Source organism: Fundulus heteroclitus, unplaced genomic scaffold, assembly GCF_011125445.2.
Source record: "Fundulus heteroclitus isolate FHET01 unplaced genomic scaffold, MU-UCD_Fhet_4.1 scaffold_358, whole genome shotgun sequence".
Classification (NCBI taxonomy): domain Eukaryota; kingdom Metazoa; phylum Chordata; class Actinopteri; order Cyprinodontiformes; family Fundulidae; genus Fundulus; species Fundulus heteroclitus.
In genome coordinates this window covers 1-127,656 of record NW_023396768.1, presented here as the reverse complement: position 1 = coordinate 127,656, position 127,656 = coordinate 1, and the positions used below count along the sequence as shown (strand labels likewise).

Genomic DNA, 127,656 nt, shown 5'->3' with positions numbered 1-127,656 from the left:
GTGGTGCTGCAGCCCACGGGGCCTGATCCTTTGTGCTGCTGGCCTCTCTTTGAACCTAGCTAGCTATCAACATGGCTAAGTTGTACTTCATCAGAGGTCCGTTATGCAGAGGGGAATACTGTGACTGATATCAGCTGTAAACTGTCACTGAAGAAAAAAAAGAGAGCAGGCATTTGAATGCAGCTCAGGTTGTTACAGACCCATTGAATATGAGCAGCAACTTCACTTTATACAACTATGTTCAGAGATCACGTTTTCACAGCAATGAGCACTGTAATGCAAGCAGGATACTGGGGACATTATTTTAAGATTGTTAGTATTTGTTAAAAGAATTTCCTTGGCTTAGAATCAGAACAAGCCAAGCTATGCAGGAAGGAAATGCTCAGTCTCCACACAAATGTTCTGAGGAAATATTCTGTTAAATTTTGCAATGAATACACTTAAACTTTGTATTAAACTCCAAACGCAAATTTTTGTTAGAGTACAAAGGCCGACTTAGTAATTGTCTTTAGATGCTTTTGAAGGTTTAGTTCTGAGTCCATCACTAAACCCAGATTTCGGACCTGATTAGTAGTTGCTAGCTGAAGCAGTTGAATTTGTGTGCTGACTCTTGATCGCTCCTCTATTGGTCCAAAAATCACTTGAGTTTTGTTTTTATTCAACTGTAGAAAATGTTGGCACATCCATGCATTGATTTCTTCTAAGCATTTACTCACCACTTGAATGGGTTCATAGTCACCTGGTGACATGGTGATGTAGAGCAGTGTGTCATCTGCATAGCTATGGTAACTTATGCTATTGTTTTTATGACTTGCATGTGATTTTTGTGGTCTTTGATGTAAAGTTACCCACTAACACAAAACATTCCATGTCCTTTAAGTAGGATTTAAATCAGTTGTGTGCTGTACCAGAAAGGCTGACCATGTATTAGGCTGTTTGTTTTCCTGAGAGACAAGCTAACTTCTCTTACATGTTGCCAACAAAGCAGCGTTACTCTAAACAGAGATACCATGGCTGAATCTTTTTGGACATTTCTCAGAATTTATACTGTATAAGCACTATAATGACTACACTTCAGTTGAAATGGCAAACACTATCAGAAAATCCCTCGGGAACAGGTAGTTAATGTAACCAAGAATTGATCTTATTGATAATAAACCTGAGATAGTTTTACTACTAATTTAATGAAGTACAAGGGAACACATAAACAAGACAAAACTCAAACATACTCATGGTACTTCTAGTCTACCACTAATAGCCTACACGCTTAAATTCATGGGTAGTAGATTAAAATCAGTTGCATCAACACAAAACATCTTTAAGTCATGCTAGTATCCAAGGCTGGTTCAGGTGGTGTAAAACATCAAACTTGGCCCCTATGCAATACAATCACACACTCTATCATTGTCATCCTTTTCCCCATAGGCTAATGTTACCGTCAGTCCAGGCTGCTCTCTAAGCAAGGTTCAGCCAAACCTAAACAGAGATCTGATCTCACTCTTGTTTAATATCAAAGGGGAGACGTCTGTAGATCTTGGTAAGCTGCAGACCTGGCCTTCCATCTCCTTAATACCTCCCAGAAAAACATTGTCAGTGTGTGGTCAGGCTAAGCTGGACTGAGAAGAGTTGCACAGGAATGTCAGTGTGGTCGTGTATGGACAACTTAGTGGGGCTGTAGTAGGAGGCTGTAGTCATACAAACTTTAAACTTCTAAACCTTCTCTCAAGATCTCAACTTATGGTCAGACAATGTCAGAATTATGTGTTTATATGCCGCCTGCCCAAAACTGTCCCTGTGTGTTTCTCTGTGTGTGTTTCTTCATCGTTACCACAACATCACATTAGCACACATAACAAACACAACATATCTCTATATTTAAAAATTAATGGAACATATACTCGTGTTCCTCACAGAACAATGCAGTTTACTCATTGCAACCTGAGGATTATTTGCTTGCTATGTCAAAGGTATTGCTTGTGCTGACAGTTGGTATCTTCCGCAACAGCAAAAGTCTAGACGGGTCAGACGGTTTCATTCGAGACTTCAATCAAATCCTCTCAACCCTTTGACTCATGTTCCACTGTTTAATTTTTCTAATGGGGGGAGTAGAGCAGCCAGCGATGCCCTGCACTGCTCCTTTAGCCTCCAGCACTGCCACCCGTGCTGCTTTTAACTTAATAATGAGCCAAATTAACAGCAGCCCTGGCCTTGGTCCAGATGCATTGTGGGTGAGAGGTCTGGATTAAGGAAGGGGGGGCAGGGGGGGGGGGGGGGGAGGGGAGAGAGAAATGAGTGGGTGGGGGGAGCAACCTGGTGAGGCTTTAACAAACCAAGGTTGGTTTGGCTGAAAACACAACATAACACAGTGACTTGCTTTCGTTGCTGAAAAACAAAACCAACAAATTACATTGTATTTTGTTCTTCAGTCAATATTTTTTTTCAATTAAATTCCTACTGAACATGAATAGCAAGTGAATGATTTAATCTACCAGATCCTTATTATCAGTTTTGGATAGAGACACACAAATAAATGATGACATTACATCTTGAACTTGATGAAATCAATTGATTAATAAGATAAATCCCTCCATTAGATTCCAGTTTAATCATAACCTTTTCCCACATATTCTATACATTTCAGTGATTTCTCTATTATCTAAACTTCTTTTGGGTTTACTGTTAGTTGGACATCTTCAGAGTGTTTATTCTGTAAAAGCAGGGGAGTGTTGTGTGGGAATGGGCAAAGGCAAAACCTTCCTTCTCTAATCATCTAATGTCACATAACTTTCCAGGACATGCTTTCTTGATACACACATTCAATTGGTTCATTTCTTTACAAACACAAAGGGCATTATCAGTAGTATGTACAGTTTGTATTAGTCTTAACAGAGTTGTTTCTTATTATTTATGATATTTTGAGTTTGTTCGGCTGACCTACAACAGTCTGTTATTTATAGTTCTTATTAATAACTCTAGAAGGTGATTAGAAATCTTTATTGTTCCAAAATCTAGTCTAGGCCAGAGGACATCAAAACTTAAGTCCACTGTGTTTAATACAACATTATATGTGGGGTCTTGTGGTGCTCTTGAGAAAATAATTTGAGTCTAAAGATATTTACCAATGTCACAAATTTGTCAGGATTGTTACAAGAAATAAAACAGTTAATAGATAAATAGATAAAAAAAAAATGGTGTATGCATTTTCTTTTTGTTACATTGTCTATGTAGCTTAGCTTTGTGGTAATATTTGAGCACATAAAAATATATGGCTTTTTGTCCATGGGGCCACTGTTCCAGATGGCAACACAAGGAGTTAAAATAAGGATATAGTTACACTATAAACTAGTTTTCTAATGGTCACTGTCATGCCCAATAAATGGGGAGTGCATGAACCCCTGTGTTGTGCACAGCAAGAGGCTAGCTGGCAATGTTGCTGATAGATACCGGTTCTGTGCTAAATAAAAGATATAATCATATTTCACAGAACTTAATTGTTCTTTGCTGATAATCAATCTTGGAAAATGATATGTGAAAACAGCAAAAGAAAAATTAATGTATTTGTTTTTCATGAACAATGTTAATAAATTTGAAGAATCTCTTCTCGCTTCAACTCGGCATCATTCATGCGAAAATTGCCCTCAGACTGGGTTTCAAGTCTCCTCCAGGTTGACGTTGATTCAGGAACTGAAAACATTGAGAATGCCTCTTTAACACAAGGCTCAAATGAGAGTAAATATTTGTGTGATATTAATTAGGAAAGCTATATAGAGAAAATGAAAAAAATATAGATATGTGGAATACATCTAGCTTTGTCATTGCACACATTAAGCCTCTGAGACAAATTATAATATGTTTTTTGAAAAAGATTTGGAATTAGAAAAAAAAGAGAAGTGAATTTGTTATATTTTTTTTCTGTTTACAAATGCAGAATAAAGCTTTCTCCCAAAAGCTTCCCAAACTTTTAGTTACTCTGAGGGTGTGAAGTGTTTGTTCACCTGCTGAGGGCCTGGCAGCCAAATGTGAGCCCCCGGTGACATGATGTCATTTAACTTCTTTTATACCAGCATGCCCTTCATGTGAACCCTGACCTTGTGACAAGGCTAATGCTAATTCCCCGTTTAACTAACAGTCAGGAAACAAGTTCCCATTTTCTGTCTCACATTAAATCAGCATCGAGGCAGGGCTGTGAGTTTAGAAAGCCACGTAGCGGCACAGTTTTAAAGTGCCGCTGTTGTAATGACTTGGCACACCAAAGGCCGTTAATGCAGCTCTCAGACTCGGAGGTGACAGGAGTTGGTCGTACATCGGGACTTGATTTAGTGTTTGAGTTTCTTTAGCTGTAATTTATTCTGATTCATTTCAGAGAGAATATGACTGCACATGAATTGTGGTTTTTCTTTGTGTGTTTTCCCTTGCAAATTCAAAAACACACACACTGACCAACTGTAGTTTTTTTCAAGTTAAATTGATCTTAATAAAAGTGAACAATGGACTGGACTGCTTATGTAACTGTGGCTTTGTTTTTCTTCTTGCTGGGCATGTATATTTTCCCATGACCTGGTTTTATTTAAAGGCCATGCAGACTGGCATGAACAGTTATTGTCTCCCTAAAAAATGCCTCATAGATATGTTTTCCTAAATCAATCACATTTGTAACCCAATAACCCATAATACACAGGTATTACTTACTACCAACATGCATAACATACTGTATTTATGAATCTATTAAAAACCTTAAGAAAGCATTGTTTGGGATTAGATTCTCACTGTATGGTGATCTTGAATAAAAATGCAACTGTTTTGCACTATCATAGTATTCACACAAGAAGATGAGATCATTTATATTTACAACATGAAATAGCATTTCTGATTAGCCCCCTCGTAACAATGTCATCTGTAATGTTTATCCTTGTTGTTTTGATGTTTATACATAAACCTTGATTATTATCGAGAAAAAAAAAACCCTCTCTCTACATCCAGTGGTCAGTTACATCCTATTATTCTGCCATAATATCATACATTTTAACCATTTTGCTCTTTATAGGCTAACTCAAGTTTAAAAAGGGTAATATTAGCTGGTTATTTTAGTCAAGCTAGCTGCTCGGATAACCAGCCTAAAATCTGTCGCTGGTACAGGTGCAGACAGTCCATGTTCTTGAGGGCCAGCAGCTATCTGCAATAAGTTTTGCCACAGCATGACGCTCGGAACTTTGATTGGTTTCGTCAAGCTAGTGATACACATGTGATGGATGTATAAATTATAATGAATGACTAAATAAAGATATCTGATAAAAAAAAGAAAAGAGAAGTCAATATACTGGTATACAATGATGCTGCAGCTGCAGTGAACTGGTACTGACAGAGAAAAAAAAATCTAAATTAAAAAAAAAAAGCATTTTCTTACCTGATAAATTTGCTCATGAACAAAAGCTGCAGTCATTTCAGTGATCTGGCTGTTTTTTTTCCTCCCTGCTTTGGCATTAAGTGGCAGCTGTAGTATGAAATGTGTTGAGTCCTCTTTGAGTTGATCCTTCCTCTGAGATTAGAAGTGTTAAACAACCCTGGGGCAAAACGTCTTTCCAAGGGTGAGAGAATTTTTCGTGCGTACCAGTAAATCAGTCATCTTTACCTGTTCATTTCAACAGAACTCATCCTTATCACTTCCTTAAAACCTTGTGCTCCATTCCTTTTTTTGTTCAATGAAAAAGCTTTTTTTCAAAAAAATAAAAAAATAAAACAGTCCTGTGTACAACAATAGTCTATCAAACACTTTGGATTGAGATGATAGATGACCATCTATATGTTGCACTCACTTCCTGTGAGTACCACAGGCCTTTAAGAAGAATGACAAGTGGTGGTCCTTTAGTTCAACACCATGAATATTTGTGTTTATCATAGTCAGAAATACTTACAGACAGTTGACAGTGGGGTTTTTTCTGGCAGCGAGGGTAATGTGCAGAGGCAAACGCTAGTGTGCAGCAATAGGTGAGGGTGGGACAGCTAGACTCCAGAGAAAACTGCCTCATGACTCTAATAAAAAGTTATACTTTTTAAAGCGCAGATGGAAAATATTAGCAGTTTTAGAACAGTTATTTTCATGAAACCTTGTTATACGTTGATACCAGTATTCTGCTCGTGCCATATCAATACCCTTCAATGTAAAAGATAAAATCACTGATGAGCAGTTTTAGCCTTGTATTAAGGCATAAACTGCTCGGTGAGTCAAACTTTAAAAAAAAAAGTCCATCTTTTTCTATTTACCTTTTTGTCACTTTAAAACCAAATATGATTTTACTTTCTTTCCAGTTTTGTATTTTTTTTCTTCTGAATTTGATTGGCTAGAATAGTGCCCTATAATTTCTTCCAATCCATCATCATCCCAGCATAAGTGTGTGTTTCTGTGTGTGTTTCTAAAACAGAGGCCCTTGTGTTTGGACAAAGCAAACACGCTATCATTACAGACATGATTATGGGGCACAGAAAGTTTAAAGTTTAAGGAAAATATCCAATGGAATTTCTTTCCCTGAATCTGCTTAAGTGCGGACGAGGCCCGGCCGAGCTCCGTTCTGCTCCCACCTCTGACAAACCCTTCAAATGGATGTTTAATCATGCATGCTGACATTATGCTTGGCCACTGGAAAGCTTCCTCATGTCAAAAAAGGAATGCACTTTAACTAGTACAGATAGGATTACAGTTCTTCATGCTAAGCTGGGAGTTGTTTGCTGAGTTAACATTCTTCTGTGTTGCAAAATTCACCCCAGTTGTGCCACTATTACAGTTGCTAAGGACAAATCTTTAAATCTTTTTTGATTATGGCACCTACTTTCGCCACTGCATACGTATTTGTTTCAAAAGCCCTGTCAATGGCACACTTATTCCTTCGTCAGGAGCGCAGGACCGTAGCTAGAGTGTCGACTCTACGGTCAGTCTGTGACACACAATAGGGTTTTGTACGGTTGGTACAAATGGTCTAAGAATTTACATTGAATTAAAAGATTTTCAATCTAATTTAAAAGTTAAAATAATGTTCTGGAAATAATCATCCAATTAGAGTCTGAGAGGTATTATTTGCTGGTACAGGGATCCGATTTCAAAGACTTGAGTCTGCCAGCATTCAAACTGATGGCCAGATAGGCAATACTTAGTGCTTGAGATTGCATGGAGGTTCTGAGAAAATCATTCTTGTGTTTCTGCATTGTGCAGCTCTCTCATGCTATCACACAGTGGAAGAAGTATATTGCGGTCCTTGTATTACTTGTGTTTATTTTACTTATGTTTTGATGAAGTGTTTAAGTAAAAAGGTGCACGTATTAATGAAAAATGTATTTGTTTTTATCTTTTTTTTGTCTAGAGAACCACATAAATAATATTTTACTGATAAATAATCTAGGGCCAGTTTGTGTGATTTTCTATCATCCAGTGCAAACCTCTTATTCTTTGAGAAAGATCTTTCACCTTTCTTTTAGGTGTGAGTCGTTTATGACAGAGAGGAGGAGCGATATCCTGCCAATGATGCGTTTGCAGGATTCTGGGTCTGCAGAATGTGAGAGGCGTGGTCTGATGGCGGCAGTGCTTTCTGAGTAATTACAGGTTTACTGGTGGATTTCACTAAAGTTCCAGCTCTTCAGTCTCCGCACAAGGCCGGTCTCCCACTTTCTCTGGGGTGGCAGAGGGGTGGATGGCTGGTGGGGGTGGGGTCGGGAGTCTTAACCAAATAGAAGTTGGGGAATGGAAAAAACAAAACCTTTCACCTCTTTTGAGTCCATAATTCAACAAATGCAGCTATGTATTCTGGGCACAGAAGTGTTTGGCTTCTGCTATAAATATGTACACCAGTGTAGACATATTTTATTATCCAGCAAGGCTTCTGGTATTTTGGAAATGAGGTAAGCTCAATTAAAAACAAAGAACTCCTCTCACTGGTCTGTCATCGGGGTTGGTTAGGGGGTAGAGGGGTTGAGGGAGAGACCCCTCTGCGTGTGATTTTGTAATGTGGGATTGTGTGGCCTGTGGGATAAACATATTTAACCTGCACTGTGTAGGTGACATGACGTTAAAACATTATAAAATGTTATCATCCTTTCTTCTATTTCATGTATTTGTTTTGTTCAGGGTCGCATGAAGCCAAGAAATATGGTTTCGGATTGTGCTAACCTCTTTAGCAACACAAAACCACATGTTCCTAAATGTTTGATTTTTCTTAGTTTCAAAGTTTTAACGTATTCCGTAAGCATCATTGCTTATTTTCTCATGATTGCATATCTATGTGGTTTAAAACGAGTGGAAACACAATGCATTTAGTGAAACATCAAGCCCCGTCAGGGTAAGTGTGTCAGTTGTTCTTCTTGTGTTGCTATGCAATAAACTTTGAATATAAGTACATGACATCAAAATATACATTTTGTGTGGTGAACTGTATTTTTCTAAGGAATTGATTTGCATTTTAGCAACATTTCTTCCTTTTTACCTGTAAAGATAATCACGTTGCTTGTAGAGATATACCTGCAAAGCTGCAGTGTGTGTTCACCTGCTCACAGCTGCACCTACAAACAGATTCAACAGTTCAACATGTGACTGTTGAACATACACCCGAAAAGAAACAGGATTTTTCCTGTAATGGGTGGTTCAGATGCCATTCTTTACCAAAAGACAGGGAACCATGTTGAATTTGGCTGAAGAATTGAAACTAAGGACCGAAACCCAGTATGTCTGCTTATTTCACTTTGTCAACAGAAGTATTTTAAAACCAGAAAGATTTTATAGCTACATCAGATAACCAGTGAAGAAAAAGTAGCCATGTTTCCACCAACGTCTTTTATGCGCATTTTGATGTATCTCATTAGAAAAAGGTTGGAAACGGTGCAATTTGAAAAAACTTCTTCAATTTCTCTAACATTTTTTTTTACTATTGCTAGAGTTGGCTTGGTGTGCCGACACCATTCCATGTAAAAATCATCCATTAAAAATAGTAAAATACCTGATTGAATATGTGCAAATTCTCAGTTATCCGGGTCATTGCAACATCAAAGAGGCTTAAATCGGAGGCAACTGGACTTTCGCTCGTTTTTTCTGAAAACGTTTCGACACCTGCCCAGGAGTCTTGCACAGAAAAACTGAGCAAAAGTCCAGTTGCCTCCGATTTAAGCCTGTTTGTTGCTCTCTCAGTTGAGTTAATATCATATAAAATGTCATATTGGACTGAATTATGTTTTTGTCTTCATGACATTGTGTAGGTGAAACACTGCCCTGGTTCTGTTACACATGAGCGGGCCTCAGTCTGCGTTTCTACTGACAATGACACTAGAACCCAAGCCAAGTGATACAGCAAGTGGCGTTAAGGTGATAGGAGAATAAGGGACAGGGTGAGGAGCTAAGATCAGAGTTGCTGTTCTTTCTAAGGAGCAGAAAATGGTTTCAGGTGGTTTCAGCATTAGGTAAGAAAAGCCTTTAAAGAGAGGGGTTGCAGATGTGTCGCACTGGGAAGATGCCCCAGGGTGGATTCAGACATGACTGAAGAGATTATATCTCATGGCTTTGCTTGGAAATGCCTGAGGAGGTCTGAGGATCTCTGGTCAGGCTGTTGCTCCCATGACTTGGTCCCGGATAAGAAATGGAGGATGGGAAGAAACGGATGGTGATAGTAAGGATTGCTGCTACTCATCGACAGTATTTAATATTTAAGAGGTCCTAAATTAAAATTCAGAGGGGTCGGCTCGAAAGAATGGAATATTGATTTGTGAATGGGACACATTCAGATCTAACTGCAACCCCCCCTCGAGTAACCTGGGTTTATCGGATTTTATTTTGGTATGCCCCAATTACATTTTTTTTTTTTAAATAAATAAAGCTTTGAATTTTCTATTTAACTGTCCTAGTGGATAAGTTGAGTAAAATAACAACTGCAACATCAGGTTACAAATTTAGCGCTTCCCTTTTCTAGTAAAACAAGTAAAACAATGCCAAAAGAGAATACTGCTTAATTATGAGTTTTTAATTTACAGTCACAAATCTTGTCACTATGCTCAAGCATGATGTTCCACATCAGCTCAAATATTTTTCCTATAGAAGTCACTGAGGTAGTTATTTGTGCTTTCCAGTAAAACTCACATTTGAAGCTTTGCTTACTCTTAGTTTTTTTTAACAATCAAATTTATTTTGGACACAAGGAAACACAAGCTTTCTTAAATATCCTAAAATCCTTTCTTAGCTTATGCAATCTTAGCAGATGCCAACACATGTTGGTGTTATACATTTAGGCGAAAAAAAATGGTCAGCAAGATATTGCGTTAATAATATTTACGAAATATAATCATTGTGAATGTTGTGTTTGTTGGGGGACAGACGGTCTCCTGCTGTGGTGACGCAGCAGGCACCAGAGATGTTTGGGTTCCAGTCTGTCTTAGGAGCCGCCTGACGTCTCCTTGCTTCCTTATCTTAATGAGCGTTTAACCGTTTCTGCTCTCTGTCAGCTCTGCAGCTTCAAGGAAGGGACAGGAAGGGAGCAAAAAGAGAGAGAAAAAAAATAGGGGAAGTCCAAATGAGAGAGCAGAGGAGACAGAGAAGGGGAGAGACAGAAGAGGGCCTCTGATAGAAAAATTCCTGACAGCTGATAAGAGGGAAAAGGAGATCCAGTTTGCTGCACAGATAGGGTAGGAATGTGTGGCCAGATGATGATGACTAGGTCCATGACTTCACTGCCCCTATCTGTGCCTGCCACGACACATCACCACTGCCTGCCTGCATGCTATCCAACCTCACCCCCCCCACCCCTAAAAAAAGAGAAAAAAACAGGATTTAATCAAAACTGCTCCTTCACCGTCTCTCTCATGTTTTTACTCAGCAATATTATGGGCCCATAATTATCTTACAGCTATAAAGCCGAGTTTTGCCAAAATCCCTATTTTCACTCTTCTGTACTCCGTGTCTCTATAATATTGTGGTATATAAAAAAAATGGTATAATTTCAGCCTGATTGGCAGGGACCACAAAGTTCAGGGTTAACTAAACTTTTCCTTAGAAACACAGAATTTTCTTGGCCTGCAACAATAGCATTGAAGTGGACATGAGAGGAAATCAAATCCGGCTCAGACGCCGCGGAGCTCGGCCGGGCAGCGAGAGAGGACATTTTAGCCGAGCAGCCGATCTCCCGGCTTTTTAATTTACAATAAATCAAAGTTCATGGATGCGCCCTAAAAAGGCCTGAGTAGACGCCGTCTCTCCGGCGTGAGACAGGGAGAAGAAGCGGACTCCGGCAGATTGTGTTAGTGGGAGCCAGAGCTGTGTGTGTGGATCAGACTCTCGCTCGGCTGTCTCCAGAGGTAATCAAACAAGCCTGCGTGGTTCTTTACTATGCCAGTCGGCTCAGCACAAAGAAAACAGGCGACTTGTCCGTTTACAATGGGTCTCCGCTGACTCTGCTTACCCAGAAAAGCTGATGATTCGGTGCCATTTACCGCTCCTGGTGATTAGAGCAAATCCATCTTACATTGTACTCTCTTGCTTATGAATACAATGGAAAGACAAAATATCTCCTATGAGTGGCATAAGATCTAAAACAATAGTCTCTCCTCAGTCACTGTCTGTTGCTTGCTCAAAGTATTGTGCAAAACGGCGCAAAACGTTTAGTCATCCCTCATTTCTAAATGTTTTTCTTCCAAGGAGCCAGGCCTTTTGGTTAGGGGTTGTAAGCAGTATTTCCTCAGAGTTTCTGAAAGTAGTTCAAAGTTTTTATGTGAACATCGGCTGCTTTTTCGCTCATTTTCGGTGCGAAGAGCTGAAAAGCTGAACGCTTGCCACCCAGCATAAAACCCACATGCCTTACAAAATTGTTCATGGACCTCAAACTCTTTCGCATTTTTGTCATGTAATAAACCACAAACTTGAAAGTCCTTTAGGGGTATTTTACATGGCAGACTAACAGAAATAATTGCCAAATGGAGGGAAATATTAATCAATCAGAATTTGGTTATTAGATGTCCTTCTGATCTCGCAAGATGTCATTGTAACCTTGGCTTACAGCCTCAAATATGTTCTGCGTTTTTCAAGTAAATACATCTTTGAGGGGGCTATTGACAGGGAACATCAAATATACTGTAACAATCCAAATAATACACAGTTACAAACAAATCCAACTTTTTTTTTTGGGGGGGGGGGGTATAAAGTGCAAAAACACAGGGTGTAGGAGTTAAACACAAATAAACAATTGCAAAAATGCATGGCGAGCCAAGAAAATAGCTGCAATCAGTGAGTACTTAGCACCTAATCCTATCCCCTATTAAATTGATAAATTAATTGGCTAATGTCAGCTGGTTCAGTCCAGGTCATTAACTATAAAAGCAAAGAGAATCAAAAACCATTTTGACACGTAGTTTTCAGGATTCACATAGATTACACATAACACGCAGACACAGAAGTGTGCAAATAGTCCTTAGTATTCAATAAGATCCATGTTTGAGTCAAAAAAGACAGATAACAAGGCAAATTGTTCTTATCTGTGTGAGCATCAGTTTTCAAGTCTTGCCCCAGATTTCCATTGGGTTTATTTCTGGACTTTGACTTGGCCATTCTAACCCATGAATATGCTTTTATCTCTAAACCATTACGTTGTAGCTTTGGCTTGGTGTTTAGAAATATTAAGTCTTTTGCAGCCCCTGACAGGCTTTCTTCTAGGACAGCCCTACATTTACTAGAAAAAAAAGTCTCCCCAAAGGACGATGCTGCCACCACTATGTTTCTCCATGGTGTTGGTTTGGTCAGGATGCAATGCTAGCTACCTAACACACATGGGGGCCATAATCTATTTAGTTTGCTATATCTGCTACATGTCTTGTGGTAAACAGCAAACGAAATTTCTTTCTTCTTATGGCTTTCTCATAAAGGCCAGATCTGTGGAGTAAACAGCTATAAAATCCACAGATTGTTCCACTTGTACTGTGGATGTATGCAGCTCCCCCAGAGTTACCATTGGGCCTCTTGGCTGCTTCTCTGAGTAATGATCTCCTTGCACCGCCTGTCAGTTTCACATTCAAACATATAATTTTATGATGCCATTCTGCTTTTAGCTTCTCTATAGCTTTATCCCTGACCTGTCTACCGTGTTCCACGTTCTCCAAGATGCTGTTTGTGAACAAAGGTTCTCTAAAGCACCTATGCATTCCTAGCATTTTTGTACTGAGATTAAATTACTCAGGTATACTCAGTTTGCTAATTATGACTGCTTTTTTTATGAGGGGAATAGATGAGTTTTCTATCATATAAAATTCTAATAAAACACATAAAATGTGTGGCTGTAATGGAAGAAAGTGTAAAAAAAACACATTCCAGGGTTATGCATACCTTGGTGAGGCACAGTTAATGTTTATCTTTCATAGACTCCTTGGACTTTTTCTCATGCACTTAATTTTTTTTGTTTTTGTTTTTTTACATAAACTAGTCCACTTAACCTTTTTATTCAAGCAGACAGTTCACAACACAGCGCCACCGTTAGGGCCAAGGACTGGACTGGAAATGAGTGAAATAACAAAGGTATAAGGAAAGGCATTCAAAAACGCTTAAAAACCTGGACCTCTTCAAAAATATGACTAATGGTCTGTTCAGTTTGTTATGGCAAGTTGAAATGTTCAAGTTCCAAGATAGCAAAATCAAACAGGTGGACAATGTAATTGGAAGTTTGACCAAGGCACCTTGAGTTGAGATAACCAATATGTATATAGTCACGTGTACTGTAGGGTGAAACGTGGTAAAAGTTAGCTAGAACACACATATGGTAGAACTGTTCCATCTTATTTAAAGAGCATACTTCTTTACTTCGTAATTCGTGGAAAAAATCTGAATAATTAAACAAAAACACACTTAAATTTGACTGCATCCTGATATGCAACTAATCCTATTCAATGAGGCAGAGGGAGTACAGCAAAAGTCCGACTACTTGGAACAAAAGTATTAAAAAATACTGTGCTTGAAAAATTTTTCCATAACACTGTACTTTTCAAGTCTTTATTGTCGAATATGTTGAACAGTCGGGGGGAGTCTGCCGGTTCAAGGCATGCATTGTGTTTTTTTTTCTTCTCATTAAATAATGTCCTGTGTTTTGACCTTATCTCCGAAACACCAGTAGCCTCACAGTCAGGAGGAAGCAGCAGTGCAGAGACGCAGCAAACCCACACTGAGTATCTGGGTCGCATTCACTTCACCTTTCAACTGAAGAGAAAAGTCAGGAAGAGGAGACGTGAAGTGGAGCACGTCCTCCTGTGCATTACACTTCTCATACACTGCAAGGAGATGAAGTCCAGGTCGCAATTCTTTTTTTTTTTTTTTTTTTTTTGCATTTCCTGTCCTACCCAAGACAAAGAGATAATCCATGAGTCAAACATTTAATGGTGCAACAACAGTTCTTGAGATGGAAAGGATAGACGTCCAGGTCTGATATCATTTTTTTTAATTATTATTATTATCATTTCCATTCTTGCAAATCTTCTTTTTTGGAAGCGGAGAGCCCCTGACAGCAATCTGCCAGCTCAGACGCCAGTCTCCACACTATCATCAGGGTGTGATGAGGCAGATAGCACTGGGAGCGCTCACTTCTTCACAGCGTGCAGCGGAGCGTGAAGGCATGGGTGGAGTTGTGGGCGTATGGGGGAGGACGTGGATGGGATGAGAATTCAAAGATGGCTAGACAGTTTGCAATCTGCTGTGAGAAACAGACAAGAAACATTCAATCGGCTGGTGTGGGGAAGACACAATGGCACCAGCGGAGCGCCAGCAAAGCAAGCTCGCCTGGGGCATAGGTCAGAAATGTTATCACTCAGCCTCTGGTGACATGCAAAGTCTGTCTCCATCATCAGGGTAAAGTCATTGTTTCTTTTGTCCAGTGGTGAATAGCGAGCCCCGGCGCCCACTTGTTTGTAGTGGACAAACAGGTCTAGGTGGAGAATTGGGCTGACGGCTCCTGTCAGATTTAGACCACTGGAAAAGGCACGCATGTGTGAAACATTGGTTTTATAAGTGTTCGGATGTTTATTTTTCAGAGCTGTGCTCCGGTTTTGCTGCCAAGAAGCATTCATGCATGGATATTTGATTATTTACTGATTTAGGGACAATATTAAACGGATGCACTGGAGGTTTTAGAAGTATTTCAGACAAAGAAGGCGGCGTATTTAGAAGTTTCGAAGGATAATTTGTTATTTTAAAAGGTCATGAGTTGTTAATTTATTATCTGAAGTAGCTAATGCTCTTGTTGTTTTCTTATAAATTCAGACCAAAGCCAATGTCTACTGTATTAAACAATTCCTATCTCTAAAACATCATGGCAGTTTGTGCAAATGCAAATTTACAAACTTACAAAACCACGTGTCACCTTTGCTCCGAGTTGTTGTTCTCAACAGAAGCTGACTGTCATGTGCGCTGGAGTTGGAGGTAGGAGGTGGAGTGCGACCAACGATCTTCCCACCTAAAACACGTACTGTAAAGTACATCAGATGTAAAGTGTTCCCCTTCAGGATGATCTTTGGTGTCCCACCTCCTCATACCTGTATTTCCTTTGTAAATAACCATCAGGTTCTGTTTAAATAATTGTCCTGATCCTAATAACTATAGTACAATCTGATCATCTTATGGTTTGGTATACTTCTGTATTTCAGGTATGGGAATCAGACTTAAGTTGTTGTCTTAAGTTACTGTTTAACTCACAGCGTGTGGTTCATGTTTTATTTTGAGTAATCTGTTTCCTTTTGTACAGTTTGTGCCATTCGCTTCTTCTTTTTGTGCTTCTCCTGTTTCTGAGTCATCTCTGTCTCCTTTTTGTTTTGGTCTTGTGAATCTTTTGTAGGTTTGTGCTCGGTTGGTATTTGTACTGTTTATGGGTTTCTGCGTGTTCTTTTCTGTTCACCAATTCCTCTCAGTAGATTCCCTCACCTAGTTCTGTCCTCATTTTCCTCAATCTGCTGTTTTCACCTCTAGTAACGCTACACCTCAGTTTTTAAAGGGTGGGTGATTTTTCAGGACAGTTTTCCAAGTCCGCTCTTGAAAAAGACCATCTTACCTGAGGTGGCCATATTTCTGAATTGAAAAGGCTTAGCTCTTCTACTACAGGAAAGCACCAGGTTAACAGCTCTTGCTGTGTACAACATTTTTCCTCCATTATTAGAAACTGCAATCGGGGACATTTCCGGGGACAGCTCATCCACAACGGGGGGTGTCCCCAGGAATTGGGGACGTCTGGTCACCCTAGTCTTACCTGCTCTTCCGCTCCTCACTAGAAGTGCACATTCGCAGCCAGCAAGCGGAAACTAACAAGGAACGCTCACGCACACTGCCGTTACGTGAGCGTGTCAGAATGATTGGCATGTGGGACAACCAACAGATGAGGTGATACCCCCGGAACTTGAGGGAAAGAGGAGAATGAGAGCAGGAAAAAAAAACTCTTGACAAATCCCTGCTATTCGGCAGGAGTTGTTTCGTTTTTACAGGCCTGCAGCTCCCACAGAGATCGATTTTTATAACTTCCTTTTTCTGAATTCATAATGTACTTTCAGGACTGAAGGACCATTTCCCAGTACAACAAAAAGTGTTTCTGAACAGGATTACCAACTATAGCTTTAAGCCCAAATGTTTCAGCCCAATCAGATTCTTCTCTTCTGCCCTACATTTGTGCTGGTTTCCTCGTGTTGCCAGTCCCCCTGGTGCTCTCCATGTTCACCTGTGTGCCTCCGGAGTGCAGTTTTTCACGTTTTTGCATCTTTATCAGTTTTGACTTTTTATTGGAGAACACTGCACTTGGGTCCAGTACACCAAATCATGGCATCTCCAACTCAAATGTACAGTGGTTTACTGGTTAATAAAACTGTGTTTTGTATAAGCCTCTGTGGTATTTTTCAGATTTGAGATGTTTTAAAACAGTAAGAAGCTGTTTTGGCTATTGCACCTCTCTGACTAGCCATTACCTTTATCCTTCACAAAGAACTGCAAGTAAAATATGATCTGCTTATAATCTTACAACCAAACCTTTCTCAAAACATAATGAACGACCCCTCTCATTTCATATTTTGTAACACTATATTTTTGGCACTCTACTATGGTATGGAGCACCTCCCTAAAGGTCAAAGGTCTTTAAAATGGGATTTGTGAAGTGTCTAAATTTGCGTGTTAAGAAAAGGCTGTGATTCAGCTATTTGGACATGTAATTATAACTTGTAAGGTTCAAAGGACGCCAGAAACCAAACGTGCCACAGCCACTCTAAACTGGTTTTGCAGGAGGTATGTAGAAAGAAAAACTTGTAATTTCCAATGTATTTTCATCGACTCACGCTGTCAGAAGAGCTGACAAAAACCATGGTAGGTGTAGAATTAATAGATTTGTGTATCCATAAATCATTCTGTCTGTTTTGTGTTATTTTACTTGAGCCTTCACGTCAGACTGACCTGCTATGAAACAAGTAACAAGCCTCATCTCAAGTTTTAAACTCGTAGTTATCAAGCCTACACCATGCGCCGGGAGTTAGGCATGCAGGTTATTGAAAAATTCCTCAGAGATCATAACTTGACATCTGAATGTAACTACAGGAATCCCGGAGCCAGTCGGGAAGTGTAAGTTGATCTGGAGTCATACCAGCTGTCATACTCTACTGAAGAGCTTGGAGCTGGAGACGACCAGTCAGTGGGCATCTTTCCAGTTTGTTTTTCACCTTCAGGCAATTCCCAGTAAGGAAGGTTTTCTAATCACAGCTTGTAGTTGCACAAAACAAATATAGAAAGTACGTGGACCAAACCATGACGAAGCTGATTTGTGTGACTTCTCTTTACCAAAAATTGTCCTTTGAATCAATTCGTTGCATACAGAAAGCTGATATATATGATGCCCTCTACACTTATTTCCACATCTCAGAGAGAAAAATTTAGAAAAATTAATCTTTAAAATTGGGCAAAATATTTAGTGGTAAAATCAGCATTACTACATTGGCACTACTAACAATACGTCTAAAGTACTGGAAGGGAAGTTTTTATCTCATTTATACTTTATGTTTTACATTTGCTTTTTTACAGGAAACTCTTCTTTTCCAAGAGGATATATTGATAACAAGTCTGTGATGTATTTAGGTGCTACGCCATTCAGGGATTTATAGACTTACAGATGTATTTTAATGCCAATTCTCTGAGATACAGGGAGCCAGTGTAAGGACTTTAGAATTGGGGTTATGTGCTCCACTTTCTTAGTCTTAGTGAGGACACAGGAAGCAGCGTTCTGGATCAGCTGTGTGTCGTCTGCATATGTGCCTACAGTAATTCAGTCCAGTCTTGAGTAGTCCACAAAGTTGAAGTACCCATGCATTTCTAATTCAAAGGTGGTTTTTCTGCCTGAAATATATTGAAATTACAGTCAGTGTAGGATTAGCTGGTTCAGGTTTATTCATTTAATGTCTTTTAGATTATAACTTGAGAGGATATTATGCAGTCCTGTCACAGTGAAAAACAGAACAACCCTCTTTAATGTAGAATCGGCAAGCTTTGACATTGGCTGCTAATCACAGAATTATTAGCAGCTAACAGATGGATAGCTATCATTCAAGGTAACATCTCTAAGTCTATTAGATGGTTACTGTTTCTTTTTGTTCTTCTGTACCCAAAAAGCAACCAGACAAACAATTTCCAAGTACTGAGAACTTCTTCATGACAGCAGGAAGTACTTCCTTTTTAACTTCAAAATAAGGGTCTCAAGCAACTCTCCATCATATCTGGGAGTCCTCATAATCACCTACATTACCAGACCAAAGGCTGACAGCAACTGAAATCCATTATGTGAGTAATTTTGTGGCGTATCCAGTATTCTGAGGTTTTGTCACAGCCCTAGACAATAAACATATTTTTATGGTTCAGAAAACCCAGATAGCAATGGTCAGCATATCAGCTTTATGGCCAGAGAGTTTTGCAATATGTCAAAAATACAGCGGAGAAAATGTCAATTCCTACTTCCTGGTATAAACATTGGTTCACATTTTTCCTATGTATTTTAATAGCAGTGGTAAAAGGCTGTCTCTCACGGTGAGCACTGATGTCACAATATCCTTCAGGCTACATGTTATTCAAACATATTCACCAAGTCCAGGGATCAGAGCAACATCTTGTTCTTCATTCCTTTGGTGTGCCATAAAAGGGTGCAGTGTATGTTTGTGTTGGTGTTGGCACGAGTCCCTGTCTGTATTTGTGAGTGTTTCTGCCTTTCGGAAAGCACATTTGATCATGATTGTGTAACGCTGCAGCACAGAGGCAAGGAAATTAAAAGCAGATGTGGTCTCTTAAGTTAGGCCGCTGGGTGTGTGGGAGGGTGGGGTGGTCTCCGAGAATGGGGGGGAAGTGCATGGGCAAAGCATGCCCCCGTTATTGATTGCTGATCCTTTGGTATGTTTGAGCTATCAGCAGGGGTCTAAGGGATAAGATGACAGACCAAAATGAAAGGGGAAAATTGGAGATGAGCAGAGTAGTTCATCCAGCTTGTGTTCAACTCCAGCTCTCCTTCAGTTAGCTGGAATTCATTAATGCTCGGAGGATCTTTTAGTTACTGTTCTGCTCCTGATAATCAGACACACATAGGCCGCCTGTCTCAGTGGCACAATGGATGCAACAGTGTTTCAGACATACTTTATCTTTGGCAAGTTACACTGTGAGGGAGGGAAAGTTTTCTTGTGAAAGAAGGAATGCAAAGTATTCCCCACAATGCCATACTGCTGCAATTACTGCAGCGCCTGGTGATGGGCCAAGACAATGAGACGACAGCTTGTGGTGTTGAGGGTGGGGAGGGGGTGGAAGGGGGTTCTCCATAATGCAGGCCGTTGTTGAAGTATCTGCGCAGTAGCTTTGCTTTCAGATGCCTAAACTGAGGTCTGATTTTATAATCTTTATACAGTAAAATATTATTGTTTAGGTTTAGAGAGAAGCTTTATGCATAAAAACTATTGTGTTCTCTCATTTTGTGTGTCCACTTTTGCTGTCCTTTTGGTCGCCGTGGTAATACTGCAATAGTTTTGGCTTCCTTGGTAATTAACCACACAATCCTGTTCTGAAAAAAAAAAACACAACCTAAAGAGGTGAGATTAGGCAAGTTAGGGCAGAGTGTGGGATGTGGGAAAAGAGCTCGCTGTTGCCAGAGTGTCTGTCTCCTCGCGGCCTCGTCCGCTGCCGCCAAGGGCCGTCTGCCCTCCCGCCCGCTGTTATCAGCTGGCTCAGCAGCGGCAAAGAAACAGCCAAACAAGGCACTGTTTATCTGCGCAGACTGTGTTCTCTGCACATCCCGGCCTTTGGTCTGCGGCTCCGCTTAAATCTGCCTGGCTCTGTAGAGAAAAGGCCAGCGGACCTCCTGTCAACAACAGTCTGCGCAGAGGAGACGGGGGGGGGGGGGGGGGGGGGGTGCAGATCAATAGGTGCCAACGTCCCAGATCCGTCCGACACCACAGAACCAACAAAGCAAAATTAAAGCCTCAAATGCCGACTTACTCTCAGCTGATGCCTTGCTAAAGATGGTGACCAAAGATTTAACTAAATTCCTTCCATGAATCTTTGTCACTCTTGCAATTAAAATATCACACTCCTCGTCTGTAAGGCATTTTGATTTAGTTAGAATTGATAAGAGGTTAAATAAAACCATAGTTTTGTTTTATAATCTCCTGTACAAATCCAACTATTAATCAGGTTTGTATGTGTAAACGTACAATAGACACAGCTACATACGTCTTTAAACAATACAGGGGGTATCGAGTACCTGACCTATCACCCGCTGTAGTGAACAGCTATACTAGAAAAACACACGGGTATTTTGCCTTTTTGATGATTTTCATCTGGGGGTTCTCTACAAGCAGTCAAACCTTTAAGATGAAATCTTTGCCCCTTTCAACACAGTATACAACTTTGTCCTTTAGCTTTAGACTAGTTGGCACCTGTCAAGTCATGTTTTGTACCTATATCCATAAACATGCTAACGTCTCATGAGCTCTAAAGAGATTGCACGTATTTATAGTATTTTATAGAGTTAATACACTAATCATGCATATAAACAGACTTTATTTTTACAGGATTTAATGATCTCTCCACCCATCCATCCAATGGACATTTACCTCGGAACTCGAAACTGGGAAATTGGAGATTACGCCATCTCCAACCTTTTGTGTTCCAGTTTCCACCTTGTCAGACAGTAGGACAAAAAACATGGACACTCGCACCAAAACCATTGTCAAACATTCAAATACACCCAACATGAATCTCAGAGTGCATTTTAAAGTTCAAACAATACATGGTTTCATCACCATAGCCCTGCTTTTGCTCAACCTGACTCTCGCCAGACGGATGTAGTTCCGCCGAGCTCCACAAGTCCATCTGGATTCCCTGCCATTGGGAAGGATTTCACATAAAATGGACTAGCCAATCAGGATCGCTCGGCAGGATTTTTGTAGATGTGATGTACCAGAGAAGCAACTGTTTGTATTCAGACAACAATGGTGGCTTGCAGCGAGGAAGCAAGCGGTAACAATGGTCCATTTTCCAGACTTTGCAAATCACAGGCAGCGTTTCCATACACATTTACCTGACTAATTTCATTAACCCGCACTTTAATTTTCCGGGGCTTTGGCCCCCCAAAGACCCAGTACTCCTCTGCGTTCTCGGGGCTTGTTGAGGGGGCGGGGTTGCGTGCAGTAAGAAAAATTGTCCACTTCTGGGGTGGAGTAAGGAGATGGGGAGATTTACAAACCTATGAATTTTATAACCTTAATTTATCACAAAAAGTTGTTTTAAGATGAATTTTGGTGAAGAAGTTTCCTGGCCAGTTTGGGCCTAGCCGGGAATACTGGAGTATGACGGCTGCTGCGGCTGTGTTGTTACTCGGCCAGACAGTCTGTCATTTCCCGCTGACTGGATCATGTTCGTCGCAGCTGAAAAGTCACTGTAAAGGGTTTACTAAATTAGTGGGGGATATACGCGCAAAACAGATATCAAAAGTTAAAATCTTGGCTGGATGTTTTCGGTGGTTTGAATTAATTTTAAACTGTTTTGTCACTGTGTGTGTGTTTGCATGTGAAAGAGAAAGAGGAGAAAAGAACTGCTCAGCACTTTTAACCTGGCTTTAACCTACTTAAAAATAATTTTGCTATGGTAAAAAGTCCGCTCTCCCGCTCAGGTGATATGTATGTCCGTGGCGGGGCTGTGAGATATGGGAAGACTATTTAATGCACCTTATGGTCCTAAAAATACGAGTGATTCTTTAAAAGAACACAGACATTGTGCTCTGTGTCTTCTTCAATGCAGAAGCATTCATGCACAAAGGCGTGCCTCTCTTATCTTAAAGGCAGGGAAACCCTGGCTCCAGTGTCTGCAGACAGTGGCCTCTTATGGGGCAATGTTTCCAGATAGAAAAGGAAGCAACCCACCCGTCATGAAGAAATAAAATCTCTTTCTGACATCCTGGCCCTGGGGGCCTTTCTGTTGAGATTATTTTAGATGATGCTTTGATGAATGATATATGTGTCTAAAGACCAGAATGGAGTCCTGTTGCAGTTGTGAAGCATATGTTTTTCACAATGGTCATCTTGCTAAGAATATTATTTAGGGATTGTTTAGAGATGGTACTGTTTATAACTCCTTAATTGGTCACTTTTTCTTAAGATCTTAAGATGCATTTAAGTTTCAACTCTGCTATAACAACATTTTTTCTGAGATTGATATTTCTGTCATGAAGAGGATTGAGATTCATGGCGTTGACTAGCAGGCTGATGGACATCAGGGGTCAGAGGTCATAGGGAAGTGAGGACAGCGGACCTTTCTGCAGGACAAACTGTTCAATGGTGTCGACTTGAAACTGCCCAGACTCTTAAAGTGGTTCTCACCAGCCGTTTCTGCTGACCTATCCCAAGTACACACTACAGGAGGTATCAGCTAGACCCCTCGTAATTACCCAGTGCAGTGGGAGTGCTTTAACATTTACACTCCCAGGACCCTTAGCGGCAGAATGTGCTGTTTTATCAACACCACATGAGGAAGAGTGTTGTTTTGCTATTCAGCATCTTTACTGTGGGAGATGCCACAGCTCCAGGATCAGCAGGAATTAAAAGTTGTGGCTGAGCCCTATTGCTATTGTAACTTTGATGCTAATTATGATGATTACTGTAATTCAGAGCAGTCTGAAAAGTTTTTTCATATATTTAAATAAACTTCAGAGAAATCAGAGTCACAAACCTCTTCTATCTAGTTTTCAAAGCTGTGCTCTGTGGTCAGTTATTGAAAGGTTTAACCTTAAAGGTTTCAACAAGTCTTTAATCATTAAATGAACAAACATACAATGGCTTGCTTAATTTTCACACAGCCTAAAGCTTTTTCCATTTGGTTATATTACAACTCAAATTTCAATATATTTCATTTGACTTTTAGGACATGAAAAAACATAAAGTAGATGGAAAGGTAAATTAAAAAACAAACAAACAAAAAAGATTGTAATCAACCCCTTTTACTCTAATACCCCTAAAATGCATGACAACCAATTACCTTCAGAAGTCACCCAAGTTGCAAATAAGGAATTTTTTGCATGGACTTAAAATTTGATTACAATGTTTTGTGACATGTATTACTATAAAGGCAGTGATTGAAAAAAATAATATTTTTGGCCATTATTCTGTCAGTGTATACAGTAAGAGACTTATGAAGATGAATCTTCTTAAAAAATAATAATAATTATTATCTGCTCTCAAAGAAGTTTTACATTGGGAATTACAACTGCACTGCTAAACAGTCCACAGTGATTGAATTAAAAAAAATATTGTGAATTAATTCAACATTTATTGATGATATGATCAAAACAACAATAAAAAAAATTTCATCATTTAGAGTTTATCATTATCCAAGGATGAGTCATTCTTATCAGGATCATGTTCACTCTTCATTTTCCTTCAACTTCACAATTTTTGTTTTGTTTTTGTTGGTTAATCAGATAAAATGTCACAAAAATACACAGACATCTTGGTATCTTGACAAAATGTGAAAATTATTAACATTTTGCAAGTTAACATGACATGCTGTGAAACTGTGAGGATGTGCATATCAGATATTTGCAATAAAAAAAACAGAAGCTGGGTGAGATAGGATATCATAAAATGGCAGATGTTCCAGTAAAAGTACACATGCTGTATACTTTCGCAACTGGATTCCACACTTTCTGTTCTGTGATATTTCATCAGGATCACGCTGAGCTGTGTTCCTTTCAACCTTGCCCCCTCATGTCTCTGGCCTTTCTGACTTCCCAGAAGTTTAATATTGCCAGCACATTTAATCATTTCTGTCTGGATGCGGCTTGAGTGACACAGCGGGTGTCTGGATCGGGGCAAAAAAGAGAAGCAGGACGGCTTATTTTTACCGCTGGTTTAGGAAACACTGGGCTACAATCACTGGGAGAAAAGATGGTTCTAATTACAGATCTCTCCTTCCTCTTTTAACTCAAAGTCTCTCTTCCACCTCTAAATTCAACCAATTTGCTTGCTGCATTTTCGTCACTCTGACGCCGTCTTGTTCCATCACCAATATCAGCATGGTTTATTTTGGGCTTTAAAGAAAATTTCAAAGAGCAATCTGTAAAAGTATACTTTGGGAAAATGCAGTTGCAGAAACCTTTCTCCTCTCTGCTTTGAACAACAACCTCTGCAGCAACATCCCATTCCAACAGTAATGTTGTTTTTACGTGATAATGACTGTCGATCAAAAACTTAAAATTTGCTGAGACAAACTAGTGTATGTTGGAAACCTTTTTAAGGACTTCATGTAGGGTTGAAATTGTGTGTGTCATCAAACATGATGACGTTTCTCCAAATGCATGTGCCCACATGTGTGTTGCGATTGTCCCCATACACTAAAAAGTGACATTCAGAGACAGTGATTGTCGATCAGAGCATTCCAGGTCCTGCAAAGGGCAAATCAAAACGCTGTCCTTCATGGAGGTTGATTGGAAAAGTGCGGGGAAAGAGAGAAATCAGAGAACCCCTTGTTAAAGATGGAATAGGACGAGTAAAAAAAAAAAAAAATACCGAAGAGGGTGATTTGCTGGAAAGCAGAAATAAAGGAGAAGTGCAGGATTAAATGTTAAAAGCGGTGTGAAGAAGGGGGTCATAGGAAAAGGCTGGTGAAAGGAGAGGGAGAAGAAGAAAGAGACAGAGGAGAGGAGAGGAGAGGAGAGGGGAAAGGAGTCTACATCCATCCTGGATGTGGCTCCCAGCACCAGGGGCTCCAGGGCTGTTGCCACATAATGAAAGCTTGTTTGAGTTCACATTCAAACATCACAGAGAGCGCCTAGATAAACAATGCCCCACAGGCTACTTTTATTAACCCAGCTAGCATTCCCAGCCTGGAAGTCTGTTCTCAAGCACCTACTTCACTTCTAATCCAAACGCTTCATGCCTTTCGGGCATAATTTATGCCTTTTTGTCTTTTTTACGTGCAAATTCAATCAAGAAATACTGGATTTCAGAAAAAGGTTTTATACTGTTGCACGGTTGGCTGTTTTTGCCTTGTAGAAGCTCTGCTTCTTGTCTTTTCCCTCTCTGCCTTTCTGTCATAACATGCAGGAGCTTCCTGAACGATGGCCGTGTGAGATTCCTAAGACAGGATATTTGACTCAGGAGTTTTTGATTGTAAACATGTTTGCAACAGATAGTGGTTTTGTGGTGACATGTGTGATTTTGCTACTGTATGGAACATCCACTCCAAATACATAAAACCTTATGCATAATTCATTCATACATTTAAAAACAACACATATGAACGGCCTCAATAATTGCACAGGCACCTAAAAGTGCAAGCCATGCATATTGACCACTTGACGTTCACAAACTGAATCTATTGACCCGCCTTTCAAGACCATCAATGGAAACCTAGACATTGCTGATGGACTGAGCGAGATGGAGAACAGGCACAGGGAAAGGAGCGAAACAGATAAGTGAGGCGCTTATTTGATAAGTGTGCCGCTGATTTCAGATGCAATATCGTCTTCTAGAAATTGTTAACAGCCAATAAGGTCTTGTTTTAGGTTTCAGAAATTAGAAGAAATGTGCACACATCCTGTTATGATAGTTTTTCAAAATGTTTATGCTGTTTGACATGTTAACTATAAAAAGTTTTATTTTGAAAAATTGCAATGTAGAGTTAAACTTGTGTGTGACATACAACAAATTGAGTGTGTGTGTGTGTTTGTGGGGGTGCTGTTGAAGTCCTTAATTAAGGCTGGATTCCCTTCTAAAAGTGAGAAAAAGAACAGGTTGTGGTATAAACCTTTAAGCATTAGAAGTTACCTGTTTTTACACATTTTCATTAAACAATTTATACTTTTTTTAAAGTGAGGAGGAATAATGTAGTAGGATTTCAGAACTCCTTTTCTTTAAAGGAGCATAGCCATGTTATTTGACTTTTTATTTATTTATACATCAGTAGCTCACTCTGCTTGCATACAAAGTTTTTCTGAAAGATTATCATATCCTGCTGGCGTATTAGTTGGTATTTTGTGCGTTGGTTTTGCTCAATTTGTTAGTAAATAAAGCCTTTAATGTTTATTTATGATTTTAACGGAAGTATGTATTGTGCATGCACAGCAGAGGTTTAAACAAGGAAGCGGCTAACAGTTGCTGTAGATTGGTGTATTTAATTAATAACGGTTGGTCTTCAATCACGCCGAACATTGCAGAGCGTCAGACTTGGTCCGGCATTATTTACAGTTTATTTATAGATTAAGCAAACCAGCATTATGATAGTTCTGTGATGCTGCTAGATGTCGTCACGCCTGTTTATATTTGTTAATCGCGGCCGAGAGCAAATTATCTTTCGGCTCAAAAATGACAATCAAAACACTATTAAGATGGTATTAAGATGGAGGCTTGGTGTATATAACCTTATTTTATCATGATCAAACTGTTTTTGATGTTTTTATAAGCTTATAACATGGCTATATACCTTTAAAGGAGTAATAAGCAGTTATTCACCACTAGGTGGAGATTGAGCACTGTCTGCAAAACAAGATAGGAATCAAGCCACGCCTGTTTTTACTTGTTTCAGCACTCGGCACCCAAGACACTTCCCAAGACTCTTCACCCGCATTGCCTACTGGCGGTGGTCAGAGGGCACGGTGGCGTCGGTGTATGGCAGTCTTGCTTCTGTCAGTCTGCCCCAGGGCAGCTGTGGCTACTAACATAGCTCACCACCGTCAGGGTGTGAATATGTGTGTGAATAGGGGAATGACTAATTGTACTGTAAAGCGCTTTAGGGTCGTCGGACTTGATAAAGCGTTATACAAGTCATTTACCATATTAACCGAAGTGTCAGTAAACAAAACAAAACACAATAGTAGTATAATAATAATAATAATAATAATTGAACTTTATTGATCTCACAATGGAGAAATTCACTTCTGCATCTTAACCCATCCCCTTGGGGAGCAGTGGGCTGCCACTGTGTGGCGCCTGGGGAGCAACCGGGGGTTAAGGGTCTTGCTCAGGGAGCAAGAGTGCAGGCGGTGGGGATCAAACCGGGTACTTGCAACCTTCTCAGAGTGCAAGCACGCAGGCCCCCACTCCCCTAGTATCTGTAGCCTATGCAGTTTCTTGGCTGCTCAGACAACTCATCTTCCCATTGTTGTGGCTCATACATGTACCTCATGTGTTCTGACAATAATATTAACATTCTTTTCATCAATGCTGTCAAGTCTTTGTATAAATCATCCTGGTATCCTGAATTATTGCTTCTGTTATTCTTCTCCTTGGTACCCGTGTTTATCCACAGATCTTTATTCCCTTTGTTATAATACCGCTTTCTGTAAAATTGTTCAAATGTATTGCTAGATCTTTTTAATACTTTAGTTCTGTTTATTTTATTATTTAAAAAAAAACAGTGTGCTAATTTTTCTGTAGTATAGGGATCATATTTTATAAAAGAGGTGCATAGAGATGAGATTTGCAGTAAAATTCAGCATATTAAATGTTTTGATGTTTATGGTTTTTCATTGTTTTTGTGGTCTAAACAAAAGAGCACAACGGATCAAGTTGTAGGAACTCGTGTCTTTTGGTAAAGCTCTGGTAACAAGACATTGTGGTAATATCAGACAGTCTTGTTATACCAAGAACTGTATCCCTTCCCCACTGAGAATTATACTAATTTTGACCAGACATAGAAGGAAACAATATGAAAGGAACTGGAAAGTTTTGTTTTTAATTAGTAACCTGGGAGTTAAGATGTATTGAAATTAAATTAGGAGAGCTGGTTGAAACACAGCATGGGAAAGAATTCCCCCTCATTCTTTTCCAGCCTTTTTTTTGAAGGGCCCCATCGGTCCTTTTGACTTTCACAAATCCCCTTAAAACCCCTGGAGTCAGTGATGGTGTATCAGGCCCTTGAATCTGCTGTGTGCAGGGCTGGGTGACGGGCTGTGGTTGCGAGCCAGCCGGGGGTGGGGGGGCAGCTACTGTGAGGGCGCCCAGAGAGCCCGGAGTCACTCAGCCACATAGACCCTGTGTTTGTGTATGGAGCGCTGTGCTCTTATCTCCCGCCTGTACTGACGCCACACTCTTCCTGTTTCGAATCTTTACTGCTGATTTTCTCTTCACTCTTGCCTCGGTCCCAGCCAGTTCTGTTGTTTTTTTGGCGCTCTCGTTCTTTTTAGGCCAGATTAGATGTAGTCTCAGTGGCGACAGAAGCAGTGCTGCTTATAATGTGGACAAGTGTGAGCAGCTCAACACATAAGCTTAAGTGTTATAAGGTAAATATCCTTAATCCTTAATCATCAAAGTGTTTTAATTAGTTCAGATAATGAGATATCCATTTGCCTCTTACTATGAATGTTGAAACTCCTTTTTATTGGTAGTACTTATCCCATGTTAACAAGATTTTGGGATCATGAAAAACTCGGAATGGGTTCGCAGGTAGTTTTGCACTTGACCAAGATCAGCGGTCACTACTAGTAGCATGAGACGGTACCTGGAAACTACAGAGGTTGCACAGGCAGCTCAAATCCACCAGGATGATGCATCAATACATGCTATTGCCAGAAGGTTTGCTGTATCTCCCAGCACAGCAAACCACAGTCTCAATAGCACGAGATTCCAGGAGACAGTCAGTTACTTTAGGAGAGGTGGACAGGACTGTTGACGGTCCTTAACCCATCAGCAGCACTGGTATCTGCTCCTTTGTGTAAGGAGGAACACGATGAGTACTGCCAGAGCCCTACAAAGTGACTTCCTGCGAGCCACTGGCCTGAATGTCACCAAACCAATAGAAAAAGACTCTCTGTATGTTCAGTAAAACTGACAGTTGCTCAAAGATTAACAATGTTCGGCTCACTATCCATTGCTTTCCTTTCTGCTTAATGGTAATAACACAAATGTATATATAGTATAGCTGAAGTACAATCCCACTCCCTATGGGATCACTGGCACAACATGATATCAACATTTATTTATAATCATGAACTTTCAGCAGCATAAGAAACTCATTACAAACTCTTCACAAATCAGTTATCTATGACCACTTAGAAAGCCTTACCCTTTAATTCAAACTGAGCTAAATAATTAGTTATCTGTCCACAGAGCACACCCAAAGGAACTCGACTCTTCTGAAGCAAAGGGCAGAAAGTCAGTCTTGCAAAATTTGTTGCCAGTCAACTGTGTGACATCACTTTTAAAATAGTGAGTTGGGCTTCAATGTGTTGAACTCTTCAATCCATTATTGCTTTAAGAATAAATAACTGGAGAGAAAGCAATAGTATGTTGTTTTTATGTTTTTCAGTGTTGGATAGTCATTTGTTTATCAATTAATCTATTAAACTCTGGAACCAGAAAGCTATCATGTATATATAGCAGCGTTGCATCCTTTCTCTGCAACAACTGTAAGATTATATTTTAAAATGGTTTCTTTTTGACAGCATAACAAATACATTTTGCGTTTGCCCAGACAGGCCAGCTTACATGCAATTTAAAGGTGTGTGTTTGCTTTTTTGTCTTATTGCGCAGGGATCCAACAACATTCTAGGCATGAAAATACCATTGTTTTCATTAAATCACATTAGCACAAAATCTAAAATTAAAAATGTATAACTTTCTCTCAAACTGTGTTAAGGGGACTATATACACTGTAGGAACGGTATGATATGAAATTTAAGGCTTTTGAAAAACCCCTTTACACTGACATCCACCCCATAGCTACCTAGTTCATACCAATCTCTATTTGCAAGGTGCTTCATTACTGTATTTATTGTCATGGCCATTGTGGCTTGTTTGCTGCTGCTGCTTGGTGAGATCCTTTTTGTTGGCGTCAGAGCTGTAGCAAAAAGCTCCAGAGCAAACAAGATTATGATTATTTACTTGGAGCATGGCCAGCCCAGAGTTGATGTGACAAGGTTGTAGCCTTACTATTAGCGAGCAGGGCCATCTCTTGCATCTCAGTATCACTGATAACCAGTCACTTCTTGACCACATGTCGTTTATGACCTGCTAGACTCAATGCTGCGTAGAAGACCTCCCCAAGTCTGACACGGTTACTGTAAGTACTGATATGGGCATCATTTCTCCATGGGCTTACTAATACTTTGCTAAAGATTAATCTGAGATGATTAGCAAAGCACAGCACCACAATCCAGAGTATTATACAAACACTGTAATGAACAGAACCAGAGGACCCAGAATTCAGCCAGACAAGACAGGTAATGTTTAAATAAGTTTATTGATCAGGAGGCAGGCAATAGGTCAGAACCGTGATGACAGAGGCAGGCAGGATGATCGAGGGGATAAACCAGTGTCTGTAGTCCGACGCCGGATTAGACTCAATGGTGGCTCGTAATAGTCTGGCACTAGTGACTGGTCTGAGGGTTTGTTGCTGGTTGTATAGTAAGAGGTGCAGGTAGATCTGATGAGGGATGATGAGAGACGGGGTGGAGCTGAACAGGTGTGTCAGATGATAATCAGACCAGCACTAGTGCTGAGATCATGACAAACACTGTCATCATAACACACCAAGGAAATTTCAACTATCGTGCTAACATTGCTTGGCCGTGTAATCACCATTTGGCCAAATGACTGCAAGTGCAAGAAAATAATGATAATGCACGCAAGATTTATGTTGTTACATTAAACTTTAGTGACTTTGTAATGCTTAACTGAGCCAGAAAACCCAATATTCAAGACAGACCCGATGTTGCACTTTTAAAAAGTTTGTGAAAGATGTTCAAATACAGACTGAACAGATGAAGCTGGCTGGACAGGTGACAATGACTGATACAGTCAGAACAGGTGATGATGGCTGAGACAATTAGACCAGAGTGAACGCCGATGAATCTCCAGAAGAAAGCCGAGCAGGCATTGGAACCACACAGGAACACGAAGAAGCAGGCGGGACACACAAACACTAGAACGCAGTTCTAGTGAGGGCAGGGCGAGCACAGGATCAACAGGCGGTGCACAACAAACGCGGAGAAGCTACTCATGCAGGCAGTGAGATGGGACTTTCTGGCAGGGAGTGGTTGAATGAGGAAGGTTTAAATAGGCAGAGCTTGAACTAGCTTGAGCCTAATTAGCAGCAGCAGGTGAAACTGTTTAGGGTGAACTGAGGGGTGGCTGAGGAGAGAGGAGCATGGAGTGGGGTATAATAAGTCAATCAGCCCAAAAAAACACAAACAGTAAGCCGATATCATGACAGATTTAATGAAGTTGCCAACCTTAAACAGCATTGTTCTCTAACTTACATTCAATAGTAATGATTGACTATCTTTGCAAATCACTGGTGATGGTAAGATGAGGCCTCGTGAAGCATTGAACCATTTGAGTCAATTGGTACAGGAAATGGTTCATTTCTCGATGCTTCACTTGCACATGAAACCACCTACTGGCTGAATGAATAATCACGGTCAGCAATATAATGAAGCTTGCCTCTATTCCCATCCTTTAGGGCCCTTGAAAACAATCATTAATAAGTAATACCCAATAACGTATCTTCTGATTATCACATGTGTAAAATAAAATATTTTTAACATGTACTGTGTGTATTTTTTCTGAGTACAATAAAATATGGCTCGCTGTGAAGGTTTTTCTGTCACTTTAGTGAAATGTCATGGGCTTAAAGAGACAGACAGTTAAATTGCTTGTGGAACTTGGAAGAGGGCACTTGATACTTGCATAACTTGGACAATGATCTGCAAAACTGGAGATTTTATTCAGAAATAAGAGTTTTTCAACACTGGTTTTAATAGATTCTTCTCAGGTCTACAATGGAATGGTTTAGATCAATATGTTAGAATCACCCAGTCATGTATTTTAAACAAAATACATGTGGGAGTCTGAGACAACTATTTAAATGTGATCTTCACACATGCTCTCCAATATGTCTTACCTAATATAAGCTATTTTGCAAAGACGGATGGTGATATATTTCTGTCTGCGGAAAGCTGGTACATACATATATATATATATATATATATATATATATATATATATATATATATATATATATATATATATATATCCCAAAAACTTGTATAAGGGGTATGAATACTTATGCAAGGTACTGCAAAACAACAGATCACTGTGTATTCAGTGTAACTGTTGAAAACATGTTTGTTAACTGTGGGAAGCTTCCGTCTTTCTTCTCCCATTTCACTGAATCAAAAACAAGCATTTAGAAAAAACACGAACACTGAAAAAGCTCCTGACCAGTCTCTTTCTTGGTATCTACAAGCGTCACTACCAGTCTTCCTCTCCGCTGTCTGGCCAGCCGGCGGCCTGGGTGGCTGATTTTGATGGCGCCAAGCACTCTGAAACTCTGCCGTAATCAGGAACAGTGAGGGGCAGTCTCTATCACAGAGAGTTTCTTTCCTTTTCCTTTGTTTTCCACAGATTTCCTTCCTCGTTTTCTTAGATATTCTCTCCCCACTGATGTAAGTCCAAACAGAGGCCTATTTAGAAAGTAAACAGATGAATGAGGGGAGGTGCTGAGCCTGGCGTCCATGGAGTCGAGCTCGGAGCAGAGGCGCCTCGCTCCACCCGCCCCGCGCTGACACAGCCTGTAAATACACAGCATGACAAATGGAGTGGCTCTGGAGCAGCCCCCTAACCAATCTCTGGCAAGCAGGCTTGATGCCTGAGAGGCTAGTCGACAGGCTGCGTCTTATTCACTGTCACAAGAGACACATTGTTTATAAGACAGAGAGACACTGTAAGACAAACACTAATACCCCTTGAGTGGGTGACACACTGGGAAAACCCTCAGCTTGTGGCTCCAGTGTTGGCTGGGAGAGCACGCATTCAAAGGTTTGCAGCAGCTCCGGTCCTTATTACACTTTGTTGCCTTTCTGCATAATTTTGATCGATCACTGTGGCCAGCTTTTATTTTGGCACTGCGAAGATCTTTTCAGATGCCTTGTTCTGGTTACATGGGATCAGCTTTGCCTGTTTGGCTTTCACCACATATTTATGCATCTGATTACGAACTGAGGGCATATATTTTCACCATGGCAAATTTATTTTCATGCTTCTCTCAGTGGACATCCTCTAGGGGAAAATTCATCTTGGGAGAGCTCATAATAGCAGTTTTTCTTCCTGTTTGTCTCACACTTGGCAAAAACACTGGCTTTCGTGCTTTCCCTAGCTCTGGGATGTCTGATTAAGTAGAGGACTGCAGGAAGAAAAACTATCGATAGCTTTGGAGATAAGTTGCTGTGTTTTTTTTTTTATTCAATATCCACTCACACAGATAACTTTAAACACTATTTTCTAAAAAGGTATTCTATGTTTTCTACAATAAAATTAACAACCATCATTGTCCGGGGAGGCTGGCTGCCAGGGGCAGGATGTTTTGTATGATGCCAGCTGATTCGGTTTGAGGGGTTTGTATTGATTATTGCCAGAGTTTCTGACTGCATTGAGTACAGTTCATCCCAACAAACTGATCAATAGAATAAATAAATAAATAAATGGGATTGTTTGTCACGATGCTAGACTGGTTCAGATATCATTTGCCAGACTAGAACTGATAACACAAAGATCACACGTGGGGTTCCTCAAGGTTCTATTCTCAGGCCACCTTAATTTATTAAATGTATGCTTTCTGTAGCTCAGATTATGGAAAATTACAACATACTTTTCCATATTTATACTAATGACACAATAAACTTAAAATGCATATTGCTCTCTAGACAGTTGTCATGTTTATATTTTTATGCTTTGTCTTTGTGAATCACTTTGTGGTTTTTATGTTAGCAGGTACCGTATAAATAAAGTTTACTGACTTCTTCTGTAGAAGTCCCTGCCATGGGTCCACAATTGCGATGAGCAGATGGGTGAAAATGGCAAAGACAGAACTTTGGAGCTGAAATTCTGGGACTGTTTAGTTAAACTAGACATAATGAATCCCAAAACCTAAAAAAAGGCCCACACAAAAAGAAAAGGAAGAAAAAATAGATCAGTCAAGGAGCTAAAACTGATTCAAGGTCATGCTCCCAAAGCTCTGACCAACATTAGGAAAAGGGATCATTCCACTTTGGCCTAAATCACTGCACTGGTTCTTTATTTTATTAAATTACATGTTGTAAAGTTTGTCTATAAGGCAGTGAAAGGTTTAGGGCATAAACACATGTTGGAAATGATTACCAGGTATGAGCACTAGCTGCGCAATTTGTTTAATCGCAATCATCATTACAATTTGATCATTTGCAATATTTTAATGACAAAGGAATGCTTGCACAACATATTTGGTAGGATCCTGTTTTTCAAGTCTCATACATTCCAACTCTGCATATAAATACTATATTTGACCAGTTGGATGAGCTTTTACTGCTGTTAATGTCCACACCTCATCTAAATATTGTCGACTGAAATGTTTAAGACAAATGTGGGCATTGTGCAAAGTTATGGGCAAAAACAAAAGTTTGAAAAATGTGAGTTGTATGAACCATGTAGACCTACAGGTCAAGAGTAAATAGTTCACTCAATGTTCTAGGACAAGAACTAAACAAGCAGAGGCCGTATTTAGTTTCTATGCCCCCTAGCTTTGAAATCAACTCCCTGAAAACCTGAGATGTGCAGAAACTGTTAGCTCCTTCAGACCAAGACTGAAAACATTGATGACAGAACTATTTCCATAAAGGTCAACTTAAGTCAAGTTTATTTGTATTGCACGTTTTAGCAGCAAGGTGGTTCAAAGTGCTTTACATCATGAAAACATAAAAAACATCATAAACACATCAAACCAGGTTCAATAAGGCTTCATCAGTTCTTTTATTTTAACATTTCTTAGCTCTGCATTTGCTTGTAATTTTTCTTTGACAGTTTGTTTCTCATTTTCGTCATGCTTTAACTGTATTTTTACTCTTTTGTACGTGTTATTTTCTTTACCCCTTTTCCTTTACTCTGCATGCAAAACCCTTTGAAATGTACTGTGCATAATCTGTGGGGAGCAAATAAACTTATATTGCCTTTTCTTAAAGGGAAAATAATCCTCGAAGGTACTGTATATGTCGGGCAAGCCTATTTACAATTGTTTATCCTTTAAAAATGGTACTACTTTCTGTTACTTTTTCAGATTTTTCTTTCTTCCTGACACACGGATTTAGATGCTAAAGTAATAGCATCGAAGTGTGCTGTACCTTTTGTTGTACCCTATTTCATTGCTGAGGGCTCCCTATTTGACATGTCATCCTACTCTGTATCCGTTGCTCTTGTTTAATCCAATTCAGAACCTTGCATTAAGTTGGTGATCTTATTATAGTGAGTTAATGTGTCCACAAGGTAAGTTGTTTTAATCTAAAACACATTAGCCTGCTTTCTGTCATGGATGGCGTGGCTTACTTGCACTTCCTCCAGACAGACTTTTTACTTTTCCAATAGGTTATCATATATTGATCTCATTCAACGTGTTCAAATCTAATTTTAAGCATCCCACAAACTTGCATGCAAAGCCTCACACACACACACACACACACACACACACCAGGTTAGGAACTAAGGGCTCAAAGGAAGGAATGTCTTTGAGGAGGAGGACGGGGGGAAACAGAGAGAATATAGGGGCTCTCTTGGGAAACAGTTCTTTGACCTCTAAAGATAGACCTGCAAACTGAAAGGACCGTACTCTTTCCGGCTATGCTCTCTACCAGAATTTCCTTCCCATGTCAAAGCACACATGGAGCACCAGAGACATTGGCCATACCGGCCGACCTATTGTGAGCTCTGGACAAGTTCGCTCGCTGAGGTCACACAAGGAGCCAGGGAGCGCCAGACTGGCAGGCGATCCAGGGTTTCCTCCAAGATAGGAGATCAAGTAAATCAGAGTTAGGAGTCGTTACCCTTTAAGAGTCCTAATGACCACCGCTCCTTCCCCCTGGCACACAACTATGTCTGAGATATGGGGCATTATGTAGACAGTATTTGGTGTTATCATCCATTTTTCATCAACTGGCTCTTCTTTCAGTAAACCTGATATCTCCCTGGTATCCCTGTATCACAGCTAACTTAATGCAACATAATTTGTGTTATGTAGCATTAACATATAGACTGGAACTCCATTAATCACGTCCTGTGCTTTTCCCCCCACATGAATACTGTGTTAGAGCGTCCATTTTTCACAGTGTCCAGTGTGAGATGCAAACAAGTTGATTTTAATATTTAGTGTCAGAGGAGCCTGCAGGATTAGAAGAGAGATGATTCATCTCCGCAGACAACAGGAGTGACAACTTTGTAATGACAATTAGCTGGTCAAAACATAGTTGCTGCTGATAAACAAGGCAGTGCAACGCTGTTAGACACAGACCATGTTTCTTGCTTGCTTTATTCATGTTGCTAGAACCCACACAAAGCAAGGGATAGTTCACTTGCAACAAATTTAAAAGCTCAACCTATAAGTAAAATGTGTTATTTGAGGTCTCCCCATCAGAAATGGAAAAATCCAATCTTTTTTCCGATCAGTCTAGAGACATTGCACCAGGAACAACACTTTTTAACATGGATGGTGTTGCTGAGAAAAGAGGACTAAAAGTTGGTTTCATTTAACAGAGAGGTGTTTAAGAATCAGGTCAGAGGAATCAAAGAGACCATGTCCTTCTCTTTAGTAGAAAAGAACACACACACACACACACACACACACACAAACACACACGTGTATATATATATCCGTCCGTCCGTCCGTCCGTTGTCTTCCGCTTATCCGGGGTCGGGTCGCGGGGGTAGCAGCTTCAGTAGGGAGGCCCAGACGTCCCTCTCCCCAGCCACTTGGGCCAGCTCCTCAGGAGGAATCCCAAGGCGTTCCCAGGCCAGCCGGGAGACATAGTCCCTCCAGCGTGTCCTGGGTCTTCCCCTGGGCCTCCTCCCGGTGGGACGTGCCCGGAACACCTCTCCAGGGAGGCGTCCAGGAGGCATCCTGACCAGATGCCCGAGCCACCTCAACTGGCTCCTCTCGACGTGGAGGAGCAGCGGCTCTACTCTGAGTCCTCCCCGGATGACTGAGCTCCTCACCCTATCTCTAAGGGAGAGCCCAGACACACTACGGAGAAAACTCATTTCAGCCGCTTGTATCCGGGATCTCGTTCTTTCGGTCACGACCCAAAGCTCGTGACCATAGATGAGGGTAGGAACGTAGATCGACCGGTAAATCGAGAGCTTCGCCTTTTGGCTCAGCTCTCTCTTCACCACGACGGATCGGTACAGCGCCCGCTTCACAGCAGACGCTGCACCAATCCGCCTGTCGATCTCCCGCTCCATCTTCCCCTCATTCGTGAACAAGACCCCAAGATACTTGAACTCCTCCACTAGGGGCAGGACATCCTCCCCAACCCGGAGAAGGCACTCTACCCTTTTCCGGTTCAAGACCATGGTCTCGGATTTGGAGGCACTGATTTTCATCCCGGCCGCTTCGCACTCGGCTGCGAACCGCTCCAGTGAGAGCTGTAGATCACGCCCTGATGAAGCCAATAGGACCACGTCATCCGCGAATAGCAGAGACGCAATCCTAAGGCCACCAAAGCGGATCCCCTCAACACCTTGGCTGCGCCTAGAAATTCTGTCCATAAAAGTTATGAACAGAATCGGTGACAAAGGGCAGCCTTGGCGGAGTCCAACTCTCACCGGAAACGAGTCCGACTTACTGCCGGCAATGCGGACCAGACTCTGACACCGGTCGTACAGAGACCTGACAGCCCTTATTAAAGGGTCCGGTACTCCATACTCCCGGAGTACCCCCCACAGGATCCCCCGGGGGACACGGTCGAATGCCTTCTCCAGATCCACAAAGCACATGTAGACTGGTTGGGCAAACTCCCATGCCCCCTCAAGAATCCTGCTGAGGGTATAGAGCTGGTCCAGTGTTCCACGGCCAGGACGAAAACCACACTGCTCTTCCTGAATCCGAGATTCGACTATCCGACGGACCCTCCTTTCCAGAACCCCTGAATAGACCTTACCAGGGAGGCTTAAGAGTGTGATTCCTCTGTAGTTGGAACACACCCTCCGGTCCCCCTTTTTAAATAGGGGGACCACCACCCCAGTCTGCCAATCCAGGGGAACTGCCCCCGATGTCCACGCAATGTTGCAGAGCCGCGTTAACCAACACAGCCCCACAACATCCAGAGCCTTAAGGTACTCAGGGCGAATCTCATCCACCCCCGGAGCCTTGCCACCGAGGAGCTTTTTAACAACCTCGGCAACCTCAGCACCAGAGATGGGAGAACCCGACCCAGAGTCCTCAGGCTCTGCTTCCTCAATGGAAGACGTGTTGGTGGGATTAAGGAGGTCTTCGAAGTATTCCGCCCACCGATGCACGACGTCCCGAGTCGAGGTCAGCAGCACACCACCCCCACTGTAAACAGTGTTGGTACTGCACTGCTTCCCCCTCCTGAGATGCCGGATGGTGGACCAGAATCGCTTCGAAGCCGTACGGAAGTCTTTCTCCATGGCCTCTCCGAACTCTTCCCACGCCCGAGTTTTTGCCTCGGCGACCAGCCGAGCCGCCTGCCGCTTCGACTGCCGGTACACATCAGCTGCTTCCGGAGTCCCACAGGCCAAAAAAGCCCGATAGGACTCCTTCTTCAGCTTGACGGCTTCCCTCACCGCTGGTGTCCACCAGCGGGTTCGAGGGTTGCCGCCACGACATGCACCGACAACCTTGCGGCCACAGCACCGACTAGCCGCCTCAGCAATAGAGGCGTGGAACATGGTCCATTCAGACTCAATGTCCCCCGCCTCCCTCGGGACGTGTTTAAAGTTCTCCCGGAGGTGGGAGTTAAAGCTCCGCCTCACAGGGGACTCCGCCAGACGTTCCCAGCAAACCCTCACAGTACGTTTGGGCCTGCCCGGTCGGACCGGCTTCCTCCCCCGCCATCGGAGCCAACTCACCACCAGGTAGTGGTCGGTGGAGAGCTCCGCCCCTCTCTTCACCCGAGTGTCCAAGACATGCGGCCGCAGATCAGATGAAACGACAACAAAGTCGATCATTGAACTGCGACCTAGGGTGTCCTGGTGCCAAGAGCACATATGGACACCCTTATGCTTGAACATGGTGTTTGTGATGGACAATCCATGACGAGCACAGAAGTCCAACAACAAAACACCACTCGAGTTCAGATCAGGTGGGCCATTCCTCCCAACCACGCCCCTCCAGGTCCCACTGTCATTGCCCACGTGAGCGTTGAAGTCCCCCAGCAAAACGAGGGAGTCCCCAGGAGGGGCACTCTCCAGTACCCCTTCCAAGGACTCCAAAAAGGGTGGGTAATCTGAACTGCCGTTTGGCGCATAAGCGCAAACAACAGTCAGAACCCGTCCCCCCACACGAATGCGGAGGGAGGCCACCCTCTCGTTCACCGGGGAAAACCCCAACGTGCAGGCACCGAGATGGGGGGCAACAAGTATGCCAACCCCAGCTCGGCGCCTCTCACCATGGGCAACTCCAGAGTGGAAGAATGTCCAGCCCCTCTCAAGGAGACTGGTTCCGGAGCCAGAGCGGTGCGTCGAGGTGAGTCCGACTATCTCTAGTCGGAACCTCTCAACCTCGCGCACAAGCTCAGGCTCCTTCCCCACCAGAGAGGTGACATTCCACGTCCCAAGAGCCAGCTTCTGCAGCCGAGGATCGGAACGCCAAGGTCCCCGCCCTCCACTGCTACCCGTTACACATTGCACCCGACCCCTTTGGCCCCTCCGACAGGTGGTGAGCCCATCGGAAGGGGGACCCATGTCGCCTCTTCGGGCTGAGCCCGGCCGGGCTCCATGGGCAAAAGCCCGGCCACCAGACGCTCGCCAACGTGCCCCACCTCCATGCCTGGCTCCAGAGTGAGGCCCCGGTGACCCGCGTCCGGGCGAGGGAACACGAGGTCCAATAATTGTATTCATCATAAGGGGCATTTTGGGCTGCACTTTGTCTGGTCCCTCACCTAGGACCTGTCTGCCTTGGGTGACCCTACTAGGGGCTTAAAGCCCCTGACAGCATAGCTCCTAGGATCATTGGGACACTCAAACCCCTCCACCACGGTAAGGTGGCAGCCCAGGGAGGGGGTATATATATATATATATATATATATATATATATATATATATATATATATATATATATATATATATATATATATATATATATATATATATATATATATATATATATAAAGGTGAGGCAAAACGTTGAAAGGGAGAGAAGGTGACAAAAATAGAGTAGAGGAAAAAGAGAATAAAAATTTACATCCTCGGAGTCTGCTTCTACAGCTGCAAAAAGAGATATAGAAAGAACAACAAAACAAAGAAAAAGCATCACATGTTCAACCAATGCATAAGGTAATATCACTGAAAAATACACAGTATTATTCAATTCCAGATGTATTTAGTGACTGCCAGAGCTAACTATACGGTCTATCTGTATTGAAGTGTATCTGTAAACACCTGGATCCAAGCACCTGTGGTTGTTTGTGAGAGTGTTCTTGTATATGTAAGGTTTGTTCATAAGAAAATCCTCAACAGTGGTTGTGAGGAGTCAAAGACCCGCCCCCAGGGCACAGGGACCCCAGACATCCGAAAGGGCCCCCAGAGCGCAGGAGCCCAAGGAAGACCAATACAGGGCCGACTCCCCCATCCCAGAGAAGAGCCGAGGAGACCCTGGGGAAATTCCAACAGCCACGGTGCAGAAGCCCCCGGAGGCTGCAGCGACAAGCTCGTAGGCTCCGCTGGCAGCGGAGCAGATCCAGCCACGGGTCCAGAGAGCCGAGACCCAAGGGCATACTGCCTCTCAGCAGAGCCAGGGGTCCATGTTCCACCAAGCAGTCGCCAGGAGTGAGCCGGCACACACCTCAAGCACCTAGCCCTGGACACTGAGAACTGTGAATGTACCAGCAGACTGAGGCGCAAGCCTCTGGAAGGGAGCCTGATGGGGGATGGGATCCACACTTAGTGGAGGCGTGAGATGTTCCAGGAGAGAGGGCTGCCCAAAACTCAACCTGACAAAGAAGCAAGCACACAGGCACACAGTCACAATCACATGTTCCCACCCTAACGCTCACACATGCAGACACTCTTAACTGTACACCCAATATAAAAACACACAAGAACGGACGCTGCACATACACTTGCTCTCACCGCACACATCCTAAACTCCTAGGTCCAGGTACCGATACCCCAGAGGGGTGACCAGCCCCCCGGAGGAGGAGATCAGATCAGCCAAGCCACAAGCCAAGACCAGGACCGAGCACTGGACAACCTGGACAAACCCAGCCCATAGCCTAAAACCACGCACCCACTTCAGACCCGACAACCCTTGAACCAATCCATCCAGAGACGGGGGCAACACAAGTTGAATGAGCCATCCAGCCAGAGGCGCCCCTGGATGAAATAGGCCCGGCCTTCCCAAGCATAAGCAATACACATATACAATTGCCCCAAATCTCCCCCACAGGGGCACAACTCTACAAGAGAGATCCACCTCCGGAGAGACTGAAAAAAGCCCCAGCCCTGAACACAGCCCCCGCTCCAAACTTTCCCCGCTGCTCTCCCCCACCACACAACGCAATGTAATGGTGAGGCCAGGCAGTTTTACTTGGTCTAAACCTAGACCAGAGATGTAGGTCTATGACCAATATCTAGATGGCTATGAATGGATGTACCATCAACTCATATCTAAATAAGGTCTAAATAAAGATTTAACATTGAATCATTTAAATAAAAGGATGTTATTTAGCATTTAAATGGCTGTCATTGTCATATCAGAACAATACAATGCAAATCCCAGCTTGGGGCCTGAAAATTCATCAGCCTGGCCAATTTACTGACTACAGTCACTTCCAGAATCAATGACAAAATTGGGTGATGGCTGGGCATTCTTGACAATCTCTGTAAATATAAACTGGTCAGCATTCTAAGAAGCCAGTGGTCAGAAATAGCACATACCTAACACAGCCTAATGCTGTTTGAAACAGCCTTTAAAATTTCTTAGTCACTGGGAAAAGGCTGGGAAACGAGGCCAGTGCAGCGACACAGGGAGTTCATGAAATCTGTCTTTTCTTTCCAGTGGAGCTTCAAAATTTATAACAAGGGAATTCAAGCAATGCATAGTCATGATTAAATAATTTTTGATTCTTGTTTAAGGCTCCTGGGTGTCAGGATGGTTTGACTTTGACCTTTATGTTCCAGGTTCAGTGTTTTAGCTTCACTTCCTGCTCTGTTATACACTCTCTTCTTTTTTATAACATGGTGAGTTTTGCTTCTTTTACATTTTTATCTCAAGTTTTGTTCATATTTTTTATAAATTTTGTATAGTTATTTATGCGCCTACCTCCTCTGTTCTTCATTTAGAGTCTCATCCTTCTTAGATTTTGTAATACCTGTACAAACAAAGGCCTTTAAACTACTGTATACAACATAAAACCCTGTGGTTTTCTTGAAAGGATCTTGCTCAGGCTCAGCGTCTCTACTTTGTAATATTTATTTCAGCACAGCTATAATAACCTGCTGTGGCTGTATTGTTTTAGTGCATGAATGGTGACCTACAATTGACTCTTTGTTGCACTCTACATTGGAAATGTGGCATTTGAGAAACTGATTTGCAGTCTTTTGTATGACTCGCAGAGTGAACCTTAGAAGCACAACTTTGGGAAAAGCCCTCAGTGTGTTTACCAGTAAAGAGGAGAAAGTGTTTATTCTTATCATTGGGGAAAGATGGTGACCCAAAGCCTATTGCTGCATTTGCAGATCTTCAGATGAATCTATGCCTTTGACCCTAGACTTTCCCCTACCCCTATCCCCTGTCACTTGAAACGGGATGCTCCCATTTCAATGCTTAGAAACACATTTTATACTATTTCTAATTAGACAGATGCAATGGCTTTGCTTTTCATCTGGTCTTAAATTTCTTTATACCTGTCAATGAACTGATTGGCTATAAAAAAAAAGATTCACCCATAATACTGTGTGCTTCTCCCTACCCGTCGACAGTTCTCTACCTCATTTGGTTCTAGCCAGCATGCTACACAGATGCATCCAACCAGTATCTGTGCATCTCGCCTCTTTACTGACAATATCAGGGCCTGGTGCTGGTGCCAGATAGGTTCTGTTTAAGTAATTTATTTATCATACAAGTCCAGCTGTAATCAAGCAAGATTGTAGTTTAAAATATGGAACTCAGCTTCACATGTGGTTAATCCCAGTTAATTAGTCATTTAACCAGGGTTTGGATTACATTTGTACCTACAGTACCTGGTTGGTTTGACTCTTATTTTTTCCTCACTGACATAAAACATCATTAATGATAATATTTCCCGTATAGTCCTGTTTGCTATTCAAAAAAGTTTGATCTAAAAAATGTAACTGTGACAACAACAACAAAACAGCAGACAAAAAAAAATCTTGCCATCCAAAGCCCTAGTGCAGTATTGCTAACTTTCCATACCTGCCTTTAACAATCTCATTAAAATGTTTGGTGTTGTGGATAATGAAGGGTACGCAGGAGTATCAGCAGATGTAAGCTCAAGGTTAGCTATTAGGTTTGCATGCTACACTCTCAGACTGTAGCCAGAGAAAGAGAGTGGACCTTCAGCTCTTCAGTCATACTGAATTGACTATAATTATTATCAGCTCTGTGGTAGGGACTGGCTCCATCTCTGTAGAGGCGGCTAAATGTCTAAACGTTCAAGGGTGTGACATGGCTTAGCTCAGTCAGAGAACTAAACGCTTTGGGTTCACTCAGTGTCTGCCGCCTCTATCTGCTCGCCATTAGCAGCAATGGCACTGATGACGTGTTCTTCCTGAACTGCTCTTGTCTGAACTGCTTTTCTGTGGCTGTATTTGCCTGTCCGTATTGAGGCTTGTCTATTTTAGGAGGTCATTTAGAGCTGGACACTGTGTCTCCCCAAAGCAGACTGTCTCCTGATACTGCTATCAACTGTTGGCGTTTTAACAGGAGAGTCATGGCAATTTACGAGAGTGACGCCAAGCAACAGGGTTATCAGGACCCCAACACCAGATTAGATGGTTGGTCTTCTAATGAGCATCCTTGAAAAGGGAAATGGAGGGGGGACTCACGATGAAGAATAATAACTCTATCATCCATGGTGTTGACAGAACAGGAAATTCTCCTATAAGTGCTTCATGTAAGAGAAAATGTCACTTATTTCTCCTGGGTAGAGACGTACATTAGCTTTTAGGCATTCCTCGATTCAAGTGATGAAGTGAGGATTCTATCAAGGTGAAGAGTTAACATGTATTTTAATTATTTTAGTGCTGTTAGGAAATATACCTACAAAGATGAATAGAAAATCCAACTTATTTGCTATGTTCTAAGTTGATGGGGTTTTGAATTTAGAAATAGTTTTTTTGACAAAAATAAAACATTTCAGTTAATTTTTCTATGCCATTGCTACCTCTTCACCAGCTAATCTTGACCACTTTGCATTAAACCAGGATTCAGCCATATTCCTTTTACAATACTATTATGCCTTACTTGAAATATACTGGGATATGTATATATATATATATATATATATATATATATATATATATATATATATATATATATATATATATATATATATATATATATATATATATATCACATTTAAAATTAACAATACCTTTCCTGAGTTTTGATAAGTTTTAAGAGATGCCTAGCAAAAACAAACGTCTTAGTTGAATCAAAAAGTATTTGAAATCAACATCTGCCAATGTTTGCCACCTCTGTTTTATTTCTTGGGTTTATGGTTTTGAGACTCTTGTTTCAAGACCACTCATGTACTAACTGGAAGGATCTTGGAAAAGTTTGTGACAGATTCTTTCTTGAAATGAACAGCAATCATCTACAGTTTAAAGTTTGATGAGGAAACAACCACTATTCTTTTTATTTCCAACACTGAGAAACTCCCTGGTTTTGATTCAAAGTTGCCAACTTAACTTTTGTTTCATGACTTTGTGTGTTGCCCAGTCTATAGTCTGGGTGAAAATCATAAAACAAGTTTCTAGGTGGGTGATGTCATACTTGGCATAAGGTTTTACTGTGGATTTCAGAGGGGTTAGATTTAGTAGCATTTGGAAAACATTAAAAAAAGGTACCGTGGTTTAGACTAAGTGCCTTCACTCCAATCAAACTTTTATTTGTGCAGATAGTCTCATTTCTGCACCCTTTCTTGCATTCATGAACCCCTTCATTTCCTTTTGTCAAGCTTAGAAAAAAGGAAATATAACAAGTATGAAAGTAGATGAATATGCACTCTGCAGAGCTGTTACATGCAGTTTTAATGTCAGTGTCCTTGAAGGTGAATGATATCAGTGTGAAGTGTGAATATTCACTCTCTGCCAGTTGGTTTTGGCCTCATACCTCCTTTTCTGGAAGCGTATGTTCATTTTAAAACTACCTGCAAGGACAGCCAAAAACAGTCAAGAGAAAATTATGAATACATCAGGACTACTTAGACATTTCAAATGAACTAAGTGCTTTTATACTGCCAGTTACCGTTTTGTGGTAGTCGCTAGTTTATAATTGCGGTCTACTCCCATGAAGTAGAAAAATTAAAGTAACATATTAAAAATATGTGACATCAGTTCCAGTTTAACACATTTCCATGAGTGTGCTAAGTGTAGACTTAATGAGAACAGCTTGTGACTTGGAAAGGGTTTTGTGGATCGCTTGGATGCCAAAGACAAAAGCCTTTGGTACCAGTTGCATATGGAAGACAGGAAGTATAAACACATTCAAACAAAGGTGAAAGTTTTAAATAGGACAAGAGATCCAGTCAAAAGGGCCAAGAAAAGGTGATACATTCTCACTGTAAACTTTTTATCTTTGCTTTTAGGCAGTGTTTTAATTCACATTGGTAAGGATGTTGTGGTTACTAGGAAAAAAATAACAAGATTGAAAAATGGATTTATGCAAGCATAACATTTCTGAACATATACAATAACTCTTATGCCACACCGCAGGCCCAGACTTCGTGGAGCTCTAATCAGATCATATTTATTCACATTTTCGTTAGATTTTCTACAATTCGTCTGTTAAAACATTTTTCTCCATGCTGGCTTGACTGGTGTGTTGCTACTACGATTGTTGTTGGTAATTCTGGATGCCATTGGGATCCTTGTTAACACCAAATTCCAACCAAAACACGTATAACACACAAAAGAAGATCCCAAACCTTGAAACTTTGTTAAACACGTTGGTAGAAAATCTAGAAAAAAGTAGCATAATAATGTGCTCCACCAATAAATTACTTGCCAGCAATGCAATGGATTGCTCTCTCTAGTTAACGCACATGGTACCTTCTACAACTGGGTCTGATAATCATCAGTAGGGATGATATACAATATGTCCAGCTTATGAGAAGAGACAAAATTTGGTTCACAAAAAAGAAAATATATTTTTAAAAACTACAAATCTTTATTTTATCACTTTCTTTGGATAAGTTTCAGTAATCACGAACTAGAGTAAAACGTTTCAAAAGTTACAAAGTGTCATTTAGAGAATCTAATTAGTTTCAATTGAAACAGGTTGTTATAACAAAACAAAAAAAAGCATTGAAAATGTTCAGTTTTTGTGTTTTATGAAGTTGAAAAAGATTTCATAAATCTCAGTCTGAAATGCTGCCACACTGGCAGTTTAAAACTGATGGCGGTTTCTTCACTTCTTCCACGTTGCGTCTGAGGTCTGTTGACCAGCCCCGCAACGTATTTTTTAGCTGACTCCATCATCAAAACAGGGCTCCAACTCAAGAGCTACTTCCTTTTATACTTTAAAATAAGAGACTCAAACAGAATCTCAGACTCTGGGCACTCACCTTCACATCCAGGCCTCTAAATAGCAGTTTTTGAATAATTCAACAGGAAGTCACATGCTAAGAGCAACTGGATAGCGCAGAAATATCACTTCAGTTAATAAGAAAGATCGTAGTGTTTTAATATTGTGAGATCTTGTGATGCACTCACTATACCCCAACCAAATAGTGAAGGTAACGAAATGAGATGCACTTGAGTTGATTGCAGCGTGGCAGAAGATCAGCAGCAGCACCAGGAGGAGCAGTAAATGAAAGAGCGAAAAAAAAAAAACCCAGGTAAAATAATTAATAATATTTAATTAAGTACCCGGCTAACATCTTTTAGGAAGTGAATTTCTTAATAAACACAGTGCAGGCACTTATTTTTTTATTTGCATGACACATATTTGTCTTTAGTGGTATGTTTTCCTATTTAGTTCAAGTTTGTAGTAAAACTGTTTTTAATATTTACTTTTAGTTTCCATTTTCCCATGTTTTTTATTTTGTTAAATTTTTTCAACATTTTATTCCAACTTGCTTTTATTTTGTTTTTATTTCCCTATATTTTAATCATGTGAAGCTCTTTGCATTGTCTTCATACTGAAAAGTGCTACACAAATAAATTTGCCTTGCCTTTCCTATTTACAAATTTGACAGTGTTCCCAAGTGCTCATTAGAAACAGACTGTATAGTTCGGACAAGATCATATCATGACTTCTTCCACCTGCCTTTGTTTGTGAGCATTTACGTGTACTTGTGCATACATTTAAATAAGTGTGTGCGTGTGTGTGTGTGTGTGTGTATACTGAGTGAGAACATTTTTGCCCATTTTACAAGTAAAGTCTTCTGGGCTACAGGTTTAGAGTTATAGTCGGGGTTAGGCAATAGAAATTGTTGAAAATGAATAGAAGTCAATAGAATTAAAGGCACGGTCCTCACTTTTCATTTAAAACAAGGATATGTGCATGTGTGCGTGCGCGTGTGTGTGTGTGTGTTTTAGAAAGAGGTCTTAGTTGATTATGTTATATCCTGGCTGTTGTTCTGGTCCGCAAACCTCTTGAAGTTTGCGTTTTTGTATTTTGAATTGTGGGTCAGTGGGACTGTTGAGTCGGGCCTGTGTGAGTGCCCAGAAGGTCAGCACAGAGAGAGGCCCACATGAGCAGGCTCCAGTGCTGCTGAATGGGCCGATAATGGCCTCGATCAGAAGGAATGTGTTCGTGGAGTCTTGCTACTGACAGCCAGCCCCTGAGGACAGGAATTACTCGGCCTGATTCAAAAAGAAGATGACAAAAACAAGGCCTCAGGCACAGTTTCTCCGGACTCCTTGTCTCCTTGTCTCCTCTACAGCTGAAAGCATAAAACTGCCTCCCATAACTGTGCTTCTTTTTTTTTTTTATCTTTCAACATTGCTTTTCTTCAGTTACCATTTCAAAAAAACAAAAACACTTCTCAGTACAGCATAGAAGAAGAAGTAAAATTGGTCGTTTAGGAGCTTTATAATGTTTGCAATTCGTCCAAGTGTTTTACAGAGTACTTATCAAACTTGTAGAAACTGTGAATTGCAAAGCAAATTTATGGTGGAAACCCCAACATTTACTTCCATAAATGTGCAATAACATACCAAAATTGTAAGATTTTTCTATTTAATAGTTATGTTTGTATTTAATTGCAGATTTTTTTGGACACATTGTGTATCTAGAAAGCTGAGTTTGTCATGAGTAAAGCATTTCTTGTGTGCTCTGTATTGTCTTGGAGTCACACCACTGATGCTCTTCACAAGATGCGTCAGAGCAGACTTCACCTGCTGAGAAGAGTGAGATCTTTTGGAGTGCAAGGGGCGCTCCTGAAGACCTTCCTTAACTCTGTGGTGGCGTCAGCCGTCTTCTATGATGTGGTTTGTTGGAGCAGCAGCTTATCTGTAGCTGAGAGGAAGCGCCTGGATAAGCTCATTAGGAGGGCCTGCTCTGTTCTGGGGTGGCCCCTGGACCCAGAGCAGGTGGTGGGAGACAAAAGGACTGTAAGAAAAATAACATCATTGATGGACAATGTCTCCCACCCCATGTATGGAGCTGTTGCAGAGCTGGAGAACTCTTTCAGTGACAGACTGCTGCATCCCAGATGCACTAAAGAACGTTTCCGCAGGTCATTCCTCTTAGCTGCTGTTAGACTTTACAATCTCTGCTGCTCATAACAGGCTCAATAACGGTTTATAAACATGTTGCACGGGTTCTGATCTGTTCATGAATTGTTTACACTGTTTCCCAGATGCTAAGGTACACTTACACACACCTTGGCTGTTTTGAGATGCTGCTGTACTTTAACACATCTCAAGTTCTGTAAATAGGCTGGATTTTTTTCCACTGTTTAACTTGAATACTTCATTTGTTTTTACCAGAGTATGCCATATTATCTATAATTGTGCAATATTTACTCTGGTATTTACTTTTTATAGTGGGTGTTTCTTTAGAACTAACTTTGGATTAGACTAGCTTGTTATTTTTTGTTGTGTGTAGCTGTCTGTGTCTTTGTCATTGTCACACCCAAATTTCCCCATTGTGGGACAATAAAGGAATTTTTTATCTTCTTATTACCAAGATTTTGTGACGGCCTAACCCAGTTTGTCAGTTGAAAAGTAAATATTACTAAAATGGAAACATATACGGTAAAAACAGTTTATGAGTAAGAGCATTTCATTTCTTATTTGATATCTAAAGATAATGACATTTATTTTCCAAAAAGTTCTCCATGTAAAAACGTTGTATAACTATATTAGTTAAATTTTACATTTACCTGTATTCATTCTATTTTCATTGTCTGTAAAGATGTTATTGAAAAGAAACAATCATATTTGCATATTTTTAAGGCCAAAAATCAACTTTTATTCTCAAATGGCACATGACATCATCGTCAGGTCTTTAAAAAACAAAGCAGCTCTATTAATCACAGCAAATTTTTCTTGAGACTAATTTTCTGCTCAAAACTGTTTTTTTCTTCCCAAACAAACAAGATTCTGCACCATTCGCTGTCACAACTGATTCCTGATGAGGACAGAAATCAGAACAGCATCACCACAGTTCCCCCCATAAGTTATATTTTTCCCAAAGGCCGCATGACGTTTTTCAGCTTTATTTATAATTGGTTGACAAGCAGAAATAATTAAGTTGATGTCTGTGAACATTAATTTTCAAGTATTGCTACAGATTCTCTATTGAATGCCACACATTGTTGTTGTTTTTTAATTATTATTTCATTACTTATTTATTTGCCGCACATCCTAACACATGAATATGCTTGGGACTAAACCAGTCCATTTTAGCTCTGGGTGTATGTACAGGGTCGCTGTTTTGCTGGAAGCTGGACCTCCACTCAAGTTTCAGGTGTTTTGCCTCTATAACAGGTCATCTTCCAGGATTGCCCCATATTTAGCTCCATCCATCTTCTGATCAGCTCTGACCAGCTTCTTTGCTCCTGCTGAAGAAAGCCAACCTGGCGGCATGATGCTGTTACTACTACGTTGCACTGTTGGAACAGTTTGTTGAGGGAGATGTGTAGTGTTATTTATTTATTTTATTTTTATTTGTTTATTGACATACATCCCATTTTGTATACAGGCTGAAAGAGTTGGCTTTGTCTAGTCCGACCAGAGCATCTTTGCATCTTTGCTTTGTCTTCTTCGTGAATTGCAGCAAATTAACAGGAGGCCTTATGTATTTTCTTTTTCTTGACCTGGTCTGCTGTGTTCCTCAGTCTTCGTGATAATGCTTGCTCTCTAATGTTCTGTAGCTAGCCCCTGAGGCCTTCATAGTACAGATGTATTTATACTGAGGTTAAATAACACACAACTGGTCTCTATTTACTAATTAGCTGACTCCCAAAGGCCGTTTGGCTTTCATCTTGGGGTGTCTGAGTAAATGGGTCTCAATGCATTCAAATGCCAATCTTTTCAGATGTCTGTTTGTAAAAAACAATGTTTTAAATCTAATGTTGTCCCATTGAAAATATGTGTTAATTTGTGTTTCTCTGTAACATAAAAAAGCCCAGTAAAATCCTTGGAGGTTTGTGATCGTGACGTGACAAAATTGGGAACAGTTCAAGGTGTGAGAATACGTTTGCAAGGCACTGTGTGTTCTCCTACTTTTTATTCTGCCATTTTTGAATTGTTTCCACACGTTGTGGGCTAGCTTGGTAGTCAAAGCTTTGCTGGTTTGACCACCACTCGAGACCCAGAGGTCTCCAGGGGTGCCTGTGCCTGGACCTTCACGGTGGAGAGGGGAGGCCAGGGGACAGGCCTGTGTGAACAGCTGTGCCCTGTTTTAGATCGCTGTTCTCAGTTACCTCTTACTCTTTGAAGGAGTCTTTCCTTACACACTTTCACACATGCAGCATGCATTAGTGAAACAGGGCTTGGAAATGACTGCACAATGAAACTTGAAATGCCTTAACTTTGATGTCTCAATTTACCCCCCCCCCCCCAATTTTTTTTTTGAATTCCATTTTTTTAAAAGTTAATCTGCTGAGAATGAACCCAGTTGTGAATGCATCTGGATACTGAATGTTTCATCTGAAGTCATGAAATAAGAGACTGCTCTAGATTTAATCTAACGAAATATTGTGCTGCAAAATATTACCTGCATGCTGCACAATATTTTAATGAGTCAGGCTGTTAATGCTATTTGTCGTCTAAATAGCATGTAACAAAAAAAAAAAAAAAAAATACTTTTCCTGATTAATTCTGCCAGTTTAAGATCATGCAATATCGATTATTCAAGTTTTTACATAGAGGAGGACTTGATTTAGTTTTAAGCAAAATAAAGATTGTTAGCTATTTCAAAACCATAAAAATGTATTTTGTACACCTATCATAGTCCCTTTTTGAACTTTCCAATGAAACTGGGAAAATTAATGAGCTTTGTTCATAGGTAGATTTCTAAACATGGAAATTTTATGGGGAATGTATCATATAATTTTTTTATTGGTTCTCATTAACATAAACAATATTTATAAAACATATTTAAATGTTATTGATATTGTGAGCCAGGAAAATCCAATCCAACAAGCAACGGCATGTCCATCAGCATTGGAGTACACAGTGGACTCTCAAAACAGCCGTGCGATACTTAAACAGACAACCAAATGAAGTTATTGATTCAAAGCCATTACTGACAACAGCTCAAGCTGTCTGCTTTTGCACCAGGGGGTTTCCAATAATGAATGTGCATAATGGGCCTTTGTGATTGTCGGCTGCCAGATGCATAAACAAATTGTATATTAAAATGCTGAGTAAAACAGCCTGAGACAGAATGTAGAGACCATTAAGGGTAGGGTTTAGATGATAAATCTCTAAGAATCAGAATCAGATATCCTTTTTTTCCCCCCATTACCAACTTTGTCTTAATGACTGGTACTCTGACACCACCCATTAAATCAGATCATCAAAATCTAAGCCAAAATGTACTAACTTCATATGCTAGTAACCATTTGAAAATAACTTTTCCAATTGTGTTTACAGCTCAGATTATAATGTTCAAATTCAGAATTTTATAATTTTTGTCGAATTGCCTCTAAACTGTACAACTGTGTGGTTCAAACGCTTTGGGTGTCCTTCCACAAGCTTGTCAAAACAGTTTGAGGAACCATCGTTTTAAATGCTGCAGTGCTGCAGTGCCATACTATCTGCCCCAGCATGTTCAATTTCACTGCGCATTTATGGCCGATTAGAAAAAGTAAATATGTCACACACATTAATTTTATATTTCAGACAGACTGTGGAATGTCATACATGTATGGCGGTATAAAGAGAGACAGCATTGGGCATGCGCCAACTGCCTGCATCAGTCAGTGTGTGACCCAGTGCTTCACCTTTCTCCCATGCGTTTGAACAGGCATTGTGTAAATTCAGGGATTTTGACCATAAAATGATAAAATCATACAGAAACCAAATTTATAGAACAGTCAAGAGGACAAACTGATTTTCTCCTATCATTGTTGGTATATTAATTCAGTTTAATTCAATTTAATTTCTATAACGCCAATTCACAACAAATGTCATCTTAAGGCACTTTACGAAGTCAAATTCAATGAACTCAGACTGGTCCAAAAACGTCCTATTTAAGGAAACCAAGCAGATTACATCGAGTCTTGACAAGCAGCCTACATTCCTGCTGAAAGTATAGAGCCACAGTGGACAGCCGTCTGCATTGTCGATGGCTTTGCAGCAATCCCTCATACTGAACATGCATATTACTTGCCATGATGATAAGTGAGGCAGTGCCTTACCTTCCTCCCCTGACTGCACATCACTGTGTTGTAATTACAACTTTTTTACCCATTCTAACTATATGATTTATGAAGTAATTTAGGTGGATTTCTTTATGTCTGAATTTCTTAAGTTGTACACTATATCTGGTAAAGTTTTTATCTCAACACGTGGATGTTTAACTTAAATTATTGAGGTCTATCAGGCTGAGAAAAATAACTAGCGTTGGGCAAAGGTAGTGTTGCTGAATCAGGCCAGTGTATTTCCTTTCTTCGTTCACTAGCTCACTGCAAGGCCACTACTCTTAAGTTTGAATGAAACTTAACATGGACAACATAGTAGTTAAAAACAAGAAAAACAAATATCAAAAAAGTATTATATACAGCCCACTCCTCATCACTTTAACCTTGGTAAAGATGTGGAAAAAGCCTTAAAATAAGTTATGGTTATAGAGACTGGTTGACCCCAAGATGATGCTCTTTTTTAACATTCTTCTAAATGTAAGCTTTGGAGTTTTTTTTGTTTTTGTTGGTTTTTTTACTTCCTTTACCATCTTCCTCGCTCTGCAGTATGTCAAATGATCATTTGACTTGATAATGATCACGTCAAATCCGCTTTACTAGAAAATGGTATGTTCTCTTGTCTTTCACATTTTGAAGTCGTGAAATGGTTACGTCATATTCATACTCCTGAAAAACAGAAAGCAGTGGATTACTAATAAAAGGTTCCTAGAGACGCGGATCGTTTTTATTCAATGTCGCTTTGACTATTTTGTTAAAAATTCATAATTCTTCGTGTGGGAACGTTTTTCACGCCTGAATAAAAGTGCTGAAATTAAAAAGGTGAGGCTTTCTAAAAGCTTTCATTGTGAGGTTTGTGCTACTTCAATAAACGGTGTATGATAACAGTATAAACGCAACGGCTCTTTGACTTGGCTACAAGAACATGCCCATGTAACTTATGTAGTACCAAATTCAAAGCATTTAATACATCCACATGTCCCTGATACTTTCTGACATTTGTTTCACCTGAATCAGTTCCAGCAGCAGAACAGATGGCCTTGCTGACTTTTAAGTCGGCAGCAATTTCCCATCAAGGTAATTGGAAATTGCATGATTTAAACAAAGTAATTCCCTGTAATGAGAGTTTCCTTTCCCTGTCTGACATGTGACTGCGTTACAAAGGGGTGTGTATTTGCAACAGGTGCCTATAACAGTGCAGGCATGAGGCCAGTCGTGTTCACCCTCAGTAACCCTCCCTCTGCCCCAAAAGTCCTGCGCCTGCCAGGGAAACCCGATTCCGGTTCAGATACTGGCACACTCTGCTGCTGCAGCCATTTCCCCGATGCAACGCTGAAAGCTGCAGAGATGTTCCTATAAAAGCTGATTTCGTATTATATAGGTTTGAAGGGTTGGGGCCGTCGAGTCCATTTAAAAAATGTATGATCAAATATTTCACAATTAGTCTTGTACTAATTAACAGCACTGATCTACGAAACAACACTCAAGCTGTTTTGCCATAGACGAAGTAGATGTTGTGGAGAATATGCAATCATTTCAGGTTTGAGTTTTTTTCTTTAGTTAACATACATTCTAAAGTTGTTCTGCAGGAGACGTGCACCTGCAGGATGTGAATACAAGTGGGAGGGAGCCTCTGTTCAGAGCACCGGTGAGGAAGGACATGATGGGGAAGGCAGTGCGTTGGAATCTTTATTTAATTAATAGTATGTGGAAAAAGCTGGATGTGGATTCTTGTCGACTTTTACATTCCATCAATACGCTAGATGGGTTAAAATCAGTACATAAAATGAATGCAGGTCAGCAAAAAGAGGTTCAGTTCTTACCAGCATGTACACGCCCACTCAGCCACTGCTATAAACTATTTGATGAATTCAGTATTTGTCTCAATTACTGCAGGACCTTTCCCCACAGCTTGATGGAACACCAGAATGTTTAAGAGACTTTTGTATCCTTTAAAAACTGCAACTTTTATTTGTTACTCTGCTTGAACCCGCTTTGGGTGGTCAGTATGACTGGAAAAGCGCTATATAAGTTCAGTCCATTTACAATTTACAATTTAACCCACCCGAGTCAAATAATCAGGTCATTGGCGGGACTCGGGAGAACTCGATTGCATGCTGAGGAGGTAATTCAGCCATTTGATTGAGGTGTGCTGGAAAGTGTTGAAGTGAGGACCACTGGACTAAAACATCTCCTGAACATTTCAGAAACGCAGTGCCTGTATGGAATGTAACGGAATTTGTCATGATTTAGGTTTTTGTTGTTTTTGGGCTTTTCTGCTCTGATTATTCCAGTCCGTGCTCCACTCCTCTCAGTCACCAGTCACTATCCACTCTGTTGAGTCTCCTCCCAGCCGCCACTCAGCAACTTAATCAGCTCCACCTGCTGCTGCAATCAATTAGTCTTTAGTCTGCTCACCTGTCACTCTGCCTGTATATATCTGCTTCATCCTACCACTCGCTGCCAGAACGTCTCATCTTGTTTCATGTGTTGTTTTCTCCAGCCACTTCTCTTTGTTTTGTCTGTGTCATCCCTGGGACCAGTTCCTCGCTCTGCCCTCGCTAGTCTGCTTGCTAGTGCTTGTGTGCACCGCCTGAAGAAAGGTTTCTGTCGGATATTCCGTGATACGCTCTGCTCACACTGGGAACGCGTCGGCGGCTTCAAGTCTGGTTCTACCTACAGCTTCTGGTTAAATCTGATTCCACCTTCATGTTAATGATCATGTTAATAAATCTTTGGTTGAAACTGATCTATGGTTTCTATGCCAGCATGTTTTAGAAGGCTAGATAATCATGTATTAATTACATGGGGATATTTTGACAGCAACCACAGTTAAGGGTAACTCACCCTTGTACCAGAGCCTTACTACCTAATATTTGAAAAATGGAGGCGGTGCCTGGCAGACCGGGGAACATGCAGGGAGGTGAAGGCTTCTCTGGGCTACTAGAACAAGATAAATAATAGCTAAATGAACTAACTGAATGCTAAGCTAATAAATTGCTAACCTGAAAATCAAATGAAAAGCTCACTATTCCAACTTGATATGGACTAATAACTAATAACATCAGTTTTTTAGGTCTAGGTGACGTTATAAAGAAATCGACACAAAAGCAGGATTTCAACAAATATGCAGTGATTTGTCAAAAATAATGACCAAGACATGTGTAACATAAAGTCATCCATGTATACAGTTTATTAGTTAAGAAAAAAGTCAATTTGGGTGTAAGTTGTCCTTTAAACAATTTAAAAACACCAGGCCTCATATGAGTTTAATTCATTGAATAGATTTTTTTTTTTTTTTTTTTTCAAAATTAAGGTTTTTCGATTTAGAAATTTGGTATTTTTCTACATTTATCTATCAATAATATAAATATAAAAGAATAGCAGATAGTTGATGTCTTATATATATATATATATATATATATATATATATATATATATATATAGACCAAGTACTTGAATCCATATAATAGTTGTTTTTCTGATCAATTCATACCTGTCATGTTTGGTTTTCTCATGAGACTTCTTCAAGATGTTTTCCGGCACAACTGGAATGGGTGAAGGAAGAATGGACATTTAGTGTCCAAATCTTGATTTGTTCTTGGCAGTTTTCATCCTGGGGTAATGGATAACCGATGGGGTCTGTGGTTGACAGGTAAAAATGGACTGGTGCCCTCTGTCCCTTGCACGTTGAGTCTTCTTGGAGGGGAGGCAAAGCGGGTAGAGGGCAGACAGGACGGTGAGAGTTATGGGGGAGGATGGCAAGCTCACATTAACTTTGTCCAAGGAGGCGTGCTGAGGAGTTGCAAGAAGGAAAAGATAGGATCTGGGCAGGCAAGACTAGCTGAGGTACCAAGGAGCTCCAGTACTATCACGATGGGACCTGAGGGTTTTGGGGAAAGGAGATCACAAGGTAAGCTACTCCTAGACAGCAAGAATATGCTAACACATAGGCACTAGCTCAGCACGGGAACTTGGAGGAAGAACTGGCAATCCTTGTCATGGAGTTTGTCTCTCCTGACAGCTTGGCTGGCAGGAGAGAGAATAACACTAGGTAGCACACAAAAACACGCACATAGGATCTGCACTTAGACTAGAAGGTATGACCAGACTAAGATAGTTAAACTCTGCGTGCAGCGGGACTGGCCCACAGCAGTCAACCTTTTTCCTGATTAGAACCATGTCCATACACTGAGACAGGGTGACTCGTATCCATCCATATTCAACCCTCTTGTTGTCAAATACTAAAAACGACCAAATGGGCAAGATCCTTGCTAGAAGATACAGAAATGAGATTCAGAGTGGAGCTTCTACTCCTTCACATTGAATGTACTTGGCTGAGGGGTTCTCTTCGGGCACATTTAGATTTCTGAGCACATTCCAGTGAAAGGACACCACAGGGTTGACCCAGAACCTATATTCCCTCTGGCTAGGGAACTCTTTGGGAACTCCCAGGATGAGCTGGAAAGTATTGATTGGGACAGGAATGCCTGATTTTACCTAAGGAAGATGTCAGTACCTTGGCCGGTTTTCATGAAAGCGGAAATGGTTGAATGAATAGAGAGATGGATGAGTGTTTGCCTATTTTGTGCGATCTGTCAGCTGAATTCAGACTGCACATGGCTACTTAAAGTAGTAAACTATTCTACACATGCAGATATAAGAAAAATATCTGGCCAATCTATATCAAGAGGAGTATGAAGTGTAACATATTGCTAATCTTGTAAGAACCTAAAAAAGCCTTTCTAAAAGCTGTTCACAGCCAGTAGCTGCATCAAACCTCAACAGAGCGGCAGGTCCATGTTATTTATCGTCTTCGCTGATCAGGATAGAAATCTGAGATAAGGTGGAGACGCAGCCGTATGGAGATGTCAGTGAGCAAGGATTCACCTGCTCTGCATCCAGTCAGTGGGAGAACGGCTGTCTTTGAAACGAGGGAAAGGTCTGAATCATCATTTCAGTTTTCAATCAGACTGTTATGAGATGATTTGAATTAATTTAAAATAGTAATCGTTTTACTATTTTACTGAGAAAAAAAGCTTAAGACATAGAAAAACGGTTAGTATCTGCTGTTCAAGATTTCTTTAAGTTGAAAGCAAAACCTAAGTACTGGATATTTTTTGTTATTGGTTTTTCATTACTGGTTTCAGATGAGAACCTCAAATTACTAAAACATGTACGGACCTGAGTGGTGTCAGCCGTTCAGGTCTGATTTTGAGATTTTATTTTAATGTTGATATTTGGGTTGCTATTTCAACCACTGAGTTGTGCGCTAAGGTGACATTATGCTGTTATTGCATAAAACATACACACTATATTAGGTCCCCTCTCCATGTGATGGCATTTAGGTGTTGCCACCACTTCCACAGCATTTTATATAATATCCAGAACCTAGGCATGCAGTCTGCTTTTACAAGCCTTTGTGAAAGAGCTGGTCGCTCTCACGAACTTGCTAGAGTATCTCCGCAATAAGTCCGGTCATCACGTTTTCTTGCTATTTAATATTTCACTTTCAAACGTTAGAAACATCATAATAAGGTAAAAGAGAATTGGAACATCAACTCTGTCATGTAGCATCACAGAGCGGGCACAGCGGATGCTGAGCTGCAGGGGTGTGCAATATTCTGTACAGACAATGGGTACAGAACTCAAAACCTTACATGGCCTTCAGATTCGATTAGGAATAGTGGACAGAGAGCTTCGCAAAACAGGTTTCCACGGCCATCACTGAGCGCAAGACAAATGGTTAGATGTGGTCTAAAGCACATTACCACATCTAAACCACATCTAAGCCTCAAATCGTCATTGCACAAATGCACCTTATTACCTCATTATTTGTTATCTATGACTCATGAAGGACAACTAGTTCATATAAACTTTTCAATCTTCATCTTTTTATTTATTTTTTTAATCTTTTGAACGCTATAATGAAAATAAAGCATTGTCACCCTTGTTCATTGCCGGTTTGTTTGTTTGTCTTTACTTTGTGTACTGTTAGCCGGAGTGGCCAAAAAGAAATTTCACCACGGTATCACGCGGCGGCGATAAAGAATCTTTGAATCTTTCTGAACTCTCCAGCAGCAGAGATGTTGTCTCTGGAGTGACGAAAACTGCCTGCCTGTCTGTCTGGCAATCCAACGGACTAGTCTGGGTTTGGCAGCTGCCAGGAAACCCAGACTTGCGTGACTGCATTTTGTGAAGTTCAATGTTTTGCATAGAGAGTTTTGTGTGGGGTTGCTTTTTGAGAAGTTCGGCTTGGTCATCAATATGCAGCGAAATAAACTGTTAATGCGTCAGGATACCTTGAAATATGATTCAATTATCTTATTGTTTGGGGTGGCCCATTCCTGGTCCAACATGACTGCGTGTCAATGAACAAAGCAAGGTGTGTAAAGACATGGATGAGTACACGTGGTTTGGAAAAATTAACTGCATAGAGTTCGGAATAAGAGCAGAAACTGCTAACCAGACCTTGTCGTCCAACATCAGTGTCTAACCTTATAAATACCCTTCTGGAAGACTGGTCAAAAATTCTCATAAACAGACTCCTAAACCTGGGGGAAAGCCCTCCAAGATGGGTTTTTATCTGCAGATGGGCTAACATCACATTTAGAATGGCATGTCACAGGAGTTTATATTATGTGTGAAGGCAGATGAGTGAATGCTTTTGGTAATGTAGTGAATAACAATGCCACAGATACAGTTTGTTGTATATTGTCCAAATGGGTCTAAATGCTGAATGCATTGACTGTTAAAATATGAGATAATCTTTATTTAAATTATAATCAGAGAGATTTATCAGGGGTATTTAACAATTCAATACGAAAATAAACGAACTAAATAAACAAATTGTTTATTTACTGACTGTTAGTCACCAGAAAATAAAGGGGGAAAGAAAATGTATTGAGTGATATATAGCCTATCAAAGTGCGTCAACTTTCTCTTTTTCCTCATTTCATGACAGATAAAAAAAACCAAAAGCAGCAGAAATGGAAATAAGTTTCAGTAACTTTAACTTAAAAAAAGGGGAGAGGTGAGTGTTTCGCCTTTAAGAGTTAAGAAACTTGAAACCTTGTTTGCGCAACAATCAGTGCGGCTCATAGCCGCCAAAGTGTCTAGACTAGCACATGATGGTAGTCAGCCAATGGCTCCACCGCTCTCCTCGGGGGCCCCGTGTGGATGTGTGTGTGTGTATGTGTGTGTGTGCGCGCATTTGTGTGTGCTTGAGTGAGGAAGACGGCGAGGGGGGGTTAACGGGGGGGAGAAAAGAAAAAGAGCGAGAAACGGAGAAAGAAAAGGATCCGGGCTGCAGTTTGGTTTAGATCTGAGCAGAGAGGCAGCAGAGCTGTTCAGCCGCAGATCGAGCCTCTTCGCCTCATAGTTTGAACCCGCATGGATGTTTTCTCTCAGACTGTCCTTATTTTTGCTTTGCTGGGATTTAACGAAGCAGAACAGCCCCAGAAGACGGCGAGGACTGTGGACTTGTGGTGCATTTCCCTGGGATTGTAGTCGCGCCGAAGTGGGCTAACCTCAACACTCTGCGTGCCGGTGTAGAAAGTCGATCCGAGCCTTTTAAAAAGTGTTTTGGGGCTGTGACTTTACGCCGTCTCTGGTCTGAAGGGTACATGCTTGGATTATGTTACTGATCGCGCTATGATGTTTCATTCGTTCATATCAAACACAGAAACTGTCCATTCCGCAGCGACCCGTCGCGCTTAATTGGCTATTTACCGTGAAAAACCAGCTAAGCGCATATGCATTTTAGACGTAACGCTGCGGTGCATTTGTTGCATGGTTTTCTTGCTCTAGATGCAACCAAACAGCCGTCAGTCTAATGTTGCGGTTCTGCCACCGATGCTCTCCGGTTGGCTGTGCATGCGACTGCACGGCATTTCAGTGTCATTGATGTTTTGCAGAGACAGGAGTAGTATATCCGTTCAAGAATAAAGCCTCCCCTTCTCGATATTCAAGTTGTCGTATGTTCAGGACGAAACGCTCAGGTCTTGTGCGGCGACTCTGGAGAAGCCGTTTGATCCCAGATAAAGAAGGGGAGGATGGGAATGGCAGAACTAGCGAGGGCGGCAGGGACGATCTTTTTGGCAACAACCCAGAGAAAATTCCCAAAACGGAGTTCAGACCGATGACCCTCGGCGGGTCTTTCTTCGGAGACGCGGGGAGCGTGCGCGCCGTGGAGAGCGGCGGCGGAGAAGGCGGAGGCTTCGGCGGCTCGGGGGTCGCGCCGGAGCAAGATGCGGGCGCGGTGTGCGTCCCGGACCAAGGGAGCCCCCGCTCAGCGCAGGACAGCGAGTGCAGGACGGTGACGTGCTGCTTGTTTAAAGAGCGGGACCACGCCGAGGCGGCTCAGGGCGCCAGGGATCCGGGGTCGTGCCACTTCATGCTGAGGAGCCTCGGACCCGGGGACGGCGGCAGCTCTCCCGAGGCGCAGGAGGCGATGCCGTGCTCCGTGCTGGAGCAGGAGCTGAAGGCGGCCACGTACTCCCTGCTGAAACGGCTACGGGAGAAGGCGCTGGATACCTTGCTGGAGGCGGTGGAGTCCAGGGGAGGGATGCCAAGCGACTGCGTTATGATTTCCAGGACAGAGCTCATCCTGGGCGGCCATGTGGCGTCCCCGCAGCTGCTGGTTTGCAAAGTGTACCGGTGGGCTGACCTGCAGCACACGGCCCAGCTCAAACCGCTCTGTGAGTGCAAGAGCTTCGGAGCGCAGGACAGTCCAACAGTATGCTGCAACCCCTATCACTACAGCCGGCTCTGTGGGCCAGGTAAGGACACCTCTCATCTTCACCCGCTGCTCTTACATTGCCACTGATTCTTTTTTTTACCACCGCTCACTAAACACCCAGAGCCGACCCGAGGCACAAGCGAAACAAGTGGAGCCCCAAAAACTATTCTCACACAGTACACACTAAAAATAAGCTCTGGGTCAGTTAGTGCCTTTGTCAGTTCGTGACACTATCCTGTTTCATACCTAAGGCGCAAATGAGGTTTTTTTTTGTCTCCTTGCGCTGAAGTTAAGTATTTTAATGGGTTATGGTGACCAGATAGTCATAAAATGGTAAAATGTCACATTTAATTGAGTTAAATGAGTAGGCTGTATTAATATCTAAAACAGTATTGCAACACTTTATTGTATATTATTCCCATTTATTTTGGCTCTGATCCTTCCTTTATGCCCAGTTAATTTCTATAAAGTATGGCAGAGACAGTTCCCACCTCCCTGTTTTATACATTTGCAGATAATGTCATGTTTTACCAGACTTTTTTTCCGATTAAATCGTGCCACGTACTGGAAGGTGTTTCATACTGACCATATGTCCAGGTCCTATAGCTTCTTACTTACATCGATTATTTTGTCTTCTCCTGTCCAATCCAGTTTATTTATAAAATACTTTTTAATCACACACATATGGATATAAACAGCGGTGAATGCCCCATTTTGAGAACACTGAAAATTAGTTTGTACAACTGACTAACTTATAGGTGTCAAAAGTTTTTCAGAAAAACCGAGCGAAAGTCCGTTTGCCTCCGATTTAAGCCTGTTTGCTGTTGCGATGGCCCAGAAAACTGACTAAATGTTACGTAAATGATAACGAGCCGCTAAAGACAGTCAAAGTGGATATGAGTAGCCACCATCTTGAATGCGGAAGTTGGGTATGGTCCTGTTGCTCCGGCTTTCCGACTCGCAATTCCAATTTCAGGGGGCATTCCAGCTGAAATGTCCTACTGGAACGAGCTATTATTTACTGGAGCCATAAAAAACTTGGAAGCATAGATGAGCTTTTAGGATGATTTTGATTTTTTTTTTTTTTTTTTTTTGTCATGGGACCCAAAACCTTGGGTGGCATCACTGTCAAAGTGGGTATGAAACGTCCCCCTGGAGGGTCTGAAGTGATGCATGGTTAGCACAAAACGTTCCACACAAAACTACTTTGTACCAGATTGAGTATGAAATGACCAGCGCCCTTCAAAACAACATATTTGCTGATCAAGAATCAGCAGGGGTGTGAAGAGATCCCGTGGCACAAGATCTGCTAAATTGTTACATTGGTTACCATCAAATTGTAGTCTGCCCCGCCCCATCCAGTTGCTGTCTCAGCATTACGTTCTCTGTCCACCATATTATATTGAGCCCTGGATATTATGCTTGACACCCTCAACCTATGTTATAATATACACTCTATTTTACTGCGGAAAAGTTCTTAAATTCCTCTGGTCTGTTGACAGAGTCGGGTTGATGAGGACTTCTGTCTGGCTGACAAAACTGGAACATTAGCATCAAGGAAGCCTTCATTACTTATAATTCGTTTATAAGCTAGAATTTTGGTTAGCTGGTACAAAAACAGAAACTAGGACAGAAATATAGACAAAAAACTAAAATCATCCATAGAATGGGGATTTTCTAGTTTTCCCTTAATATGCTCTAAACAGTGTTAATGAAGCCAACTACTGACAAGTCAGAAAATGTTTTCTCCATTTCATTAAAACCATCAAAACTAAGAGCTTCTACCATTTTCATTCTATAAACACATAAACAGCATGTACTCAAATGCGCTTTTTGAGCTTGGTAAAATTTTAAGGTAAGGATGTAAGGGATGTGTGCTTTAATGCACAGACATAATCTTGTAATTACTTTATTTTCTGTTAGATTTAAAACTTCTCCCTCTATCAGATTTCAGAAAGAAGCACTTTTGTCTTTTTCTGTGTATAATAGTCCTGAGGTAAAAATCGGAGTTGGAATATTCAGGGAAAACCTCAGACAAAACCACAAATCCGGAAAATCAGATTCATAATAATGTCATTTATAAGATGTACTGTATGCATCGTTATTTTGATTTTGACGCAAAGACTAACTCACACAAAAAATAGTATAAACACTTATTATATTTCATAGGAGTGTTCAAGTGATTATCGCACAGAATATTACACCTTCTCTTTGTGGAGTAATACAAGTATAAAAAGCTGACATTAAATGGATATTTGGTCTGGCTATCTGCTCTCTTAGAGCCTGTAATCAGCTGAGTAACAGACATGCCAGTCGTAGCAGGCCAACTGTCCTTTTAAACAGGATTACCTAAATAAGGGTGGCTACTCCTTTAGTTTCCACAAGATGACTGCCCATGTCTTTCTGCAAACTGAGACATTTCCAAACATCCCAACCTGTTCTGTAAGCGTGATAAACGTGGCAGAGCCACCTTTCAGGCTGCTGACTGACAGTGCACAGCCACAGGAGTAGGAGGAGCAGCATTGCATTACTTTATGATTCACACAGTTGGTTGAAGCACCTTCTCTGGAGTCTCATCAGAAACATTAGGAACTTAAAATCTCAATTTTTTTAACGTTGCTTTTTCTTGATACTGGCAACCAGCTGAGGCCTGTTAGTAAGCGTGAATTACACTGAGGCTTCAGTGTAACTGTTTTGGGCTATATTTCTGAAAGCGTATTATTGCATGTGTTCTGCTGTTTAGCCCCACTTGCAGATCTGAACCTGCTGCCCCACAGGTCACTTTCAGTTGGTGTGCTTGTGTGTGTGTGTGTGTGTGTGTGTTGTCAGCTCTCCGTGGCAGAGCCCCTCTGACCTATATTAAACAGATTAAATTTTGGCAGGGGCGGGTGTGTGATTTGGAAAACCTTAAACGCTGGGCCACTCAACCCCGGTGACCCGGTGACGAGGCCTGGTATCGTGCGTAGAGATGCGAGCATCAGTATTTCTGTCTCCTCACTGGCACATGGGGGTAGGGGTTGGAGGGAGGGAGGGGGGGGGGGATTTTCCATAACATCTACATTTATTAGAGCCAGCTGGCTATGACAAGCACTTTCAAAGTCACAGGGCCAACAATATAAAAAATTGCATTGGAGCAAAGTTGAGACTGACGCAGCTTCTGTGCTCTCGTCCTCCCATGTATTGTTTGTTGAAATTAAGATACGCATAACAAAAATGTCTTTTGATGAACTATAAATGGAAAGTAATTTCGAGGGGCATTTGATCTATCTGGTTTTGTAGAAGTGAAGCCATGCCGTGTGAGCTTCCTTTCCAATATAACAGCCAAGATGAATTGGAAGCAGAGTGAGCGAGGCGCATACCCCATATTGGGACTAAAGCTCGTAGTAGACATAGCTCACATGCGCTCATGCGTGGCCCAATAGAACTGGTATTTCTTTCACGCTATTCAAGAAGAGCCGCTTTGAGTTCAGGCTTAAATCACTGCTTTTGACATTGTTTGTAAGAAGAGGGTAGCTAGAAATTGTGGTACCAAATGCCATTAAGTCAGGGGAATACTTTCTGATTAGATTATTGTTTAATTATTTGTGAGACACGGAAACCTTTCCCTAAAATAGTTAGAACTGCAGTTCAATCCGCATTTACATTATGTCCGAACAAACTCCTAAAACGTAAGGCTTTTATGTAAGCTGTTGGTTTTAAACAGAACGTAATGTCAGGCAGAGAGCTTATTCAACTCAAAGTGGACCGAAAGTTTTTTCCCTTTTAAGTTGGCAGGCATTATACTTTTGGAATGAGATCAGTTTCAAGTTGCACTTTAAAAGCCCTTTTTGTCCTGAGGAGGTCCCCTCATGCTATTTAGGTGAAGGAGTGGTTATAATATACAGTTTGCATACTGTTGGCGCCAGACTGACTAGCTGTGTATCTGAGTGACTGAGTTCAGATCCTGGCAATTACTGCCGCCACTCTTAAAGGACCCACTGCTATTATGCTTTCCTCCTTCCCATTTTCCCTGTAGGCGAGGTCACAGCATGCTCACCAAGTTTTCTTTCCTTTGTGCTCTGACTTTTGTGCAAGCTGCTCTCTTCGTTTCTTCGCCTTTTATTAGATACGAGCAGGCTCTTTGGGCGGATTAAAAAGCAGAGATTTGCTTAATAAAGGAAATAAAATTTGTTTAATAAACTGCTAACTTCAAGTTATGGCCAGACAATGGTCTGTGTCAATTAAATGGTACATGATTAAACAACAGCAACAAAGGTTTTCTGTTGAGTTTATTAGCATTTTAACTAGCTTGTGAAATAAAATATTTGTTTTTATACTGTGCAGATGTAGCCTGGTGCCCTGAATTAGATACACTGTCTTATGTTTAGAAGCTATTGTTGCGGCTTAATTTATTTTTCTTTGCTCTTTTGAAAACTTCTAATTTAGTATTATTCAGTAACTACTGCTTTTTAAATACAAATTTTTTTCTATTCCTATTTCCGCTTTCCTCTTCCTCAAATAATGTCATACTGCAGGGTTTGTTTATTCCGAGACAAGCTTTATTTCTGACCTGAAATAGTTTATTAAAGTTGCGTACAGATATGAGTTTTTCAGAGGAACAAGCGTATCTTAAGTCGATATTTCTTATGAGGTTATTGACGTCACTGTTTTGTGTTGCAGAGTCACCTCCACCCCCATATTCAAGGCTTTCCCCTAATGAAGAACACAAGCCACTGGGTAAGAATTAAATACTTGAATGATTTTTTATTCTTTAGCTATTGAAGTTTTCAGTGTTTTCTTTGAGACGTGAGTTATTCAGTCTTGTCTTGATGTTAATCGTAATATTTGTTCCTGTCATTTATGACTAGCATAGTTTTTTTAAAAAAAAACTTATTTTATTTATTTATTAAAAAAATGTAAATTCAAAGTTCCTCTTTGCTCAAAAAAATGTATTACATTGATAGGGATGGACATAAATACTAAATATGGAAGAGCTATCCTTTTTGAAAATATTTAAAAAATTGCTATGAGATGGTATAACGATACATTTGGCTTAGGATATGATGCAATATACATTATTGGATTCACAAAGACAAGACAAAATTAGTTTTTACTGTTATTTTAGGGAAATCAAAACCCAATTTTTATTAACAGAGTGAAAGCTCATGATTTGCACAATGGTAAAAAAAAAAGTTTAAATAGTCAATTTAAGGAATTTTCGATTGTTTGTTTAGTTATAATGTGTTTCTACTGCTAACAAAGCAGAAAATACTAGATTTTTGTTATCACAAATTGAGTATTTAATAAATGTCAGAATTATTAATCCCTACCAAATATATAATTATCGCATTCAAGATTGACCAGAGTTCAGATTTTTACTTAGAGGTGGCATTACACTGTGAAATAACCCTTTAATGTAGCAAAAATAGGAAGCATTGTTAGTGGCTCAGTCACAGCTAGATTTTAAAGTGAAGATGCAAAACCACTACGTAGTTTCCTTTTTATTTGTAGACCAACCTCACTGGAGTTGTGAGTAGTGGGCGATTTTACTTTGTCTAGGTCCGACAGTCATGGGGAATAGCAAGTGGTCTGCATGGCCCCGTTCGTTTTAACGTATTGTAATTGCTACAAACATAATACGGCTCTATTAGATAATATATAATAAGATGCTATTTAAATGTAGATTTGAAAGAAAGAAATACCAATACAGTATCAACATTGTTATGGGCAGTTGAGACTAAACTGGAACTGTTTAGACCAATGATCCAACAGCATGTCTATTGTAAGACGGAATAATACCAAAAACCATGCAGAGAACAAACGCCAAAGAACGTAAACAGCCTAACTTGGGAACACTGTGATGGTGCTTTTTTTTTGCTGCCGCTGGGAAAGATAAACATACACAGCCGTCATGTAAAAAGTTGTGATGAAGACATTGTGTACCTTCCATCTAGATAATTCCAAGATTATTTCCAAATAAATCAAAGACAAGATTCTGTCCATGTTGGTCAAGCAAAATGGAATGTAAGGGAGCAGGAAGCGTTGTATGGTAGAAATAAGACAACATTTGTCAGGTGCCTATAAGACTCCATTGTATTTATTTGTTTGTTAAAAAATTATTTTATTTGATATGTCATACATAACTTATCTTTGTTAAACTTTTTTTATCTTTAAAGCTGCAGTAGGGAGTTCTGAGAAAACTGTGGACTTAGTCTGAAAATTTGCACAAGCACTCCTTACAGGTTCCTCCCTCTCTGCCACAGCCCTCCCTTCACAGCTCCTCCCCATCAGTGGAGCCTGCCATGCTGCTCCGATGTTTGTCCTTGTTTTATTTTGGGCTCAGCCTAATTCTTTTTTTTAGCTTTCTTTTTATCAGTGGTATTGTGTTTACCTGGCGTCGTTCTCTAAGCAGGTGCTACTTGAAAAATTGGCAGTTTTCCTGTAACATTTATTCCCCACCGTCAGTCCTAAGTTTTGAAGACGGTGCACGCTGTGCATGGGAGGAATCTGATTGGTTGTTTCCGACCGGGAGCGGCGTATTTCTGCAAATGGCAGTATGACCACTAGGAGGAGCCAGAGGAGCCTGATTTTCATTTCCATAAATTTCCTATCTCGTATTATACTGACAGGACATAGTGACATTTTTAACACATATGTAAACAATACATTTTTACGGAAGTTACCCTCTGCAACTTTACAAAGATCTGAGAAACACTCTAGAAGTCACTCAGATATGTTGGATTATATGTATTCTGACTTCTTAGTAACTTTAGTTGATTTCCTTTCATTTGCTTTCTTTGGAACAAAAGCAGACTGCACAGTGGAATAGTTGGTAGCACTGTTGACTTGCCGCAAAAAGTTTCCTGGGTTTGAACCCTGGCCTTGGATCGTTCTGCATGAAGTTTTCATATTTTCCGTGTGCATGCTTGGGTTCTCTCTGGGTACTCTGGCTTCCTCCCACAGTCCAAAAACATGACTGTTAGGTCGATTGGTCTCTCCAATTTCCCCATGTGTATGAGTGTGTGTGCATTGTTTTTTTGTCCTGTATGCCCTGTGATGGACTGGCGACCTGTCCAGTGCCTGCTGTAGATATGTGGGTATAGACAATAGCTGGATGGATGTCTTTCTGGTTAAAATATTTTAATAAGATTGGTTGCATTTCGGCATATTGTTCGGTTTGCATATTGTTTGCTTTTAAGAGTTACAAACATCTGTTTGGTTCAGGTTACGGTCATGATTTGAAAGAATATCAACACTAAATGGCTGCCAATGATTATACAAGGTTGTTGACTATGTGATGAACCCTAATGTGGTGTGTTTTTTTTTATTTGACCACAAAAAGCCCTACTGCATTGGGATGAAATTTGCACAGGTTGAAATCATTTTTACTGAGTGCTGAAGAGCCGTTATTTCAGTCCGCAGGGAGCTCATTTCTGCTTTATACCCTGCAGATCTCTCAGACTCCACATTGTCGTACACTGAAAGCGAGGCAGCCAGCTCAACAAACATCACACCGGGGGAGTTTTCAGGTGGGTTTGTTTTTAACACTTTCATTGACCTCCAAATAGGGACTGCCCAAAAATGTTTTTTACCCAATGGCAGTGATTAGTGAATACATAGAGGTTAACAACAAAGAGCGGCCAATCTGTACTAGAAGTAGTCATGAGTAACAAGTAATTTTTCAAAACAGGACCTCAATTGAGAACTTTAAATATTGGACAGAAGACATTTACAGTGCCTTGCACATAAAACCACAAACTTAAATGTGCAATACTTTCTTGGGCTTTTTTTGTGATAATGAGCAAAAGGATGAAAAAGACCTGTGGTTTTCAAAATTTTCTATAAATTCAAGTGTTGCTGTAAATGTATCCTGCTCCCCAATTCGGTTCTAGAATGAAATTTAATTGCAAGAACAGCTGGAAGTCTTTTGGGGTACGTTTCAATAAGCTTTAAACATCTAGAGATGGAAATCTTCGCCCAGTCCTCTTTGCTAAACAGATCAATCCTTATCAAATTGGATGAAGAGAACATTTTTGAACACCAGTTTTCAAGTTTTGCCATCGTCTCCTCAATCAGTTTCTGGTCTGGACTTTTACTGGAGTATTCTAACACATGAATATGCTTGGATCTAAACCATTCTATTGTAATCCTAGCGCTACGTTTATGGTTGGTTACCTGCTGAAAGGTAAACCTCAAACCTCGTCTTGAGTCTTTTTGAGCCTCTAACCGGTTTCCCCGCTGAGTAGAAGTTTTTTTTAGCCCCATCCATCTTTCCATCAACTTTAACATTAGTTTCTGGCCCTGCTGAGGCAAAGCATTCCCACAATTAGTTTGGAGAAACCTACACGGCTTTGTAGGTTTGCAGTTGTGCCATACTCTTTTTATTTTTATGGATTAATGATTTATGATTTTATGGTGTTTAATGAATAGAATACTGTGTTAAAACTGAACTCTGCTTTAAACTTACGACACTCATGACATTACTCCTCAGAGTTTCAGAGTAAAGGCCACACTCCACACTTTTTATACATCATTTTTTTCCCCCCTCACAATTATACATTGATGCTTTAGGTTGTAACACAGCAAAATGGGAAACAGTTCCCAGTTTTTGATGGTTAGGCACATTGAAGTCAAAGTAGGTTCTCAAAATTGTACTTTTTCTTGATACAGTCAGCTTCAGCTATATCTTTGTCTTCTTGACTGTGCACAAGCATGCGTATTGAGCTGTTAAAAATAGTGATTCTTGTAAAATCTGTTATCCACCTGTAGCTGCGTTGAAAGACGCTCTTGTTGATAATCAGTGCAGGTAGGATATGTGTGTTTTGTTCTTTCCCTACTACAACTACAATTAATGTGCCAGTTGAAATCATAATATCTTTATAAATCGTAGCTTTAACATTGTAGTAAGTAAATGATTGAGTAACGGTTTGATCACAGACTTTGAACACTCGGTTTTGGTCTTACTTATTGCTTAGAAATTGTTGACATAAGTGAAGCAAAAGTAAAGGGTGACAATTACAGTTCTTAAGTTTTCTGCAGTGTAATTTAACATTCTGGTTCGTTATGTGCATTGTTGCAGTAGTTTAATTTTTAAGTTGCACTTTATCACATTATGGGCCATTTAGAATAGTTGGAGCTTTAAAGAGAAAGGTTTCATTGTAAGCTGTGGAGGGGTTCAAAGGGGCGTATGCTTTGGTTTCAGCGCTGGCCTTCCTTTCTTCTGTTTTTCTTACAGAAATATTTGAGTGGGATCAAACTGTAATAAGATCCAAGATTGCTCTAAAACAGACACACACACACACACACACATAGCTTTCCCTATACATGTGGGCAGACTCACTTCCATGCATAGCTCTGTATAACCTGGCTGAGAGTGAGCAGCGGGGAGGGGGGGTTAGAAATGGAAGTCCTTCTGGGAATGTGACCACACCAAAAGAGAGGAGTGGAAACACTCCTGTCCACCTGATTGAAAATGAAACGCTCCCTTCTCCTAGAATACAGTAAGCATGCCTTTCGTTCGCTCATTCATGGAAGGGTCGTACCCAACATGCACAGTATCATGTGAACAGCCAGTTAGAGCCCATGTTTGGGACCCAGCTACGTCCAGTGTTTCCTGTTAAAGGGACTGTCACGGCTCAGGGGCCTGGTCACCCAGACATTGACATGGCTACCTTGCAGAGATGTATTCAGTCAGCAAAACACCCCCTCCTCCGCAGCACGCACAGGCTGTCACCACCTCAGCATGGCCCGGCGACACTCCCTGAGTCAACAAATGAGGGGCTTGTCAGAGCGCGCACCACAATTCCTCAGAGGCTCTGGTGAGGGAGGATCAAGACATGCAGGGCTTTGGTTTCTTCCAACTATACTGCTGTTTGCACAGGCCAGGTTAGATCACACTGCACTGACACACTCAGCTTCATGGGCTAGAGAAAGGGAATGACCACTTTGATGTTGCTTTTGATGTTCTTGTTTAGAATAGAAATAATATATGTATTTGTCATAAATCCAAAGCATTTTGTCAAAAAATGCAGATATTGTCATTAGTCAAATCACATTCTATCATAGAATCAAAATGTGTTCATGTAAAGCACAGACTGACAGGTCTGATGCATACTATGCCCTGCAAAAGTATTAACAATCCTTACCTCTTTGCAAACTTGCCAAGAGTTTATATAATAAAGCAACATAAAGTAACGCGTAATTGGGAAGTGGGAGAAAAATTTTTACAGGTTTGAATTTTCTTTATTTTACAATTTTTTTAAATTTGTTTTATTTTATTTTTTACAAATCTTAAGAATGTGTCCCCTATTTGCATTCAGTCCACTGTGTAAATTATTTCCCTACAATTCCAGCTGCAGGTCTTTTCCAGTGTGACCCTTAACAGCATTCCACATCCATCGATTGACATTTTTGTCTCATTGTTCTTTGCAAAATAGAGGCTCGGTCAACTTTAAAGGATAGTGTTTATTAAGAAAACCTTGCCACGGATTCTCAATAGATTTTAGGTCTGGACTTTGACTGGCCCATGCCTCTCCCCATTGAAGAAAAGCACCCCAACAGCATGATGCTGCCACCAGTATGTTTCATTGTGGGAATGGACTGCTCAGAGCGATGGGCAGTTTTACTTTTCTACATACTTTTGGATTTTGTATGTAGGTCAAAAAGATATGATAGAAATGTTTGTCCACAACTTTCTCTCACACTCAGGTATTTATTTTGATTTTTATTTGGAGATAAATGCATCCTTTTCCTTCTACTTTAGAAGTATCCAATACTTTGTGTTGATCTATCACATAAAACCCAAAGAAAACAGATTGATTTGTGTAATGCGACAACATGTTAAGTTTAGGGGGTATGAAAGAATTTGCGAAGGCACTGTGCATTGACATGCTGCTCCCATAAAGATGACTCCATGATTCAAAGCCAACTACAGCATGTTTCTTTGTGTAACCACACAGTTGTTTGGGATCCACACTCCACCCATCACTAATGCCCCCAAGACTTGCTAAAAAGCAAGTCTTGGGGGCATTAGTGATGGGTGGGGTGTAGTCAAATAATCAACTGCTGTCTGCAGCCCAGGGCCACAGAAATACCGAGTGAGCATTCTTCTGTATCACACAATGGCAAAGAAGCAGATCGGAACTGGTTGGCGTTCTAGATAAGCTCGCTTTACCACTTTTCAGAGTATTTTTATTGGAATTTGAACAGCAATTCTCTCAGCTGGCCGCCTTGTTAAAATGTGGAATGCCATTGAATTGGTTCAGATTGTGTTGGGACTTTAAAGCCAACAGATTTCCTGGCATAGTTATTGATCCCATGGTTCCCCATGTATGTTACAGTATTAGTGTCTTTGTAATATTCCTACCTTGAGGATCTGTAGACATTTTGACTATTTCCAGTTCTCAAAGATGTTTGTATTACAATGTCAGCACCATCAGACAGTCTGATTATTGGATCAGGTTTTCAGCTCTATAATATACCCCAGTGTGTGAGGGAATGTGGTTTTTCCTGGTTCTACTCTGCCTGCACAAAGCCGTGGCTTCGTTTTGTCGGCATCAAAATGAAGCCCTTTGAAGCATGTCTCATTGCTTCCTGAATAACCGTCCGAAGGGAGGTTTATACACGCTGACTTTTTGTCCCGTTGCATTGTCTCTGACATCGGGGGCTCTTTAAGTTTGTCACTACTGCTCATCAGCTGTTGCAGTGAAAATAGGAAGCCTTGGTAAGATGTTTCTGCACTGTTAGACTGCTTTGCAAAAGTGTTGACAACCTCTCAACTTTTCTGCCGCTAATCACGTTCACTTGCACAAACTTGTTTTTTGGCTGATTAGTACAAAGTAAATGTAAAGTGGAAGGAAAATGACACATAATAAAATTTCTAATACAAACCTGGAAATGCATTTGTATTCAGTTACTGGTAGAAAGTGATCACCTACACACAAACATAAAACAACCTCATCATAAGCCATGTTTTAAAACAGAAAGGTGAGTCCTCAAATGCTGGAATTTACTAGTCTGACTGCAGGGGCAATGAAAGATTTCATCAATCCATGAGATTTACAAACGGGCATTCTGTATGTCCATGCTGATGGCAAAAGTAAAAAAAAAATCAGCCCATAGCTGATGGCTGAGATCGTATCTAGTAATCTTAGCTTTCCTTAGTAATCTTATATTCTAGAGATCACTAAGAATTTCAAGGGGGAAAGGGGGCAGTTTTACTGCATTCTTTGATAATGCTCTGCAAACATTTCTTATTCCTGACTAAACGCGACCATTGGCAACAGATAAAAGAAGTAAAAGCTGTAGAAATGCTAAATAAATCAACTGAATGCTAAGCTAATAAATCGCTAACCTAAAAAAAATTATTGAGAGACCGCAAAACTCACCATTCAACAGAGCTACTGACACGTCTGTTTCTCCAAATGACGTCACAAAAACCTTTGAACCAATAGTAATATTGATTTGAAATTCAACGCAAGACCATATTTAACACTAGGTGGGCGCTACATGGACACAAAAGCAGGATTTAGTCAAATATATGGTCAATTGTCAAAATAATCAAAAGGATATGCAGACAGTACTGTAAAACAACAATGCTAATAGTTTATTAGCAGAAAAAATAATTTGATTTAGGGGGCAGTTGCCCTTTATATCTAAACTCCCATTTTACATCCGTCAAATTGTGCTATTGTTAGTGTTTGTAACAGAAGTGGTATAAGTTGTTTGTTTGTGATGGAGTTTTAGAGATGTAATCACTTTTTGCTTGGTTAAGTGGAATAACAACATTCCTGTAAAACACATTGTTGGTGAATTAAAAATGACTTAACTGAAGATAAGGGGAAAAGCTGGCAAATTCAAAGATAATCTTTATAAGACCCCCAGAAAGCCCTGAGAAAATGAGGAATGACATAGGACTTTTGCACAGTCTACTCTGTTCTCTGTCTACTTAGACTGATGAAGTATTGCAGCGGTGCTCTCATTCAGCCTAGTGGCATTCACAGCTTCTATCAAAGGAGTGAAGGAATGGACTCCATCAACTGTTTTGTGTTAAGTCACCAGGGAACGTCCTAATTTACCCTCCCTCTTCGCTTTCCTTTGATCTACTGAAAGTTATAGCAGAGAAGCAGAAAGATTGAATGTTTCTTGACGTTGGTGCTTAGATTACCTAAGGCAAGCGCATAAGCAGGTAGAGCAGAATTTATCATCCATACTCTGGTTGAACAAGTGTCAGTGACGCACTGAGCATCCTTTCTGTGAAACGTCGCTCTGTCAAGTCCACTCATGTATTGACTAATTCTTCCATGCAGAACAAGGCAGCTGTTAGATAGGAAGAACCTCAGACGAGGTACGGAGCAAACGGCGCTGAAAATTTGCCACGCGTGTCACACAGCCCAGTGAGACTGTAAATAGGCATCTGTAATCTTTTTGTTTGTAAATCTGCAAGACTATTTATCTTCCTCTGTGCCTTTATATGAAGCCACGTGCATACATTTTCACGCCGGAGCTAAACAAATTAAGCTATGCGATCAATACTAATCGCACTTGCCTGTCTGTGTAAGGAAGAGACTATCACTCTCCTGTAAACCATTCCCTCTGTCTGTGTCAGAGACGGCTGGAAATACAGAGAATAATTAGGCAGTTCAGTCAAGCCCTGGGATTCTTCTCTTGATTAATGCACATTGGAGTTGGCCCATTCGTGCCAATTTGACTGTGAAAGCTGCTAAGATCTGACTATATTTGTTGATTTATAATAAAATGTGCCTTAAAAATCTCCTTTCTGAGACCCTTCCTTGGACTACAGACCCCTGAGTGATATAGCCCCCCCCCCCCTGAAACCTGGCACATGGCCTCAGGTTTCTACCGCAGCCCCGAGCCTTCCCAGTGCCTGGCCGCCCACACTCCCTCAGGAGTCCGAATGCTGCAGGATACGGGATGTGGAAATAATGTGACTCGAGTGCTTCCACTCGGCCTCCCGAAATCAGGTTTTGCGGATTGTTTATTTGAGGGGAAGGAGGCCTCAGACAAACATCCTGTTTTAAAAAGCTGCCTGGGTTTTGTAGCAGTGCGAGGCGGTGAATTGCCCCTTTGACAGCGGGGAGAGAGTGAGGAATGTTAAAGAGAAGGCCAGTATCTCAGGGGACATAAGGGGGCTCTCCTCACCCGTTTGTCATGTCCAGTTTGCGGCGTGCGTTTAAAACTGTGGGTGGAGGATTCTAACTATACATCCTGAAGGGTCTTGAGCTGTGTTCGCTCTCTGGCGGTGCAGGGCTTGTACCCACAGTCCTCGTCTCAAGTATCCGTTCCTGTCCTGGGAGGCTAGCTTCCGTTTCCCCTTACGTAACACGTACACACACAGAAAAAAAGTGCCATTGATAAAAGTGATAAGGACATTTTTCATTTTCCCTTTCTCAGCATTGTTGTGCTGTATTGTGTCAGATATCTGGCCTGCTCCTTTCTGGCTTGTGCTGGAATATTGAGGATCCTCCAAAGAGTTTTTAGAGCTTTTATAGCTGCTGTTTATGTTGCTTCAGTACATGTTTATCATGGGCAATTAGAATAATATTTGAAAAGATATGTAAGCCAGCATTTTCCATTGCAAGGACGTTGAGAAGTTAAAAAAGGCAAATATTTATAAATGTTACAGTGAGTCATAGGTTTGTAGAAGAGGCATAACAAGATTTTGTGGCATGAGATCTCGGTACTTCAAAATGCCGATAAGTTATTATTATGACGGTGAGCACTTTAAGCTTCACCCTGTAATTATGTTTCAAACTCTTATTGTTCAAGCAAAAAAGGAACCAGTTTTTGAGTTCCTGTGTTGTGTTGACAGACTTGACTGGAACAGCTAGTAAGGCTGGCTGAAAACACCCACTTATAACCTGTTTGTTAGCATAACATTAGCTGAACTGGCTAACCAGTCATCGCTAAAGGCGCTTAGCTTGCCATCTGTTTTGCAGCTCCCTGTCAACGCTGAATGCCAACCGAAAAGGATGTGTACCCGTTAATTACATATGAGACTCCTTTTGTTATTGTATCGAGTAAAGATTAGCCCTCGACTTTATGTGTTTTGTTGACCGAGCAGACAAAGACTGAAGTTTGTCGTGGCTGACAACACGCAATTAAATACCACTGAATGTTCTCTCACTACTTTTAAATCGTTTACATGGAAGCCTTCTGAGCATCCAGGGCAAAGAAAGTCAAGACAAATATACATCTTGAAGCACTACACTAAGAATGAGTTGCCATGACGAGTTGATGGAGTCAACTAATAAAGACTTGTTGGCAAGCGGGCTAACAAAACTAAAAAACACACTCATCACTTTAAAAAAAGGAGAAAAAAAATGTCACAGAGTAACAGACAAGACACAAGTGGTTTGGAAGTGCTATAACTTTACTGCGACTGGGTAACTGATGGCAGCCAACGAGGCCAAAATTTCCTTCTGCTTTGGAGCATCCTAACCACGTTAAACTAAATAGCTAAATTAAAGAGGACAGGTTCTGCAGATTATGCACTGCCTTTGATCACTTTTTAAAATCCAAAATACTTTGACAGACTGAGCAAAGCTGAACTTGATCATTCTATGCAAAAAGAATTTATAAAAACCTTTATCCTGTTAGTGAAAAAAGAAAAACACAAGCAAAGTCAAAAAAAAATGTTCTTGGGCATTGGAACCAGAGGCGATTGAGAGAAGCATTTACAGATTAAGCCCACCTATTGTTGAACACTGCCGGTCAGCTGGATGAAAAACAAACATTCAGTTTTTCTCATAGGGTACTTACAGAACAGACCAGTTTGGATTTTTGGAAATCTTTCCGGTCTCGTAAATCATAGGAGAGGGAAGGTGTGGCACCTATGGGGTTTCCAGCTGTCACTTCTGTTAAGAAAACACAGCTTTAAAGTTGCAATAGGCAAACTATAAATTGGTTTGCAAGCTGTTTTAAATAAAAAAAAACAATTAAATACTGCAAAAACATTTTTAAATTTTTTTGTCTTAATTCAATAAAGCCTCGTTTTTTGTTTTGTTTTGTTTATTTGTTCAATGTTATCTTACCATGAGAATATCCTATCTCTTTATTTTGCTTTTACTACACGTCTGACCTGTCTATGTCACGCAGTAGAAATGTAATTTTCAAATAAACACTTTTCATCATCTTCATGTGTCTCGGCCCTGGAGAGAATGAGTTTAGTTGTCACTGTGTTGATATTTGTTCTTTTTAACACTGATTTGTTTTGAGAGGTGGGTTGCAGTCAGAACTGCCGGCACAGGTTCTCGATGTGGTGAGGTAACGTGACCTCTCCGTGCAGAATGAAAGCCGGGCTAATCCAAAGCAGTCCTCAGAGAGAGCCCTGAATCTCCTTGCATGTCAACTAAAACTAGCTTTTCTGGGTCCAGTATTTATCTGTATCCCAGAGGCTAACTGATACGGACAAATCCTCATAGGCGACTGCAAACTGTTTTAAGGCCTGCTATACAAAGAGAACGTGTGGACTGAAATAACATGAGGTGTGCAGTGATTTTTTTTTTTTTTTTGCCCCAAAATTCTACCACAGCAAGTGAAGAAAGTCAGCTTATTTTGTGCTCTGGGAGGGCTACTGCTGCCGTCTTCACTTCCCTCACACCACAGAGCAGCACCCTCTTTGCCTCCACCAAAAGGGCCATTCATTCATCTCAGGGCACAGGGTTACAGCAACAAATAAAGAGCGTGCAGTACCATTAAATATGTATGGAATGCCCAACTGTTAGTTTAGCATTTTCTCAAAGCGAGCGAGGGAACAATACTCTATTTGAGCCAGCCCGTGTAAATGTGTTAGCCTTGTGTCGCCTGGCATGGCCATGTAAAGGTGGTGCCAGCAGTGGATGCAGTTTTTTTTTTAATTTTCTGACCATTTTACCCACAATTACAAATCCAGACAGTGGCCTTGGCTGGCTATGGTTTAGACCTGTGGCTTGATTGCAGGCAAAAATAGATGTAAGATCTTTTTTCCCTTCCTCCCTAGAGGAGCATTGACAGTTGTGCCTAAACCTATGGCCGTCAGTATTTTTAAAACTCAGCATAGCCAGGGCATTCTTGGAGCCTGCTGAATGCGGTGTGAGGATTAACTGTTGAATCCGGTGTCATTCGACATCTCTGGACAAGCCTCTTACAGCTGGAGGAAAATGATAGAGGTTTACAATAGTAACCCAACATTGTGTGAAAGCCTGGATATTTATATTTTTACATGGTTAAGTTGAAATTCAACAACATATTTAAAAAAAAGAAAAAAAACTCTTTACAACTCTTTTATATAATACCCATGATGTACTGAAAGTATTTTATCTCATACAAATATGGTTAAAGCCATTTCTTTTGAGATCCCAAAGAAAGTGCCGTAGAGTGGTTGCATTTTTCTTAAAACTGTGTAGGGCAGTGGTTCCCAAAGTTAGGGTTGGAAATCACCAAATGCGGAGTCTTGGGGTACTGTTCAGAAATGTAATTTAGATGACAACAATGATGATATTAATTAATGTTAGCAGGTATAACAAGATAACACTTGCAAATGCATAAAATTGTTATATTAGCTGTCAATGAGTTTTCTATTATCATTGCAACCCTATGACATCCTACTTAACCAATAGTTGGGTATTTGAGTCCCTTCCGCTGTTGTTTTTGTTGTTAGAAGTTGATCTATGCTATATACCAATGGTATATAGCATAGATACCAATGGTATATAGCAGCTTCGCCCCTAACCTATGTACTTGTTGCGGTGCACTGCCGGGCCACCAGCTGAAAGATCTTCAGTACAATTTACCTTCATATTAGAGAAATTTTCTGTTAGAAAAAATTGCTGTCATGAAAAAAAACATAGTCGGTCATGGTATGAAGAATAAAGGAGAGCCACCTATTGATATTATGTAAAAACATTTTGAAACTACAGTTGACAAGCCGTGAGCAGCAAATAACGTGATCTTCGTTTGTCCTAACATTGGGATACGAGATACAGAAGACCTATTCTGCCTTTGGTCTTGTTCTGAAAGATGGTTCCCTTCAAACCTTGCTAGAAATCATTCTTAAAAGAACAACATGAGAAACAAACTGTGTTGGGGAATGATGGTTTTGCAAGTGGTTGTTATTAAGACATGCAAGCATGCATATGCTTAAACCTGCAATGACTGTGCTCCTCTCGGAAAACTATATCTACTTCTGTCATGTGTACTTTGCTTATCTTGTATTTGTGTACATTTCTAAAGTCTGGCTGGCCTCACTCTGTCTGTGCAGTCAGGCTGTCGCGTTTCAGTGTACGACTTGAGAGTCCTCTTGTCTGCGACTGCCAATACAAAATTTACTTAATGAAATCTTGCCATACCGTGTAACCTCTGTATATAATATTTTTTTTACAGATGTTGACAGGGAAGGAATTTATGAATAATTGGAAATGTTCCCTCTTGCATTTTTAATGAATGTCTCTCTTGTTGTGAGCAGGCTGACTTGGGGAAACAGTTGTCTTTGTTTGGGGAACTAGTGTCTGGATGCCCGCGGTGAGCAGTGTGGGTTTCAGTCGAGCAAGTGTTGTGATTGAAACAGAAACTCTGGTGCCACATTATCCTGACAGAACACATTCTTCTCACAGACTCTGATCCACTGAGCCAATCAATAGAAAGTCATTGTTTGAACAGTAGCTCTGTCCATCATAGGCACCTCTACCTCCCGGCTCGGCCGAAACAAAATACTAACCTCTCACCTTAAATTAGGCCTATAAAAGAGCATTTATCAAACTCCCGATGTGGATCCGGGCAGGAAAGCAAGTCAATCTAAATCCAGTGCACAACTTATTTTCAGGGAGCACTTAGCTGAGGCCCAACGGATTGCTGTATGGAAGAGCTCTGCTAACCACTCATTAATAAGTACAATGCTCAGCAAATTTCTCAGTTTATAAATCAGCAGAACAAAGTTTGTGTACGCATGTGATTAATTTGGAGCCACAAAGAAAACATTTAAGAAGTCAAATTATCAACAAGTCATATACAAACGAGGAGGAAGCATGCTAATGTCAGTCAAAGTCTAAGCAAAGATCCTCAGCAGAGCACGATGTGCTTTTACGGTACTCATTTAGAAATGGATGATAAAGTTTTGCGCGTTTTAGCTTAAAGGTATACTATGCAACCGGGGTTGATTTTCCAGCGAGGCTCCCCCCAGAGGGCGAAAGTAAAAGTGCACTGTGGTAAAGCTGCTCAGCTGTTCTGGTTCCTCCGTCAAGCCAGGCGCGGTTGTTTTGAGCTTAGCAGACAGGCGAACGCAACGAAAAGTGGAAAAAACGGCAGTACAAACAATGGTGAAGGTATGAAAAAAACACAGTGAAGGTATGAACATCCAGCTTCCCGCAGCGCTATCTTGGCGAGGCGGCCGTGGCCGCCGCCGCCGCCGCTGCCTCGCCAAGCCGCAGCGCGGCCGCCGCCGCCTCGCCAGTTTTATTATTATTATTATTATTATTATTATTATTATTATATTTTTTTTATGTTGGCGAGACGCTACCGCCACCGCCTCGCCATGCCGCGCCCGCCGCGGCCGCCGCGGTAGCCTCTCGCCAACATAAAAAAAATATATGTAATAATAATAATAATAATAATAATAATAATAAAACTCGATGTAAAGCTTTGCTCGTTTCAGCTTAAGTGCCGTTAGAACATTTGGTCCGCTTTCTAACATTCAGTATACCCAATGATGGAACAAAGAATCTTATCCCCATCTCCAGAGGCATAACATATTGGTCATTGTCAAAAAATATATAATGACGATGATAAAATAACACTGTTCTGAACACCATTATCGAGGAATAGGTTTTTATGTTTATTTTCAGTTATATTAAACCTGTGCTAGTCATGTCGAAAACGCTTAGACATGACAGACAGGTAGATTTTAAAGAGCTTTACCAAAGAACAGAAATAATCCTAAGAATTTTGTATTATTTTTTCTCTATTGAAATCTAGAGATGTGATTATATACTTTTTTTTTACTTTGTAAAGTAAATGTCTATTTGTTTATTTTTAATTTGGGTGTGTAATAATAGGCACTAAGCCCGAAAAACGTATTACCTTTATCAAGCTAGAGTGCTCGTTACACTTTTCTGTGAAAAACTCACAACGGCAGACATAAAATGGCATTTCTCTAGCTTGGAAGTTCTCAGCAAATTAAATAAAAGCGCTTTGCTCATCGCTAGCTGTTCCAGACCTTTGACCTTATCAGAGAGAAGGGAATGCTTTGTCTATGAGTTTCAAAGCCAGCAGTTGCTGTATTGACGGGAGTCAGTACAAGGCTAACATCGTCTAAAACCAGATAAAAGATTGTAAAAGATGAGAAAGAAAATAAAGCCCTCCTTGCTGCTCCCGAAGGCTTACCCCGAGTGGGAAGTGAGGAGGTGCTACGAGGGAGGGGTTCAGGAATGTGCTGGGTCTCCCCTACGCAAACGCTCCGGCCCTCTTGGCTCAATCCTCCTTCACACATCAGCAAGCAAACATGTTCATACTCACACACAAAAAACACACAGAAAGAAAGGTTGCATGAGGAGGTGAAAGAGCGCAGCCACCCAGCAGGATGTATTTTGCTTTTGATGCTCTCTCATACTCCGCCGGCTTGTAAGGCTGCCTGTAGATGTGACATATTCACAAACAACCCCCCGCAGTTTTCAGAGAACTTTTACATGCCCTGGAAAAGTCTCCTAGGCCTCCCTGGGATAACTTTGCATGCATATACTGGAGAGTTCCCTCTCAAACCGAGAGCCTCGCTAACGGGCCCCGGGAGCTCCACCATATTACCTTCCTCGGCTTCCTGTGCTTTTTACACCCTCTGTTGTTTATTGATTTAATTTATGGATTCTGTTAGTTATCTGCTATCTGGGGCACAGCGCTTTTCCTCTCTCATGGGGTCATCCTCAAAACAGAAACGGAGGAAAAGTGAGGAGGAAGTGGATGACAATGTAAAGCATTCCCATTGTGACCAGGAAGGTTTGGTGGCTGGATTCTGTTTCTTGGGCTCCCACGTTGTTTTCTCCCAGCACATATCTCGGATGCTGTATCTCTTTGCCCTCTTTCCCCTCGCTCGGCGGAGAAAGACCAGACCTCCGGGAGAAAAATCCATAGACATGTAACAGCAGCTCCAGTTAGCATGTCTGTCTGATAAAGCCAACTTTGATGGCAGAGATAGCCCAGACGCCAGCCTAAATGTAGCCTGCTCAGAGGTTGCAGTAAAGCCTGTGGGAGCCATTGTCCACTAAATTAAATCCATACCATACCCAGGGGCAGTAGGCTTGGGGCTCTTGCTTTTCCTCCACTTTGCTGTTTCAGGATTGAGAAATACTGTGCAGTGTGCATACAGTTTTTTTTATTTTTTTTCAGTAAAGCGCTGAACTGTTGATAAAAGGTTCGGACCACTCTCGTAGAATTACACTAGAATATAAAAGTCAAAGGACAACGGTGGGAATTGTTTTATTCCAGCCTTCATAAGCAGCCATCATTATTAAAACATGGACATGTGAGAGCCATCCCCCATGGTTTTAGCAAAATTTGTTAAGGATTAGCATGGGTGGCGATACTAAAATAGCAGGGTTTTCCTTATGGAATGTAGATCCTTGTCTCTAAAATTTCAAAAGGCACCCAATATGTGCGAATCCAGCATGTTCCATACAAAAAAGAAGCTGAGAGCAATGGCGGCTAGCGATAGGTCTCAGGTAGAGGTCTCAGATTACCACACAATGATAAATTCTACACAAATCACATGCCTGTAGCGGGATTTTTAAGTATGGTCAGGCAAAATTTATTTATATGCTTATTTTTCATCCAGAAAAAGCCTTGTGAAATTATTATTTCTTTATTAAATGACCAAATTGTCTCTCTTGTCTTGCCGTTGTTGTTGTTGTCTGACTTCCTTTTGCATCCGTATGTTTGAGTGACATCTGAGCTGCCAGGGGTGTGAATTTGATTGACTGGGATCATGAATTAATCTGACTGGATGAAGAATGACAGAAAAAGCACCGACTGGCCAGGGGCGCAATGAGCTGTGCCCTGAGGAGAGTCTGTAACTAACCAATTAGAGACCAACATGAAGTCACATGCAAGTCAAAAGTGTCAAAAGGACATGCGCCTCACAGCATTGAAACATTAAAACTAGGAGGCCTACACAAAAATATATCCTTAAATATACCTCAAATGGAATCAGAATGCTGAAAAGTCAGACATATTTTATGAGAGATCAGATATATAATTACTTTTTTTTTTGTTATTTGTTTGCTACGTCTACACCTTTTTACTGGATAAGAGCACAAACGAATGAAACAGATTTTGCTGTACTCTGCTCAGCCTTCCAATTATTTTTTTGTAAGTTTTGCTCTCTCTCGCTTTCTCACAGCCTGAATGAACTAGAGGCATATCTTGACACGTAGAAAGAACGTTGTCCCTTAAAGTAACTTCTTACATCCAGTGCTGCCAAGTCCACTTATTATAAGCAATTTGGCCTTGTTTTTCTCTAAAGTCGCTTACAAATTTGGTGAATTTTTACGTGAAGTCGCTTATTTGGGCCGGGCTTTTTTTCTTATAGAAACCCCCAAGCAGCCTCTGTATTACAGTATGGTGGGTTGGTTATTGGGTTTTGTTTGGGCTTGTTTTCATAGAGCTGGCCGTTTCATCTTCTCGCAAGATCTGGCAGCACTGCTTACATCTCTGTGCGTCCACTGACTTAATTTTTAAACACATCCCTGGTAGTTACCAAGAAAAACTTTAAGGTAGGACTAAGGTCCTACCTTATGTTTTGTTAAAGGACCAATGTGGAGAAGAGCAAGCCGGCTTTGCGGGTCAAGGGTGTGATGTAGCTCTTCTTCACAAGTTTTTGATGGAAATGTTTTTTTGAAAGAGACTTTTGAATCATTCTCACTCAACAAGTGTATTAACTGTGAAGAGTGTCGTTCATAGTGCAGTCTGTTAACATTTATGTGTGGTGCGCTGACAGATTGGATCTTTTATTTAGTTTCCAACCAGCCAATTGTTGGTCAGGCTAAACTGTGACTGGTCACCAGCCAGTTTATTGATGCATCTCTAGTTGTTGGTTTCCTGACCCCCTTTCCACACTTTGAGCCTGCAGTCAGTTTGCTGGAAGAGACTAATAGCTGGAGGAGGTTCTAATTCCTGGCACAACATCAGACATTGTTGCACTCCTCCCCTCTATGTAAAGAGCCTTGCAGCAACTTTCTGTGTTTTTTTTCTTCTTCTTTTTTTCATTCCTATTTAATGTTTCTGAGGAATGGTTGCTTTTCTTGTACCTGCTCTCGTGCTATGGTGAGATGAGATCTAATGGAGGGTGGGGGGGGGGGGGGGGGGCCCCAGAGCCTGATGGGGAGATGTTAGCACAGAGGGGAAGCTGTTGTTTGTCTGCATGTCCCTGACACTCGGCCTCCCATTCATCTCACTCCAAGGCTGCTGAGCCGTGTTTACCCTGGGGCAGCTCTTCTCTGATTCTCCCTCTGTACTCACCCATCCCCTCTTGCTTTTCATGCTTTCTTTAAAAGCATTACTGGATGATCATCAAGGATTGCCGTTGAAACTCTCAAGCGCTCATTTTTGTGTACTTAACAGTAATTATCCAAACGCACCTTTGAGTGCTTGAAACTTAACAGGGATGCGGCCTGTGTTTTTTTTCCCCTTACTTTTTGTTGAACAGTTATTTGTATAATGACATAAGCTGGCTGTGTAAATGACTTTACCAATGCACAATACCCAGGCTGCACAATACATAGCCAAGATATCATCATATCTTCATTGCAATATCAGTGTATGTAGTATTGATATTGAAAAGGACAGTTTCATATGTAATAACTGTGGGCTAATATAGTTCAAGTCTCATGAATACACAGTTTGCATGCCGATCAGCTATGTAGCCCATTGGATGGGTTCTCAATGTAGTAGATGTCCAAAACTGCGACTGATAATGTCCAAAATACATGGACATGACAACGCAGCAGCAAAGATACTGATATTATCGTCATAGTATTTAGCAGTAACGTCATTATCACCTGACTTTTTTATTATATTGTGCAGCCCCATAAAAAAATGTGCAAAGGTTGTTAAATCGTCAAGATTCCTTCATAATTTGCTTCAAAGGAGCCAAACGTTCTTGTAATCCTTTAGACATGGTCATTAGCAGTTGTCCTTCAGTGTTTCTGAACTTGCTCTTTGAAAACATTTAGCTTTCTTTGACTTATCATCTGTCCGGTTCTTTTAACCTGTCCAGTTTCATATGCGCTGAAAGAAAATTAGAAGAATATAGACAATTAACAACTAAATAAGCTGTGCAAGATCAGTGGTGTCATATTTTGAAAAAGAAGTAAAAACAAATCCAGCAACGCACTGGCACATGACCTATGTTCCACCCTGCATCACTTGATCTTTTTTTTGTTATAGAACTAGCATAAGAAATATAAAAAACTATTATTTCTTACAGGTTCCCATGAACAAAATCCTTAAACAATGAATTTAAACTTTTTAGCTAAGTTGCTGTTTGATATTACCAAAAAAATAAATAAATAGAAAAACACGCTGCCCTACTCTAAAAACGGTCCAACATTAGACTAATTAAGTTTGATTTAGTAATTGTAAAAAAGTAATTGTCCAGAACATTTTATTCTGTGAAGAAATTTAAACCCCCTTTTCAAAAATGCACTGCTTGATTTTATTGGACCAAGACTGATTTTATAAAAAAAAAATTGTCTGATATTGTTCAGCTTCTTAAGTAAGTAATTTTGGTAACAAATTGATTTATTTATCTTTTAAGTTAAATTAAATCTTAAGTAAAGTGTAACTGTCAGAACTTAAAGTAATTTGAAGTGATGGATTTTCTCATCTCTCTCTTAGGCTACTTTATTGTCTGTACGCTGCATGAGTGTTTGATATGCTGTAAAATTTCAGGAATGCATTTCTGTCAAAAAGTGACATTTTAATGTTTAAATATTACTTCTTTTAAAATATCCCTGTTTTAATTTTGCTTCTATTTTTTTCTGTTGCACTAAAAAGTAACTAATCATTCAACCAGTGATGGGATTCAACCAATCCCTCCTTCGGCTCAGATCAGGGATCAATATGTCAAACACTGAAATATCTAAGTGTTTTTTATTCTGTTCATTAAATGCATCACCTGTAAGATCTCCCACAATGTTCCGCTTATTACAACTTTATTGTCTTCGATGCCATGTTTTTTAAGTTTAATAAGAATTAGATAAACATTAAGGACACCTTTTTACTGCATACATTTGAACAATCTTGTGATTTATTCATTTCCCGTGGCTTAAAACTACTATCTTTATGAAATAACCTGAAGCACTCTTTTATATGTCACAGTCATTCAAAAATCAGAATCTGCCAGTCAGACTTCAAAGAAAACCAGAAATCAGCACAGGCCTGAAAAAGCCTGATAAATGTGTCTCTACTTTTTATCCCATCATCCTTTTATCTTTTTTACATGAATGAACACACTGATAACAATGTGTGTCAGTTTCAGGACACGCTTTTCCATCTTTTTGGGTCACTATAGTATTTTCTGTTCCACATAGTTTAATCAAACTGATTCAAGAACGCATTTGTGCAGATACCAGATGTCTGCTTTTTAATTCGTCTAATCTAAGATTAAGGAAAATATAATCGGGTGTTACCCACTGAGCCCAGTGATGTTGTTCATCGAAAACTTTGTGCACAATTTATTTTTTTCTGCTTGAGGACTGTGAAGATACAACAATCAGTTGCTGCATGGGTTTTGAGTCGTGTTGTACTTACGGATTCTTGAAGACATATTGTTTTTTTTCTAATCATACAAAACGGAATGGACTAAACAATCGCAAAAGTTTTATTTTTGTTCCCAATCCATTCTGGAAGTTTGGTTCCTGGAGGCATTAGGCTTCATCAACGCCTTCAAGGGTTCAGATCATTGCCACCGGCTGTACAAAGTAGGAAATGCAGCATCCACGCCACGGCAGAGCCCAACAACCCTGAGACTGACACTAAGAGGAGAGGCTTTTGAGAATAAAATAACAATAATAACATGTGCTACAATTCTAATGGGTAAACTGAGCTGTTAAAAGGCGGCAGGGTTAAATGGATACAGAGCGCCAGTAATTGCTCCCAGCCGTCATCATCGCTCCGCCCAGCGCAGACCCTCTTAAAAAGCAAGACGTGGAGTCTGAGAGAGAGTTGGGTGTCCATGTTGTGGTCAGGGAGGGGGAGGAGGACACGCCCTGACTTCTCCGCCTCGTGTCTGAACTTTGAGTTTTAGCTCTCGGCTCTGCTTGGATCCGTGTCTGAGTCACTTTATGGTCCAACGCTACTAATCAAGACCTCATACCCGCTGAGATTAGTTGAAAGTAGAAAAAAATAGCTAAAGATCTATGGAGTATCCAAACAGGGCTCTGAGGTATTTAAATATAACAACAACTCGGTAGTGCAGAATGGACAGAAAAGTTTTGTTTATTAAATGTAAATCTATCGTCAGCAATATTCACGAAATTCTGAAAAATCACCATACTGTAGATAACGGATCCATCAGTCCATGATTGACATATACCAGATTTAAAGAATACGAAAAGCCTTGGCCAACATAACTTTGCCCTGCTCTTTCCTCTTCCTGCTCCTCTCCTGCTTCCTGGCCTTCTGTTCCAGGCTAAGTGTGAAAACTAGATACAATTGCCAAAACTCTCTCAGACATCAGCCATTTGGTTCTTTTTTTTTTTTTCCTGTGCACTGTTTCAAAGTGAGTTTACCTTGATGTGTGGGCTCCGCTTGATTTGGACAACAGCGGGTCATAAACGAGTCGGGGCCGGGTTCTTTGTGCGGCCAGGCCGGGCTGCAGTAAAAGCCGAGCTCAGAGTGGAGGAGCTAGAGTGTGGAATTCACTAATGGCACATGCATGTTGGGGCCCCTGAAGAGAGGGGGTCATTTCAGCCATCAGTGTGTGCGCAAACACACAGAGAGCTTGTCTACAGCTACACCCCACCACCACCCCACTCCACCCACTGCACGTCCCCGCTCACTCCGTCCCTCCCTCCCTCCCCACCGTAACAGAGCGCCTCAAACCAGCAGGCGCTGTTGTCTGTGCAGGCCCATTCAACGTTTTTGCTAATCTTTAAATAAACTTTACTAGTGTGGGTCACCCTGCAGAAAGCTTCAGTTGGGTAGGAGGTGAGTGAGGCATTCTGGGGCTGCGTGGACCCACAATGCTCCACCTTAAAGGCGTTTGTTAATGGGGCGGGCGGTCATTAAGCCCTGAGAGCAGAAGGGCTGAAAGGAATGGGGCCACAGGCCCAGGCTTTAAATCCTCTGTGCCAATAGACTCTCTGAAGCAAAATAATGGCATCACTCTGTGTGTGAGTTAATGGGAGCTGATAGCATGAAGGCTGGGGGGTCAGCGGGTCACAGGCTTGTGCTAAGTTGTCAGGGAGCTGAATGCCGTCCCTGGGCCCACAGCAGGGGGAAGAGCTGGGTGGAGGGGGAGGGGGACCCCCTGCCTGGCCTACTCCCTTCACCCCCCCCCCAACTCCCCCACACACACCAACTCTTGTGGAATGTGAGGAACACGAGTGAAGAGGAGAAAGGGGGTTCCTTCACTTTTCAGGCGAGGAGGGAGAAGGAACGGATGTGAGATCATGGAAGTTTCATTCCTATTTCTTCCTTCTCCGCTGGCCGCTCTGCTCTGCTCTGCTCTGCTCATACCACAGATTTTATGAGCTATATAAATGTAGAACAGCAACGAGCAGAGTGGACTGAGACGGTCTCTGGGAGCAGTCATCGGTGTGTATGTGTGTGTGCGTGTGTGTGTGTGTCTATGGCCAAGATCGAAGTCTACCTTGGGAGCAGTAACTCACTGTGGAGTGCTGAGGGCTGTCACTGAAAAGAATTCACTGACTGCAGCCATGAAACCGAATTAAGAAGCTGATTTACTGGGCTGAGATGTTTAGGCGCAAGATGCCAACTTAGTTCCACTGGAACAGTGAAACACATTCTGAAGCGAGCGTCGGCTTTAAACAAGAGTTTTAATGTAGCTTGTATGTTAGCGTGTGAGCGCTAAACTCCCCTTTCACTCTGGTAAACATGATCTGCTTTAAAAACTGCATGAGCAAAAGTCAGGCGACTCAGCTGGGTGGTCAGTGGCTAATAATTGCAGTGCCCTCTGGAGACAGAGTGAGGAAGTGCAGATTCTTAGCTGACCCCGGTACACCCTCAGGAGGGTGGTATGTGATTGTGATATGATATTTATGCAAGGATTATGTTTCAATAGAGTGCCTACTTGTTTTTATAGCGTCCATCTGCTCTGAACAATAAAAAGAGGTTGATCCCTTAAAAGTCAACCTTTCCTTTTTAATTGCTCCGTTTATTTTAGTTGATGTTTTGTTTAATGGCTGTTTTTTCTGTCACTTCTAGATGCCAGCATGTCACCAAACGCCCCCAAGCAGAGCCACTGGTGTAACGTGGCATACTGGGAGCACCGGACGCGTGTGGGCCGCCTCTACACAGTGTACGAGCACTCCGTCAGTATCTTCTACGACCTACCTCAGGGAACAGGCTTTTGCCTGGGCCAGCTCAACTTGGATCACCGCAGCAGCACCGTTCTACGCACGCGGGGCAAAATCGGCTACGGTATCCTCCTAAGCAAAGAGCCTGACGGCATTTGGGCGTACAATCGGAGCGAGCATCCCATATTTGTCAACTCGCCTACGCTGGACATGCCCAACAGCAGGACTCTGGTTGTGCGGAAAGTGATGCCGGGATACTCCATCAAAGTGTTTGACTATGAACGCTCGTGCCTCCTGAGGCACTCCCCAGACTTGGACTTCCTGGATGGACCTTATGACCCCAACAGTGTGCGCATCAGCTTTGCTAAGGGCTGGGGCCCCTGTTACTCAAGACAGTTCATCACTTCCTGCCCCTGCTGGCTGGAGATTCTCCTCAACAACCACAGATAACACAAACGGACCCCACAAACTTATCCCAAATATCATCTACCTAGATTTAATATAAAGTTTTATATATTATATGAAATATATATTATACATGTAAATACAAAGTCATTTTTACAATGTCATTATTTATGTATGGTGCAATGTGTATATGGATAAGAGGAAAAACAGAAAATGCACTTTGGCAAGTATATATATATATATATATATATATATATATATATATATATATATATATATATATAAACTTGAGAAATTATACAGCAAAATTAGGATGAGCCTGGATTTGGTGTATAGTTTTCATATACAATTAGTATCCAGACAAAAAGCTAACACCATTCACACATTGATAATAAAGTATTCGCATATTGATTCTGTTTGGTCTGCCTTATTAGATTGTTACATCACATTCGCTACTTCTCTGGGTACCGCTTTCCGGTAGCCTTATTATATGTTATAAATCACTTAGAAACAGTTATTAACCAGCTTTTAATTATGCTGCATCATCAGATTGAGAAGCCATGGAGTTACTAGTAAAGACAAGGCCACATTCACCCCTTTAGATTAAATCCTACGTCAGAGAGCCAAAAATATGTCTGATCAGGTAGGTGTTATATCTGTTTCGTTTGTAACCTACAAAACCAGCCTACATTCAGCGACAGACCTGACCCTCTCAAGTTACATAGGTGAGTTTTTCAGAAGGGCAGCCCGCACTGAGCATCGATACACACCAAGTGCGTATATTGACCTGAAAAATCATTTAATATCTTTTTTTACTTCCGTTTATCAGGGATAGGGGTAGTAGCCTAATTAGGGAGGCCTAGACTTCCCTCTGCCCAGCCACTTGGGCCAACTCCTCCAGGGAAACCCAGGCCAGCCGAGAAACTCATTTCGGCTGCTTGTATCCGTGATACACACAACCCAAACCTCATGACCATAGATGAGGGTGGGAACGTAGCTTGACCAGTAAATTGAGGCCTTTTGAGTCAGGTCCCTTTTTACCGCGACAGACCCGTACAACGTCCGCTTCGCTGCAGACGCAGCACCAATCCGCCAATTGATCTCTCCCCATTTTTTCCTCATTCGTGAACAAGACCCCACGATAGTTAAACTCCTTCACTTGGAGCAGGGCATCTTCCCCGACCCAGAGAAGGCGCTCTACCCTTTTCATCATTTAAAATATATCTCAAAATAAACTAATGCTTGGGTCAAAACTTAAACGAACTGCTTTAAAGTGTAATCCTCCAGCGTAGCTGACTTTTAATTGCTTTTTAATTGGTTTATGAAGTGTCAATCGATTGAACATTTACATTAAATTTTAATGATTGTGTTCAAAGCAGGGTAGTCATATTGTAAAGGGTTGCCCTCATCTACATTTTTGTTGTTTTGTGCTTTGCAGCTAAATTGTGTAGTCGTTCATTAATGGTTTGTAATTAGTTTAATTAATAACACAAGCTCTTTATAAGGGGGGAGATTTGCGCTTCTCTAGAATGTTATTGCTTCCTGACGTGTGGTTAGTGGAGGTAACACAGACAGGGCTATAACACAATCCAGACGCTTTAGACGGTAAGTCACACGGTGAAAATTGCCTCAAACATCAAATGAGCGAGGACCTCGATGCTGTTGTGGGTCAACAAATTTTTCCAGGACGCTGCCACTGTGAAGAGTTGTGTGATGGTTTTTGTTTATTGCAGCCTTCGAAGAGTTAATGAAAGGAGGCTCCGGTTGAAGGCGTCTCTGTAGCATGTCCAGCATTTAGTTTATAATTACATTTTAAGGATGAGCTAGCTCCACTGATCCAGATGTCCTTGAGGTCCCGAGGAGCCCGAGTAATGACAACTGTGAGGAGCCGGAGCATGTGAGGACAGTGTTGGAGGAAATAATTGAATGATTCAGTCTCAGTGGTTAGGCCGCACTTCCAAAAGGTTCTGCAAATTCTTCCGCCTTTTGTGATTGGTCATTTCTCACAATGGACCTTGTTCTGAACTAGAAAGGGATACAGCATCCTTCATACCATCACGACGATACTGGAATGTCTGCAGAGAAACCAGGAAGTTTTACAAGCCTGCTGGAATCTTAAAAACCGGAGCCAAACTGGATGTGGTTTAGCTGGCTTCCTTCGTAATTGCTGGTGTTGGGTTGTCAGGTTGGCGGTGATGGTGATGAGAGGAGGGGTGTAGAGCTCTCTGCCAGCATGCAGCAATGAAGGCATTCAGTGACACTCGGATTCTTAAGAGAGGGAGTTTCCTAGAGCATGTTGGATCTATCTGTGTGCATGTTTTACAGATATCAGGGGAATATTTTTTGATGTTTGTTTAGAAGTCAGTTTCGTATATGACAGTCTGTCAAACGTTTTAGTTGAAAACAGTTCTCTTTGATTGGGTTTGCCGCTGAGTGCATGTCTCAGTCCCGCGCCTCCTCCATAAAGGCTCCAACAGTCTCCTTTGGGCCTGCTGCCTGTCTGGAGCCAGGACTATGAAGAGTTCAAACAGCAAAGAGGAGTGGCTCCACTCCGCCTCTGTCTCAGCCTACACTCTCTTCCTCACAACCGGGGGCCATTATCCTGCTCTTTTGTGTCTCCGTTATGGGAAAAAAGGGCCCACCTCACCGCTGGAGAGGAACTGACACGCCATTATACTGGGTGGTGGAGGAGTTGATCTCACGAGCCACCATAAGAGGTGGTCCAATTAGACAGGGCTGGGGAGAGGCCAATTGACAACACAACTTCCAGCCTGGCTGCATCCCTTGTAAGGCGCCTTCTCTGCTCTATTCCTGAGCTGAAATAGTTGTGGCAGGAAGACTAACTCTGGGCAAAATGGAGAGAAAGGGAAAAGCCATGTAAGCAGCTCTGTGCACTTCATGAGCTCAGGAACGGTATTGATTACTGTTTTCTGGAAAATAATGAGCTTCTCTGAGGCCCGTCAGAAAGCAAGACGCCATTCTGTTTCAATGTTCAAAAAATTCGTAGTTTCATTCTGACTGTTATTTCCATGCCATTTTACCCTTGGAAATTTACGTCTCGGAACGTTTTTAACTATCCAACTCTCTGTAGACTAATGGTCACATCCCACATCAACGGTGGCAAGAAGTACCGTGCTGCACTGACAGGGGGCAGTGCTGAGCATAATATGAAAAAATGTGTAAAGGGAACGTCACTGCGTACTCTTCTTCTATGCAAAGGGGGGCTCTGCTTTCCACGCATTTTATTTTTAAAATTTGACAATGTTGGATGTTGTGAGATCAAAAATTTACCAAGGAGTCTCAACAAACATGAAGTCAGTTACTCACATTCAAGGCTATATGTTGAAAACGCTTGGAGCTGCACGGCTTGACTTGGCATTGAACACGCACCACAGACTGAACACCAGCGTTTGTAATGCAAATGTGAGGGAGAACCGGGATTTTTCAAGACTTTTAAGATTAACGCAACTGTTTTCTATAGACCTTGTATACAAATAACGGTAAGACCGTATACAACTGGCCATTTTAATAAATATTTGAAACACAAATAATTCTACCTTTTACTTGTCATCATATTGTTGAACAGTATGGAATTGATTGAAGAACAATGGACAGCTTTTAAACCAATAAATATTTAATTTGGGTTCTTATATCCAAATTGAGAGGAGACGATGCCTCACCAATCATATACCTCACTGCACATCACTGGTTTCCTTGATAAGGTGGTCAGAACCAGTTTATGTGATTAAGTGAGAAGCTTCTTCATCCAGGGGTAACTTTGAGTATGGCCTCTACTTCTATGCATCAAAAGTAGTTAGCTCCTGGACTTCCCCTGAGAAGGTTTTCTTGGCGCATCCTAGTGGGAGAAGACTCCAGAACATGCCGAAGAACTACATTTCCCTACTGGCATGGGAATGCCTTAGGATCCTTCAAAATGAAGATTGCAAGGGACAGGAATGTCTGGGTTCCCTTCCTTGACCTGTTACCCCTGAGACCAGATCTCAGGTAAGGCAAAAAAACAATGGATCGATTGGAGACACTCGCAACAAATAAAAGCTAGACGAATTGTAAGGATGGTGATGATTTCAAAAATACTGCTCAGATTTGTTTTGTATTATAAGCTCCTCCTTCAATGACGTGGGATAATACGGTCTATCAACCAGGGCTTTATAGGGTGGGTTTCTAACTGGTAGTCTGATTTGGCCTTTGGACCTGCACTCAAATCGCAGATGGGAGAAAAGCTACCTCAGAAAACTACCCTGGTTCCTGGAAACACGTCCTATTAGCTTTTAAGGTTTAGCTTTAAAGTGACTATAGAGATGACACAGAGAAAGCTATGCTGTAGCCACCTACACTTGAACAGACAACTGTTTTTAAGGCACTAAATTTTGAAACCCTGTTATTATGGCTAACTGTCTTGCCAAAGCCTCAGTACATTCTTCTGGCTGTCGATCGCTGTCTGTAAGCTTCCTCTGACCTCTCATTCTCCAGGTTTGCAAGCAAAGGACATTGCAGTCAAATCAGCCAATGTATTTGCAAGAACAGACCTAAACAGAATACGTCCACTTAGCCATGCAGATCTGAACATCGGGCCCCAGTGTAGCCCCGTGCAGTAAAGGCACCGTAAGGTAATAGCTTCTTTTGAAACAAAGGAGAGATTACACAGAGTTGCCTGGAACCCCTCCTGCTGCTCTGTCTCTCATGAACGACGGCGGCCCCGCGGAAGTCCTCTCACCTCGGCTCAGGGTGTTAATTATGGCTCCTTGCAGCTGCCATGCTCACCACTCACTAGGCATGCTAGCACATGCAAGCATGGAGGGGATCCACGCTCTCAGAGGGGGATTATGGGCTAATGTGCAGTGCAAGTTGGGGATACAGAGGCTTATCCTTTTAGGTACTTTTCCACTTCTGATGTGCTGAATTTAAGCCAGGGGATGATACCTGGTGTGACTGGTGTGCTAGCGCTTTGGTATAGAACATGCTCCCAGGTGTGAGAGTGTGTTTTAAATTTTTATTTTTCTTCAGCCATCAAACATCATTTTTGGTATTTTGCTTATGATATGCCAAGCCTGGCTGCTGGAGTTGTATTTTGTCTGTTTCTTCTGAATGAGAAACCTTGATTCTGCTACATTGCTGCAGGGCTCTAACTAAACCTGAACTAGGCCAGAGTAAGCATTTGGGTGGCTTTTCAGAAGCCTAAAGCCGCCCCGTTCTGATGCTCCACTACAGATCCCACCCTCCTCTCTGTAATTACAGGGTGTACAGGGGCCTCTCTGACGTACGAAATGGATTTATTTTAGTGAGTTTCCACAGAGGTTAAAAGAATGCCACAGTGTGAGCACACACACACACACACACATACCAGCATATACCCTTAGGCTCAGTTTTTAACGCCTCCTACTCAAAGTAAAAGAGCTTTGGGGTTTTCATGGTGGTAGATTCATTAAATATCTTAAAACCATGTTTAACTTATTGACTGTTGTATTATGTAACCTAAAACTGTTTACGGTACAGGCTGCTGTTAGCTGTCAATTGTATACTCTCTTCCATCTTAAAGGAAGGTTTAGTACTTTTAAAGTAAGTTTTGGTTAGAAGCAGTTTGCATTCACAGTAGATCTGATATCTTCTTTTTTAGTTGGACTTGGATGCCAAAGCTAATCGCTAGTCAGCGAGGGAAGAAAAGCGAACTTAAAATAGCTCCAATCGGAAAAACTTGGTGTCTGACATTGATGCAGTTTTATGGACCTTTAAAGCATTGTCACCTTTACATTGGATGGCAACTTACACAGGAGCCATGTAGTTACATAGGAAATTAAGAAAGGAGTTGGTGTGCCAGCATCGATCGTCCTGTGCACAACACATGCATGGAAATCTATAGAGAAACTATAACTGATTTAAGGCCCTGTCCTCACTCAAAAACAAGTCCAGAAAACCACAAACCACAACTCACAAGCGACTTAGCCCAAAGTTGCTCATGATAAGCAGACTTGGCAACACTGTTAGCAAGAGCTTCTGCCTAACTCATCATCTTCTTCTTTTGCTTTTTATCAAGGTAATTTTGATCATTATCACCCCTTGTTGGCACCAAATGGGTAGTATTTTGTTTTACATTGAAATACCAAAGACCTTGAAAAGAAAACCCATTTACGAATAAGATCTAAGTTGTATATATTTGGCCTAACAGTAAAGTGATTAAAAAGCAAATATAAAGCATTTCATGTGATGTTATTTTAGTTATTTTTATACTGATTTACTTCACTTACGCAAGTTACTCATACTGGAAACTATTTATAGGTGCCGTTCTCAGTATGTGTTTTGTTTAGGACGATCAATGGTGGCGTACTGCCTCCATATTTCGTGTAAATGTTAATAAGCGTCTCTGTGAATAATCTCCCAAAAGTGACAATGTCGTGCACAGATATGTTGGTATAGCCAAAAGATTGACGAAAAAACTGCCATGACGTACAAAGACAGTAGAAGTCCACTTTGCTCCTGGCCCCATTCAGTTTAGCTGTTACCTTTAGCCACTAGGACCAGCTAATCGAGATGTATGCTAAGTGAGGATGCAAAGAAAGTTTTCTGATGAAGGGGAGATACGAACTGCTAATAACCTCACTTTTAAAGTACTGAAGCATCTTGCAGGGTTTTCAAACTCCAGTCCTAGAGGGCCGGTGTCCTGCAACTTTTATTCATGTCTCTGATTCAACACACCTGAGACAAATAATTAGGTCATTAGCAGGACTCTGGAGAACTTGAATGCATACAGAGGAGGTAATTCAACCATTTGATTCATGTGTGTTGGACCAGGGACGCATAAAAGTTGCAGGACACAGACCCTTGAGGACCAGAGCTTGACAAGGATAAGTCAAACAGATCGAAGTCTTACTCCAGATACTCAACCTGATTTTTTTTTTTTACCAACAAAGTGACTGTTTGCTTTCTTTGTCAAAATAGTTGTTCTAAAATTTGAATTCATCATTTTCTTAGGAGTCAATTTTTTTCTGTGTTCTGTGTAATTTGGCTTAAGAAAATCCATAATGTAGGGTTTATTGAACTTACTTCAACAGCAGGACAATAGCTCATCTATCCAGTGTATTTCAGCAGTAGCCTACTCCAAAACATATTTTAATGCCTGCATGGTTGTGGTTGTCCCTCCCTGTGGGTTTAATTTTTGCATATGTAATGCAAAAGACATTCTCTTTATGCCATTTCTCTCAATATAAGTAGTCTTGCAGACTAAAACATTTTATGCTCAGTAATCTCCCCAAGGTTTCAGTAACAGTCTTTGTCAAAACTAGTTTGTCTATTGAGAGGTCTGACTGAATTTTTTTTTTTTTATTTTGCCTCCTGAAGTACTGAAAAATGGAGAACATCAAGAAGCATTGAGCCCCCCTTTTTTTCTGCAGAGCCTCCTAATATGTTCCATATTGTGAGTTTAAATGGGGTGGACTCAGGAAATGCAGTCACACTGCTTTACCTTCCAAGCTTCCAGCTTGAGGTTTGGCTTGCAGGGTTGGTGGTTGTGCGTACTGGGGCTGATTGGATAGTGGGAGCTGGCAAATAACGACTCTAGGCCCAGGCTAACTTTCTTTTCCATGGGTTTTCTTCTTCCTCCCTTCGGGAGGTGAGATGTTCATGTTAATGATCCTGTTTTGTTGTGTTCCTTTGCTTACAGAGGAGCCAAATCTCTTTCAAGGCTCAGTGACAAAGCTGGGTTGGCTCTTTTCAAAGCGACTCTTAATCCCATGCACATCATAAGATATTATGTTCAGTTCAAACAAAAACCTAATGTGTAGACATAGCACATGTCATGAAAGCCAACCACTCTCTTGTCTTGTGCGATTTTCATTGAGCTGGTGCCAGAAAGTGGCTCGCTGTAGCTGCTAAAGTCTGCTGGCCAGTGTAAGGCGAACTCTGAGAGCGTATATCTCTAAGAAGAGTAAGGATGAGTGAGGAGGTTCGAATTCCAGCCCACAGGTCAGGTTTCGCATTCCTGGGGCACACACCGCTGCCTGTCTCCATACTGACGTGCCTCCTGAGTGTATGAGTGCCAGCAAGGGGCCAGGAATGTGTGTGTGGGACCACTTTAGTTTATGTGTGTGCTTTCATACTAATATGTCAAAACTGGACATAGCATTATCAATAATACATACAGGGACTTACAGCTAGGGTCGGAATTTCCAAGTCCCTTTTTTTTTTAATAACTGCGCATGTGCAAGACTATCTTGCCTTGCTCTTTGGCTCTTCAGGGGGATCTCGTAAAAAAAAAAATCTCCCAAATCCACTCTGGTGTTATTTATTTCTACAGAGGCCTTCCTCGTCTTCTCATAAACATGAACGCGATTCACTTCTTGCGACTCTTAGCCATGTTCAAAGTATACGGTGAGAGCAGCAGAGTTAGAATGAACGGCTAACACTGTAGCTAACTGCTAAGCTAACCAGATATATAAACACTAGAAGTGAGCATGCGCAGCCAGCAAGCGAAAACTAACGAGGAACGAGTGCGCACACTGGCATTAAGTGAGCACTTTAGAAAAATTGGTATGTGGGACAACCAATAGATAAGGCGATATCCCCGGAACTGGAGTGACCAAAACTCCAAACAATCCATGACAACAGCATATTTTTCTCCACAGTATTTTACTTGGCCCTACAAAGTGAGGCTTGATTCAATTTTTAGGGTATTCCATTAGTAACAGTTACTTAGTACCAACCCCTTTTTAGTACATACCGTATTTTCCGGACTATAAGTCGCTCCAGAGTACAAGTCGCACCAGCCATAAAATGCATAATAAAGAAGGAAAAAACATGTATAAGTCGCACTGGAGTAAAAGTTGCATTTTTGGGGGAAATATATTTGATAATATACAACATCAAGAACAGACATGTCATCTTGAAAGGCAATTTTAAATAAAAATAGAACAGAGTCAACAACAGGCTGAATAATTGTACCAGTGTTTCCCGCAGCGCTATCAAACTCACGCTACCGCCTCGCCAACATTCCAAAAAAAAATAAAATAAAAAATAACTAGGTCGATATGCTTGCATGTTTATTTGGCGGTAACAGCCGTTTTTTTGTTGTTGCTTTCGCGCGTGCATATAGTGAAATAACAGGCGCTCCGCTCCGCCGGTCGTCCGCGCAAAGCTTGTCTTCTCCACCCAGAGGTATAAAGAGAAAGGACATGTTGCACATTTGAATTCAAAGTCACGATAACATCAATCTGTAATGGCAGCAAAATCCTAAAGTCTGATCCTTATACAGCAGACTGAAAGAACAAGGTGTCTCTTTATGAAGAAAAAAGTGTAGTAAAGAAATGGTTATTCCTTCAGAGTGCTCCTTTAAATGATCCTAAGTATGTGTGTATGCATGTACATGTGACTTTTACAGTGTTGGTGGGGATTTTTTTTAAAGTAAAGAATGAACTACTGCCCTAAAAAGGCTTGTGGCGAACTATAATTGAGAGTGCCAATGGGTTTCTTTTAGCAATGGTTTTATTCTTGCCACTTTTCCTAGCTAAATTTGTGGGGTACAGCCATACAAGTTGTCTTGGTGACAAATTCTCCTATCAGAGCTGTTGCTTTCTGCAGGCCTCTTGTTTACATGTTATGAATGTAAGGACTTCCGCCACGAGGTAGCAACCTGTTTTCAGCAGCTCAAAAATCTTTCCTTAATTTTCTCTTTTTAAATCTATATTTTGCAAGTGTTATGTGTTCCTGTTTTTCCACATTGTGGAGCAGAGCGTTTTTTGGACAACTTTGTTGTCCATGCTACAAGAAGTCCTACCGAGCAACCTGCTGCTCCCTGCAAGCTGAAGAGGAAGAGGCGTCAGACTCGTGCTGGAATCGGGTGCCGCTACCAGGAGAGAAGGCACAGGCCCTTCATCCCATCCATTATGATGAGAACTGTGAGATCCCTTCCCAACAAAGTGGATACATTGAAAGCCCTCACCCAGCTAGATGGCCTTGTCTGCAAGCTGAATTATCACAGTATTTGTACGTTCACAAACACACATCAGCCACCACAGGCCAGTAGCATTGACCTCTCATCTGATGAAGACCCTGGAGAGGTTAGTCCTCAACCATTTTACCCCCAGGGTGAGGTCTTTGTTGGATCCATTGCCATATACCAGCCACCTTGGCACTGGGGTGGATGATGCCATTACCTACCTCCTGAGGCGAGCTCTGACCGACCTGGAGGAGCCTGGAAGCACTGTGAGGATCATGTTCTTTGATTTCTCCGGTGCTTTGTTACACCACCCAACCTGGACTTCTGAGGGACTGGCTGAAGCTGTCAAGAGTGGAATTGCACCTGCCCCAGTCGATACTGGACTACTTCAATGGCTGCCCACATGCCATTTATGGGGTTCCTCAGACGACTCGGAAATAGTTTGACTCATTGCAGACGAAGATGGCTCAGAGCTCAGACATTGGACACAGGACCTTGCGGACTGGTGCCCTACAACAGTGGTTCTCAAACTTGGTCCTCAAATAACTCTATCCTTAATGTTTTAGGTGTATCCTTATTGCCACACCTGGTTTAAATGAATGATTGATTGAGAGTCTTCTGCTTGATGGCATGCAGAGGAGGTCAGTCCTTTGAATCAGGTGACCTGGAACAGAGACACATCTAAAGCATGCAGAACAGGGATACTTGGGGAACAGGAATGGGAATCACTGCCCTACAGAACCAGTTCTTAATCAACACGTAGAAAACCAAGGAGTGTCAGTGTGGTGCAGACGCAACACACTGACACCACTGAACATCCAGGGAAATGATGTTGAGATAGTGGACACCCCTAGGTACCTGGGTGTGCACCTGAACAACAAACTGAACTGGATCCACAATGCTCTTTACAGGAAAGATCAGAGCAGACTCTACCTGCTGAGGAGACTGAGGTCTTTAGGAGTGCAGTGGGCACTCCTTAAGGCTTTCTGACTCTGTGGTGGCATCAGTCATCTTCTATGGCGTGGTAATAAAAATAACATCACTGTTGGACAGTGTCTTCCACACCATCCATGAAGTCGTTGCAGAATTGGAGAGCTTCTTAAGTAACAGCCTGCTGCATCAAAACTGGAAAAATGACTGTTATCGTTCATTTGTTGTCAGATTACATAACCTTCGCTGCTCCTAACAAACTCAGTGTACCTGAAAGTGTACATTTTGTACACTTTCAGGTTACCCCACTCACTTGCACATTTAAAAATAATCAGTATGCCATTGATAATAACTGCACAGCATTTTCTTTCTGTTGTGGACTTTTTCTCCTACTTGCTGCTGATACGCCTGAATTTCTCCAGTGTGGGACAGTAAAATGTTGTTCTGTTCTGTAATTCTATTTTTGATTAATGACCTCTTTTCCTAGGTGGATGGATGACCATTTCTTGGTAGGTTTGCAGTTTTTTTTTTTTTCAGTGTTTCCATTTTAAAATAATGGGTTGAAAATCCCTGAGATGTTTATGCTTTGAACTAATCCTCAGCTTTATCCCTGACCTTTCGGCTGTGTTCCTTGGTCTTCGTGCTGATGTTTGTTCGCTTGTGTTGTTCTATAACAAACCTCTGTGGCCTTCACAATAAAGCTGGATTTAATCTGACACTAAATTACTCACAGGTGGACTCTTTTCACCAATTAAGGGACTTCCAAAGTTAATTGGCTCAGGTTTTTACGTTAAACTGTTAAAAAAAAATTATTTAACTATCTTCTTCCGCTTCACAACTATGCACCAGGCTACTTTCTGTTAGGAAATCACATACAATCCCAATAAAATATATTAAAGTTTGTTGATGAAATCTGATAAGACTCTTCTGTAAAGAAATGTGGATGAGAACAGTATTGCTTCAATTTTCTGTCAGGCCTGATCAGTCCAGCTGCAGTAGACAACGCAGCCTCTGGTTAGGAAGCGTTGTTGCATTTTCTGACATTTCCTCAGCCAGAGGATGAAGCTTCGTGAGGTCTCTTGAGAACCTAAACATGCCCTTGGGGGCTTCCCGACCAACTAAGAGCAGTCATTGCTAAAACCACATTTAATTCCCCGAGGGCTTGGCAGTACGGTCTCCATCTGAAATTCTTGTGCTTTTGTTTGTGTCCCGTTTCAGGCGCTCTCCTGCCTCGAATGCTTTGCTCGTCCTGTGCCATCCCATATGAGGCTGTTTAACATCTTAATCTGCTGCTGTCTTTCATCTGGCTCCTGTTAAAGCTTCAACAGAAAGATTGTGAATGTGAACCTCTGTCAGCACCTCGCTCTAAGAGAGCAAAGGGAGACATGGAAAGATGGGGTAGAGCAGACCAGGAAGAGAAAGGAGGCGTTTGGGGAAAAGCAGCGTCAGTTTCGGTGGAAATATTTAAACACAAATCAGAGGTTGTGTGTGTGTGTTTTTTTTTTTTACTGTCTTCTTTTCATAGAATTAAAATAATATAATATTCAGTAAGAAAAAGGTTCTGATTGGTTGAAGGGAAGTGAAAATCTGCAAGAACTCCTAACCCAGGGATGCAAGAACAGAATGTCATTTTCTTCTTGCAGCCCTGGCTGAGACAACAAATGTATCTGTTTTTGCTGAGTAGGTGTAGGCCTTTAATCCTCCTAATTCTGCTGATATCTGATTGGTAAAGTTCTTAAAGTGTAGAAATAAAATGTAATTTAAATGTGAATGAAAAATTACTTCTAATTGTGAATGATTTACTAAATCCGAAAACTCTAAATAGCGTAAACCCCAAATCACAGTTATCTGTTTGAAACAGGCTAGGTATGAAATTGTGTAACTCGGTGACTCGTTCGGGTATGCGGCGGAAAAATATTTCTCTTGACAAAAAAAAAAAAGAGTTGAGTTATTCCACTTATCTGCAAAAACAGCGTGACACATAAATTAAGCAAAGAAAGAGGCTGTGACAGAACTGAAGCCTGTTTTCCTGCAGCATTTGTGCCCAGGAATACACTGCTTGGTCTGTTGACACCAGCGAAATACCGCTGTGGTTCAACACAGTGAAAATTTTCAGCAAAGTTAACGCTGATCTGCATCTTTCTTCCTGGGTCACATTTAGGACCAGTTGTTCAAACAGAAAAGGAGCTCAGTCGTTCAAGAGTTTTAGGATTTCCCACGTGTGTTTGACTCAAGTTCAAAGGATCTGGTTCCATCGGTGCATGAGAGACAGCTTCAGGTCGGCAGATTCGTTCTTCTCCCAGCATTCACACTCTACAGTTGCCGCGTTAGTAAGAAGTGAGAAAAAGATGGGAGTGGAAAAGGGGCAAATAGAATAAGCACCCACCCCTCACCAACTCCACCCAAAACTGTCTACAGGATACCTTTAAGAAAAAGTAAAGAAAAGCTGCTGGCATATATAGGCCGAGTTATATTTTGCACAAAGGATGTCACAAGCAGTTTTAAAAGACTGCAGGAGATTTTCTCAATGTGTTTGGGGGGGAAAAAAAGGTCCATTGAGTTTTTAGGTCATAACAACCAGTTTCAGTGAATCCTTTTCTCAGACATGTCTAAATCAGTCCAAAGGCGTATATAAAAACACTCCAGCACATCCAACTGCAAATATTGTGATTACGTTTCTAAAAAAGGTTCTGTATGTGTCGTTGTTTAATGCATCACTGGTAAAGATGCAATAAAAGACTTAAAATATACATATTTTACTGCAATAACGTGATCTTTCACTGACATATTTAGAGAAATACAATTACAGTACATGTTTTTACAAGAGGGAAAAATCCCATGTCAAGAAATAAGGAGTAACTACACTAACTATGCCCCGCCCCCTAAAAATCCCCCCCCAAAATGTTTTTTGATTTACTTTTTAAAGGTGATCAGAGAGTCCTGGAACAGTAAAGTAGTAATCATTGACTTACTCTCTCCCTGGAGGATAATTACTATTTAACGCAGCCTTGACAGTCCTCATAATGGGATGGATGAGATGAGAGAACAAGCAGTAAAAGCAGGGCAGATGTTATCTTCACAAATGCCAGTGGAAAAATTGTCCATCGCTGAAGTCAGAGCAATAATTAAAAAGTTCCAAAGAACTGAAAGTGTAACAATGACGGCTGGACAGGAACTGAAGTTTATCTTGCTACCGTGCACAACGAGGACAGCCAGAGTGGGACAACATCAAAAGTTTACTGTTGGAAGAATATCAATAAATCTGAGAGTGGGATGATGCTGCTGCAGTGGAAAATATATTTTTATTTTAACAGCTTTTACACGTCTTTTCCAGGGGTGCCTGTAAATGTAGCTGAAGGTGCTTAAGTTCCAGTAAGTTTAAGTGCGCTATAAAAAGGAAAAACACATGTTGACAAAGCATGGTGAAAAGGTTTGTAATTTATGTACTTACCTAAAATGAAGTGGCACCTTTTAATAATAAATAAAACGGTCAAGATGATAAGCAACATGGAAGTCATGAATCTTTTCCTTGATGTATGACGAAAATTGCCCTCGATCTTTAAATATGGAAATATGATAGGTATAAAATTGGAAATGATGATTTAGCTAGTAACATATAAGCTGGAAAAATCACCAATAAATAGTTTGCCTTAAAACTCGGGTCTAAAATATTAACTGTTACACACTTTCAGTTTAAAATGCAATATACAGTATTTTGATAGTTCAGTTGTAATTCAGTACGCTTTAGTGAGTTTCCTGTGTATACTTCATTTAGAGGGGAAATGTTACCAAATTTTAAAAAAATCATGGAGGCAGGCTGACAATTTATTAAATGGAGTCTGCGCCTTTACGCTGGTATCTTTTATACTAATATAATCAAAGATGTGTTTTCTAAAGTAACAAGTAGCTAGGTTATCAAAACAAGAAGAATGGGGAAACGATATAGATTTTAACTAAGGAGTAATTGGATCAACAAACCACAAAGACAATTAACAGGAATACTTCTCAAGTTCCTTCATTTTAAATTTTGCCAGCTGTATATAACTTATAACTATTTTTGTCCTCTATCATATGCCTTTTTGGAATAAATAGAGGATCAAATGGTCCCTTGAGACTTTTTTGTCCTTTTGATTTCCATTTAAACTCCATTGTTTGACTAGTCTGGTATTGCAATTTGATTTCTGTTTTTTATTTATTTATTTAATTTCTTATCTATTGAATCCACTTTGAAATGTCACATTTTACACAAGGTGAATATATGTTTTCATGTGCTGTAAATTTACCAATAGGCATACAGGGGACAGAACAGTATTTTTTTTTTTTTTTAAACTCTTAATGACTTTGGACAAAAAAAGAAAGAAAAACAAAAGGAAATATGTGTTGCTGCCAATATCTGACACGTTCAAGCATGGATCCTGCAACCCTCAAAAAATCCAAAATCCGTTCATGTGAAGAAATAAAATTTGTGTGTGTTTTTTGTTTTTATATGAAAATAGAAAACTACATCTACCATTTCAAAATTTCAGAAAATAATTTTCATAAATAGGGATGGCTTGTGTTAATAATGGCATCTATTTTAAAAAGGAAAAAAATATGTTGAAACAAATTTTCAGTAAAAACATTAAAACAACAAATTTGTATTTTTTTTTTTTTTTTTTTTTTGGTTCCAGGAACAAAACCAACGCATTTCAGGGACTTGGGACGTTAATGTGTTCTGTGATTAGAATTACTCCGTGGTAAATGTCAATGTCAAATTTGTGCCTAACCTTGTGTATTTTCTAATCTGTTTTGTAGTTTGCATCCAGCTGCAGTTTTATAACTCTTCCCACTTTGGCGTCAGCTCTCCAGCCAGCCAGGTGCAATTATGTTGTTATCCGTGCTGCTCTTGGCAGCTTGTTGCATGATGTTATGGTTCTCAGAGATTCCTTCGCAGATCTATGTGAAAGCCCATCCCTTCGCCTGTGGCAGCAGGTTCGAGTGGCGGCAGCCTGTCAGAGCCTCCGGGCCTACTGATGTTCTTACAGCCATTAACATGGTGAGTAACTGCTAATAGGAATGAGCCCCCAAGAAAGCTGGGTCAGCCTCAGCACAGAGGCACTCTATGTATCCAACAAGCAGGGATTGTTGTGCGTAGTGGGATGCTTAGCATGAAACAACAATCAAATCAATTCACCGAGCCATCTTCCTTCTCCACGAGAATACCCTTAATTGCTAACGTTTTTTTCCTCTCCTTTTTCCTTCTTTTGCGTGCATGAACAAAATGAAGCAATCTATGGGAATTAATATAAATGCTGTAATAACTGCCCTGAGGGCCGGTAAGAATTGTGATAATAGCAGGCGCCATGCGAGCGGAGAGAAAAAAGAAAATCCTCATTACACTTGCTTATGCATTCTTCCTGAATGGCCGGCATGCTGCGGCTTGTCACTTCTGCTTTCAAAGAGTGCACATTCATCTGTGTTGATGCCTGTCATTTCTGAATGGGCTTCAAATCAAAGGAACATGGATCTGGTTGGACTAAGTGTGAGAAAAGGATGTAATAAAGTTTTTCTTTTTTTTAAATAGTTTGATAACATTTATGGGCTTCAAAATTAACTTAGATATACTAGAATTGATGGTAAGGGAGTCAGGGTCTAATTGCTTTTGATTACATAGCTAATTATTAGCTTTTAAATATTCAAGATATAAAGATATTTGCTCCTGATCTCCAATGCCAAGGCTTCAGCCTCTGCTGCAGGTTTAAATCGAGGGCAAGGTAAATTTGGTCTCCAGTGGTGGTTTATTTTTGCTGGCATGTGCCTGTTTTTGGACACACAGCAGCAAAAAATTTGCTAGCATTTGGCTGGCAGGGCCTCTGTTGGTGAGGTACAGTATCAGGGAATTTCTTCCCCCTAGCGATGGCTCGGGTCTAGTCTGAAAGCCGCGTTCGACTCTACGGAGAGACTCTGTTTAAGTGTCGTTATAATCACTGTGCAGGAACACAAAAGCCAGAAGGTGGTTACAGCAGGACATGCCGCTGGAGGCTGGTCAGCCTTACTGTACAACACGAGAAATCAAAGAGCTGTTTTTTTATTTTTTTTAACCGGACAAATATTTGTGGGTCCATTATGAGGTTACACCTACAGACAGGGGATTATGGAGACAGTAGGAGTTTGTTTTCATCCTTTTCATCTTTCCCTCCCTTCTCTAACTTTCCCCCAAACGCCCCCTTTTCCCCCCCTTTCTCCCTCCTTCTGCAAAGTTTTTAATATCAAAGTGCACAGTCTGACAGGGGTAAGTCTCAAACAAGGGCTCTTTTGTTGGGGGGGCTCCCTCCAACTGGCCAGGAACGACAAGAACTTGTCAACCCTTATTCAGTTAGAGAGCAAGATAAAGAGAGGTGAAAAGGGCCGGGGCTGAACCGGCTCTTCTGCAGAGCACAAAAGGGATTATTTAGGTGTCTAGCAGTGCTTATGAAACTGAAGAACTTAATTATAGATTATTAAGGAGCAGACATACTGCAGATATAAAAAAAACCATTTCATTTTCAGATTCCCCGTATATTCAATATGATTACATATAATAGGGACTCTGTCCGTGGGAGATTGTGACCGTTGTGACCTTTGCAAGACAATGGAATTGCAACAAAACCAAGAAAACGCTAAGAGGTTCACACTTGCCCACTTACAAAATATTGTGCAATTTATACAGTATGCTAAACTAAATGTGTTTATGTCTGTGTGTGAGGCATGTCTTTTACTAAAGCAAGCATAACTTATTGACAGAACTGATTCCTTGTCAGGAATTTGCTGTAATTTCTTTGTTATCCCTATGTGATGATTTATTCATAACCCATGACAAAGGATTTTAGCAGGGTATCAAATATTAGTCGTTTAATTTTAATCCAGCATGTTAGTTTGTAATTCTTAACATGCCATAATGGTTGTTTTCAAACAAGGTAGCTACTGTGTTGTACCTATTTTGATTTATTTATTTTGTATTTCGGTAGACTGTTTTTCTATTCCTTCAATTAATCACATCAGACAAATGTGTAAGAGATCCCATAATGTGAAGAATTTTACATTTTAATTGGATAGCCCGTGTAAAATCAATAAATGTAAACCATTCTTGATCCCTGTAGCACCTTACGACTTTGGTTCAACTTCTACATCACAGCCAGATAGCACTTAGCTGTTGAGCTCAGGGCAGATAAAACTTGCTGAGTCATTGCCCTACTTCAGTACAAAACATTTCAACATTACCTTTGGATGAAACCAGCCACATCAGACGCTCCCTTAGCATTTAGCACTGTGACAGTAACCTGCCAACATACAAACGTCACCAGCTTCAGTTTTTTTGACAATGAAAAACTGGTGTTAAACCAACAAACTAGCACTCAATAATCATCCAAAAATAAATAATAAACCCAAACTGCCAGTTATTTTTTCTGCTTGCGCAATGCAACCCTGGACTGGCGAGAAGACATATTTGCACAAGTCAATACGTTTTCCAGACTGCCGACCTTTGCTGGTGGGATCCTGATCTTTTTCTCACAACGCGATCTGACAAAAGCAGCATGCCCACATACTGATGCCGGCGCACGTGATTTCATCTGTGTTTACTGGTAGAACATTATCACACAAGATATCAGAGCGCCTTCTGCACATCTGTGTCAGCTCGGTGGGGCCGCGTGTGTTTCCGTGCTGTGCTTGGCCTCTTTGCTCCGTCACCACAATGTTCCTGAATGGGAACAGATCTCTTTCAGATCATCTCGATTAAAGTAAAAAAAAAAAAAATGCAATGACTCAACAACTGCAGGGAAGTGAGATGATAAAATGAACAGCTCATTTGACACTTCCTGCGAAAACCGCATAAGCACAGGCAGACATGTTTAATTATGGTAAGTTGTTAAAATGGATATGTCAGGTTTAGTGTGCAGAATCAGGTCATTCTTTACAACATAACGTGTTGCTACAGATTAAAACTTAGTCGCAATTTTAATGCAGCTGGTTACAACATCCGGCTGTTTTTTATTTTTAAAAAAATAGTTGAAGTAAAAGGTGTTACAATTTAAAAAGAGTGAATACTGCAGATTGACTAGAATGCTGCCAAAGCTGATCTTTCAGAACTGCAAAATAAGATGTAAGAACAGCATTCCAAACATTGTTTAAGATTTTCTGCAATTTCTTATCATTTATTATTTATGCTAGGAACATAGATGTCGCCCCATGTGTGCAAAGGAGCAGTGGAAATAAAACATTTCAAATTTTAAAACATAGACAAAAATGTTCACAGTCTGTAGCACATTATATTAGCAATTAGCTTGATTAGAACTGGCAAAACAGCCATCATTGGGAATGTTTGTAGAGAACGTGGACCCTTAACTTTGAAATTTACAAAAGGCTTCCATTTCCAACATTTTTGAATCAAACACACTCTTTGGAAGACAAAAGTTGAAACCTCAGAAAGGATAACACGGAGCCACTCCCCTCCTGTTATCCTTGCTGTCTTGTAGCCTGAACGGCAGCATCCTTTTGGAAAGCTTAGAATCTTTCTGTGCTTCATCTAATTTCAGTTTCAACACTCTTACTGATACACAACAACCCCCCCCCCCCACCCCCCACCCCCCTCCCCCCAGGATTATTGCAATGAATCAAGGTTTGGACCCGATAATTTAGCCGAGACACAAGGAGCAGTTTTTCTAAAGCAACAGGTGTAGATGGGCTTCAAACCAGCTGGCTCGTAATCAGGAACCACTAGAAGGGAAAGGAACAGGTTAGTGCAGGACACACAGTGGATGATTGTCCAGAAACAGTCCAAGTTCTTGATCCACAAATATGCACGCACGCACACACGCAAGGTAACAAGGGGCCACGCAGAGATGCTTGTAAGGTTCAAGGTCCAAAATCAGAGAGAGTTTGAGAGGGGCAAGGCAAATAGGCAGGACTCCACAGAGCAATCTGAGTCACACGTGGGAAGGCAGTCAAGGGAATGCTGGAAGTTGTACTAACACGGATGGCTTTCGAGAATCTGGCGCTTACACACTGGGAAAGCCAGGAATACATAGAGCTCCTCCCTAGGTGCAGCAGCTCTCAGTAATTAAAGCCGCCGCAGGTGTAAACACTCAGAACTAATTACTAGTACAGCACAGGGAGCAGGGAGTGATGTCATGCACAAAGCAGCAGAGCAACCAAAACTGTAACATTACAATTATTTGTTCTTCTGACGACTTGTGATATCTCACATATAAAAAGCTGTGCTCAATATTTGTATTAAACAGAAGAAGATTAAGCTTCACTGTAGTATGATTCTCTCAAATTCTTATTGTGTTTTAGTTACCCTTTTTTACCCTGCTAATTTTATTTATACTCTAATATGTAATTTTAACCATGACTGATGATTACAAAATGTTCTAGAATCTAGATCCTCCAGCCAAGAGCCATAAATTACATAAAAATGTTAAGCAACACATATGGATTGTTATTACTATTGATTTTTTTTATGTTTTGCTGTTGATATTATAAAGGATGATCCTATCTATTTATCAGGTAAATCGTGGGTATTATCTATCAAATTTTTATATTTTAACTAAACTGATGAAGTAACAATTTATGATAAAAAATGGAGAGCTCAGAATCTTCTTCACATAAAATTACATCTTATCTCTTTACTTTTGTTCTTGACACAATATTGTGGTCAAAATAAATAGAAAACACAGATTTATCCCCCATCTTGACACTGACTTGTCCAATACCATAAGAAAATAGTTTTTTGATGATATTTTGGAGTTCATTTTCTCCTCAGTAACAAGACCAAAGAGCTTTGCTGTTACCACAAGCTGGTCATATGGAGGTTTGATGCGCTCAGTAAAAAATATCTTTAGCATCTGCATACCAGAATAAAACCAATATAAATATATTTTCGCACCTTTTGCATTATTATACATGCACTTAAGCTTACTTGTGAAATTAACGGTGAGCACAACATCTTTTAACCTTGTGAACGTTGGGAATCAACATGATATCATCTACCAAAGAATGTGCTGCCACTTTGATGACATAAAAATGCCCATAGCGCTTGTGCCTCACTACAGCGCTTTCATTCTTCTGGTTATGATCACGACTTTGACATGGCAGTTTGCAAAGATCTTCAAGCGGATTTGAGTTCTCATGGTGTTTTTGTATTTCTCCCACGGCCGTAAAGGCAACAACAAAGTCAAACCATATAGAGACTTCAAGGTTTAATGGGCTCTGCTGTATTTATGCATTTTAAAAGCCTCTCTCGTTGACCTGGCAAATGCCTGCACTGAAAAACAACTTCAAACAAATCGACTAAGCAGGAAAATGTGACAAACAAGCTAAATGTGAATCTTTTTTACCCTACTTGAGGAAGAATTAACACACGAGCCATTTTTCAGCAATGTTTGGGCCCTGTTCTGTGCAGTGAGGAGCCAGCTACCGGACACACACTGAGGGATCTGGACAGCAGATGGATCATCCCTACTGAGTTTTAGGATTCCAATGACAATGTTAAAAGATGAAAGTGTACATTTAAAAAAATAATTTATATATATATATATATATATATATATATATATATATATAATTTTTTTTAAATGAACAAATAAAAACACAAATAATTTGTTATTTGTCTGTTTTAAAAAAAAACAAGAAAAAACAGAAAATGATAACAAAAACAATCAGTTCATATCCAGTATTAAGAGAGTTTTATCAATCATGCCTGTGCTTTCTTGTTAAATATAGTCTTCTGTTTTAGGATCACAATTGATGCATTTTTAGTCATTGCATCACTTTTTCTTCCATACTTTCTTTAATGTTGTGATTTTGTGAAGCAGGCATTAAAGGAGCATCAGGCGAAATTTCATTATTTTAGATAGAAGGAAGTAAAAAATAGTTTTGTGAAGAACTAAATGTATCTTTTTAAAAGGACTATGTTATGAGGTCGCACACCATCTCTCTGTATTGTTCTCCTGTCTCTTGTTTACATAGCCGGGCCAGCCGCGCGTGCACGTATATGCATGTGAACAGCTGCTATTCAGATCTTTGCCCCTCCCTCCCCATAAAATGCCACCATCAGAGCAGTGTAGCGTAGGAGCAACATGGCGGACAGCACGCCCAGCAGATCAAAAATGTATTTTCCTAACAGCCTTATAACGTTATGGATTGCTTACTTCTTCACCAGGCATGTTCCTTCGAAAGGTGATGCTGTTTTGCTGTGTATTTAACCTTTGCAAATATGCACATAAGAGATGATGGGTGAGAGCTAGAGTGGACCTAGAGAGAGGTGTAGCTTGTCACTCATCTTGTTTTGATCTACAGACAGTGCTCAAGTCCCACCTAGTGGTGCAATATTGCTCCATTGCTCCTTTGCTCCTATTGCTCCTTTTAAAAGCTGTATTTAGGTCTGTGGGTCACTTGCAGGACCACATTTATCAAGCTGTCCAAACCCTCTGCCTATCTACACACCCCTGTCTGTTTACCTAAAATTTCTGCTTGGCACACATATTCTTAGTCAATATTTTAATATATTCATTATATAAATTGAAAGCAAAGATTTAATATATTGCCGTTGTAAAACATTTGTGGATCTTGCTATTTTTATGCCTTGGTTTGATGTATATTTATGACGGCCAAGTGAAATCAGACAGTGATGATATTATCATTTAGGTAATCTTATGACAGAAGAAGTAAGGAAAATCAACAACTTCCGCTTGAATATAAGGGGGAAAAAAAAGTTTCATGTTGAAATAACTTTAATCTCTGCTAAATCTAACTTTTCGTCTGTCTTGTGACTTAATATGTTTGCGATTAAGTTCAGATGTTAACATAAAATTTACCTTGTTTAGAGTCACATTAAGATGATTATTGATTCCATCCCCTTATCAGGAGGATGGGGTGTGATGGTTAGTACTCTTGTGGTTCCTATTGGCCAAGCAGGCATCACCTCATGGAGTTTGCTATATGTCTGTAAGTAAGCAATTAAAAATGTATTTATGTTATTTACAGTGTTTATTGGCAGTTTATTCTGCTACATGTTGTGAAAAGCATTTCTTCATTTAGACTGATACCTGGTAATTGTATTTATTTTCTCTGTATTTTCTGTGTTCACTGTAATCACCTTTTAATTATTCTTAGATTGAATAATCTTTAAACGCTATCTAACAAAAAGACTTCACAGAACCACAATGGGGGAAACAAAGGGTTAACTTGTCAACTATTTTCTTTTATTTAGAGAAAATATAAGCGAAAAATGAAATTTAACAAAAATGCTGCATAATCTCTAACTAATGTTCTAAAATCCAACTTTAATTTTGAGTGCGTTTATTCAGAGGAGGGGTGACATCCCATGTTAAGAAATAATTGTTCTAACAAATCGGAGTCCCACTTATTGGCAACCCAACAGTTCATATAAAATAGATGCAACTGAAACATTTTGTAATTCATACTTTACTTTTATTGTGATCACAGTATTCTGAATCTTGCAATGCGTGACTTCCTGTTTCCCTGGGGTACCAATAAGACATGGCACAAAGAGTAATTTCTCTCACCCACTGTTCGAAAAAGGAAAGATAAGAGTGCATGCCAAATATGTAAAGGAAGGGAAATTTCATAAATCACTTTGCCATAGCCTACCCCATATCTACAGTTAGAGTAATAAATAAAATGTTTATTTAAAATAACCGTAGCAGGGAATAGCAGAACTGAACAAGGACCTGCCTTTATTTGGCCCCTGCTTATAGTTAAGAAGATAGCTGGATAGTTTTGTTTACATGTAATACCTCTGTGGATATCTGATCAGAACTGGCTCTCTAGATTTTGAAATTAGATGGAACACAGATTCAGACAGATGTGACTCCAAACACATTCCTTCACAGACTGTTAGCTTGAAGAGTTGAAACTACTACACCCATTCATCTGCAAACTGTAAATGAAACACATGAACTTTCTGGCTATTCAACCAAAGTTGAAAAAAAAAACACATTTATGTGTTTATTCAGGGTTGCAGATAGATTACATTAAAGGTTTTGTCAGGATTAAAACCTATTAGATGTTCCATCTTCCTCAGATAATACTTCCTTGTATGCCTCTAAAATTTGCTGCAGTGGAGCTTTTTAACTTTCTCCTCAAACATGCTAGCTTGTTTGACTCATGCAACCTTCTTTCACTGTTTCCTTGTTTACTTGCAGGATTTCTTCCAAACCTTCCAATGTGGTGAGTTTTATTCTCACCAGATGACTCGCATCATAGTGGACAACATTGATTTTTTAATTTGAAAGTATTTAAAGACACTGCAATTCTTAAAATGTACTTATCCTTCTTGTTTTTTTTTTTCATCTAAAGTGTAAAATGGTTGTAAACAGAATTCCACCACAATTTTCCAAGCTAAAATTACCAGGCTGATTTCATAATAGAATATAACTACCTTTATTGTTCCACAATGGGGAAATTTGGGCGTGACAGTGGCAAAAACACATAGAAAGGATACACCAGAGTAAGTAATATGAATAGAAAAGCTAATTTAAAGTTATGTTCTAAAGCAGAAGAGAAGGAACTTATCAGAAAGGGGGGAAAAAAAAGAAAATATTGTTTCAGCTATTAATTGACGATACAGCATATTTAGGTAAAAAATGCATATATTACATCAAAAATATGCAATTTTCAAGTTAAAGGAAAGACATCATACGATATAAAAAAAATGATATGAGAAAATTAGTAATACGCATAGTTTGCATTTTATTATGAAAGCAAAAGTTCTTAATCAATTGATGGAAAATATGTCCATAGGCATCATGCCTATGGACTATCCATGATTAATGGATGGATGGATGGATGGATGGATGGATGGATGGATGGATGGATGGATGGATGGATGGATGGATGGATGGATGGATGAATTAGATTCCATAGCTTCACAGACTGCACAGGTTTTTAGTATGAAATGTTAATAAAATTAATCATGCAACTTTTTCAGAGCTTATTTCTTAATCAGTCCTCTATTCCTTTCATCATTTTGTCTTTCTTTTGAGAAATTAGCCCTGTGGAAAACCTGTTTGTGTCACCTTTACACTGAAACCAGGCCTCTCGGTTTCAACTATCTTCCCTTGCAGCTTGCTCAGCTTTCTTTTTTCCACATTGTACACCATGAATCTGTGCTCTGGGAAGGCTGTGTCCTTTTCCTGCCTTGTTTTTCCCTTTTTCCATGCAGTCATCAATATCACTGCCTGTTCCCACACTGACTTGAAAGCACAACATTGTGGCAGAAGTAATGTTTCTCGACCTTCCTACTAAGGTCTGTGTTGCTCACATTTTACAACTCAAGGAGAATTGAGACCCAGGTATCTGGCTAGCTGTGGAAAATGTTACTTGTTTCATTCATGGGCTTTCAAGAACAGCAATGTGGGGAGTTTGCGAGGTTTTCTCTACGGACGCTGTGGATACTCTGCTCCGGAGGAGTGGAAGTGTTCTGTCATGGCTGAAGCTGGACGTCTGGAGGTGATTAGAGACAATTTGTTTCTGTCAGAGTACGGAGCTTCAGCCTTCTGGATTTGTGTGTGATAGATTGGATAGGCCTACTTATCAATGAAATACTTTCACATGGTGGTCCGTTGTGGTTGCTTGTTTTTTGGAAAGTATTTTCAAGACTGGATCTTATGGACATTTTCCATGTACTTCATGAGTCCCGAGTCCTCATGTCCAAACTTACCCTCTGGTTGTTTCTTCCCTCTCTCTCTCCCCTCCTCTCGCTCTCTCTCTGCTCTCTCTCTCTCTCTCTCTCTCTCTCTCTCATCTCTCTCTCTCTCTTCTCTCCTCGCCATACAAAATAAACACGCTAGCCGATGACCTGGCTGATGCTTGTTCTTTGCCTAAAGAGTAGAGATAAAGACAGAGAGGAGAGTGGTGAGTGGTGCAGCAGTTCCCCCCCCCCCCCTCCTCCCCCTTCTGTCCTCCCCAAGGGGATCGGATGTTCTCAGCCGTTATAAGCAAGCAAAGCTGGCGGCCGGCAGACCGTCTGGCTCCAGTGCAGCCCAGGCACACAGACAATGCCAGACCTTCTGTCATGAGGTTTGCTTCACTGAGGTCAGCTAAACAAGCCTCTAGGCCCTAAACAGAGCCATGTGCACACACACTACTCCATCCTCTGAACAACTCAGTTTTAACTTACTTTTCCTCCTCTACCTTGGACGGCAGTGTCAGACCCTTGTTTGTGTTGTCTGCGTCTGTGTTTGCAGTGTCACTCTGTCCTGTTGTGTGTGACCTCCTTCTTGAGCGCCGAAGAGGAAGAACACTGGAACAGCTTGGCAAATGTTGCACGGGGCCTCTTTAAAGCATTACAACATGCTAGGATGATAAACTGTTATAGATTTACGGTGCCGTGCAGAAATCCCTAACCTTTGAAGAAAATATTGTAGTGCATGATTATAGAATGCAAGGAAAATTATTAGTTCTTTAAACAATTTCTTGCAAATAAAAATCTTTTGTATGCACATGTGTTTTACTATTTTACTTCCATATAAAATCCAGTTGTCTTCTATTAGTGAATAGAGTCCAAAGGTTTTTAATTAAATTTCAGGTAATAATACAGCTGTTTTGTGAAGGCCTGAGAAGTTTGTGGGAGAACAATAGTGAAAAAAACCCCAGCACCATGAAGACTAAGGAACAAAGCATGGATAAAGTTGCAAGGGGTATAAATCAGGATTAGATCATAAAACAATATCCTAAGATTTTAACATTTCACTGAACATTGTTCAGTTCCAGAAACAGAGTCTGGTCCAACTGCACACCTACCAAGACATGCCCACAATCATAAATCGACATGCTGGGTATGGAGAACATTAGTCAGAGAGGCTCTGGGGGCACAACAGAAACCCACTGATCGTGTGGGAGAATCGGCTGAAAGGACAATGCAGAAATCCAACCTTTAAAGAAGAGTGGAAACATTGGTAAATTCCTTCAATGGAAGTCAAAATGATACACCTCAGCAGTGTTTACTGCTGAGTTATTTCTATTCTTGGAGGGAATAGTAAACATGTGGGAGAGGGTGCTATGTTCAGATGAGACAAAAATAGACTTTTTGGGTATTTATCCAAAAGATGCATGTGACATAAAAAAAAAAAACTAAGACCATGAACACACTGAGAGGAAAGGTCAGAGAGGAAAGATGAAAAGGCTGCAAGGGACTTGTTGATCGGAGGTTCACCTTCCTGCAGAACAGGAACCCTTAACCAGAGCTACGTTACAATGGTTCAGGTCAATGGATATTCATGCATAAGAATGCCATGAACCTAAGTCTAATGGAGAATTATTGGACATAAAATAAAATTGCTGTTCAGAGACACTCTCCATGTAGGTCTGACCAAACTTAAGCTACTGTATAATACGGAAGAGGATTAGGGGCCACTAATCCCTCTTCCGTATTATACAGTAGCTTAGTTTGGTATTCTGTGACCCTAGGGCCACAGAATTCTGAGATTAAAGTCAGAATTCTGACTTTAATCTCAGAATTCTGAGAAAAAAGGTCAGAATTCTGAGAAAAAAGTCAGAATTCTGACTTTAATCTCAGAATTCTGAGAAAAAAGTCAGAATTCTGAGAAAAAAAGGTCAGAATTCTGACTTTAATCTCAGAATTCTTAGAAAAAAGTCAGAATTCTGACTTTTAATCTCAGAATTCTGAGAAAAAAAAAGTCAGAATTCTGACTTTAATACTCAGAATTCTGAGAAAAAAGTCAGAATTGAGTAGACTTCTTTTTTTTTTTTTGAGTGGCCCTAATCCTCTTCCGTAGTATAAGGAGAGATGGGCAACAATTTTAATTTCTAGACATACAAAATTGTAGACATAGTTCAAAAGACTTGCATCTGGCAGGCTGAATCAATTTAACTAGAAGACACAATTTCCAGGAATTTGTACTTGTAAAAGCAAATTATAACCAAGCTTAATGTTCTTCTATTAATTCTATTAAATGCTACTTTGTTGGTGTCTAAACAACCTAAGCACAAAAAGACGAGCAATGTGTGCTTTGCTGAAAAATTGCTAAGTTCAAATCTACTGACAACTTTTATTCAGCCCGACTACCATTTTTTTAATAACGGATCAAAGGTTTAGTGGACGATCTTTTGGCTTTGAGTTTTGGGGGGGGGGTCAACTTATCTTTTGGTTGTCCCACATGTCAACCGTTGTGGCACGCTTACCTAATGTCATTGTTAGGTGGGCTCGTTCCTCGCTAATTTCCTCTTGGTGCGCACTCGCACCTCTAATGTTTAAGTTTCCAGTTATCTTCGGTTTCAGCCGTTCATTGGAGCTCCATTGTTCTCACCGTATACTTAGAAAATGTCTGAGAGTTGCAAACTGTCTTACAAGTTTATGAGAAGAAGAGGAAGGCCTCAGAAGAAATAAATTAAATATTAAATATTTGGAAGATTCTTTAACACGATCCCCCTGAGAAGTGAAAGAACAGGTAGGATGCTCTTCCGCATGCTCAGCTATTCAAAAAGGGATTTGGGATTTTCTTACCTACATTTCCAGAAAAATCGTCCATCACACCTTTAATTCGTGATTAAAAGATGACCCAGTGGTTCCCTGTTAATCTAACACGTATATTTTCAGTTTTTACCTAACCCTGTCAGGGTTCTTATGCAATCACTTTGCAACTAATCTAAAACACCTAGGAGTACATTTTTCCCATTTTCCTTCAACTACCATATCCTTGTGAATGTAAAGTGTAATTAATAAACCTGGTAAAATTATAAAGAAAATTCAGCCTCATACCTTTGATTGGAATTTGATTTGCTGAGGGACAATATGTAACTGAACTGAACCGAATGCATTTAAACAAAGCGATTGAGGTAACATCAATTAATAGCTTAAACCTAAAGAAAACTATTGAAAAAAACAGTCTGGCCAAGAAAAGAGGGTTTAATTCTAAACGTTCAAACAAAAAACATTGTTGTTAGTTAAAGAAACCAGATGCAGACTTAAAGCTAACAAATGGATGATGACAGCAGCATAACTGACATCTCTGGAAAATATTTTTTATAGCCTTTAAATAAACATCTTTTATTGCAGTAGCCTAAATTGTTAATTTCTGAAAAATCCAAGAAACAAACATTGTTTGTTAGCTCAAAATGTGATTGCTTGTTGAGACTTTTATATGTTTTTTGTGCACCGTGGCTGATATTAAAAGCTGGGATGCTTTTTATTTTTCCCAGTAAGAAAAACACATTTGTTGCAACCGTGTTTTATGGCAGTCACACGCGCCTTTGTGGAAGGACAAACGGAGGTGAGAGGAGGTTCTGTCTGCAGAGTTGGAGGATGCACCACTCTGCCTGCACTTAAAGAGAGTAACATTTTGTGAGTGAGTTATTCCAGCTGGGGCTTCTTTGTAGCCTGCTGTTTTAGATTTCACAGTCCATCCCTGGTCCTCAATCCCAGCAAGCTTCTCGGGACAGAACCAGACCCCCGCCACCATTACCAACCCCCTTACTCTGCAAAGATATTCTCTCGCCTTATGTCAACTCGCACCACAACATTAGATCATATTCTCCTGTATCTTCACAGGTTTCAGAGGGACTCAAAGCACATGAGAAGAAATAAAAGAAAAAAACTTGAAACAACATAAGTAATTTTAAAAGCACTTGTTTAATGTCAAAAAAGGCTTTGTGGCATCATATCGCTGACAAACAGGAAGAACTGTCTATGTATTATGATGTGTCATTTGAATCTGCAGTGTCTGATGGGCCAGTGTTGCACAAAAGAACAGACTATTTTTCAAATGGCATTATGTCGAGTGGATTAGTGGCTGCTTATTGGCAGCACAGATAAGGGATGGAGTGACAATATTTGCTTCAATACCAGTCTATTAAGTACAGTACATGCCTAGGCTGGAATAGATGTCTTTAGCAGGGAGTAAACAGACAGACCATTGATACAACTGCAGCTTATGTTTTTGAGTTTATGTTAACAGGTAAGAAAACACTTTATTTTATGCAGCTGTTACTTTTTGGTGCCTTCAGTACAAACTATCTTTTTCTGTCTGGATACTGCTCTGTCCAAACAACCCCCCAGCATGTTTAGCTTTAGCATTTAGTTTCGCCTGATAAAGTGCAGGGGCAAGGTGGACAGTGTCCTTTGTGTTACCTTGTGACGGCTACATTATCATAGTGCAGTTCACACCTTATGAGTTAAGCAAAAACGGAATGCCATTTGCATTAATCAACCAAATAATTATGCTAGGTTTCACAGTTGTTTGGTGGAATGTGCTCATGCATTGTATTTGCTAATCAGAGTGTTAATTCTGTTCAGACCAAAAATAACAGTGTCTATTTGAATTTGGTTTCTAACCACATCTTGTTATCACAGGCTATCATGTGGCAGTGTGGGCAGTGTGGTGAATCAAAGTCAGGTTGGGATCACCAAAGAGCGCGTTTAAATCTCTCGACTGGGTGCCTGTTTGTCAAGTTTCCGAGGCGCTGCTCTCAAATAACATTTTGTCACCATATAAATCCTCACCTTATGAAGTCAAATTTGTGTTGGAAGCTGCAGACATTACTGGTTTAGTCTTGGGTGGACATTTTTCTATTCGTTGGTGCACAAGTTTGGTGTTCCAACATAACTTTTTCACTCTTTGGTGGTACTCTCAGCTGCCTAGTGCTAGCTTGTTACATATTTCTTGATTTTGGTCATGGAAATAAATGCTAAACACCTAAAAAGTGACCATTTAATTTTAGATATTCAAAATACAATCATGAACATAACAGGATTTAGCTACCAATACAACCATTTCTTTTATGCTGACAAATTAGTGGCTGTTCTATTGAAGTTAAATGACCGACACAAATCAAATGTTTCCCTTCCTCTGCTTTGGCCTGCTTCAACTCTGCTTTTCAGTCCATCTTTCCCTCTGCTGCTCTTTCTTCTACTTTTCACCCACCCCTGTTTTTTTATCTCTAAATCAGCTGCCCTTGGATTACTGGAGCTTGTGGAGGTCTATCAGAAACACGTGTGGAGGTTTGAGGCGGCCAATGGGAAGTCCTTAGCAGGCAGCTCGCCCTGGTTTCTCCAAAAGAGCTGGAGCCAGTGGGGGAGAAAAACTCTCAGCAAGTTCAAAGAGAGAATCTTATTGGCTTTTTACAGGATATTATTTTCCACTGAAAGTGGACGTGAAAAAAAGAGAAAAATCTTGCTCTTAAGCGACTATGTCTGTAAAACCCAGGCGCAACGTGGGGGACAAACTGGCATCACTAAAATACGGGCTTGGCTTTTAAAAACATTCTTGTGAAACCATTCTGCCTTCAGGTCTTGTTTCCTGATATCATTACTATATCCCTTTAGCCTGCAAATTAAATGATTAGTGGAACATGACTTGGAGGACCAGTAAACAGTAAAAGAGCTATTCTTTAAAAATATCAGTAAAGATATACACTTTTGGACCACAGTTTACCAAAAACTGTGATTTTTTTTGGTGACGTCTGATCAAATCTCTGCCAGTCGTCTGAATGGGACAGTGTGCTTGAAAGTGGATCTATGTTTGTTTGTAAATGAGTAAAAGTAATTTTGAAAAAAGCATGTAAACACATGTTATACTGCCACCTTTTGGGACTCAAAACTGTCAATGGCTCACAGGGCTGCGAAAATTTAAAGCATGTAGATTATTTGGTATCTTTGAGTTTCCCACTGCAAAATGAATGTGTTCGTGTGGCTGTGTGTGTGGTGTGTGTGTGTGGTGTGTGTGTGTGTGTGTGTGTGTGTGTGTGGTGTGTGGTGTAGTGTTTGGTGTGGCTTTTAGCTTTTTTTTTCAAGATGTAGTATGGCTAAAACTGTAGAAAAGATTACAAACTAATGAACAACTTCTTAGCTTGAATTTACACGTAAAAATGTAAACACATGAAAAAAAAAGCAAATTTGAGTGATTTAATTGCCTCTAACAAATGGCATCAGGAAAGCGGGAGTTAAATATAAACCCACTAGAAAATATGACAAAACTACAATAATTTAGCAAAGATATCATCAATCTGATTTGGGACAAGAAAAAAGTATCAATCAATAATAAAGGTATTTGTATATGGCCCTTTACAATAGGCCGAACGGTAGCCACCCAAAGTGCCATTACGATAGAGCCATAGTAACAATACGTAAGGACATACAAAACATACAGATACAATAAAAAGGTGCTGTAGTGGTTGCAGTGCTGCTGGACGTTAAAAGCCATTTGAAAAATACATAGAAAGGAGCAGACAAAAGAAGGAACAACTAAGAGACCGTAATACCCAGGTCAGAATTAAATGCTAATTAAAAAAAGTGGGTCCTAAGCTTGTTTTAAAGCTTTAAAGGGAGTTTTTTAAAAGTATGATTGGGTTCAATTATCGTTAGAGGTGGCATGGGTGCACAAGGGTTTCAACAAACTGTTTTGCAATGGGAAAAAGTGAAAATAAATTAGTTATCCAGCTCTATAGATCTATACCTTCAGAAAACCAATGAGCCCCTGAAGAACTGGGGCAGATTTCTTTCAGTTGTTGTGATTGTGAATCCATAATTTGGGTTTAAGCTTAAACACCGGAAAGTTCTGTAAAAAATAAGGCCATAGGCTTCATAACAGTGTAGGAGACTAGTCTGGCAAGTACCTCTTCCTTTAAAATACTCATCAAAATCCATTAAAATGGCCACAAGAAGTTGCCAGGAAAGTTGCCAAATTGTATGTGGTAAATTCTGGGAAATTCACCAATGAATTTCCAAAATAAATAAATTTCACTAAAAGTACCTAGTAGTTTGCAAATGTATTTGGTTAGTTCAGGGAAGTAACCAGTAACTTATGAGAAAGTTAATCTGCATGTCCTCTTATAATTCCCTCAAGTACCTTCTTGGTTAGTAACCCCTAGGTTCTTGTAATAAGTAACCAGTAAGTTAAGAGAAAGTTCCCTGAAAGTGCCCACTTGGTTGGAAGGAGTATCTGGAAAGTTCTCGGAATGTAAGCTCTTCCCAAGCTTATGTAAAAATAACTAGTAAGTGCTGACAACATTTCCTAAAAGATACCCAGTAACTTTAAGAAAATGTTTCTGGTAAGTTCTGGGAAATTTTCAGGCAGCATGGCTGTTAAATACTATGTTCATATGAATGTGTGTGCTAAAAACACATATGAGCAATAAATAAAGGAACTCAGCTGTATTGCTTTATTCAGTTTGTTGTCTTTATACATACAATTAATCTGATTATCTCCATACCTTGTAAATACTCACTTTATGATTTATTCTAAACTTTGTTAAAAGTTAAAATTCTCCCGCGGAAACATCAAAGTAAACACATTGATTATTAGAAATGTCCAGGAAACATCAAACTAAATATTCGTCTTCCATGTTCTTTTCAGTTGCTGGAGTTGGTATAAGAAATTTAAAATTATGCAAATGTATACATGAAAGGAGTTATTTTCCAACAGGGACTTAGAGCTTTTTGTGTGCATTAGATAGGCCAGTCCCACCTCACTGGTGAACATTCATGGCTTAGAGGTCGAGTCTTTGGCTGACCTTGGTGTTTGCCTCAATAAATTGGACTGGTCGGTACACACCAGTGACCTGTGCAAGAAAGGCCAGGGTCGCCTGCATCTTTTGGGGAGACTAACTTCCCTTAATGTGTAACGAGGCTCTACGGTGTGGTCTGCTGGGGAGCAGCTGTACATAGCAGGACAGCAGACTGGAGAAGCTGCTCAGGAGGGCCAGTTCAGTTGTGTCGTGTCCTCTGGACTCTACAGTGGAGATGAGGGTGATGAGGCTGTTGGCCAAACTGACATATATTATAAACAACACATCTATAAAACTGTGGGCACTGTGCAAAGCTCCTTCAGCAGCAGGCTGCGTCTGCCACAGGAGGTCCTTCATTTCTAGGCGTTTATTCTACAATAAACGCCTAGAAATGTGTGATACTGCCTATAAATGTGTGATAGTGCCGAACACATTATGTATGTTTCACCTCGTTTATAGCTCTTCTTTCTATGTATAAAGAGTTCATGTTTGTTGCAACTTTAATTTAGATAATGGTCTTACATTTTTGTTTTTGCTTACATTATTTGCACTATTTGTTTTTATTGACAATTATAAATAATTTTCCTAGATGTGCACTTTTTACACGATCATCAGCTGTGACAATTTAATTTCCCCATTGGTGGATAAATAAAGTCTTAACTTATCTTATCTTGTCTTATCTTAGCATACAGGAGTGATTCTAATTAAGAAAAATTTATTTTGGAAGCGCTTTTACATTAGCTCTTAAAGCAGCCATGCATCTTTGAGTTACTGTCACATGTTTAAGTACAAGCATAGTACGATCTGTATGGTATTTTTGTTGTTTTGGCATTTCTTTTAGGTGGCATTGTGCACATGAGGGGACATGTATGAAGATCCGTGACATCCTTCTTTATCCTACACACTCCATTGTCTAATGCCATATGTGTGGCAAAATCCACCAGTTCTTGTCAGTTAAAAACAGCATCGACAACAAGAAAAAAAAAATCAAACAGGCTTTACCTATTATGAAGCATCATCAACAGAAATTGTGCAGAAACGGGTATAAATCCTCTTTATCTCACTTTTAAATACCGAACTGAGTGCAAGCGCAAGAAAAGGCCAGAAGTAGAATGGAAAAATCCACGTCATTTTGGTAAAGCCGTGTCATAAAGGCAACACTAATGAGGCGGAGGTTTTAGGAGGCAGAGAGGGGGAGGGAGGAAATGGTTTACATATGGATTTGAGAGAACACAGGCATCACAGCAATGTTTTGTTCTTAATAAATCAAAGTGATCCTGGTGTTTGTTCTCCCTCCTGCCTATGCTGCACAGCTCCTTCTTCGACACCCACTTTGGTCTTTGTTCAAATTCTGCTGTTACACTGTGAAACTTTCAATCTCTCATGATAGTGGAGTTTCTTAATTTGATAAAATAGCAATAACATTTTGAGAGTTCACACAGACAAATCATTGTTTTCTCTGCTAATCCTTATCGGCAGTTTGATTTAAATAAATGCAATCCAAAGCCAATAATTGGTGCTGTATTTTCTGTCTTGTTGTAAATTGACACCTGACCAGTAGTGACATGCAATGAGAAAAGCAGCAGGTTAAGATTAAAACACACCTGATTGCTTCTTTCTCTGAAGACAAATTAAATCCTGTTCAATCAACATTATATCACATTCTCCTTTCAAAGATAATAGGTTGAAAGTTTAATGGATTATAGTGTAGGTGGTATCAGGAGGAATTATAAATCGTGTGATCTGTTAACAGATGAAACACATAAGAAGGTAAAACCAGTAGCTAAAACATCCAACTTGTCCAGCCAGGTATTTCCTACCTCATGTATGGGGTGCAACTTTTCATTTTTATTTTAAAGGATATACCAAATGCTAAATGGCTTGTACTTGTATAGCGCTTTAACTTATACCGTTAACATGAAAGTAATCACCAAACTGTAAATTAAGAGACTTGGGTTCAGCATTATTTGTCACAGCTCCAGTTGTTTTAACTTTTTAATAATAACAATGAATAAATCGCTCTGACTTTAGATAAGTTGACAAGTTAAATGAGCTACCATCTTGTAACTATTTCACACATGTGCCTTACCTGAATGAAAGGGTCTCTCATCTTTCTCATTTTTAAATGGGCCTCTGTCATATTCATATCTCAAGGAAACAGGAAGTCGTGGTTTACTGTTTAAATGTTTATTCTAACCATGTTTTAAAAAGGGTTCAATTCCATTTACTTGTAGAGGATTTGTTAAGAGGTGTAAAAAAAATTGTTAATATTATTGTCATTATCATACTGCCAGAGTAAAAACAAAAAAAAAAAAACAAAAAATATATTTTTCTCCTTATTGTTATTTGGAGCACACTGCATATGTTTCCAGGGGAAGAGTGGGGCGCTGGCTAAATTTGAAAAGTTTGTTCTCTTGGTGTAATACAGCTATCTGTTCCAGATGGACACTCTCAAAAGCATAGCTTTTCCCTCTTAGGTAAACACACACAAATCCTTGTTTTAAATACATACTGAGCACCGTGCCTTGGCTTCTATTGACTTCCATTAATTTTCAACCCTCTGTGTGGCCTTACCCTGACCCTAGCCATTACCACTATAAACCTAACTCTCACACCAACCCTAAACTTAATTGACACCATAGTCCTAAACCTAACTCCTAGCCCAAAGGTACTCACTTTACGTCAAAGTCCTCAATTTATTAGTACACACGCTAGCTTCTCAGAACAGAAATCAATGAATCTCTATTTAGTTTCACTCTACTATAAATGCTCAACAAATGCTGCACAGATGCTCCACAAACTGGGGTGGACTACGCCTTTCTATCAGGACAAGCAATTGCATTTTTGGACATTTGAGCTGGATTGCACCGTTTGGGCAAGCCTCAACTCCCAGCATGCATCAAGGATTCTGTCACCATAATGCCAATATTCCTTCTATTGACCTCTTTTAATAGATATTGACCATTGTAGAGCATGAACACCCTAACAGAGTTACAGTTTTGGGGATCCTCTTGCTCAGTCGTCTTGCCATCACAATTCAGCCCTTGTAAAACTCGGCTAAATACCTTTAAATGCCCACTGTTTGCTGCTTCTAACATATCAGCTTTGAGGACA

General features: G+C 40.5%; 1 protein-coding gene across 1 annotated transcript; it reads left to right on the top strand.

The window, feature by feature from the left end:
• The first annotated feature begins 60,782 nt into the window (after positions 1-60,782).
• smad6b (SMAD family member 6b) lies at positions 60,783-91,574 on the top strand. Its single transcript, XM_012864932.3, has 4 exons — positions 60,783-62,299; positions 66,919-66,975; positions 69,690-69,767; positions 90,667-91,574. The coding sequence occupies exons 1-4, from the start codon at positions 61,498-61,500 to the stop codon at positions 91,206-91,208; spliced, it is 1,479 nt and encodes a 492-aa protein (XP_012720386.2). The 5' UTR covers positions 60,783-61,497; the 3' UTR covers positions 91,209-91,574.
• Positions 91,575-127,656: the final 36,082 nt, after the last annotated feature.

Excerpts from the sequence above, each read along its gene's own strand:
- smad6b (XM_012864932.3), top strand. The coding sequence starts at position 61,498 with ATGTTCAGGACGAAACGCTCAGGTCTTGTGCGGCGACTCTGGAGAAGC. Across the intron at positions 62,300-66,918 it reads CAGCCGGCTCTGTGGGCCAG|AGTCACCTCCACCCCCATAT; the intron begins GTAAGGACACCT and ends TTTGTGTTGCAG. Across the intron at positions 66,976-69,689 it reads TGAAGAACACAAGCCACTGG|ATCTCTCAGACTCCACATTG; the intron begins GTAAGAATTAAA and ends TATACCCTGCAG.